This window comes from Geotrypetes seraphini, chromosome 8, assembly GCF_902459505.1.
Source record: "Geotrypetes seraphini chromosome 8, aGeoSer1.1, whole genome shotgun sequence".
Taxonomy (NCBI): Eukaryota; Metazoa; Chordata; class Amphibia; order Gymnophiona; family Dermophiidae; genus Geotrypetes; species Geotrypetes seraphini.
In genome coordinates, this window is record NC_047091.1 from 144,194,894 (window position 1) to 144,339,072 (window position 144,179).

General features: G+C 43.5%; 1 long non-coding RNA gene across 2 annotated transcripts; it reads left to right on the forward strand.

Moving 5' to 3' along the window:
- Positions 1–16,199: 16,199 nt before the first annotated feature.
- LOC117364708 lies at positions 16,200–101,113 on the forward strand. 2 transcript variants are annotated; one of them, XR_004540301.1, is made up of 4 exons: positions 16,200–16,462; positions 29,760–29,852; positions 52,304–52,381; positions 100,664–101,113. It is a non-coding gene; the product is annotated as an uncharacterized LOC117364708 (long non-coding RNA). The 2 variants fall into 2 exon arrangements; XR_004540302.1 differs by lacking the exon at positions 29,760–29,852.
- Positions 101,114–144,179: the final 43,066 nt, after the last annotated feature.

Here is a 144,179-nt window from a genome sequence, read left to right on the forward strand (position 1 = left end):
GCACCATTGCACGATACAGTGGCAGGATGACTTCCTTCGTCCTGGTCGTGATACCCTTCTTAATGATTCTCAACATTTTGTTCGCCTTCCTTGAGGCTGTGGCGCACTGCGCCGACGCCTTCAATGATGTGTCTACCATCACTCCCAGGTCTCTTTCAAGGTTACTCACCCCTAGCGGTGATCCCCCCATTTTGTAAGTGAACATCGGGTTCTTTTTCCCTACATGCATGACCTTGCATTTCCCTATGTTGAAGATCATTTGCCACTTTTTGGCCCACTCCTCCTCCGTTCTACTGGATTTACATTTCCTCTACTAACAATTGTAGTTCTATTATAAGTATTTTTTTCCCATTGAGGTTTGATTAGCTTTTCCTGCCATCTTATGTCTAGATCACACAAACGGTAAATTTTAGGTTCAGTCCTATTTTTAGAGGAAAAGGTAATTAAATCAAGATGATGGCCTTTTTGATGAGTTATTTCCAGGTTAGGTCTAAAAAAACCTAGTGAGGACAAAAATGAGAATAAATCTTTAACTTCTGCATTTTCTTCTAGAGCTAAATGAATATTAATATCCCTAAGTAATAAATTATATGAACCACCTAGTGTTTGACAGAAGAAAATCATAAAAATCCTCTTTCACAACCTGCCATTTTGGGGGGGAATATAAAATAATGTGACAATAAGAAAATCATCCAATTGTTTCAATGATAATCTGCAAGTAAGAATTTCATAATCTAAAGTAGATCTTGAATCTAGTTTTACAAAGTCAAACTTATCTTTTAAAATAATTGCTACAGCTCCCCCTCTCTTTGAAACCCTGGAAAGCGGTATCATTTTAAAACCTTGAGGTAAAAACTCATTTATACATAGGTCATTATCTGAAATTAGCCAAGTTTCTGTTAAAAAAACAAAATCCAGTATAGTCTCCTCCAACCAATCTCGAACCAAACAAGTTTTATTTCTGATGGAACTAATATTCAAATACTTCCCTTTTAGTTGAGAAAAACTAACATTAAACCCCAAATAATCTGAATCAAAAAAAGAGCTTGAGTGATCATGCAGTTTCAAGACATGTGGTCTTTTTACATAAGATTTAGAGTGGTTATGGGGATAATCAAAACCGAATCTGCCATGGGCCTATATCAGTGTAATCATATAAAATTTGATGAGTAACAAATAAATTACCATACTTAGGGAGGTGAGTCTGAGAAAAATGGACAGGAATAGGCTCAGCATTTGTTATCACACTAGCCCAACTTTTATAAAAGATAAGATACATAAATCCCACTAATAGCCAGAAATTATTCATGGACGCCATAACATAAATCGGACGATTGGCTAAGAATCAATTAAAATTTGGTTAAAAAATAAGCCAGTTTACAGACATCCAAACTAAAAATAAATACTTATCTAGGCAATCAAAGTCAACTTCACCCAGTCGCTTCGCAAAGGCATGCGCTAAGGCTCACACCTTTGCCGTACACCTTAGCTGGTGCGCGGAATGGCAGTGCGCCATTAAGCGCTGGTGTAATTTAAAGCTCCCAGCGCTCAGCTGACCTGACAGGGCGGAGCAAGCAAACATGCCTGGAAACAGCAATGGCTCTGAACAGAGCTGGTGAGGGAAGAGTCCCAGTGTAGGTGCAATCCTGCTACCTTTTATCTAGGCGCTGGTAGGCGACTCAACCTTGCCATTTTCTACTGTTTCTCATGGTGTTTTCAATTTATTTAGGTGTCAGTAGGGTGCCTACCGTTGCCTAAGTTTACAGAGTCCCGATCTAGATAAGTTCTTTGTAATTTTGTTGCCATTCTGAATAGAACATGTACAGCAAACATAAATAGTATATTAATACTGTTGAGGCTATATATTTCAATCACTAGGTCGGGACAGGAGTTTTGAGCCATGAGGTAGTTACATAATAACATAAGAATAGCCTTACTGGGTCAGACTAATGGTCCATCAAGCCCAGTAGCCCATTCTCATGGTGGCCAATCCAGGTCACTAGTACCTGGCCAAAACCCAAAGAGTAGCAACATTCCAGCATCTCAAAGAAGAGCAACATTCCGGAACCCCAATGAGAGCAACATTCCAGAGCTGAGATTGTGATGTCATAATGCCTCATTCCACAGTGCCTCAGAACCAGCCTCAGTGATGTTACAATGGCTTGATTGTCATATACTTGGCTCATATAAGAACATAAGAATAGCCTTACTGGGTCAAACTAGTGGTCCATCAAGCCCAGTAGCCCGTCTTCACGGTGACCAATCCAGATCACTAGTACCAAAGAGTAGCAACATTCCATGATACCAATACAGGGCAAGCAGTATGTCTGATTAGTTTGGCACTCGCAGCATACGGGGATATGAGGCTCTTTTCCACCTTTAACTAGGATTAAATTGATTTTGAGACAATAAATGGTAAAAGAAGATTTTTCACATTTCAAAGCTGATTTACAAAATTTATAAAAGAGGGGTATTAGTTGAGTGTTAATAGTGGGGTTCCCCATGGCTCTGTGCTGAGACCGCTGATTTTTAGCATATTTATCAATGATCAAGAGATGGGAGTAACTAGTGGGATAATTAAATTTGCTGATGACACAAAGTTGTTCAAAGTTGTTAAATCAAAAGAGGATTGTCAAAATTGCAAGAGGACCTTACAAAACTGGGAGACTGGGCAACAAAATGGCAGATGGCGCTTAATGCGCACAAGTGCAAAGTGATGCGTATGGGAAAGAGGAATCCAAACTATAGCCACATGAAGTAGGGTTTCACATTAGGAGTCACCACCCAGGAAAAGGATCTTAAGTGTCATCATTGAGGATACGTTGAAACCCCCAGCTCAATGTATGCTGGTGGCTCAGAAAGCAAATAGAATGCTAGAAATTATCAGGGAAGGAATGGAAAACAGATGAAAATGTTATAATGTTCTTGTATTGCTCTACGGTAAGGCCGTCCCTAGAATACTGTGTACAATTTTGGTCGCTGTATCTTGAAAAAGATATAGTGGAATTAGAAAAGGTACAGAGAAGGGCAAATGATAAAAGGGATGGACGACTTCCCTATAAAGAAAGGCTAAAGCAACTAGGGCTCTTCAGCTTGGAGAAGATACAGATCAAGGGTGATATGATAGAGGTCTATAAAATACTGAGTAGCATGGAAAGGGTAGATGTGCATCACTTGTTTACTTTTTCCAAAAATACTAGGACTAGGGGCCATGCGATGAAGCTACTAAATTGTAGATTTAAAACAATCCAGAGATAATATTTCTTCACACAACGTGTAATTAAAATCTGGAATTTGTCACCAGAGAATAAGGTGAAATCAGCTTAGCGGGGTTTAAAAAAAGATTTGAAGAATTTTCATAATTTTCTGGAATTTTGCAATACAGTGTGGGGAGGATGAAGTCCAAGAAGTTGTTAAAATGCATCTGACTATTTCTGCCGTCCTGTGTCACACTTTTTATTATCTGTTTTTATTGTTTGTATATGGAGTTTAAGATGATTTGTATACAATTTGTAAACCACATAGTTAATATGCGGTATATATATTTTTAAATAAATAAATTCTAAAAGAGAAGTCCATAAGCCATTATTGAGATGGCTTGGAGAAATCTACTGCTTATTCCTAGGATAAGCAGCATAGAATCTATTTTGCTACTTGGGATCTAGCTAGGTATCTGGGACCTGGGTTGGCTGCTGTTGGAAACAGGATGCTGGGCTTGATGGACCTTCGTTCTGTCCCAGTATGGCGATTCTTATGTTCTTATGTACTGTATGGGTGGAGTAAACTGAGCCTGCAGTTGATATGTGACCCCTACCACCATTAGTGCTTACCGCCGCTTAGTAAAAGGGTCCCTGAGGTTCTTATAGTAAGATCATTTTATGAAAGGAATGCTTATCAAATTAGAAAGACATGCTTTTTGTTGGGTTGATGCTACATTTGAAGACAAATGATTATTTAGGGTCCTATGGAGACTAGGCCTGATTCTCAAAATGTGTGTCTCGATTGCAGGCAGGGGTAGGTGTCCTACACTATCTGGAAGCCAATCGGGACACACGTTAAAAATTGTTCGAGAAGGATGCCTATATCATAGGTGTCCGTAGCGCATCTATGGAGATGCGTAGGGACGCTTACGCATGCCCAAGGTGGGATGTGGGTGTGGTTTCACCCGGAAGTGGCTGTGGGCACCCTTATGCATCTTCGTAGGTACGAGACAGACACCTTAATTGTAGACCTGGAAAATGCTGGCCTACATTTAAGGTGTCTGTTCAGCGAGGTAGACGCGATTCTATTTAGGATGCCGATGCGTGAAAGACAAGCGATCGGTGGCCGCCTCTTAGGCATCTGCTGAGATCGGCATCCTAAAGAGAATAAGGCCCTGTGAAGACTGATTCAGCAACTGCGCTATCTTGCTGGACAGTCTATTTACTGGGGTTATTAGAGAATGAAGCAATCTACTTGGCTATGCTTCAGTAGACCCAGAAATATTAATTCTTGATTCCTGGACTGTGAAAATATACTTTATTATTATCATTATTATATGTAATCTGTGAAAGTGCACAGAGAAATATTAAATTGTATTTTAAGCTATAGAGCTTCATATACAGCTTTCTGTTGCAAACTCTGAAAAATTTATATAGACAATGAAGTTGACAGTAACATAAGAGTAATGGGGTTTATAAAGCCTGTATATTGAGGGCCAGTTTCTGTATAGGACGCCTATATTAGGTGCCTCTAGGCATCCTAATCGAGAACGCCTAGCAATGCCTAACTTTGGAATCCGCGCTCAATTTTATTTTTAATTGGCGTGGTAATTGACTGTAATATAAATAATTCTCTTTTGAAACACACTGAAATCTTTAAGACTTGGCTAAAACACAAGTCTACAACAACCCAAAACAGGTGGTATAGAGAGGTAACAGGGGGTCTCAAGCGCTCACAGCTATAAGCCCGACATTCTTTTCAAGGCTAATAATTACAACGTGAGCCATCATCGGTCCCATACGCTCTCTTTGAAATGATTTTCTAAATTTATACTTTTAACTAGTTTAGTGATCTTAATTTCTTATGCTTGGCACTTTAGCTATTCTGTTTCTCGGAAATTTGCACTCTCTCCACCAAATTTGTTAATTTGACTTGGCAGCGTTGGCGGCGCAAACAGTGCTGCCTTTGGTGCTTTTCCTGATGAAGCCCCTTTAAAAGTGATAGGAGCGAAACGGAGATCTTCCGTTGTTATGAATATATATTGAAGCTAAGTACTTCAGAATTATATATTACAATGGGAGAGTATTGCATAAGAAATTAAGATCACTAAACTAGTTAAAAGTATATAAATTTAGAAAATCATTTCAAAGAGAGCGTACGGGACCGATGATGGCTCACGTTGTAGTTATTAGCCTTGAAAAGAATGTCGGGCTTATAACTGTGAGTGCTTGAGACCCCCCTGTTACCTCTCTATACCACCTGTTTTGGGTTGTTGTAGACTTGTGTTTTAGCCAAGTCTTAAAGATTTCAGTGTGGTAATTGACTGTGCCAGTTTTCAGCCAAAGAAAATTAAAATAACCAATTAAGAGTTTGGTGCCAAACTCTTAGGATGCCCAGCAGCGCCTAAGTGGAGGAGCGCCCCCCCCCCCCCCCGACACCTAATGATGCCTAGGGGCACAGAATAGGCGTGTTTGACTGAGGGGTTGCTAGGTGTCCGAGTTAGATGTCAGTAAATTAGGCCAAGTAAAACTTAGCCTAATATACCGGCGCCTACTTCTTGGATGTCTTTGGACACCTAAACACACCTAGGCGCCACTAGGTGGGATTCCATATGTTGCGCCTAGCAGTTGATTGACCACCGTGCCCAGCAACGTCATTTATAGAATCTGCTCTGGTCTCCTCATCTCAAAAAAGACATAGTGGCACTAGAAAAGGTTCAAAGAAGAGCAACCAAGGTGATAAAGGGGATGTAACTCCTCTCGTATGAGGAAAGGGCTCTTCAGTTTGGAAAAGAGACGGCTGCGGGGAGATATGATCAGTCTACAAAATCCTGCGTGGTATAGAATGGGTATAAGTGGATCAATTTTTTTACTGCATCAAGATTTACAAAGATTAAGAGACACTCGAAGTTACAGGGAAATACTTTTAAAACCAATAGGAGGAAATATTTTTTCACTCAGAGAATAGTTAAACTCTAGCTGAATTGGGAGCATGTGTGCATAAATATTTGTTTCATGTCATTTAAGAGAATTTCAGTTTTGTTTGGAGGCTCTCCCCCCTTTTCTCATCCTGAGAGATGACATATTTTCTCACCCCCACCCCCCCATCCCACAGCTGCCTCTTCCAACCACCGAACTTGGAGCTTGTGTATGTATAGATATAGATATATTACACTGGCCAACACCTATTTTGATGCCTCAAATGTTAGACCTGTTTCTGGGTATATTTGACCTGCTGGTTCCAAAAATGGCACTTTTCTCTTATCAGCTCTAGTTTTTGAGATACAGAACATGTTCCATATACCACCCTTCATTCTGCTCTCCCATTAAAAACTCAGGCTATTTTAACCTAGTGTTTAAATGAATATCTTTTAATCATGAAGGAAACCTATTAAAAATTAAAAGAAAAGTGTACAGCATGCAAATTTACTTATTTCATACCAAAAGCACACATTTATAATACAAACTTTCCAGTCATTCGACACAAAAGAAGCTCCTTTTGTAAGGCTTCCGAGAGTGGGATCTGCCAGGACAATCCCGCATAAGATTCTAACAATAGTCTGCCATCATGTGTGCATCCCATCTTCCTTGGTATCTGGCTTCCATTGTTTTTATGTCATGGTGAAACCTTTCACCTTGCTCTTCACTTAAGGCACCAAGGTTCTCTGGAAAGCGATCTAAATGACTGTGCAGACCATGGAATTTAGCACTCATGCTACAGCCAAGTCTGTTGAAATTAAAAAGCATATCCTCTAATAATTGTGTGTAGTTGTCTGCCTTTTTGTTGCCAAGAAAGTTTTTCACAACAAGAACAAATGAAGACCAGGCACATATGATTCCATTTCATTCATTGATACTATGAAATGTGGGTCATTTATAAGTTGTCTGATCTGTGGACCATCGAAAATTCCTGCCTTCAGATTTTCCATGGTAAGTCCAGGTAACATATGCGCTATGAATTCAATGCACGAACCATCTTTATTCAAAGCATTTACAAATTGTTTCATCAGGCCTAGCTTTATATGTAATGGTGACAGTATGATTCAATCTCGTACTACCAAAGGTTCATTGATTATATTTTGTCCTCCAAGCACCATATATTCCCTCAGAGGCCAATCAATTTTTGCCCAATGTTCATATTTGGCTCTACTATCCCAAAGGCATAAAAGGCAAGAATACTTTGTATAGCCATAAATTCAACCATATCTAAGAAACCAGAGCTGATGTGGTCTATCCAATGCAATTTTCTGAATCAGCGCCCCAAATAATACCAGGAACAGGTCAAAAACCCAAGGCATCAAGAAAAAAAAAAAAGAGTTTTGGGTTGGCCTGTGTTTCATATATGTACACATACACAAGCTCTCAATTCCGTTAGAAGTGGCATTACGGGACAGTAGGAGCCCCTTGTCGGCCCTTGCATCATCCCCATCCCCAGCATCATCCCCACCCCAGCATCAGCTCCTGTCAAGCCCTAGCTCTTGCATCAACATTAAGCCCCTTGCCAATCCCAGCGTCAGTCTTATCGCCCTTCTAGCTCCAGCCCATATCCAACCTCAGCGTCAGCATCTGTAACAGCCCCAGTCTTGTCCTCTATTCCTCCAGCCCCTGAAAAATGTGAAAAACAAGAGGTGCTTCACTTAGGGCTCCTTTTACTAAGGCGCGCTAGCGAATTTTAGCGCACGAAATTACCGCACGCTACACCACGCGGTACGCTTCTAGAATAACGCCAGCTCAATGCTGGCATTAAGGTCTAGCGCACGGGTCAATGTAGCACACACTATTCCGCGCGTTAAAACCCTAAAGCACCTTTGTAAAAGGAGCCCTAAGTGTTTCAAAACCTCCAGGGTGCATGGGGCTAGCATCAGTTTTAGGGGTGCTGAGAAGAGGGAGCAAATCAATAGACTTCCAGTTATATAAACTTTGGGACCAAATCTCACCTCAAAATTAAGAAATGCTGAATATGTCTATATGGAGCTATTTCATTCCATTCTGTCATTTTCATGTTCCAATTGCCTCCAGCTTCACATTGAACTTGAAATAAGTCTACAAATCTAATCTTGACCTCTGTGTTCTAAATATCAGTAAATCTTGTGGATACTTAGGTTTACCACCAGCTCTTTAGGGAAATCTGTTCTGCGAGTTCAGTGAGTCAGTAGAGACACTTTGACATTTCCCGCTAAATGATTCTATTTGCCTAATCCAAACTCTGACTTTTTTTTTTCATTATTCCCTTTCAACAATGGTCAATTTTACTTGTTTTAATACAGAAAGACAAGGGATGAGGTCACTGATTTAAGGTTATGAGCCTAATGTTATTATTTCTAAGCCTAATTCTAACAGATTTTGTAAAAAAAAAAAATGGAAATATGGAGCCTGCCCCAAAAAATGCAACAATGTTTCTAGAACTTTAGCTGAATTCCCTAAGTACTGCAGTAGAGTAGCAAGGGTAGGAGGTGCCGGAGCAATGGTGCCCCCCGCACCCTCCTATCCACCCCTCCTCACTCCTTCTCCTCCCCCCCCCGCCACAGTTACGCCCTCCCTTCCTTCCCTATGTACCTCTTTAAATCTTCACTAGCGCGAGCAGCTTCTGTGACCTGCTGCTCGCGCCGGTGTTGGTTTTCCTTCTAGCATCACTTCCTTGCCCCATGACCCGGATGTAAATTCAGAGGGGAGCCAGGCCAGCTCAAGCAGCATGCTGAAAAGTTGCTTATGCTGGCAAAGATTTAAAGAGGTGGGAGAGGTGGGGGGAGGGAGGGAGGGCAGGAGTGTGGTGTGAAGGGGTGGAGAGGTGCTGGCGCCCTACCAAGAAGGCACCCAGGGCGATCCGCACTGAAGTACTGTATCCAAGTTCATTCTATGTTTGATATACCGCATTGGCAATTCATCTATGCAGTTTAAATTTATATGCAAAGTAATGTAATAGCTTTAAGAGATAAGTATATAAACCCCATTTTATCAAGTTGCGGTAGAGCATTTCAGCCCAGGCTGATGAGGTAAATGCTCTGACGCATATAGGAATTGAATGAGAATGGGAGCATTTATCTAGCCAGCCCATGTTAAAATGTTCTAACGCTGCATGATAACAGGAGCCCATAGTAAGATAGAAACCCAAGAGAACAGTAGAGAGAGAGGGAACTGTAATATTCCTATGTAAGCTTTTTATCTAATCTACTGAAGAGAGATTTAAACTAGAAGTGGTGGGGCAGGGTGATCAAAGCCCCCGGGTAAGTATAAGCCCTCAGGTAAGTAAATCATTGAATACCTCTACACCAGGGATCTCAAAGTCCCTCCTTGAGGGCCGCAATCCAGTCGGGTTTTCAGGATTTCCCCAATGAATATGCATTGAAAGCAGTGCATGCACATATATCTCATGCATATTCATTGGGGAAATCCTGAAAACCCGACTGGATTGTGGTCCTCAAGGAGGGACTTTGAGACCCCTGCTCTACACGGATGGGAAAAGAAGATAATGTCTGGAAAGCAGTATATACTAGTGCTCGAAGTATGGGAAACAAGATTCTGGATCTAGAAGCTGTGATGGAAGAAGATGAGTCGGATATAGTGGCGATCACAGAGACATGATTCAAGGAGGACCATGACTAGGATGTAGTTATACCGGGCTATAATCTGCTCAGGAAAAACAGGGTAGGAAGAAAAGGAGGAGGAGTAGCATTATATGTTAAATAACATATTAAAACCACACAATTGCAGGATCTGCAGGGAAAGGAAGAGGCAATTTTGAAGGAGAGAATGGTGAATATATTTATATTGTTGTGATGTACAGGCCTCCTTCACAGACGGAAGAAGTGGACAGAGATTTAATAGTAGACATTCAGAATATATCTAAAAAAGGGAAAGTTTTACTAATAGGTGATTTTAACTTGCCGGATGTTGATTGGGGTGTCCTTATTGCGGGGTCTTGTAGAAGTAGGGAGAACTGTTCCAGCAGTTGGCAATGGAACCCACGCAGGATGGGGTCATACTGGACTTAGTGCTTACAAACAGGGAAAGTGTTTCTGATGTTACAGTGGGTGATCATCTGGCATCCAGTGATCATAAGCAAAGGTTCTATTATATTTTTTGTATTCTTTTGCTCTTTTGTTATGCAAAATTTTCAATAAAACATATTGAACTTAAAAAAAAAAAAAAAAACTAACTTTGCCGAACTCTACTTCTGTGGAGATGATGCGGTATACAAACTTAAGGTTTAGTTTAGTTTAGCTAACTTTGTTTGGATAGGGGATTACGTCAAGGAATTGTCTGGATGGGAACATCCCTGCCCCTTACTGCTGTGCACGCGTGCCACTTCCCTTTCCTCGTACCTCTGTAACATTCCAGGTGGTGAGCAGCAATCCTAACCTGCTGTCGCACCTACGTCATCTCTTCTTCTGACATCACTTCCTGGACCCACATCTAGGAAGTGATGTCAGAGGGAAAGCCCATGCAGGCATGACAGCAAGTTAGGGGTTGCTGCTCGTGCCAGAAACGTTACAGATGTAAGGGGGAAGCGAAGTGGCACGCGCACATGACAGTAGGGGTGGAGAGGTGGAGAAGAGAGTGGGGGAGGGGTGCCACCATCCGGGGCACCTCTCACCTTTGCTAGGCTACTGAATAGAACCCATCATAAACCACAGTTAATAACATGTGTTTCTGCGCATTAACACTCATCAGGGGTTCATAAATATACCCTTAAAGTCAGTTGACAATTCTGAATATAGGTGCCTAAAATTTAGGAACCTGAATTAGGAGCTGAGCTTTTTGATAATAGCTCTAAAGCTTGATTATGTCTGGGAATATTGCATGCATAACCTCCCTCAGGAGATTCCAGAACAGGTGATGATGTTGATGAGGTTAAGTGTGCCCTCAGAGTCATTTCCTTTCCCTGCCTTATTACATCCTTGTAAGCTAATAATGTTTCTGTCTTCTCTAATGGACTGTCAAGAATTAGAATTTGTTTCCTGAGAATTTAGACGAACAGAAGATGAGGACCAAATAGAGAAGTCCTAAGTGGCTGTTAGCATTTGCCTGCCTTGTACTTACAACATGCTTTTATAGTTTATTGCGCCATTAGGTGTTTTATTTCCTCGAGGAGTATTTTACAGAATTGAAATTGGTAGGAATGATGGAACGCTATGTATTTATGAGATGCTGGTTTTATGATTTGCTGATTCAATCCGGTTTTGTCAGCTTTATGTGAGCAGCCCACAATTTAATCCCATGATGGCATTCTTGAGATCGCTTAACCATGAAGACACTGTACAATGCAAATGCATGGGCCATGGAGGCAACGACGGTTCCCAGAGATGCTGGCATTCAGAATTCCGCTTGTTTATTTCTGTACAAAAAAGACAGTCTGCACAGAGTAAGTGGGGAGTGGCCCATGCCGGCAAATCAGTTTAAGAGAACACACATTCTGTTCACTTGGGAAGCATGGCCAGTATGTTGGGGCCTTCACTAATACTACTACTACTATTTATTATTTCTATAGCACTGAAAGGTGTACGCAGCGCTGTACATTTAACATTCAATTGGCAGTCCCTGCTCAGAAGAGCTTACAATTTAATTAGGAAAGACAGGGTCGGGGAGATTCTGGTAGAGGAAATGATACAATGGGTTATGCATGGGATTCTCAGCAAGTAGACAGGGCATCTGTTAAAAATATTTTTGCTTATTATATTATTTTTTTTTTTACTGAATGTTGAATATCACATACAAACAATATTACATCCTATGACAATCATAGCCTTAGGAAATAAAAAAAACAAAGCAATAAAGAAATTACATAAGTATTAACGCATGTTATCCAAAGGAATCAGAAAAAAATGAGAGGAGTCAAACAAGAAAAATGGATTTCTCAAACAACAAATAAAAAGAAACAGATAACCTGGTCCTTATGGATTAATTCTGGAACTACACTCCAGCAGATGGTAACATTAAACATCTCTATTCTTAACTAAGGCCCTCTCTTACTAAGCCGCGGTCGAGGTTCCTACCATGGCCTGGGACGCTAAATGCTCCAATGCTGCTCTGACACTCATAGGAATCCTATGAGCGTTGGAGCATTTAGCATTCCAAGCTACAATAGAAACCTCTATCATGACTTAGTAAAAGAGGGCTTTAGTTAAGCAAGTTTTCATGAGCCTGGATCAAATCCTGTAGCTGCTTTGGTTCTAGAAAAATATGATCTTTTCCCCGGAACTCACTTGACATTTCCTGGGAAATTTCAAACAAAAAGACGTTCCAAGGGTCAAAGCCCATGGTCTTAAAGCAAGGAAGTCTTTTCACAAGCGTTGTGTTCTTGGAGAGAAATCAATAGGAGCATATAAATCATGATAAAGGGCTGATCTCTTTTAAAAAAATAAACCAAGTGGGGGGGGGGGGGGGCATTCTTTTACTAAAACTTGGGAACTTGACCGGAAGCTGTTCATGTTAGCATATTGGATTGTTTCCGATAACCCAAGTGGATTGGTTGTTTCGTTCTGTATTCCTTCTTGTGTGACCTTTATGTATTGCTTCTGTGCATTGTTCCTTAATAAACATATTTTTTTTTAAAAAAGTTATCTTTCTTTAAATGATTAGAAAAGGTAACAAACCTAGTTGCGTTCAACGTGGTCTCTTGAACAGATGATTCTAGAATTTGCGTGAAATTAGCAGCTAACGGTACCTGAAAGTTTTCACCTAATATGTTCTTAATTGTGGAAGAAACATAAAAGCCTTAGAAACAGGAATAGAATCTTCAGCAGTCTCTCACAACAAAGAATTTCGAACGTTATTGCTCACAGCTTATTCTTATAAACATTTTAGAACACAGCTGAAGACTTATCTATTTTCCAAGTAGTTGATTAATTAATTCATTTCTACTATGCTTATCATTAATAGTCTTTAGTAAACCTTATAGGAGACCATATTTCTTACAACACAACATAGTGCTTATCCATGTACGAATTGGTAAAGACGCGAGGTTCAGTCCTGTTGTGGTATTTGTACAAATAACCTGCAGGAAGATACAGAAATCATCTCATTGACTATGGGTACCATGGACTTGATTTTTTTTTTTTTTAATGTGAGATAAGGGCAAACCGGGCCCAAGAAAAATCTAGCAAAAATCTAATAAAGAAGCTTGAAAATTAAACCTTTAATTTCAGATTAAATAAAAACATAGAAGAATAAAGGCAAATAAAGACCATGTGGCCTGTCTGCCCAACCATGCCATCCACTATTCCCTCCTAAATCTGTCCTCTTTCACATTCATCCTATGCCCTCCCATTCCAGAGCTTTCTCTCAATTAAGATAGTTGCCTCATGCACATTTATGCCATATAGGTTTTTAAACATCTCTATTATCTTCCCTCTCTCACCTTTCCTCCAAAGACCTTGGGGCCATTTTTGAATCATCTCTTTCCTTCTTTTCACATATCCAACAGATTGCCAAAACCTGTCGTTTCTTTCTCTACGTCACTAAAATCTGGCCTTTTCTTTCTGAGCACACCACTCATCCATACTCTCATCACCTCTTGCTTAGACTACTGCAACTTGCTTTTCACAGATCTTCCACTAGGTCATCTCTCTCACCTTCTAAACAGATTGCATTTTGCTGCATGCCTCATCTTTTGCCAAGTGTCGTTATGCTGACATTACCCATGTCCTCAAGTCACTTCATTTGCTCCCTGTTCGTTTCTGAATACAGTTTAAACTCCTCTTATTGACCTACAGGTGTATTCACTCTGCATCTCCTCAGTGTCATCCAACACTCTATAAACCCTTAGTACTCTCTAATTTTTCTAGTTACCAAACATTATCTAAAACCCATAATTCTCCCTTAAAATTTTATCTCATCGTTTAATCTATTACTTCAAAGTTGAAATGTAATTCTTGTTTTAGTTTGGATGTAATCCGCCTTGAACCGCAAGGTAATGGCGGAATAGAAATCACTAATGTAATGTAATGTAATATCTCCCTATACTCTTCCCCATAAACTGTTCATTGGTAAGTCTCTTGCCTGTACCTTTCTCCTCTACTTCTGACTCCCAAATCAACGCCTTCTACTTTTGCTGCACCAGAACAAACTGCCTGACTCAGTATATGAGGCTCCGTCTCTGGCAGTATGTAAATCCATACTAAAAGCACACTTTTTTGAAGCTGCTTTTAAGCCTTTACTCCAACACACGGGAAGTACTATTGGTAGGTGATATTAATATGCTGGATGTTGATTGGACCGTTCCAGCTGTGGGATCGTCTAGAAGCAAGGAGATCATGAAGACTAACTAACACCGTATGACACATTTCAATCCTCTGAAGCAACCCGCTCTACTCTGTAACACCTCTGGACATGTCTAGAAATCCTCTTCTGTAATCCGCCTTGAACCGCGAGGTAATGGCGGAATAAAAATCAACCAGACATAGAAAAACACACCCCATTCACACACACCTCCCCCAATCAAAGAAGTTAAATGGAAAAAAAATATACGATGGCCTCCTAGCCACTCAAGCAGCAAAAATAGATAACCAAATCTCCAATCTACTGATAACAACCCCAGACTACAAGATGTTCAGAAAAGAAATAAAAACTATACTCTTCAAGAAATCCCTAAAAAGGCTTAATACCACGAGCACCTTCCTTTTTCCCATCTTCTCCCTAACTCGCCGATACTACTTGATCTACCCTTTACCATCACAAGAAATGACCTCCTTCTATAACTCCTTCTATAACTCTTTTGTAATCCGCCTTGAACCACAAGGTAATGGTGGAATAGAAATCTCTAATGTAATGTAATGTAATGTAAACTGCGTTGAACTTGTGGTTACATGGTTAACAAGCACAATGAAATGTAATGTAATGTCGCAAGATTTGAAGAAAACATTGATTTAACATTTCTTTAGCAGAGATTGTCCTACAATAAGGAAAAATTATACATCTCAAAATATAACTTCTTATCAAATTTTCAACCAGCTGAAGTTTATTGCCCATCAAAAGATTCCCTGTGACCAAGAAGCTATTCACTTATATAACTGATTCCAATTTCTTGGCCTGTTCCTTTAGTTGGGCTGATAGATTCATTAAGATCTCCTCCACAAAAGAGATCCTATGTGCTGCTTCCCCAGAAAATTGGCACAATTGAACTAAATATCCAGAAACTGGTACTTCCATCTAGGCTATAGATCTCCAAATATCAAGGTTAGTAACCTCTTTAGGTGGGGGTCATTATTAATGCTGCCCCCTTGGTCTCTACAGCTTGTGAAGGATAATTGTTTCACTGAAAGCTGATAAGATGGAACAACTCCAGTTTTTTTCAGTCATAAAACTGGAACCAGCAACTCCAGGAACAATATTAAGAGACGAACTTGCTCCCATGTTGTTCTCCAATTCACACTCTGAGGTCTGAAAACTGCCTCCATCTGCCAACACCTGTACAATAGGTGTAGAAACAAGGCAGAGATCAGACTCACTACAGGAGGAAGAGGAGGTGGTCAAATGTCCAGACTCAGGGAGGGAATCTCGAGGCTCAAATTTCCAGCTACTGATTAAGCTCCTCCCACTAATGTTCCTGGTGTTATGGTGGGAGTCCTAACGAAAGAGTCCATAGTGCAGGGGTGGGCAACTCCGGTTCTCAAGGGCCAGGATCCAGTCGGGTTTTCAGGATTTCCCCACTGCATTGCATTGAATTGCATTGCACTGCACTGCATTGAAAGCACTGCATGCAAATAGATCTCATGCATAGTCAATGGGGAAATCCTGAAAACCCGACTGGATTCCAGCCCTCGAGGACTGGAGTTGCCCACCCCTGCCATAGGGCCTTATATAGTTCCTCCTTGGGGAAGTAATATATTATTCAATTTAGCCTTCCTTTTCCCCATACCGGTCCCAACCAATAAGACAGTTTGTCTACTCACTGTTCAGGGGCTCTTATTGGTTGTTTATCCTTCCTCCTCAATAAAGCTCCAATGTGGCTCTAAAAGGGCTCCAAAGAGATGTTCAAGCAGGGACCATCTCTTGCATGTTTAATATACAGCGCTGCATGTGTCTGGTAATGCTATAGAAATAATAAATTGTTTTACTACGGTAGTAGTAGGCCTGCCTCTTTTGTCACGCCCCTTTGGGCATGTTACTATGGGCTCGCAACTGCATGCCATGTGCCGCAGTCAAGTTGAGGTTTTATAGTTGCTGGCGCAAAATGATGACATCACGCAGGACGTCTTTCCAGTAGGGTTAGAGGCAGTAGATGGAGTATCAACTCCCTTGCAACTCTGACCACTCTTTTTCAGGTAAGAGCTCCTTCTCCTCCTTTGAACCTATGATTCTAGGGTCTAATTCCCTAACAATCTATTCGTAATATACAATCCTCTCACAGGGAACATCTGATCAATAACAGATGGCACTTAATTATCTGCATGGTCACATGGACATCTGTTAAAACTAGCTGTAATCATTCATTTCTTGCATGAGTTTGTACAGCTATAATTAGCTCTTTGTTCTGTAGATATGTCTTTTTCGGGGGGAGAGAGGCAGAGAAGTGTGTCCACATAGGATAAGCAGCTTAAAATCTATTATACTATTTGGGATCTAGCTAGATACTTGGGAACTGGATTGGCCACTGTTGGGCTTGGTGGACCTTCGGACTGTCCCAGTATAGCAATTCTTATGTTCTTATCCTCACCCTTAAGCAACCTCTAGTGATAAAAACATTATGCTATAGAGCCTCATTGAAAATCTATTAAATGCTTCAGTTTCTTATTTAAGTTTATATTTTTTCCACGGAACACCTGCATCCCTCTATTAATGTAATGGGAGAAAATCTCATATATTTACAGTATTTTATTTATTTCACTCTCCTTACTTGTCAGAGGCTCCAGCAGGAGTTTGGTCAGAGTCTTTATGTTCACAGACAGCTGAGGCAATTATGCTCTTCCTTAGTGAGAAACTGCCCAAGTAGTCATGGAATGGCCAGCATGTGAGATTTTCCTACTGCCGGAACATTTAGGCAGTTGCTCTTTGGCCTTTCAAGGGGCAGGAATGGCTCCGAGACTACATGAAACTAACTGTACATTATGGGAAGAATTCTCAATGACGTTTACATTGAGGAAATCTTCTTCAGCTTCTACGTAAGCTTTTGCTTCCTGCAGTTTTTCTTGGGGCTGATGCACACTGTTTCTAAGCTTTTTCCCCAGACCTTTAAGGCTCCTAATTAGAGCCAGAGTAACCGTTAGGTTAAATAGGCAGTTGCCTTGAGCAGCAGTTTCTGGAGGGGAGGGGGGGGGCAGCTAAGCAGCTCATGTTAAAACAGAATAGTTTCTGACAGCCACATAAACCCAAAGATCCATCAGCATATCCTTTTAATCGCAAGCCGGCTGGCTCATTTACCCAGGTAGTGGTAGTGAGGGGAACCAAAATAGAACAACTAGGGGCTCCTTTTACTAAGGTGCACTAGTATTTTTAGCGCACGCTAAACAAAAAATTCTAATGCAAGCTCTATGTAGCGCGCATTAAAACCGCTAGTGCATCTTAGTAAAAGGAGCCCTAGGAGTTGTAAGAAGCTCCCTCTATCCCTGAGTAAAGGTGGCTTTAAGGCAGGGGTGTCCAATGTCGGTCCTCGAGGGCCGCAATCCAGTCGGGTTTTCAGGATTTCCCCAATGAATATGCATGAGATCTATGTGCATGCACTGCTTTCAATGCATATTCATTGGGGAAATCCTGAAAACCCGACTGGATTGCGGCCCTCGAGGACCGACATTGGACACCCCTGCTTTAAGGCAAGGGGGAAAATAAAACCATGGGAATAGACAGAACATCAACTGAAAGTATAGGCAAAGCATGATGCAGCAAAATTACAAGACAGTTGGGTTCCAGCAGGAAGAAGAGCAGTTTGCTTGGGAGCATATAAAATGCACATTAGAGCCTCACAGAGGAGAAGCACCACCAGCTGAGTCTGAATGGTTGAGACCACAGAGAGCATTAGATAATTATCCCAAACTACTGCTTACACAATGAAAGTCTGAATGTGCTTGGACAAGGAAACTCAAAAGTAGCATTTGCAATATTGGGACCAAGGCTTATGAGGCTATGGAAAATATAGACCGCCGTAGAAGTTTCACTTAGAGCAGGGGTGTCAAAATCCCTCCTCGAGGGCCGCAATCCAGTCGGGTTTTCAGGATTTCCCCAATGAATATGCATGAGATCTATTTGCATGCACTTCTTTCATTGTATGCTAATAGATCTTATGCATAGTCATTGGGGAAATCCTGAAAACCCGACTGGATTGCGGCCCTCGAGGAGGGACTTTGACACCCCTGACAGAGAGAAACCTTGGAAGGAAATATATTTTTTTTTTTTAATTTGAATTTGGCTCACAATCTAATTAGAGTGACATTAAAAAATGCCAATTGGCTGAAATATTCCCTCATCCTTCTGTTTAACACTGAATGTGAAGTTTTCTATGTCAGACATGTGTACAACAACTGAAAAGAAGGTCCTGCATCCGTGATACAATAATAGGGCAGAATAGCATTGTTATGGAGAATGGCTTGTGTCAGTTTTCAGCCGACATGGTCACTGCTGTAGTCAGTCTGGCACTGATCTTTTGTTTTATGTTGCCCCACCCCCACACACTTGTCTCTTCTCCGCATTTATATCTACCCACTTAATTTTATTCTCATTCTCTCAACTTCTAGTCCCTCATCTCCTTTTTCACTTCTAAGAGATTGCTCAAATGGCATATTTTTTTTGCCAGATGAAATACAGGGTACGAGATTGTTTAATGAAGTAGAGATGATGACAGTAATGTGCTGCTTGTCTGCACATTTTATTGTTTGTATTTCTGTTTTTTAGTAGGTGTGTTTGATGTCGATCTGGTTTGTATTTTGTATGTAATTTTATATTTTTGTATGTAAGTTTGTAACCCGCCCTGGATAAGGGTGGGATATCTAATATAATAAAACGGTAAGCCGCGCATGCGCACTTCCTATGCGTGCGTCCATTTTCCGTGAGCTGTAGCACCCATAGGAAGTGCGCATGCGCGGCTTACGGTCTGGCCTCACAAGGCAAGACAAGTTCACATGCGCGCCCTTCCCTGCTCTCCACCTGCCGGCCGCTAGCACCCCCTGCCCTTTCCGTCGCCTCCCGGCTCCAGCGGCGTAGGCAGCACTTTAAACACGCTGCTTTGCGCCCTTCTCTGCCGATTTCCTCTGCTGCGTTTCTAATGACATCATCGGAGACAGACGCGGCAGAGGAAATCACCAGTAGAAGGCCGCGAAGCAGCGTGTTTAAAGTGCTGCCTACGCCGCTGGAGCGCCGAGGTTTGTCGGCGGTGGGAGGGTCAGGAGCAGGCCAGATCGACAACGGCAGTAAAAGAAGGGGAAGGGGCCGAACGGAGCAGGGAACAGAAGGTAAGAGAAGGGAAACGGCGAGTGGGGGAAAATGCTGCTACTGGTTCTACACAGGAAAGGGGGTGGAATAGGAGGGAAATGCTGTTGCTGCTGCATAGGGAAGTGGGAAGAAAATGCTGCTGCACAGGGAAATGGGGAAAAATGACATACAGACAGCGGGAAGGAGGGAGACAGAAAGAAAGAAAGACACAGGGGCAGGGAGAGGGACAGAAAGACAGACAGAGAAAGGGGACCAGAGAGAGAGTCAGCGGGAGAAGGAAAGGGGGCTGTTTTGGGGGGAGGGGTGTGCTTGGGGCAAACAGCTTTGCTCTGGGGGGGAAGACAGAAGGAGCCATGGAGAGACAGGGAGAGGGATAGGGGGCTGCTTTGGGGGGAGGGGTGTGCTGGGGGGAGACAGAAGGGGCCATGGAGAGATAGGGAAAGGGGGCTGCTTTGGGGTGTGCTTGGGGCAAACAGCTTTGCTCTGGGGGGAGAAGGCAGAAGAGGGCCATGGAGAGACATTTGGGGGGGAGGTGGGTGCTGGGGGCAGACAGCTTTGCTCGGGGGGGGGGGAGGGGGAGACAGAAGGATACAGACAGCGGCCAAGGAGAGAGAGATAAAGAAGCACAGACAGACACATCTATTCTAGCACCCGTTAATGTAACAGGCTTAAAGACTAGTAAATAAATAAACCAAACCAAATCAAACCCATTGCACTCTCTTTTACTCTCCTTCCTCAGTCTCCTAAAGTCCCATCTTTTATCCAATTTCTTACTCTCCTGTTCTCTGTACTGTTCTTGTGTTCTAATGTTTTCTCACACAGCCATTCAGGATCTCTTTTGTCTCTCTCTTATTCCCCCCCCCCCCCACCTCACCCATCCAACATCATCTCTCTGACGCCCCTATGGGGCCCTGGGCAAACTTTTCTGGATGGGCTTCCCCCCAGGCTACCAGCGCATCTCTCTTAGTCCCCTACCAGCCAAGCTGCTTCCTGTTTGAACAAATGTGGCATAAAGGTTTCAAGCTGCTGTTTAGGTCACGCTGCCGTTCACTCTGGACAAGGCCGAAGCTGCCTGTTAAGAGTGCTGCCGGCCTGACGCTGCTTAGGGAGGTATGTACTAGGGCTCGCTTGCAGTCGTCAGGGTTCGATTGGGAGGGAGGGAAGGATGGGGGTTTGGCCGCGCAGCGGGTACAGTTGCTTGGGGGGGTTGCTCGCTCAAGGGTTCTGCTGCACAAGGGATGGGAGGGAGGGAAGGAGAACTGCCGGCGAATCCCGGGACTAGGGCTTATTTATGGGGTGGGTCTTATATTAAGACCTACCCCGAAAATTCTGCTAGGGCTTATTTTCGGAGTAGGTCTTATTTTGGGGGGAAAATGGTAGTAATATAGGTGTGTTAACTGATTATCATAGGAACACCCACCGTCTGCTCCACTAAAGAAAACTTAGCATCCCACAAAAAAAAAAAAAACCCAGAGAAATGGGAAGGAAAAACCCCTATGTGAGAAAACTTAAAAGAATTAGAGGTGGACCAAAAGACTTCCAGCAGCCAGGCGTAAGTAATTTAAAAGTCTATATCCAAAGCACTCAAAATTGAAAAGAACTAACAGGGAGCTATGGTTTGACAGTAAGCTGCCGCCTTCAGGGGTCAAGGTGTTCTTCTAACTAGCAAGATTTTGTTTTGTTTTTTTTTAATTTTCCTGCGCTTGACTTATCTGTCAGAGCCTGAAGTGGTTGCATTTTCTAGTATTCCTTTATGGCCTTCCATCAGTGGAACTGTTTGTTTCCTCAATGCTTTCCTTTACAATTTTAAAGAGCACCTGGACCCCTGAAGTAGAGAATGACACGGGGAACAAATTTTTCCCTTATTCACTCAAAAACAAGCCCCACACGGACAAACGATACACACACCCAGCAACACTACAAGGCCTTACTTACAACCCACAACATTCACACTCCCTAAAGAGAAAGGGGAGTGTGAATGTTGTGGGTTGTAAGTAAGGCCTTGTAGTGTTGCTGGGTGTGTGTATCATTTGTCCGTGTGGGGCTTGTTTTTGAGTGAATAAGGGATATATTAGGGCCCTAATCCTTGAGTATTTATTTCTAGTGGAACAAATTTTTCCCCATCACCGCAGGAACTCAATTTCCCTGTCCCTTCCCAGCGAGTTTTGTCGCTGTCCCTGTCCCCGCCCCATTTCTGTAAGCTCTGCCTTAATACTCAAGCCGTGGACACTTATGATTTTAAAGTGTTTGAGTCTTGTGCAGAAGAGGATGGAGCTTAGGCATTGGTGGAATGAGGCATTATGACATCACAATCTGAGCTCTAGAATGTTGCTACTTATGATTTTAAAGTGTTTGAGGCTTGTACAGATGAGGACGGAGCTTAGGCATTGGTGGAATGAGGCATTATGACATCACAATCTGAGCTCTAGAATGTTGCTACTTATGATTTCAAAGTGTTTGAGGCTTGTGCAGATGAGGACGGAGCTTAGGCATTGGTGGAATGAGGCATTATGACATCACAATCTGAGCTCTAGAATGTTGCTACTTATGATTTCAAAGTGTTTGAGGCTTGTGCAGATGAGGACAGAGCTTGTAGGAACGGGGCAGGGACAGGAAAAGAACTTGCCGGGACGGGACAATGAGTTCCCATGGGGACAGGGAAAAATTTGTCCCTGTGTCATTCTCTACCCTGAAGCAGGTGGCTTACTGCCAAAACATGGCCCTGTGACTGGCTGCTAAAAATCTGTGGGTCCACCTCTGCTTCTTTTAAGCATCCCACAGCGCGTCATTTTAAACTGTGTTAGGCATGTGTTGGTGCCTAATGCAGCTTAATACAAGGACCCCAAAGTTAGTAGCATAGTAGATGACGGCAGATAAAGACCAGAATGGTCCATCCAGTCTGCCCAACCTGATTCAATTTAATTTTTTTTTCTTCTTAGCTATTTCTAGGCAAGAATCCAAAGCTCTACCCGGTACTGTGCTTGGGTTCCAACTGCCGAAATCTCCATCAAAGCTCACTCCAGCCCATCTACACCCTGCCAGCCATTGAAGCCCTCCCCAGCCCATCCTCCACCAAATGGCCATATACAGACAAAGACCGTGAAAGTCTGCCCTGTATTGGCCTTAGTTCTTCAATATTTACTATTATTTTCTGATTCTAGATCCTCTGTGTTCATCCTAGGCTATTTTGAACTCGGTCACCGTTTTTCTCTCCACTACCTCTCTCGGGTGCGCATTCCAGGCATCCCCGTAAAGAAGAATTTCCTTACATTGCTCTTGAGTCTCCCACTCCTCAACCTCAAATTATGTCCTCTGGTTTTACCATTTTCCTTTCTCTGGAAAAGATTTTGTTCTACGTTAATACCTTTCAAGTTAGAATAGCAGAAAGGCTGTCTGAGCTTTATCCTGTAGCTATTCTGAAGTTGGGGCAAATATCTTGAATATCACTGATGTCCAGATAAATGTTGGCGGTTAGTGCTGAATCTGGATTTCAGTGTATTTGGATTTAATTCTGACACAGTGACTGGCATTTTAAAAATAATGCTGACCAGCCCAGCTGAGTATCAGCTGTATTATTATTATTGGCAGTCACTGATAAAACAATCCATCGCGTCAGCATTAAACCTGACAGTCATCGCCACAGATTAAAATGCTGCCTTAAAATTATACCCTGAAGAATAAAAAACTAATAAAATCTTTCAAACATCCATACCCTTTTGAAAATGTCATTAAACATTCTAGGAGAAAAACTGCACTTACATTTCAAAGTTCAAGTACCATAACCAACATCATTTACAGTGTCATAAAACAATTATTTTTTATTGGTATTAAATAACTATTAAGTGTTAATCTACCTGTCACAGAATCATTATATCACTTAGCACATAAATCAGCATGCTTGAATGTCTGCTAATAAACTTTCAATTATTGTGAATTGCCAAGAAATGTGATTGGAATGATGGTGCAGAAACAAGCTGAAAAGTATATGTTCAAAGTGTTGCACAATGGTGCACTTCACTGATGAGTGGTTGGTGGGCTTGAGTAAGTGAGTGAGGGTATAGGTTAGGGTAGGTGGTGAAGCTGAGTGAGTGGATGGAGTTATGAGTGGGATATAGGGCACTGTGAGTAGATTATGAGTGTGCAGTGAGATTGAGCAAGTGAGTAGATGGGATTATTGTGAGTGTTGGGATTGAGTTAGTAGATGGAGTTATGAGTGGGTGGGAAGGTTGAGTGAGTGAGCAAATGGAATTATGGGTAGACGGTGCAGTTCAGTAAGTAGATAGCGTTATGAGGAGGTAGTGAGGTTGAGTGGATGAGACTATGAATGGATGAGGCTGAGTAGGTGATGAGGTTGATGAACGAGTGAGGGTTATGAGTTATTGACGAGGCTGAATGAGTGATGGGATTTTTGAATTTGTGATGTGGCTGAGTGACTGAGTGAATGGGGTTATGAATGGGTCTGGGGCTGAGTTAGTGAATGGGGTTATGAGTAGGTGGTGAAGCACGGTAAGTGATTGAATGGATCTTAAAGTTGAATGTGTGAGTAGATGAGGTTATGATTTGGTGGTAAAGCTCAGTGAGTGAGTAGATTGGGTAATGAATGGGTCTTGAAACCCAGTAAGAGAACCAATGGAGTTATGAGTGGATCTTGAAGCTCAGTGAGTGAGTGTGAAGCTGATTGAGTGAGTTGAAGTTATGGGTAAGTGGTAACAAAGTAAATGACAGCAGATAAAGACCTGAAAGGTCCATCCAGTCTGCCCAAGTCACACTCATTATCAATTCATGATTAAACCAACAATGAATGGGATATACTGTAATATACTTTATCAAGGTTTTTCTTTGGTATGTCTGGGACATAAACCATAGAAGTCCGCCCAGCACCGTCCTTATGTTCCAGCCACTGGTGGGGCTGAGTGGATGGGGGCTCTGAATGAGTAGAAAGGGGATCTGAATGAGTAGAGGTATAAGGTTTGAGGAGATATGCAAGAGAACGTAGTGGAGGAGATTTTTATGTAAGGGCATTCATTGGGTCACACGTAGGGTTACCAGATTTTATGACTGTAAAATCTGGACTCGTGGCCCCCATAAGGCCCCCCCCCCAGTTCCCCAAGCTCCACCCAAGTCACACCAAGCCCCACTCAAGTGCACACCAAGCCCCACCCAAGTCGCACGGCCTCAGCCCTGTCCCCAACCTCTTATGCTCGGAGCCGCCTCAGGAGGGCATCTGCGCATGGATTCTGCAAAGAACAAACACACATCTCTCTATTCCTCTGTGCTCCTTTCTTAATTGTTTCAATAAAGTTCAAAAGAGTGACTCACTTTGAAGCGGTGTTTGCATACTTCAGTCATCTACCTAGAATTCCTCAGGGTGCAAATGTATCTGCTCATCTCAGTAATGGGTTCAGTGTATCCACAGACATTAAAGGCATACATAAACTGTCAAACTGAAAACGATAAGAACAACTATTTTGACAGGTTGAGCTCCGAGTGGTGCTGTGACATGGTCTCTGATTTAGTGATGTACATAAATCCAGTATTCTTCTAACATTATGATTTTTTTTAGTTCCAATGTACTATGACGGATTTAATTAATTTATTTTACATTTAAAGTGCTTTTTCTCTATTCTGGATGTCTATAGGCCTCTTCTATTAAATTGTGCTAGCAGTTTCTAGCATGGGGAGCCACGCTGAATGGCCTGTGGTGGTCCCGACGCTCATAGAGTTCCTATGAGCGTGGGGAGCAGCGTGGGCCATTCAGCCATTAACCTGCACAAACTGGATTTCAGTGCCAGTGTCCAGACACGGCCTGGCATTGAATATAATAATAATAACAGTTTATATACCGCAGTACCGTGAAGTTCTATGCGGTTTACAATGATTAATATCTGGGGATAGTGCCAGAGTTGGCTAAATAATACTCACCGCTGCTGGCCGAATAGCTACCTTATAATGTGTAAGTTGGAGACACACCCGTACCCTCATGCTCCGCCCCTTGCAGTTACATGCTAATGCACCTCCATGCTACGTATATCATAGAACAGCACAGTGCACATACTTATTTATTTAAAAAAATTTAATACCGTTTAAGACTAAATGGTTTACATATTGTTACATACATAATACAATAAAACAAATAAAATCAAGCAAACATTAACATATAATCATCAGAAAATCACGTGAAGTGCCCATCAAAAGAACAACCACAAAGATGAGTTCCTAGAAAAATGCATTAACAAATAGCTCCGTTTTTAATAGTTTTCTGAAATTACTCTTATCATGACATTTTCAGAATTGATCTACAAGTGAATTCCACCATTTGACACCCCCTCCCCCCCCCCCCGCACAGCAAAAGGCCATTTTACTGGTCTCAGCATATTTTAGATTAACATTTGTTTTTAATAACGCTGAGTTCTCAGAACGCAGAGACCTAGATGGTAAATAATTTGACATCTTACGTTTAAACAATTCAGGTATGACAGTTTTGCACCTAACTTTAGGCTTGAACACCTATGCCGCTTTATAGAGCAATAGTCAGACCCCACTTGGAATACTGCATCCAACATTGGTCTCCCAACCTAAAGAAGGATATAAAACTGCTGGAGAGGGTGCAGAGACGAGCAATGAAGCTAATAAAAGGTATGGAGAACTCAGAATACAAGGAACGACTTAAGAGACTGGGATTGTTCTCCCTTGAGAAAAAGAGACTGCGAGGGGATATGATCGAGACTTTCAAAATACTGAAAGGAATCGATAAAATAGAGCAGAAAAAATTATTTACTTTGTCCAATTTGAGGCGGAGAAGAGGACACGGAATGAAGCTAAGGGGGGACAAGTTCAGGACAAATATCAGGAAGTTCTACTTCACGCAACGAGTGGTGGACACCTGGAATGCTCTCCCAGAGGAGGTTATTGCGGAATCGACCCTCCTAGGATTCAAAAGCAAACTCGATGCACATCTCCTTACGAGAGGCATAGAAGGATATGGGTGACTAAAAATTACGCCAGGTGTACACCTGGCGGGGCCTCCACGTGTGCGGATCGCCAGACTTGATAGACCGAGGGTCTGATCCGGAGATGGCAGTTCTTATGTTCTTATGTCAAAAGCTGGTGTTAAGTGCTGGTCAGTAACTACTGGATGTTAAGTGCTTGACTCCTACTAGTCTGTAACCTGTGTGCCTAATCCCTAGGCATGCCCCTGACCAACCCATGCCCCTCCATGATGGAATTAGCATGCACAACTTCTAACATAGGAACTAAGGTCAGTTGCGCTCAAATGCTAACCGGTGCCAGATAGTGGCAATCAATACCAATTTATCCCAATAATTTGCTGTTAACTCCAGAGGAGAGAAGAGAACCCGTAAACTTTATGGGCGCTTTTTGCTAAGGTGCGCTAGCGTTTTTAGCGCACGCAGGAAAATTACCACGTGCCACACCGTGTGCTACGTTTCTAGAACTAGCGCCAGCTCAATGCTGGCGTTAAGGTCTAGCGTACATGGCAAGGTAGCGCACTATTCCGCACGTTAAAGCCCTAACGCAGCTTCGTAAAAGGAGCTCTATATCTCTACTGCAGCTGCAGAAGATTTGCTCAGGGCGAAGTGGCATACCAAAAAGGCTAGGTATAAAACAGGAGAACCAAATCCACAAACTCAAAGTCGCAAAGCAAGGAGTGGAAATGTCCTATATAGACTGGTGGATAGAGAATGACACGGGGAAAAAATCTGTCCCCGTCACCGCCCCGTCACCGGCCCACCATCCTCTGCACCGCCCCGTCACCGCCGTTACCTTCACCGCCCCGTCACCGTCACCGCCATCCCTTTCACCGCCCCGTCACCGCCACTGCCATCCCATTCACCGCCCCGTCACCGTCCCCACTGCATCCATATAAGCCTTAGTACTGTAATATTTAGCTTATTCCTTTCTTATAAATCAAAGTTCCTGCTGCTGAACTAGAGAAAGAGATGTTCAGCTGGCAGGGCTTTGTTTATAAATTTTTATCAACACAACTAATATACTATTTTATCCTAAAGCAAAAAATAAATAAATAAATATAATTTTTTTTTCTACCTTTGTTGTCTGGTTTCTGCTTTCCACATCTTCTCATTGAATTCCTTCCATCCACTGTGTGTCTTCTCTCTGCGTCTTCCATTTGCTGTTACTGTGCCTCTCCCTTAACCCCCCCCCCCCCAATTGGTCTAGCACCCATCTTCTTCCCTCCGTTCCACCATAGTCTGGCATCTGTCTTCTTCCCATTCTGTCTTCCACATTTCCCTTCGGGGTCTGTTCCTCTCCACCCTCCTTCAATGTCTGTCCTATTCCTTTCCACCACCACCCTTCCCTCCCTCCTTTACCATCTGTTCCTTTCTACCACCCTTCAGCTTCTCTCGCATGGCCTATCTATCTACCTTCCTCCCTCTTATTTTCATGGCACGTTACAATGTAATTTGTGCAAGCCACTGGAGCCTGCGAGCTCGGTCCCTGTCCCATCCCCACAAACCATCTCGCTTCTGTGCTCCTATTTTCCCCATTTCTAATATCTCCCATATGTATCTGCCATTGCCCCCCCCTGTGTCCATATACCATCCCCATGGCATGTCCCCTTTATGTCTCTGTCCCTATGCCCCATGCACATAATTTCCCCTCTTTCTGTTACCTTCCTGTGTCCAGATTTCCCCTATCTTCCTCTTCCATACCAGTGTGTCTCTTCTTTTCAAACCCCATCTAGCTTTTTTCCCTCTTTCTTTCCCCCCCCCTGCTTCTAGCATCTGGCTCACCTGCCAGTCCTTCCCTTTCTTTCCTGCTGTGGGTTTTTCTTTCCGACTTCATCCCCTTTCCCTTTCACTCCCTCCTTCCAATTTGAGCCGGGAACACTAGCGATCGCACGGTCCCCGCAGCTCACACCCGCCTGCCCAATCGATTCTAGTGTTTAGCCAGCTCTCTCCCTTCTCCTCACCTTAGTTTGTAGATTTTCTTTTTCGGCGACCCGCACGCTATCAGAGAGCCGCGCACTCGCGGCTGCTCAGTGTTCAATCTTCTGCTCTGCTGCAACTTCCTGTTTCCGGTTGCGTCAGAGCAGAAGATTGAACACTGAGCAGCCGCGCGTGCGCGGCTCTCTGATAGCGTGCGGGTCGCCGAAAAAGAAAATCTACAAACTAAGGTGAGGAGAAGGGAGAGAGCTGGCTAAACACTAGAATCGATTGGGCAGGCAGGTGTGAGCTGCGGGGATCGCGCGATCCTTCATGCCTCACTGCGGGGACAAGACCATTCACCGCCCCGCGGGCGGTGAATGGCCTTGTCTCCGTCGCCGCAGCGACTGCTAGTTTTCTTCCCCGTTTTCGGCGGGTGACCCGCGGCTAAAATGCAGTGGCCGCGGGTAAACCACCACCGTGTCATTCTCTACTGGTGGACTCTATCTATATCCTTTTATTCATCCAGAAATTCAATGACTCGCCATGTACATGTTTCGGCTAAAATGGCCTGCTTCAGGAGTCTACAATTAATAAATAATGCTGCAACAAAACACTAGCATCAACACATGATAAATCGAAACCACAAAATGATCAGTAATGATTAAAATCTCTTTTGCCAATGAATAAAATACAAAAACAATGACACATAAAATAGCAAAACCATACTGATATATATAAAAGACAATGCACATAAATAAATGCATAAAGCCCAATGACATTCATTGTTTGAACAAGTTTTGCCACTTAAAAGCGGCTTTTTCATGTAGCATCCCGATCTTTTTCTGGCAGATGCTCCTGCACGTAATGGTGTTTTCATGATGTATTGGTTAGCGGTTTTGTGTACATTACTTTTCATGTTTTCACTTAGAAATTTAACTAAGGCCCTCTTTTACTAAGGTGCGCTAAGCATTTTAGTGTGCGTTTAGCGCACGCTAGATCAACGCATGTGCTAACTGCTAACGCGTCCATAGGATGACATGCATGCATTAACGCTTAGCGCGTGATTTGCGCGCGCTAATATTTATCACGCACTAAAAAGCATAGCGCGCCTTAGGGAAAGGGAGGTAAGAGTGTTTCTTGCACCACTTTTATAATACATATCTTGCTGCTTCATTGAGCTTTAAAAGCTCGAAAAGAATTTTTAGCAGGGTCTGTTATTTGTTCTTTGGCACAGAATCTGTTGCTGCATTTTCGTCTTATAAGCAGTCTAATAGGACTTGGTTTGGTTTGCTAGATTGTTTCTGATCACCCACAACACTGTACCAGCTACTTTGAAGCTAGTATATTAGTGGATACATCAATTTCTATCATTTTGAAGACTCCCAAGGTGCGTGTATTTTTCTACTATTTTGTTTTGTATGCCATACACTTTTTGGTTTTTTTATGCAGTCTCTCTGTTTGTTTTTTACGTATTCTATGGGGCTCATAATAAAAAAAAAATGTTTAAAAACGTTCAAAAAGTGACCTAAATTGGTACTTGGACGATCAAAAAGCCAGGTCATCCAAGTACCGATAATCAAAGCTGGTTTTAGATGTATCTAAAACCAGCTTAGGCCTTTATGCTGCCTCTAAACACCTAGAGCGAAAAGAGGCGTTTTTAGAGGAGGGGAAAGGGTGGGAGGTGGGCCGACCTAGACTTAGTCGTACTTTAGCAGGTTGCCCAGTCGAAACTTATACGTTTTGACTTAGACCAAGTCAAAACAGGTAGAAGTTCCAAATAGGGGCCACTGATCTGATCGCAGCTGCCGTGATCAGCTCAGCAGCCCCGGCAACCTGCCCATCCCCTGCCACAATGATTGCGGCAGGAGAGATGGCTCGTCTCCCATGCCATGATCGCGATCTCCACCCCCCCCCCCCCCGAACTGCCGCGAACCATGGCAGAAGAGATGCTGCGATTCGCGGTAGTTCAGGGGGGATCACAATCGCGGCATATCTCCTGCCGCAATCTTTGCGAGGGGGGGGGATTCTGTAAACGGTGTTGTTTTTGACAGGCACCGTTTACAGAATCCAGCCTTTAGGTGAAGGACTGGCCCCTCCTTCGCCTAAAAGGTCTTGTTTTGGGTGTTTGAGACTTGGGCAGTTTTTTGCTTGATAATGTGTTCTAAGCTTAGATGTAGCGGTGGTCTGGGCGATTAAACTGCTGAATGTATAGGTAGGTCATTCTCAAAAAAAACCCCTCATTTTGGACATTTTTTTTTTTAGAATGGACATTTTCCCTGTTGCTACTTTCAGCATTTAGGGCCTTAGGCCAAAAGGAGACTTAGACTTTTTTTTTTTTATTATGCCCCTCTACGTATTTCCTTTTAACTATTATTTAAACATTCATCTTGCATTAGTGTATTAAGGAATACTTTAGTTAGTTGCTGGATTCATTGATACACCATGTTTTTTTACCTGTGCTGCTTGTGATTTGCTATTGAATGATGGATTTATTTAATTATTTGCTGGTTTTGTTTATGAACAATGTATTCTTTTTTGTGTGTTCGCTTTCTCCAAATTTATACTTTTATTATTTAATACATATTTTTATGCCATGCAATATTATATATGTCATTGGGCTTTATGTACTTAGCAGATAGCCAGCTAAATGGTATGGTGCAGTGTGGCACAGTGGTTAAAGCTATAGCTTCCGCACCCTGAGGTTGTAGGTTCAAAGCTGTGCTGCTCCTTGTTACCACGGGCAAGTCACTTAATCCCCTCATCACCCCAGATACATTAGATAGATTGTGAGCCTACCAGGACAGACAGGGAAAAATGCTTGAGTACCTGAATATATTCATGTAAACCATTCTGACCCGGGAAGGGGTAAAACATGGACCTCACGGACCTCGCGGATCTAAAACCACACGTCCTTAAAAATCTGAGGTCCGTGCCACTTGTAGTTAGTTTCTGGTTCTGACAGACCTCGATGACAATTTAGCGCTGACGGATCCGTCTCAGCATAGGGAGGGAAAAGTATTAGGATCTGTCAGCGCTAAATGTCATCGAGGTCTGTCAGAGTCAGAGACTAGAGCTGGAGCGGCTCTAAAACGAATCCTTAACACTGATTTCCTGCAGCCCCAGTAAATTTAAAAATCTGAGGTCCACAGCTCTGACAGACCTCGATGACATTTTAGCGCTGACGGATCCTAATACTTTTCCCTCCCTACTAAATTGTCATCGAGGTCTGTCAGAGCCAGAAACTAACTACAAGTGGCACGGACCTCAGATTTTTAAGGACCTGCGGTTTTAGATCCGCGAGGTCCCTCAGGTCCATGAGGTCTGCGTTTTACCCCTTCCCTTCTGACCCCTCTTGGGAGAACAGTATAGAAAATAGGCTGTTTTATTGGGAGGGGAAGGGGGGGGGGAAGAAACACTTGGGCTACTAATCAATCAAATTCCTGGGGAGGAGCAAAAGCAACTTTAGAATATTTTTTTCCAAAATTTTTAATTTCCTTTCTTTTTTTTTTTTCCTTGAAAATTGGAGTAACCAGTTTTTACCATTGTCTAAGAGAAGCTGATCCAGTCCTGATTTTACTGGGTAAGACCCAAGACTAGATCAGTGTCATTTAATTCCCCCCCCCCCCCCAGTCTTTTCTGAAGGTGACATAAAGCTTTCTTCATAAACTGAACTTCTAAACTTCTTTTATTTAATTAGACACATTTTTAGCACCAATCTGCAATATAATTTAAGTGGTATTCGCTAGATCAGCTTTGATTAAATTATATAATCATGGTGCACCGTGGTACTTATAATGTAGACTTTTATATAAATCCTATTGCCCTTTAATATCAAGTAATGCTTAATTTTTGGAACATTAATATCTTTATAGTTATTGGGACTTTGCCTTAATTGCTTGACATTAATTGCAGACCAAGTATTTCTTCTTTCATGAAGGGATAAATCATGAACATCCTGATAAATGTACAGTGCCGCATTAGCTTACATTGTAAAGTATTATTATTATTATTGTTATTATTCATACTCATATTAACACTACTATTAATAATAATGATTTATAATAATGTGTAACAATTATAATAATGTTTTTTACCCCCTAATTGACCACATCTTGATGCAATGAGTGTGCTTGTTTATCTCATTGAGATCAATAGCTATGCTGGCAGTACTGTAACTATAAGGAGGCCCAGTGGCATAGTAAGGGGGGCAGGGGGTTGGTCTGCCCTGGGCGCCATCACCCATCCTCTTCCCCCCTCCTTCTCCGCCCCCTCCCATACACATGTACCTGATCCCTTCTCTGCCCCACCCCACCCCCACACACTCTGCCTCTATCCTCTCCTGCCACGCAGGCATGCCCCTTCCCCATACCTTTTTAACATTCTTCTGACGTCATTTCCTAGGCCCATGCCTTCATTTCACACTGGGGAAAATTGAGCAATAACATCCTTGACAAACAAGCCCCATTACGAACCAAAACCAGAACCAGCAGACGATCAGACCAATGGTTCAACGGCGAATTACTCCTACTCAAGAGACAATGTAGACAACTGGAAAGAAAATGGAGAAAAAAACCAACCAAGATCACATAAAAACTGCCTGGAGAAAAATTAACAAACAGTACAAACTTCTATTAAAAGAAAAGAGAAAATTACCCCACACCAACCTAATAGGCATGGAAACCCAAGATACCAAAAAACTATTCCAAATATTAAAAGATTTAACTGACGCCAAACTCTATATGACCACTAACAATAACCCCTCCCCCTCAGCCACCCTCCTAGCAGAACACTTCAAGAATAAAATTACAAACACCAGAGCTACTTTCAATAGTACCCCAGCCCACCTAATTGATGTCACAACACTTCCCACAGAAAATGAATCATCTGCTGCAGACAGAACTTGGTCCCAATTCCCCAAGATACATTGGTCTGAATTCAACAAACTCTACAATAAGTACAGCCATGCTTCCTGTGAACTCAACCACTGCCCACCATATCTCCTGACATCCTCGAGCACTAAGTTCCTTACTCTACTCCTACATTGTATAAAAACCATGCTCACAGAAGGCATTTTCCCGATGGAACTCAGTGAAATCATCATCACCTCAATCCTAAAAGACCCAAAAGGACCAACAGACCAACCATCCAACTACAGACCAATAGACTCAATACCTTTATATATCAAACTAACAGAAGGACTAGTAGCCAAACTCCTCACCAACTATCTTGAAGACCATAACTTACTCTGGCTTCAGAACTAACTTCACTATTAGGCTCCCTTATCAACACAGCAAGACAACACCTCAGCACTGGAAAAAAAAATGCTTCTCATACAGCTGGACCTGACGGCTGCATTTGACTTGGTAGACCATAGCATCCTACTCGAAATTTTGGACTCAATAGGCATCTCAGATAAAGTATACTCATGGTTTGAAGGTTTCTTAAAATCCAGAACATACAAAGTAAAATCAGACAAAGAAAAATCCAAACCTTGGTCCAACCCCTGCGGCGTACCACAAGGATCTCCACTATCCCCTACTCTCTTCAACCTATATACAGCCTCTCTTGGTGTTTACCTGAACAAACAAGGCCTAACCTCTTATAGTTATGCAGATGACATCACCTTCATTATACCTTTCAACCAACCAAAGCACGCAATGACAGACACACTACACTGAATACTAGTTACAGTAACGACTTGGATGGAAGACCACATACTGAAACTTAACCCAGACAAAACCAAATTCATCCTCCTAGAAAATAACAAAGTCCCAGCCACAACCAATTTAGAAATCAACTCAATCAAATACCCTTTTCAAACCACCCTAAAACTACTAGGTATGACTATTGATAGAAGCTGCACCATGCAACCACAAATAAACAAAACAATACAGAAATCTTTTGCAGTTATGAGAAACCTTAGACAAGTCCGAAAATTCTTCGAAAGAACACAATTTCAGCTCTTAGTACAATCTCTAATCCTAAGTATACAGTGGTGCCTCACACAACGAACTTAATTGGTTCCAGGAGCAAGTTTGTTATGTGAAACGTTCGTTATGTGAAACGCGTTTTCCCATAGGAATACATGTAAAAAAAAATAATTCGTTCTGCAGCATAAAATATGCTAAGATGACATAAAAAAGATAAATTTTTTGTTATTATTTTTATTTAGATACATCTAAAAACATACATCTCCCTGTCCTTTTACTTCCACTATCTTCCTATCCCATCTCTATTCCCTTTTGTCCCTCTCCCCATGATCAATCCTCTCACCACCTCTCTCTGCCCTCACCCTCAGGGTTCAAGATTGCTTCCACTCTTTTTCCTGTTGTTCTCTCTGCCTGTCACCCTATGATTTAGCATCCCTTCTGCCCTTGTCCAATATTTCCCCTTCTCTCCCTCCCTCTCATCCCCTGCTCCAACATGTGCTTTCTCCACTCCACCTTTCCTCCCTCCCTGCCTCCACCTTTGTGGCGCTTTTGCACCCGACCGACAACAGAACAGGCCCGGTCGGACAAATCTCCCTGTCCTGTAGCCGCGAATCTAAATTACCTTCTTACAGCAGTTGGATTATTGAAGCTGCTGTAAGAGGTAATTTAGATTCGCGGCTACAGGGCAGGGAGGTTTGTCGGCCGGGCCTGTTGTCGGTCGATCGGGGGACCTGACCAGCTGTGCACATTCTTCGGGGCGGACCGCCCCCTCCCCCCTCTTTCGTTCGCCATTGCCTTCTTCCTACCTGCCCTGCCGCAGCCGCACACAGCCGAACGGAAGTCTTCCTGATGTCAGCGCTGACGTCGGAGGAAGGGAGGGCTTTGCTTAAGCCCTCCCTCCGACGTCAGCGCTGACATCGGGAAGATTTCCGTTCGGCTGTGTGCTGCGACAGGGCAGGTAAGGAGAAGGAGACTACCCTCGCGGCTCGACCAACCCCGCTGCGATCCAACCCCGCAGGAACCCCGGACTTCGTTGTGTGAAACGAAGTCCGTTGTACGAATCAAGACATAAAGTTCGTTGTGCGCAGCGTTCGCTGTGCGAGGCGTTCGCTGTGCGAGGCACCACTGTACTAGACTACTGCAACTTCCTCTACCTCCCCTGCCCTGCAATAATGATTAAACAACTACAAACAATTCAAAACACAGCTCTGAGACTTGTCTACTCGTTGAAGAAACATGACCACATTACAGAGGCATACATCGATTCACATTGGCTTCCAATCCAGGAAAGAATACACTTTAAATTCTATTGTATGGCTGACTGTCTCCTGCCGGAGGTCCCACTCTCCAGTCAGGCACCCCTGCAGCCCACTACCGGCAGTTGCCGATCGAGGAGAGGTCCTCTCTCCTCGGGATAAGAACGAGGTGAGCTGCGGAGAAAGAGGGCTGACTGTCTCCTGCCGGAGGTCCCACTCTCCAGTCAGGCACTCCTGCAGCCCACTACCGGCAGTTGCCGATCGAGGAGAGGTCCTCTCTCCTAGGGATAAGAACGAGGTGAGCCGCGGAGAAAGAGGGCTGACTGTCTCCTGCCGGAGGTCCCACTCTCCAGTCAAGCACCCCTGCAGCCCACTACCGGCAGTTGCCGATCGAGGATAGGTCCTCTCTCCTCGGGATAAGAACGAGGTGAGCCGCGGAACACGGCCCGCGGACGCATGCCCAAGGCTGTGTGGCCGAAGGGGCATGGCCAAAGGGGCAGGACATGCCCCTTTGGAGCCTCTTTGGAGCCAGGAGGAGCGAGGAGTAATTGGGAAGAATAATGGGGAAGCGCAAAGCCAAGATTATTTCTTCATCACCTTCTAATGTCTATGGACCTATGGATCGTCATCTTTCAGCTTTACAAGCGATATCTGAAGGTAAGACTGATGTTTGTTCCCAATCTGCCTCTCTTTCATCTGGCGAACCCACGCCTCCACCTCAACCTTTAACAGCATTATCGGAGAAGGCTGAATCCATTTCCCAGTCAGGGCTGGACTTAGCCTCCCCATTACTTTCAGAGTTGGACTCTAAAAATAATTCTATAGGGGAACATTCCTTTATGGTCTTTCCTGTTTCAATGCCTACCGGACCTATTCAAAGGCCTGAGGTGGGCAATAAACCAATTACTTTGCAAGATATCTGGACTGTTGTTAATAGAATTGAGAGTTCACTACAGGGCACAGTAGTGCAATTATGTAAGTTTTCTTCAGAAATAACGAATAAAGTGGCTGAGCATGATACTCAGTTGGTTAATATGGGGAAAAATTAGATAAAATAGAATCATCTGTCTCTGTAATGCAGTCTTGTATGATATCTCAAGTAAAAGATAATACCTTATTACATTTACAGTTGGAGAAAATGGAGAATGCTTTGAGATCTAGGAACCTCAGATTTCTGAATTTTCCTTTATCTCATTTTCTTTCTCCCTTAGAATTACTTAAAATGTATTTAAAAGATGTACTATCTTATACTGGTTTAGAAAGGTTTTGTCCAGATAATCTTTACTATTTATCCAGTAGTATAATAAAGATTTCAGAAGAAGGGGGGGGGGAAAGATCAATTAGTGTCTCCTGACAGTTTGAATATTTCCCAATTCCTGGAATCATCTAAAGACTATAAAGCCAAAAGAGCAACATTATTAGTCACATTTAAAACTGAGATGGAAAAACAAGATATTCTTAAATTGTATTTTCTAAATAAAACTGCTATGTTCTGTGGTCAACAGATAAATGTTTTCCCAGATGTCTCTAAGCAGACACAACACAGGAGGAAGCAAATCCTACAACTTAAGGATAAAACCTTGAGTGTAGGTGCTTCATTTTTTCTTAAATTTCCCTGCAAATGTTTGGTGGTATATCAAGATACCAAATATATTTTTTTAGATCCAACTCATTTAGAAAATTTTCTTATAGATAAACCCAAGTTGGACACTTTGCCTGTTACTAACGTAGAGGTTGAGATGGAATGATAAATGGAATTATTATTATGTTTGACTCTAGAGTGTGTTTGTGTTGAATATACTGATGATGTTTAATTATTGCTTGTTAAAGGATGAATCAGGAATAGCCAGCCCCCAATAATGTGGACTTAAAGACTATTATCTATTTTTATTTTAATTTCCTGTGTATTTGTTTATTTTTCTTGAACTTGTTATTTGCTGTAACAATTAATAAATTCAATTAAAAAAAAAAACCTCTATTGTATACTATTTAAAACTACCTAAACAACCGCTTCATCCAAACTACCTCTACAAGGCATAGAAAAACACAATGGCCTACTAGCCATTCAAGCAGCAAAACTAGATAACCAAATCTCCAACCTACTGATAACAACCCAAGACTACAAGATGTTCAGAAAGGAAATAAAAACTATACTCTTCAAGAAATCCCTGAATAAGGCTTAAAACCACAAATACCTTCCTTCTTACCGTCCTCTTCCTAATCCCTGATCCTACCTGACCCACTCTTGGAAATGATCTTTGATCTAACTTTGTAACCCTCCTTCTATAATTCTTTTAGTAATCTGCATTGAACCGCAAGGTAATGGCGGAATAGAAATCTATAATATAATATTAAATGAAGGGAACGCCACCAATAATATATATCCCTCTCTGTCTTAGAGATATATATATTATAAAGAACTATTAATTTGGGGAAATTAGCTCGCTTGATTAAAACAGCTCTGTAATAACAATGACTTATTCAAGAACTAAGACACAGAACATTTATAAGTAAACTGAAAATTTATTTAAAAGCATTAAGAACCAAGCAGGTAGGCAGTTGTTACAAATGGGACCTTTTTAGCAAAGACAGTAAGATTTCACAAGACAAATGTTGCTAAAGCAGAAAGAGTAATTTATCTGGAAAAGAAAATTTACTCTCAATGTGAATAGTCCTTAACAGGCTGAGCACATGTTTGCAGAGGTTGCAGCTTGGTCCAGCATTGGTGATCCAGGAAAAAGAGGAAAGAGCTTGATCCAGGCTGGTTCCAGAGGGAGAGTGAGCATCTTTCCCTCCTGAGAACAGACTTTGCTTCATTTTTATAAGGCTGAGACCTGTTCTAAAAATAGAATCCTAGGTCTGTTCTAAAAATAGAATCCTAGGTATTTTTCTCTGTTCCTAGGTGGATGATGATTGAATTACAATGGCTTGAAAGGATATCCCAATACAGGGTATTGTCACTTGGCCTTGATGAATGTGGTATGAATCTATGTCTGATTGGTTTAAAATGGTGTGATGAGCTTCTATTGTTCTTGCTGATTGGAGTAGCCCAGAGATGAATTTGGTGCGAAGGGCTCTTGTTTGATCTTGCAGACCAGAGATGACTTTGGTGTGAAGGGCTTCTGTTTGATCTAAATCCTGTTAAAGTTCTGTTTAGCTCCGGTCCATGTCCTTAGTCTTATCTGAATAAGTGTGCTTAACACTTTCTGAAGATAGTTTGCTCAGTCCTTGCTTTTGTAATAGGTGCATTTAACATAAAAATTAGCTTCTATTGTTCAGACTGGGGTAGTTAGTTCAGAGATGAATTTGGTCTTCTGGGCCAGGTACTTAACACTTTCTGAAGGCAGTTGGTTCAGTCCTTCCTTTTGTAATATTGAATGGGGCATTTAACACCTTTCTAACAGATGGCTATGCTGGCTCAAAAACCACATCAGAAATTCACTTTTCAAATTCACCTTAACTCCAAGCAAAATTATAAAAACATTGTAACTCCAAGCAGAATTATTAAACCATATCATTTTTATTTTAAGTCCCTCAGAATTAATGATCTATTGGGTCAGGCAATAATTCAAATTCAAAATTCATAACTTCAGTACCATTAAGTATATCAGCCTACATATTATAAGATCATATTAGAATTATAAAATCATTTCATGTTACAACTGGGCAGAATTGCAATATTTTGATAGAAAAGAACAGGGGAGGGGAAGAACAAGTAGAAGGGATAGCAGGCAAATTATCTGAAAATACATGGCTAATGGAAGGGGAAAAATATCCATAGCCCATCCTTACAAGGACAATCATACGTCATACGCATTTTTAAAAAGAAACGCCTTTAAACTGCTCTTAAATTTATCAAGGGAAGTAATTTCTCTTAAGTAGTTAAGGGCCGAATTCCAGATTGTGGGAGCTGTAACTTAAAAAAAATATTAGTCCGTAAAAAATTAATGCACCTTAATAATGGAATAGACAATAGATTTTGATTTGAGGAATGTACAGTACAATGGGTGGAATGAGGGATCAATAGTCTGTTGATGAATTCTGGTTGGCCAGACATTTTAGTTTTAAAGGTCAGCAGCATAATTTTATAATTGATTCGGTGCTCTATAGGGAACCAGTGGGCTTTCATCAGAAGGGGAATGACATGATCATATTTACGTGCTTTTCAAATAGTAGTATAGTTGAAATATAAGAAACAAAACACAACTTTCAGGATCAAATCCTTCCTCTTTTCCAAGTATGAAGTGAATATTGAATTTCCCCCGTCAGAGTATGAAATACTTTTTCTTTCTAGCTTTTAGGGATAACTCTCATCCATGCTGCTTTCGTATGTCTAATGCGACTATTTTGCGGTGAGTGAAAATTCTTTCACTGCTGTGTCAGGGCTATCAATATATGAGCAGCTTCATTTTGTTTCATATCGTTTCGCAGACATATAATATAATGTACATAAGAACATAATCAATGCCTCCGCTGGGTCAGACCTGAGGTCCATTGCGTCCAGCAGCCCACTCACGGCGGTCCAACAGGTCCAGGACCTGTGTAGAAATCCTCTATCTATACTCTTCTATTCCCTTTTCCAGCAGGAAATTGTCCAATCCTTTCTTAAACCCCAGTACCATACTCTGCCCTATTACGTCCTCTGGAAGCGCATTCCAGGTGTCCACCACACGTTGGGTAAAGAAGAACTTCCTAGCATTTGTTTTGAATCTGTCCCCTTTCAACTTTTCCGAATGCCCTCTTGTTCTTTTATTTTTTGAAAGTTTGAAGAATCTGTCCCTCTCTACTCTCTCTATGCCCTTCATGATCTTATAAGTCTCTATCATATCCCCTCTAAGTCTCCTCTTCTCCAGGGAAAAGCAACCCAGTTTCTCCAATCTCTCAGTATGTGAATGGTTTTCCATCCCTTTTATCAGATGTGTCGCTCTCCTCTGAACCCTCTCAAGTAACGCCATATCCTTCTTAAGGTACGGTGACCAATATTGGACGCAGTACTCCAGATGCAGATGCACCACCATCGCCCGATACAATGCAGGATAACTTCTTTCGTTCTGGTAGTAATACCCTTCTTGATTATACCTAGCATTCTATTCGCTCTCATAGTGGCCGCTGCGCACTGTGCCGTCGGCTTCATTGTCATGTACACCATTACCCCAAGTCCCTTTCTTGGGTACTCTCATTCAATAACATCCTTCCCATCGTATAGTTGTATCTCGGGTTTCTGCTTCCCACATGCAATACTTTACATATCTCAACGTTGAACTTCATCTGCCATCTCGTCACCCATTCCCCTAGTTTGTTCAAGTCCCTTTGCAATTCTTCACAGTCTTCCTTAGTCCGAGCTCCACTAAATAGTTTGGTGTCTTCCGCAAATTTTATTATTTCGCACTTCGTCCCTGTTTCTAGATCATTTATGAATATATTAAATAGCAGTGGCCCGAGCACCGAGCCACCACTCATGACCCTCCTCCAGTCCGAGTAATGGCCCTTCACCCCCTACCCTCTGTTTCCTACCCGCCAACCAGTTTCTGATCCATCTATGTACGTCTCCGTCCACCCCATGGTTCTTCAGTTTCCAGAGTAGACGTTCATGAGGCACCTTGTCAAAGGAGTTTTGGAAATCCAGGTATATGATATCTATGGGGTCTCCTCTGTCCATCCGTTTGTTAATTCCTTCGAAGAAGTGCAATAAGTTAGTTAGGCACAATCTTCCCCTGCAGAAACCATGTTGGCTGGTTATCAGAGTTCGTTTCTTTCAAAATGTTCATCGATGTTTTCTTTTATCAGTGCTTCTGCCATTTTCCCCGGAACCGAGGTCAGACTCACCAGTCTGTAGTTTCCCAGGTCACCTCTTGGTCTCTTTTTAAAGATGGGCGTAACATTGGCTATCTTCCAGTCCTCCGGGATCACGCCTGTTTTCAGGGATAATTTGCAAATTTGCTGCAGTAGTTCCACTATCTCCTCCTTTAATTCCTTCAGAACCCTTGGATGGATTTCGTCCATAACCGGGGATTTGTCAGTTTTTAGTTTTTCTATATGCCTGCGCACATCTTCAAGGCTCACTTCCATGGATGTTAATTTTTCTGCTTGATTGAAGAATTGCTCAGGTTCCGGTATGTTGGTTGTGTCTTTGTTTGTAAATACAGATGAAAAGAACATGTTAAGTCTTTCCATGACCTCTTTCTCCTCCTTCACCACTCCCTTCCTGTCTCCGTCATCCAGCGGTCCCACCTCCTCCCTAGCCGGCTCCTTCCCTTTAACATATCTAAAGAACGGTTTGAAATTTCGTGCTTCCCTGGCTAGCCTCTCTTCATACTCTCTTTTGGCTTTCGAACCACATGGTGAAATTCTTTTTGATACTTCCTATGCTCTTTCCAGTTCCCCTCAGTTTTTCTCTTTTTCCATTTTCTGAATGAATTTTTCTTATTGCCTATCGCTTCCTTCACTATATTAGTTATCCACGCCAGGTCTTTTGTTCGACTCTTTTTCCACCCCTTTCAGAATATGGGGATATACAGATTTTGCGCCTCGCTCACCATGTCCTTGAAAAAAGACCAGGCATGTTCTACCGTTTGCCATTTTTTGGAAATGTTCCTAAGTTTCTTTCTTACCATTCCCCTCATTGCTTCGTAGTTTCCCTTCCTGAAGTTAAAAGTCATCGCTATGGTTCTCTTTCTTTTTGGTATCCTACCTCAACCTTGAACTTGATCATATTATGATCGCTGTTTCCCAACAGTCCCATTACTTCCACTTCCTTTGCAGGTCCCCTTAACCCATTTAGGATTAGATCCAGAGTGGCAATTCCTCTCGTCGGTTCTCTAACAAGCTGCTCCATGAAGCAATCTTGTGTAGTCTCCAGGAATTCTGTCCCCCTAGCACATCTTGAACTTCCAAGACTCCAGTCTATCCCGGGGTAGTTGAAGTCTCCCATAATAACCGTGTTACTGCTTTTGCATTCTCGCTTCATCTCGGCTTCCATTTCTTCATCGATATCTCCGTCTTTATGAGATATGCTCTTCAGAAACTGAAATTTGGTGGGGAAGGTTTTTATGCTGATGACTGAAGTAGGAGTTGGATGGTTCTACCTGCTAAACACTTAGTAAGGTGATAGCTTCATTTCTGAGGCTTTTCCTACCCTCATAAAATTAGTGCATAGCCACTAATTTAAAAAAAAAGAAAGAAGGGAATTCAGCCATTTTACCTCAGCATTAAAATGACCTTAACATGTGGGATAGACCCACATAATGCTGCGCTAAGCTTACTCTTTACCAATATTTGTCAAAAGGGCTCTATAGAGATTAAGAGGGTGTACGGTATTGGGGTTCAAGAAGGAATTAGATAACTTCCTGAAGGAAAAGGGGATAGAAGGGTATAGATAGAGGATTACTATACAGGTCCTGGACCTGATGGGCCGCCGCGTGGGCAGACTGCTGGGCACGATGGACCTCTGGTTTGACCCAGCAGAGGCACTGCTTATGTTCTTATATTATGTTCTAGTTAGGACAGGACCCAAAGATAACATGTGCATTCCTCCATTTTAAAAAGGAAATACACATGCTTGTGGGAAATTGTACACTTGCTCAAAAGCACATATAGAGTTAAAAAAAGTGTACTCATTTTGGCAGGCCCGCTTCTAAAATATCAGTGGAATTGAGCATGTCCTGACCTGGATCTCTCCATTCTAATCTCTATGTAAAATGGGCCTTCACCCATGTTATTAAACAGAATTAAAGTATGTACACCAGCTGTGCGAAGGATATTTCAAGAACATTTCTTTCAAGATCTGATTATCTAGCAATTATTGGTTAGCTTCTTGTCCAGTACTATGCTATCACCAACAGCTGTGACATATGTGTGCGACTGTGTTACCATGGCAACCTGAGTTACAGGTAACATCTGCTACATTGAGCAGGCCATTGCTGATATAAAAACACAGAGTTAAGAAAATATATGCGACCCACTGAGCGAAAAGGTACCAAAAGTGGGATCAGAAATTACAGAGATAAACAGCTATTAAAGGCTGGAGGGGTAAATGTGCACAACTTTCATTTCTGAAAGTATTGGGGCTAATTTTCAAAAAAGAGAAATGACCAAAAAGTGACATAAAGGGCAGATGGAAGATTTTCTCGCCAAATCCTTCCAATTCACTATTTTCGAAACTTATTTTCTATATGGAGATCTATGCTGTTCATTTGCAGTATGTCTAAATCTCAAGGGAGCGTGTTAGAGGCGTGGTGTGGGCGGGACTAGATTAAGCTTATGACCTGGATATTTTTCTGCCATAATTGAACATTTTAGAATACATTCAAAGCATAATTTGAACATCTGGGCCTAGAGCTGTTTTAACAGCGAATAAGTGACAAAATGGCGCCCAAATTGAATAGATGATCACTGGAGGGATGTGAGCATGACATCCACACACTTCCCCCTCCCACTCCCAAAAGACATGAATGAAACAGTACATATCTGCCTGTGTGACAGCTTCAGATGTTATGGCCATTCCTAAAAGAGCAGTGAGCAGGTTCTGGGAGTAGCCTAGTGGGCAGTGTAGTGAACCATAGAAATGGGGACTTAGGCCCGTACTCTAACCACTATACTTACAGTGGAATTTGTGAGCCTTCCAAACCCCATCCTAATCCCACTGTACACACATATAGGTGTCACCAGTAGGCATAAGGGCTATTGGTTTGTTGTACAGTTCATAGTTTCATAGTTTATTTGAATTTTGATTAAACGCTTCTCCGGGGGTACAAAGCGTTGTACATTGTAATTTAAAATAGATAGGGGGACGAACAATAAATATTAAACATAGACCAAGAAAACAAACTTACTTATGACATGAGAACATTGGGAGAAAAGGGAAGAACTACAATTTATTATGAAAGAGCACATAAAAGGAAAGTACAGTAGGGAAAAAGGGACAAATTAAATGCAGAATTAAATACATATATAGTAATTCAATTATAGGCATCTTTAAAGAGAAAGCATTTTAAGCTACTTGAGTACAGTGGTTGGGTTTTCAAGGACTCATTATACAATGTAAGGGGGCTATGGAGAGATGTTTATCTGGGACTTTTTATGTGAGGTTCACTGCAGTCCCCCTAGGGGCAGCGATGTCTGTGTGGCCAGTCTACTAAAAGTGAGAGCCCCTCTTACCTCCCAATGGCTTGTTCTGTACATCTTTCTTTTGGGCATGTCTTTTTCAAAAATGGTTCTGGAATGCCTTGAATGGGCAATTATGTCTATGCAAGCCAAGAGATGTTTTAAAGAAATTATTGAAAACAGCTTTCACATTTCCCATCCTCCTATTCCCTTTTATCTGCTTTCCATTACCACATTTCTACCCTCATATACTCATTATTCTGCTTTCACTCATCTTCTTGACAACTCTCCCACATAGATCCACCATTTCTAGCATCTCCCCTCCTTATCGCTTACTCCACTCTTGTAACCCAGCATTTCCTTTCTCTCTCCCTCCCACAAGTCCAACATCTCTCTTTCCTGTACTTCCACTTCCTCTTCTCAAGTCTGACATCTCTTCTCGCTCCCTCCATCTGGCTCCAAGTCAACCTCTCCTCTGCCTTTCCCTATCTCTCCTTTCCTGCCTCTGCTCTCCCTGATTCATCCATCTCTCCCTCCCTTTCGGCCCCTTCTCCGAATCTCTTTCCCTTTCCCCATTTTGCCCTCTCCACTTCCATCTCTCCCTTTCTCCCCATCTGCTAACTCTCCCTTTCTCCACTTCCACCATCTCTCCCTGACCCCCTCTGCCCTACCCATGCCCATTTCTCCATCTCTTGTTCCCTCTGTTCTCCTCCAAATCTATCACTCCATGTTCCCCTTCTATCCTTCTCTGTCACTTCTCTCTGTCTGCCTTCTACCTCCTCCATCTGCCCTCCCCCAAGCCCATCTCTTCCTCTTCCTCACAAATTTGTCATTTCTCCTTCCCTTCCTCCTTTCTTCCCTTACCTCATATCTGAGTCTCACATCTTTCCCTCCTTCCCTCATTTAAGTACGTCTCTCCCATACCCCACTCTGTCCCCCAAGTCCATTATCGCTCCTTCTCTGCCTTCTACCCGTCCCCCAAATCTGACAAGTCTCAGGAGGGGCCTTATTTCTAGGTGGCATGTCAGAGGAAGCAGCGTCTTGATACCAGTCAGCATACCTAGTGGTCAGCTCTCTCTGCTGCATCCCTTTCCTGGTATCTACTCTTTTTATCCCTTCCCGGACAAGCATTTCCTTTTATCATCTCACCCGCCCCTTCATGCGTCTACCTTAAATTTGTTGTAAAAGTTACTGGGTGGCGGCAGTGATTCACAGCACTGCCCTGCCACTGGCCCCGACATCTTCTTTCCACTGTGGCCTGCCTTCTCTGCCAACTTCCTTTTTCTGTTAGGATGGGCCACAGATGGCACCAAGGCCTGCAGCATGGCAGCAATGTGAATCACTGCCACCACCCAGCAACTTTTACAACAAATTTAAGGTAGATGCACAGGGGGGGGGGGGGGGAGAGAAGAAATGCCTATCCAGAGGGGAGGGGGAGGAATAAATGGAGTAAATGCTGAGGTAAGGACACGGCAGACATTCGACCAGCAGGCATACTGGCTGGCAGAAAGATGCCACTCCCATGAGAGTGCTGCCTGAGGCTATTGCCTTAGTTGGCCTCATTATAGGGCCAGCCTTGGATACACTGTGGGATCCCACAAAAGGTTCTCCCATCCCCACAGGATTCCCATCAGACCTGTTCCTATCGGCAATTTGGGGGGGCCATGGCCTCCCCTATTCCAATGCCTAAGCCTGGCCTGTTAAATAATACTAAATATTGGGTGGTTGCTTTACATTATTTATACTTTTGAGGTAATAAGAGACTGTATTTATCATATTCCTCTTCTTCTGTAAAAATGTAATCTTTCTCTTTAAGTCTCACTTTGTTGGTATATGGTAGAGGCCCCTGCATGATGTTGGTAGCTCTGCTGTGACCTGCCTCTACTTTCTTTAGTTTTCTTTCATTGGATTATTTTATTTAGAATTTTTGGTTAATGTATGCACTTCTTTCATGGTTACAAAGAATCTTTCTTCAAAACTTTTTAACCCTAAATATATTTCTTGTTTAGTTTAGAAAAATTCAAGAAAGATGATTTTTTTTTTAAAAAACACAAAACAACTTTCACCTTCAGCCATACAAACTCAAGAGGTTTTGAATTAACAAATAAACCAAACTTTAGATCAAGTCAGAAAAGGTCTTGATATATTTTCCAGCACAATACCCAAGTTTGATTTTAAAGTAGACTCTCTCTCAACTAATGTCATGATATCAGAAATGTAAAGGAAAGGCCAACCAGAGTGTATCATATTGGTGGGGCCAATATATTGATGGGCTATGATTTCTTTTCAGACCTTTAGATTTCAGCCCAAGGCTTCTGATAAACTTAATTTTTGAAAACCAAAAATATGATGCCTCCAAATTTACGAGTATTTTCTTGTTCTTGGAAGCTGAAATAATAGTCTGACCTCCAGCTTGTAAAATAAAGGGAACAAGTTTTGACAGCCTACTGCTTTTATTAACTTCTCTGCAGAGAATTTTGGCAGTGCACATACTTCCCAGATAAGTTGACTGAAACTTTATTGCTCTTATACAAAACCCATGTATGTATAATCTCTCCTGGTTATTGATCCCCTACTCGTCTAATCTAATCTAATCTTCATTTTATATACCGAGTCTACTCCCTATGGAGCTCGATTCTGTTTACAATTCGTTAAAAAATGAAACATAATAAGTAAAAACTGTGGGATAAAAACAGAAATTGGATGGAAAAAGTTAGAAAAAAGTATGTTGAATTGCTTAGAATTACTATACGACAGCTAAAATCAAATTAACTATTGTGAAAACAACCAGGTTTTTAAACTTTTTCATAATTGAAATAATTGATCTACCAATCTTAGAGAATCTGGAAGTCCATTCCAAATTCTCACCAATTTAAAAGTAAAAGATTTACTAAGCTTCCCAGTGCATTTAATACCTTTCAGAGAAGGAAATGCTAATTTGTGAATTGTTGTAATTCTTGAATAGCAGGATCTAAAGGAATTCCCACTAAGGGGAATCAAAGAGTCAAATATTCCATAAAGGAGTTTGAAAAACACACATGCACACTTGAACTGTATCTTAAGACAGACCGGAAGCCAATGGAGTTTTCTCAGCAATGGGGAAACATGATCGTACTTTCTCTTTCCAAAAATAAGTTTGGCCGCTGTATTCAGGATTAACTGGAGAAAATCTAAACTGCCCTGTTTAATACCCATATAAATAAAATTATAGTAGTCCAATTGGGCCAATACAGTGGATTGTACCAGTAATAAATAATGTATTTGATAAACCCAGAGAACTTTAAGATCCTCTTCCCAACATCATTTAACGCCCTCGTTCTGTAAACTTTTTCATGAATATACTACTACCGTGTTCCTCGAAAATAAGATGTTAAAAATTTTTTTCATGTACAATTATCTCTCCCTTCCTCTCCTCCACCCCAATTCTTCCTCTTTCTTTTCTCCCCCCCCCAACTGCAGCATCTTTCCTCCCCTCTCACCCATCCCCTTGTGCAGCATCTTTCTATCCCTCCAACCCATCCCCCTGTGCAGCAGAACCCCACCGACTCTCCCACCGTGAGACCGACATACCTCTGCTCCGAGGCCTTCAAAACAGCAGCGGTGGCAGCGCTCTGAACGGGCTGCTTTACAGTCTTCCCTGCAAGGGCTGGGCCTTCTCTCTGCAATATCTTTCTATCCTTCCCTCCCATCCCCCTGTGCAGCAGAACCCACTGACCCTCCCACTCTGATGCAGCAGAGGGAAAACCCCAGCAGGGAACACCACGAAGCAGCCAGTTCAGAATGCTGCCGCTGCCGCTGCTTTAGGAGACCTTGGAGCAGAGGTATGTCAGGTCTCACCGGGATGGGGGTTGCTGAATTGACAAGTCTAATTTTTTTCGACGAATCGGGCAGCACTAGTGTCAGGGATGGAGTTGGGGAGCATCAGGGACATTTGGGGGGGGACCTTCGGGGGTCAATCTTAACTAGGGCTTATTTTGGGGGTAGGGCTTAGATTAGGGGCATCTTTAAAATTCATGCTAGGATTTATTTTTGGGATAGGTCTTATTTTAGGGGAAACAGGATAGACAGACAATTTTTTTCAGTTCAAGGCCTTGAACACCAGAATCAACTAGCACAGCATCTCCACAAACAGACACCTATATGAAATTTTAAATCGGGGCTTAAAAAACTTTTTTATTTACAGATGTATATACCTAAACATTAATTCTCAAAAATAGCAACACTCCTAAAATAGATTGCAAAATAATTTTCAGGTTTATTCCAGACTTCTAATATACTCATTCAAATCTTGGGATTTTCTTATACTCTTCAGTCATGACCTCAAGGCTACACTCAAATTATTTATTTCATGTAAAATTCGAGTATACTGTAGCGAGCCTCCTCATTGGTCAAATTTATTCTTGCATTTTATAAATATTAATATCATGTCAGTAAGCAGCTATCTTATGTTAGCAGCAAGGAGGGACTCTGATGTGAATTCGCTTTTCGCTATTAGCTGTATCAATGAAGGACCCCTATAATAAATATGAAGTGCTATTAGAAAAATCTAACAGAAAATCTAACAAGAAAAGTTAAATAACCCAGCAAAATATACCCATAAACACAAATTCTCACCATTTAGATCAAACCACCACACTCTTCGTGCTGTTCTAATATGGAGGCGGCATCTCAACGCAGAGTTAAATATGATGTCAGCACACATTCATCCAATCACAGAGCCACCATGCACAGCCCTTACACATTCAAAGCAATGTCATCCATTTTATCTCAGCGTTCAGCCCCGTAGGGCTGACAGTTCTTAGCTCAAAAAATCCATTTCTGCTCACGATAATTCAAAAACCTTTCCATTAGTCATTTGGGACAAGCCTGAAAAGGCAGCATTCCCTTCCTCATGTATCATTCTATGCTATCCCGTAATATCGCAGTTCACCTCCCTGCTTGCAAAGTTTTGTCTTGACCGCCTTCTCTTTTTTTTCTTTTTCTGTATTTAGACCGTGAACCACCTTGCTGTCTGTGTATGATGGGTAGGATAGTAAATTCTCAATAAACTTGGAAACTTAGAAATCAATTATTGTGAGCACTTGAATATTTAGGAGTTTTATTTTGCTTTGTTTTGGAGATGACAGTTGGTTGTACATGGTCCATGAAGCAACGCTTTACATCGTAGCATCAAATTAAAGGACTCATGGCGTGTTCCACTTTTTTGAGGATTTGCTTGGGAATAGCATGATATGAGAGCACAGCCCCAAATATGAACTACGTGGATTTCTCTTTAAAGTCCAGACTAGAAAAGCAACGTTGATTTGGAATGCATTCAAGGCCACAGTTGTGAACTCCACAGACAGACAGTGGTGGTGCTAGAAGAGACTTTTTTACATATAGATTGAAACAGCCAACACATCGGAGTTCCGTGAGAATTGAATGAAAAAGGAGTGATGCATCCATCACTGCTGATTTCCTTTTATTTTGGGAATGAAAGCAAATGGAAGTGATGGCAGTGAAGAATAACCAAAACATCAGAACAGGGTAAATCCTGTATCAAGGACAAGTCTTCACATGAAGAATTTTAAATGTGGCATTTGCAGTGCTGAGGGAAGGAAATCGATTTTCAGTCTTGCATGCTAGGCTGCAGACTAATTCAGAGGTGAATTGAAATAGTGCATGCTACACAGAGTTGTTCTCCCAAGGTCTTTATATATCATTTATTAGTTAGCATGTGCATAGTCGTAAAGTCAAGCTATAGCCTTATCAAATGCTAAGTGGAGTTCCTGAATCCCTCCTTCCAGTTTAATCAGAAGGCACACCTGAACTATATGAGCTGTGTTTTAGGTATTGCTCAAGAACCTATGAATGCTGCATGGATGCAAAGAGATGTTTGCTAGTCTAGAACCTGTAGTTGCTAGTCTAGAACCCATAGTTGCCATGGAAGATCAAAACCTGGTGGGAAAACAATAGGGTTTGAGATTTGGTAGAGGACTCAAAGTGATGTTTTTCCTCTATCATGTCTTTCTCTATTATGACACAAATATTGAGAAAGCCACTGGTTGCCCGGGATCAGTAGCAAAGAATGCGGTTACTATTTGGGTTTCTGCTGGTACTTGTGACCTGGATTGGCTGCTGTTAGAAGCAAGATACCGGGCTAGATGGGCCATTGATCCTGTACCATGTTATTGACTTTAGCGGGCGTATCTCTGTTCCGGAAAACTTTGTGCATGTATCTATATTTCATACATTCAGCACCGGTTTCATGTACAATAAATAGACTTTCTGGAGAAACACAGCCTGATCGAGACACTAAAGAACTAGAAAAGCTCTGAACAAACCACAAGAATCACAAAATGCGGTCAATACATCTGCTGCATTTTTCTGTCCATAATTCTTTGCAAGTGACATTTAAAAAAATATGAATCATCCAAACTTCAGAATAGCTAGGGTTCACACAGTGATCCAACAGATGGCTTTGTTGTTTCCAACATACCATGCTGTGAGAAAACAGAACATTTGCCCACTTCCAGGAGAGATGCCTCAACATATGTTCCTTAGGCGATATCTATTCTCAGTGGGTGCTTTCATTTTCCAGAGAAACAATTTCATAGAATAACTTATTGAGGGTTAAGAAAGAGCATGCAACCTAGAAGCAAAGATAGGGCTCTCCTCCAACTTTGATAGTGTTCTGAGGCTTGTGTAATCTACTGAAAAAACCAAAAAAACTCTGTGGAGTAACGATGTTCCCAAATGGACTTTATTTGAAAGTATCAAAGTTCCAAAGGTACACTAAAATCATCCACATAAAATAATTCCATCCACATAAAAGTAAATCATCCATATAAGAGCCTTAAAGGACCTAGTCCGCTAGGGATACAGGACCCAACACGGTCCGCGTTTCAACAAAAAGTCTTCTTCAGGGGTCCCTGGGGGTCCTATAAAGGTGTGTACGTGGGAAACAATTGTGTGGTGAACCGGAAGTGAGACACTGCTTGCATTTGCAATGGAAAGGTGTAATCTACTGTCATTGTCAGTAAAGGGGGTGGGGGGTGGGGCATTGATTTGATATACCTAGGGTTACCAGACATCTGGATTTACCTGGACATGTCCTCTTTTTAGAGGACCGTCCGGGAGTCCGGATGGCTTTTCAAAACTTGGCACTTTATCCGGGCTTTGAAAAGCTTCCAGCTCAGGACCGCGTTGGGGGGGGCATCTGCTTGCATGCATGTGACATCATTGCATCACATCTGCACATCTGCAGATGCCCTCCTGATGTGGCTCCGAGTACAAGAAGATTGGGGGCAGGGTTGGGGCAGAACGTGATGTGATTTGGTAGAACAGGGTGTGGATGGTTGGAACTGGGCGGGCCTGGGGCAGGGCCACGGTTCCAGATTTTATGATCGTGCAATCTGGTAACCCTAGATATACTGCTTTTCTGTGGGTACAGCCAAAACAGTATACACATACTATTAGCCACCTTACAGTCCCATAACTGATTGCTTGTATGGTTAATTTTCATGTGCAAAAAATAAATGAATTCTACATATATTTTTTTTTCTGTTTAGAAGGATATGCATGCATTTTTATGGGGCATTATTTCTATCCAGTCCACAGATGACTCTTCCAGCTCTACAATATAGATGGTGAGAATTTTTTATTTTTTTTTTGTAGCTCAGTCCTGTAGATTAAAGGATCCTTCTGGAAAGATCTTAGTCTTCCACATTTCAATATGTTTTACAAGTGGTATGTTGAAGTTTGCATACAAGAAGTGATAGAGGTTGGATTTGAACTATGATCTGTCACGTTTTACTGTTCTCTGCTATACAAGCTCTGGTGCTTTCCAACCTAAATAATCTCACAGAAAATGTGTTTCATACCGAATGCTATATAACTAAAAATGCTAAATACTTCTGCATGGAAAATAAGTCATTTTCCGTAAGCCACAATTTTGCAGAAGTCTAGGACTGGTGTATTAGAAATCGCATTGCTTTTTGACCATTTTGAATAATATTATTCATTCATATTTTCATTCTAATTTTCACAGTCAGACCCCCAACTGTTCCTCATGCTTAGTTCTCAGTCTAGTTCATTATAACTTGTCTCAAGTTCCTTTGGGTAGGCTGTACACACTGCAGTGTGATGCTTGGTGAACCGCACTCAGCATGCGGGTAGGAAGCTAAGTGGGATATGAGGTTGAGAACTGAGGTAATGAGACTTATCAAAGGTCACATGGGACTGAATTCTATCTATGGCACCTAAAAAAAACCAGTGCTGAAAAAAAATGCTGAGCACCATTCTATAAACCAGTGTCTCGCAAACTTTCCGGCCGGCGGCACACTAAATCCAGTGTCCCGGCCGGAAGGCACCCAGAAGTGCGCAGACGTCAATGCGATGATGTCATGCGCATCTGTGACACCATCGCTTCGACGGCTGCACATGCGCAGAGGCCCATCTGGCCGCGACCCGCAGGTGGAGGGATCCAGGAGGTGAGGGGAGAGGAGGAGAGATGCCGGCCAGGAGGAGAGTCATCTGCGCCAGCTGACTTCCTACAGGACGTGCATCTCGCCGCAATGGGCACGTCCTGCAGGCAGGCAGCCGGCTTGGACGACTCTCCTCCTTGCCATTGTGTCGCAGCACACCAGAAATCTCAGGAGGCACACTGCTATAAACGGTGCTCTGGGAAAAGGTGACAAAAGTCTCAAATACAAAATGTTGAGAATGGGTGATTTTCAAGTCTTAAGTCCATAAACAGTCCGCAAATGTAACATGTTTGAACTTCTGTAACTTATTTTATTTTTTTCACCTAAAAGGATGGGGTCTGGACTGTTGCATTACAAATTATCCCCCTCCTTTACAAAGCCATGTCGGAGCTGTTACCACAGCGGTTGGCGCTAAAAACACTAGCGCGGCTTTGTAAAGGAGGGGATATTTGTCTTAACAGAGGGCTTCTTTTCTCAAGCAGTGCTAGAGGAACGCAAGCTGGAGCAATAAATGATCTGATGCTCATTGAAATTTTATGAATGTTGGTGCACTTACCGTATTTTCATGCATATAATGCGCGCGTTATACACGATTTTTACAAACCGAGTATAACCATGCGTATTATATTCTTGAGCACGTTATCCCCTTTTTTTTTACATAGTTCCCCCCCCCCCCGATGTCCGATTCACCCCGCAGGACCGCTCGCACCCCCACCCCGAAGGACCGCTCGTGCTCGAACATGCACCCGCACCCCCACCCCGAAGGACCGCTCGCACCCGCACAGCCTCCCCACCCCCCCCCCCGTCATGTAGAAGCTGCCTACCGTTGTCCTGCTGCTTCCTCTGCCGGCAGTCCTGCCCCTTCTCTTAGCCCTGCGTCAACGCTGCTTCCTCTTCCGGCGGTCCCGCCCTTTCTCTGACGTCAGAGAAAGGGCGGGACCGCCGGAAGAGGAAGCAACGTAGACGCAGGGCTAAGAGAAGGGGCAGGACCGCCGGCAGAGGAAGCAGCAGGACAACGGTAGGCAGCTTCTACATGATGGGGGGGTGGGGAGGCTGTGGGGGTGTGAGCGGTCCTTCGGGGTGGGGGTGGGGGTGCGTGTGCATGTGTGAGCGCGAGCGGTCCTTCAGGGTGGGGGTGCGAGCGGTCCTGCGGGGGGGGGGTGAATCGGACGTCAGGAGGGGGCATCAGGCTTTCAGGATGGGGACAGGACTTCAAGGGGGAACAGGACTTCAAGGGGGAGAGGAAAGTCGGGGCGGGCTAAAGGAGAGTCGGTCTGGCCAGAGGAGAGTCGGGGCGGGCTAAAGGAGAGTCGGGCTGGCCAGAGGAGAGTTGGGGCGGGCGAAAGGAGAGTCGGGTAGTGACGGGAGAGTCGGGGTGGCATGCGCGGTATAGGGGTGTGCGTGGTATATAAAAATGTATTTACATAAATTACAGTTTCCCGCGCGCTATACCTGTGTGCGCGTTTTACACGGGTACGCGGTATATGTGAAAATACGGTACTTCGTTATCCCACGCTAAAAATCTCTAGTGCAGCTTGATAAAGGGGGATGTAGCTGGGGGGGGGGGGGGTGGAGAGGGTAGAATTCATTAAATCCTCAGGCTCGATTTCAGCCTGCAATAGGCATTGCTTTTGCTGTCCATTGCCAGCATTAAATCTGGATATTCAATGCTGGGTCAAATCTGGCCGCCAGTATTGAATATCTTTTGGCTAGTGAAACTGATCGGTTAAGTTGTTAACATTAAAAATAAGACTGCTATTTATAAGATCAGAGTTAAACACATAGAGGGGCATAATCAAAACAAACATCTAAGTCGAATTTGGTCATATGGCGCAAGACGCTCAAAGTCGGCAGTGGGAAAATGTCCATTCTCTAAAAATATGTCTAGAATATTTTTTTTTCCCCAAAAATCGTTTATCTGGATGTCCAGGCTATTGTTCATCCAGACCGCCAGTACATCCATCTTTATACCACATTTTCGACCAAAATTTCATCCAAGTCCCAAACGCCCAGAACAAGACCATTTAGATGTGGGAGGGACCAATCTTGTAATGGTCTGGCCACTTAAACATAACAAAAGAGCAGTGGGGCACCTTATAGGGCACTGCTGTGAACTTCACTAAACAGGGTGCACATAAACATCTCACCAGACCTCCTTTATAGGTTATGGTGAGCCCCCATCAAATCCACTATACCCACCTGTCTACAACCCCAAAAGCCCTTATGGCTGCATGTGGCACCTATATGGCAGTAGAGTAGGGTTTGGGGGTGCTCACATTTTAAACCATGAATGTAGTGGTTATAGTGGCTTATTGGCCAGGGTCCTCCTCTCTATGGTTCACTAGCCCCCCTCCCCTCACCCCCCAGCTACTTAAGACACCTGTATGCAGCACTAATAGGCTTTCCTATAGCAGTTGCTGATGTTCCAGAAACAGGTATGTACTTTTTTATTCTGATATGTGACAGTGTGAGGAGGTCAGTGATCACTTGGAAAGTGTTGGGGGGTCTTTACGTTGTCTCTGCAGTGGCTACTTTGAATACCTTTTTGCCACTTATAACTGCTTTTACATCATTTAAGTCACAACATATAAGTTTCGTCCAGGAAATCTCGTGAAACATTCAATTATCCCTGTAGGAGACTAAGTCTAGGTTGTCCCACATCCCGCCCAAATACCGCCCTAACCACTCCTCCAGATATGCGCCTTTCAGTTCTGGGCGCACAGCAGTATTCAGAGGCCTAAAAAGTCCCTGGTTACATCCAGAAATTCGGTTTGATTATCGGCACTTGGACCACCTGTCTTTTAGGTCATCCAAGTGCTGACTTGGGCGGGTTTTTAGACATGTTTAAGTTTCGATTATGAGCCCCTAAATTTATCTGGTTAGGAGCTGAATATTCATGGCTAGCTACAAAAATACTATTTAACCAGTCAGTGGCCAATTCTGAACGGTCAAATAGCGCAGAATATCGGGAGTACATGTTTTTTTGTTTCTGGTGATTTCAGTCACCTTTTCCTAGAGATGGTCACATATGTTTTCTTTATGAAATAGACACAATTTTGGCATTTGATATAAGTTCTATGTCATAAAATTACCTCAAATGTGAACATTAAAATCACAAATAAAGCAATTAATCACTATTATGTTTTTCCCTGTCTCTTGTATTAAAGACAGCCTATGTAAATGGCCCAGCCATAGACAGCAAAGAAACATTAGCAACTGCCAGGTAAATCAGCTTTTGCAGTGTAAAATGTATTGTTTCATTTGTTTAGCATTTAGGTTTCATTAGCAGCAATTCCTTACAGAATCATTGCAATGGACAGTGATAAATGGATGGTGGGCGTGGCGACTGATGGATATTGCAACTAATTTTGAAGGTTTCAAGTGAGAACTCCAAAGTGAAAAAAAAATAATGCTCGTTGTTGGTAGTGGATGAATGGAGAACTGAAATGGGTGAATCCGATGGCAGGTCAGCTGCTAGGCATGGAGGTCTGCAAAAAGCTGTGAGAGCGAAAGGCTGGGGCAGAATGAAAAGTACAGTATTTGGTTCCCATCTCTTCATAAATGAGCGACCGTGCCCTGTTCAGATTTGATGAGTGTAGGAACGGATGGCTGAATGGTCCCTGGGGAAAATGGTATCCAGTGGCATTTAAGTCATATGAGATCTGAAACCTTATTAAGAAAATTAGAACTACTCTTCCCAGAATGCTTCATGTTTGTCATCTGATTCCACAGTAACATAGTAACTGATGGCAGAATAAAGACCAAATGAGCCCATCTAGCTCTCACAGTTGTGATTCTTCTGCTTTGGTTAGATAAGCATAACACTCATATACACCCGATCCATTTCCCCATTACTCCCTCATATTATTTACCTGATCCATCAGTCCAACTCCTTCTGTTGCCCTCTTTGCTCAGACCTCTACCACTTCTGCTGCTAGACCATTCAAAGCCTTCCTTTCTTTCTCTTTGATTTTTAGAATCCCAGTAGCTGCTAGTTATTGTGGTTTGGGTCATTTCTGGGTGTTTTTAAAAGTTTCCCTTTTAAGGAACTGTGATAGCAATAGTTTGGTTAATAGTTTTTAAGAACCTGAAGAGAATCAAAAAGCAAAATGACATAGGCATGGCTTACTTCAGTCTTTTCCTTGCCTCTCACTCCTCACAAGAGTGTGCATTCATAAGCATATATTCAGCTCATATGGGTGCCAAAAATTTTAAAATACGGTTTGTGCAAATCACTTGTGGAGATGCATACTTGCAAATAAGCATGCATACTGATTTGTAAATGTATAACGTTATATGCATGCAAACTAATGCTTGCCAAAATCATGAATATGTGAAAAAAATGAAAAACACACAAAAATTGCAAGTTTTATTTAAAATGAAAACTAACCAAACTTTGTTTTAGCCATTCATATCTCTTCTCTCCACTACAGTTTTACTTTTTTCCTCCTTCATCTGATGTACCAATGTCCACTTTCCCTCGTTCTATAAATAGCACCCTCACTTAAACTAATTGACTCAATTAGTACTTAATTGGTGATAACTATCAGACTTCTACTGTCTGTGCCCCGAATTTGGCAAGGAGAGACATGAGATTAATGAAGAAGTGGAACTTGTGCAGTGTACCAGATTTAACTCGGGTCACCCTGCTGGACAGACTGAATGGACCATGTAGGTCCTTGCGCTGACATTTGCTACCTAAAAGGAAACATAGAAACATAGAGAAACATAGAAATAGACGGCAGATAAGGGCCACGGCCCATCCAGTATGCCCACCCTAATGACCCTCTCCTACCTTTCTCTGTGAAGAGATCCCACGTGACGATCCCATTTTGTCTTAAAATCAGGCACGCTGCTGGCCTCGATCACCTGAAGTGGAAGTCTATTCCAGCGATCAACCACTCTCAGTGAAAAAGTACTTCCTGGTGTCACCGTGCAGCTTTCCTCCCCTGATTTTCCACGGATGCCCTTTTGTAGCCATGGGACCCTTGAAAAAGAAGATATCTTCTTCCACCTCGACATGGCCCATGAGATATTTGAACGTCTCGATCATGTCTCCCCTTTCTCTGCGTTCCTCGAGTGAGTATAGCCGCAACTTATCCAGCCGTTCCTCGTATGGGAGGTCCTTGAGTCCCGAGACCATCTTTTTACTAAATCGCAATAGCGGTTTTTAGCGCAGGGAGCCTATGAGTGTCCAGAGCAGCGCTGGATATTCAGCGCAGCTCCCTGCACTAAAAACTGCTATTGTGGTTTTGTAAAAAGAGAGGGGGTATATTTGTCCATTTTTGTATGGTTGTTACTGAGGTGACAGTGCATAGAGTCATCTGTCTTGACCTCTTTGAAAAAACCCCAGAATAGGAATGATAATTAACATTTTCTCAGCGTACAGTTTGCTTTGTGTTTTTTATTTTTATTTTATTGTTGGTAGATCATTTTGACTTGGTCATTTTAAAAGTAGCTCGCAAGCCCAAAAAGTGTGGGCACCGCTGAGCTAGAGCGTTGAAGCTGCGTGTGGCTGCCGTAAAGGTCATCTCTGACACAACCGGAAGTTGCATCAGAGACGACCTTTACGGCAGCCATATGCAACTACAATGCTCCGGCTGCTGTAAGAAGGTAGTTTAGACATCGCCGGCCACAGGCAGGGAGGTTTGTCGAACCAGGCCTGTTGTCCGGGGGGGGGGAGGGAGGGAGGGGCATTGCAGATCTTGTTGCCAAAATCGGAAAGGTGAGAAAGGGAGAAAGATGGACCTGCGGTGGATGGAGAGATTGAGAGAAGGGGCAGATGATGGAAGTGGGGAGAAGGGAGAGCAAATGCTGAATGGAAGTGGACAAAGAGAACACATACTGGATGGAAGGAGGGATAAAGAAAAAGGACATATGCTGAATGGGGGAAGAAGATAGAGTTAGTGAGATAGTGAGGGGTGAAGGAAAGGGGTGGCATGCTGTGGGTAGACATAGTGAAAAGAGGGAAACTGAGGACTGCATAGTAAGAAAGAATTTAATTTAAACGGAAGCAGAAAATAAAGAAGGAAGACCAGAGAAGGAAAGGGAAGAGAGAGAGGAGAGAGAGATGCCAGAGAACGGGGAAGGAGACAAATATATCAGATCTGAGCAGAGGAAATGAGAAGAGAGAGATGCTAAAAACCACAGGGGGGGAGGGAAAGAAAGATGAAAGGAGAAATATGCCAGATCATGAGGGAACAGAGGGAAGATGATGGATGCCAGACCAAAGGGGGGGTCTAGAGGAGAGATGGAAGGGGGAGGCATACAGTTTCTGGAAGGGGCATAGAAGGAGAGAAGATGCCATATAGGGAGGGGCAGAGAGATGGCAAACAGTGGATGGAAGGAAGACAGTAACAAGAAGATGAGGAAAGCAGAAACCAGAGAAGACAAAGGTAGAACAAAAATTTTCTATTTATGTATTGCTTTAGGAGACATATGTCACTGTTTCTGTGGTGTTGCATTTTATGCAGAGTCCAGCTTCTTGCTGGTTCAATTTAACCTTTGTCTATGTATTTCTATTTTATCCCCCCTTTTACAAAACTGTGGAGCATTTTTTAGCGCCAGCCGTGGTGGTAGCAGCTCTGATGCTCAGAATTCTATGAGCGTCAAAGCTGTTACCACCGTGGCTAAAATCCACACTACAGTTTTGTAAAAGGGGGAGGGGTTAGTTTGTGATGACATATTTCATACTAGGCGAAGGTGTTTTCTTTGTTCTGTGTGTTCGAAAGACAAGGTTTTCTTTTAGGATTGACGGTGTAGGATTGATCTGTACTGGTCTGGCTTGTTTAGTTTTACAGTGGGTTTATTGATGTTGTACTGCTCACTGCATTATGTAAGATGCTGCCTTTTCCTAGGTACTCATGTATGACATGTGGCTTGTTACTAAAAATCTTGTTTTTTGTACAGATGGGGGGGAGTGCCAAAAAATGATGGGCCCTGGGTGTCACATATGCTAGGTACGCCACTGGTCTAATTACAAACCAAATAGCAATCTTTTGATAGCTGCCTTCAGCAGGAAAGTAAGATTAGAAAAGATTTAACTGACCATGTTCTTTCCAGTCTTAGAAAACATTAGATTCTCCACATTACATATGGCATCAAAATACAGCTATCAAAATTATTTTGGGCTCCAAAAAATTTGATCATGTCACCCCTTTGTTACAAAAAGCTGCCTAATTCACATCATATCATCTATAAAATTGCTCTTTTAACCTTTAAAACTATACAGACTAATACCCCTGCTTTCATAGATAGATTACTGATTTCTTATGACCCTCCCAGAACTTTAAGATCAGCCTCTCAACATTCCCTTAATGTCCCATCCTTAAAAATAATTGGTACTTGTCATACCCTCATTTTCTCAGTCACTGCCCCATTAATTTGGAACTCTGTTCCTCTATACCTCAGAGCAGAACAAAACTTGCAGAAATTTAAAAGTAGCTTTAAAGATGCCTATAATTGATTTCTTACATATGTATTTACTTCTGCATTACTTATTTGTCTCCCTTCCCTATTGTATTTTCCTGTTATGTATTCTTTTGTAATAAATTGTAGTTCTTCTCTTTTCGCCTAATGTTTTCATGTCATAAGTATGTTTGTTTTGTTGGCTGGGTTTTTTTTTTTTTAAATCTTTATTAATTTTCAAAACTAATACAAAGTGCCAGGAATTATGCAGACATTAATAATCAAAGTAAGCACTTAAATTCAATCAATAACAATGCAGAAGAAAAATATACCTCCCCTCCCATCTAACAATTTAATCAAGGAATAAACCAAAAATATATCCCTATCCCCCCCACCCTGTCCTGAATGTTTTGTTGTTTAATGTTTAATTATTTAATATGTCCATCTCCTATCTATTTTAAATTACTATGCACAACGCTTCGTACCTCTGGAGAAGCGTTTAATCAAAATTTAAATAAACTATGAAACTATGAAGAAGACAAAAAGTGCTTTTTAATTGGTTTTCCCACTCTCTCTTGATTATCCTTCATAGCTTTATCACTCTACTTTTTGCTTTCTATTGCAGAGGTGGTACAGGTGCATGATGTTTCCAGTTCATGGAGAAATTTGTTTTGCTTAAACTTGGCTTACAACTTAGGAGTGACCATTTGTAAGGTGCCTGCTGTCAGAAAGTTTAGAAAAGAGTTTTGAAAAAAGCAGCAGGGGGAGGTCTAAGCAAAAGATGAAATCGATGAGCCATAATTATTAGCAGCTTTTACCTAATGCTTGCTATTACACTCTGATTTTAAGTATGAGACAAGCTGAAGAGACCTGTATCCATCTGTAATGCACAGCAAGAAAAGTATTGATAGATACAGGGATTTGTGGGTATAAACAAAGAGCTTAGCTGGCTGACAGCTCCAAGGAAACAGAAGATGAGTTCATTTGGTGAAACTCAGGTCTTTTTCAATCTTTGGAGTTCAAAAGATCAAGTATTATTGCTCTCGTAACTCTTTTCTATTGGCATAATAATATAGACTATTGCACTTTACTGATGGAAAATGGTTGAAATCAGATCATTGGTTGGATTTCCATTTTAATGAAACTTGTGGAACCAGTGTGGTTTCATAGCCGTTTTCTGATTTTCAGGTGTGTGTGGTTTTTTCTCAGTTTGTTTCATACATGCGTTTTAATAACTTTTTTAAAATATGCATCAGAATTTTAAATGCACATTGATTCTGTGGATTTCAATTCATAGGTTAACTTACATTGAACTGAGATTGCACACAATAGCTGCTCCTTGTGACGCTGGGCAGGTCACTTGGGCCCTATTGCCCCAGATACATTAGATAGATTGTGAGCCCACCGGGACAGACAGAGAAAAATGCTTGAATACCGGAATAAATTCATGTAAACCATTCTGAGCTGACCTGGGAAAACGGTATAGAAAATTGAATAAATAAAGAGCATGAAAAGCTTCAGCCTCTGATAACCAGAGCTGGTATTGTGACATCATAATGACTCATTCCACCAATGCCTAAGAGCCACCCTCATCAGTGAAGTCACAACGACATGATTGTCCTATACCTGGCTCACTTTTACTACATTTTGATTTCTAGAGTGGCACAGTGGTTAAAGCTACAGGCTCAGCACCCTGAGTTCAGACCCACGCTGCTCCTTGTGACCTTTGGCAAGTCACTTAATCATGCCATTGCCCCAGGTACATTAGATATATTGTGAGCTTGCCAGACAGACAGGGAAAAATGCTTGAGTACCTGAATAAATTCATGTAAACCGTTCTGAACATAGAAATTTGAATGAATGAATAAATAACACTGGGTTTTACTAAACAGCAGTAGAGGTTTCTACTGCGGGCCGGAGAGGTAAATGCTTCGACACTCAGAATTCCTATGAGTGTTGGATCATTCACCTCAGTGGCCCATAGTAGAAACTTATGCCACCGTTTAGTACAAAGAGCCCTAATGCTTAAATCCTGAACAGAATAGAAAGGTTTCCTCTGTTTGCACGAACCTTCCTCTGCCCCCATAGAAAGTCAACGACCAAATGAATCCAGCAAGCTGTTCTTTTTAGACGAAGACATCTCTGAACTTCTCATCTGGTCTAGTCCATTCGCACTTTTGCATCACCCGTGTCAAGGGCATGTGATGATCCTGGTGACTAATAAAGCTCAGTGATAGAATCATTAAGTTTCTTCTCCTCATGAGCCTCTGTTGTTCTTAACGAGATAAACACTAATGAAAATTATCTAATCAAGCTGCTCAATCTTTATGCTCCAAATTAAACCCAAACTCTGTATACCTTGGCATGTAGAGTGAATACTGCTAAAATCCTGCAGCTCCCAGCTGAGAGCATTCTGGCACTGGGCAATCTACAGGCATCCTCCAACATTTTAGTAGTTTGCACTACAGGTTGCATGGACTAAATGTGACAAAAACATCGTAGATTTTCATCTAGTTCTGACCTTCAGCAAACTGCTTGTCATTTCTATACAGCACAGTGTTCCCCCGGTTGTTCGCAGTCGGCGGTTCGCGGTCCCGGTCATTCGTGGTATTTTCCGACCGCGAACCGCCGACAAGGAGAGGGCAGTGGGAGAGGCAGGAGAGAGCAGCCGGAGTACAGCAAGCAGTGGCGTACCAAGGGGGGGGTGGGGGGGGCGGTGCGCCCCGGGTGCCAGCCCTGAGGGGGTGCTCCCGGCCTTGCCGTTCAGTCCCCCCCACCCCCGAAGGACCGCTCACCCCACTGACCTTCCTGCACCACCTGTGAAGCAGGAACGCGACGTCAGCGATCCCTGAGCTGCTTGGGCGCTGCTTCCTGCGCTGCGGTCCCGCCCCTCCTCTGACTTCAGAGGAGGGATGGGACCGCGGCGCAGGAAGCAGCGCCTAAGCAGCGCAGAGATCGCTGATGTCGCGATCCTGCTGCGGCTGCTTCATAGGTGGTGCGGGGAGGCCAGGGGGGCGAGCGGTCCTTTGGGGTGGGTCGGGGCATCAGGCCTTCAGGGTGGGGCGGGCGGGCGGGCAGGCAGGCAGGCAGGCTTTCAAGGGTGAGGGGGGGGACAGGCAGGCAGGCAGGCCTTCAAGGGGGGGACAGGCCTTCGGGGGTGTGTGCAGACCTTCAAGGGGTGCAGGCCTTCAAGGGGGAGGGACAGGCCTTCAAGGGGGGGGCAGGCAGGCCTTCAAGGGGGGGACAGGCCTACAAGGGGTGGGACAGGCCTTCGGGGGGGTGCAGGCCTTAGGGGGGGTGTAGGCCTTTGGGGGTGCAGACCTTCAAGGGGGTGCAGGCCTTCAAGGGGGGACAGGCAGGCAGGCCTTCAAGGGGGGGGACAGGCCTACAAGGGGGGGACAAGCTACAAGGGGGGTGGGACAGGCCTTCAAGGGGGGGACAGGCCTTCGGGGGGTGCAGGCCTTTGGGGGGGTGCAGACCTTCAAGGGGGTGCAGGCCTTCAAGGGGGGGACAGGCCTACAAGGGGGTGGGACAGGCCTTCAAGGGAGGTGCAGGCCTTCAAGGGGGACAGGCAGACCTTTAAGGGGGGACAGGCTTTTGTGGGTGATCCTGGTTTAGAAGTACACGGAGGGAAGGGGGTGTTCAAAGAGACGTGCATATGCCAAACTTTGGGGGGGAAGAAATAATGGGTCTGAAAATAGAGGAGAGGGAAGAGATGATGGACCATGGGATTTAGGGAGGGAAGGAACAGAAAGGGAGAGAAATTGGACACAAGGGATGGTGTGGAGGAGGGATATTGATACTGGATAGGAGGGCAATTAGGAAAAGAAAGGGAGAGATGGTGGACTCTGGGGTGGTGGGGAAGGAGGGAGAGATGCTGGATAGAGATGCTGGATGCTGGTAGTTAAGAAAAGGTGGATCTGTGGAGGGAGATGAAAAAAAGGAAAGATATCAGACTTCCTGGGAAGGGAAGGGTAATGGAAAGGAAGGACAGAGTTGGCAGATGGATGGTTAGCATGCAGAAAGAAGGAGACCCTGGCAAGCAAGTTATCAGAAGAAAACCAGAGCCTTGGACCAACAAGATTTGAAATATAACCAGACAACAAAAGGTAGAAAAATTAATTTTATTTTCTGTTTTGTGATTATAATATGTCAGATTTGAAATGTGTATCCTGCCAGAGCTGGTGTTGGACTGCAAACGTGAGCTAGGATTTAACAGAGAGAGGAAAAGTCCTTTTTGTTTCTTTATTTTATTTACACCACAGCGCCAGTGTGGTTAGGAGAAGCCAAAGGGGGTGAAAAAGCTATAAAACCCACCAGGAGTTTTGAAAAAAATCACCCAACTGGGCAGGAAAATCGAATTGAAAAACCAATTCAATAGGCTGAATCGAATCGAATTTTTTTTTCCTGAATCTGGCAGCATTAGTTTGCGCTACTGCCTTAGACTTTAGGACCTGGGACTGGGGAGAGATGGCATCCTCAGTACTTTATAATGCAAGTGAAACGAGGATTTGGTCAGACTTTTGAAGGGTCTGCAGAAAAAAAATATTGTATAGGCCGGGGACATGAGACAGCAGGAAATGGGAACTTTTCTTCCTTCTATTTTTGTGAATGGAAAGGCTGAGGATGTCAGAGAGTTCAGTTAAAATATGTGCTTTATAAGAAAATATAATAATGTGTTTTATAAAGTTTATAGCATAGCTGGCCTACCCAGTGAGGTGTTCCTAGTGGTGATGGTGGCAGCGTGTCAATGTGTTGAGAGGAAGAGGTGGTCTGGGAAATTCTGCTGAGCAAACTCCGGGCCCATTTTCACCCCCCAGTTAGTCCACTCCACTCAACTGGTTCACACACTGAGTGGGTCTTTGGGTGTTGTTTTGGGATCTCTTCCAGTGGTTTATCAATATCTCCTTCTGGTCCAAGGAAGGAAACTTTGTTATCCTTAGCATTGACCTACAGAATATGTTTGTAACAGCGCTGCTTGTGTGGCATTAGGCTATGTAGTGATCGAAAGAAAAAAACAGACCTTTGCACATTTTTGCACTATATGGTGGGTGTATGAGGAGATTCACATTTCTTGCACAGCTAAGTCCATGTGAAGTTACCTTGTGCTATATTTGACATCTAGCAAGGTCTCTGTTTGAAAGGAAAGATCTAAACTTAAAAATGAAGTGGCCAGAAGTTATGGTAAAAGCAAATAGTGTAGCTGGTTTTAAGAAAGATTTGGACAAATTCCTGGAGGAAAAGTCCATAATCTGTTATTAAGACATGGGGGAAGAGTCTGCTTGCCCTGGATCGGTAGCATGGAATGTTGCTACTCTTTGGGTTTTGACCAGGTATTAGTGTCCTGGATTGGCTACCATGAGAATGGGCTACTGGGCATGATGGACCATTGGTCTGACCCAGTTAGGCTATTCTTATGTTATGTTTTCATCTGTAGGGGCCTTTGTTTTCACTTTTTATTTTAATGTATTTTTTTTCTGGGAACTTATCAGTGTTTTTTTATAATGGAAGAGAATTAATGTGTGTGGGATGAGGGGGTAACTAATTTCTTCAGCTAAATAATTCAATCCACTTCAAACAGACATAGGAGAACTCACGCACCATTCACACACCCTCCAACCAAAAACGTCAAAAGAAAAAAACTGTTCGACAACCTCCTAGCCATTCGAGCTGCAACACTCGACCCCCAACTCTACAACCAATTGACATCGACCACAGACTGCAAAACCTTCAAAAAGAAATAAAAAACCCTTCTATTCAAAAAACACATAAAACCGAACTAACACAATCAGAACTGTCCCAAGCATCACCTGCAACTACTCCATATGTACTTCTGATGTCATGACAATTCAGACATAATTTATGTTATGTTATGTTATGTTTGGAATATAAGAAAATTTTCACTGCCTGTTTCTATTCTGACCATTTATTCCGTTTCATGGTCATTACAAAAAATATTTTTTTAAATGGAGGGGGTGTCAAAAAATGATGGGCCCCGGGTGCCACATACCCTAGGTACGCCACTGACAGCAAGTGCAGGAAATCACTCGCGGTACACTCCGACCGCCCTTCCTGCACTAAGTCAGGCCTTATCCAATCAGGAGCTTCGTGTCAAAGCAGCTCCTGATTGGATAGGGCCCAACTTAGTGAAGGAAGAGGCGGTCAGAGCATACCGCGAGTGATTTCCTGCACTTGTGGTGCTCCGGCTGCTCTCCTGCTGCCCTCTCCCGCTGCCCTCTTCAGCTCCCCCATGAAAAACCGTATTCGTGTTTTTTTGAGATTCGCGGGGGTTCCTGGAATGGAACCCTCGTGAATATCGGGGGAGTACTGTATATACAGTATGTTTCTGAAGCCTTAGGGTTCAAAGGTTGCACTCCTCTACAGTGGAAACTGATGAGAAGGCACCGACATCCGCTCTGCTCTATTAAGAAGTAATTTCTGTGCTCTAAAAATGAAAGGTCATGTCAAGATCAAGTATGCATATGTTTCAGCTACAGTGGCAAAATAATGCTTAGAATTTAGGAAGTTGGTTGGATGGGCTGAGAACTTTTCAGCACCCTCTCATATGTAATAAAAGTGAGCCAAGTATAGGACAATCAAGCCACTGTGACATCACTGATGAGGCTGGCTCGTATTGGTTGAATGAGGCATTATGACATCACAGTACACTTCCCCCTCCCCATTTGCGGTTTCAGTAATCGCGATTTCACATATTCTCAATTTTTGGGGGAGGGGGAAAAAAGAAAAAAAAACATCCTTAAGTTTTCCCCCCGTCATCCCGGCCTTACCTGGTGGTCTAGCGGGCTTTCGGGGCAGGAGCGATCTTCCTACGTTCCTGCCCCGTGCAGATCACCTTTAGGAAATAGCTGTAGGGAGTTCCTGTCGTAGTCTCGAGAGACTACGAGAACTCACAGCAGCCATTTCCTAATGGTGATCTGCATGGGGCAGGAGCGTAGAAAGATCGCTCCTGCCCCGAAAGCCCGCTAGACCACCAGGGAAAGCCGGGAAGGCGGGAGGGAGGTGGGGGTGGGTCAGAGCCAGATATTCATGGTTTTTCGCCATTCGTGGTCCGGCTCTGCCCCTATCCCCCACGAATCCGGAGGGAGAAGTGTATCAGCTCTGGCTACCAGAGACTGAAACTCTTCACATTACGAGGGGGTACTGAAAAGCTCTCAGCCCAACCAAATGGAGAATGATGTGGATATGGTTCAATCAATGATCTGAAACAATGTCAAAAACATAAAATTTTGTTTCTGCGAATTGGCACTTAATGTAATAAGTTAACACTCTTTTCAGCTACAGTGGCAAAATGACGTTCAGAATTTAGGAAGTTGGTTGGTTGGGCTGAGGACTTTTCAGTACCCTCTCATACTATGTTACCATCTCATAATTACACCAGATAAAGGCCAACTTGGCCCGTCCAGTATACCCAGTAGCACTTTATCTACTTTAGAGTAATGACAAATTACATTACATTAGTGATTTCTATTCCGCCATTACCTTGTGGTTCAAGGCAGATTACATAAGGATATATCTGGCCATTTCCAGAGGAATTTGAGAATAGTGAGGTTGGTTCAAAGAGATGAGGTGGTTCTTGTGGCGTTAGATTGTTTTTGAGAATAGTGATGGTGTTAGGTTGATTTCAAGGAATTGTTGGGTAGAAGAGGTTTTTTGAACAGTATGGTTTTTATTTTTTTTCTGAATGTTCTGTAGTCTGGGGTCGTTATCAGCAAAGTGGAGAGTTGGTGGTCCAGTCTCGCTGCTTATGTGGCCATCGTACAGTTTTTTCTGTTTGACTTCTCTGATTGGGGGATATGTGAATGGAGAGTGGTTTCTTCTTTGTCTGGTTGAGGTGGCTTGGATTAGGCGGTTGTTCAGGTATGTTGGGCTATCACCATTCATGGTTTTAAATTGTAAACAGTAGAACTTGAATTGTATTCTTGCTTGTATTGGTAGCCAGTGTGAGTGGCGGTACGCCTCAGTGATGTGGTCGTGTTTCCTCAGTGAGTAGATGAGTCTCAGAGTTGTGTTTTGGACTGTTTGTAGTTGTTTAATCATGGTTGCGGGGAAGAGGAGATAGAGAATGTTGCAATAATCTAGAAGACCCAGCACTAGGGCCTTTACTATGATCCAGAATTGTGTTTTGTCGAAGAATTTTCACACTTGTCTTAAGTTTCTCATGATTGCGAAGGATTTCTATATTGTTTTATTGATTTGTAGTTGCATGGTACAGCACCTGTCGATCGTCATTCCCAGTAGTTTTAGAGTGGGTTGCATGGGGAATGAGGTTGAGTTAATTACTAGGTCTGTTATGGATGGGGTCTTATCATTTTTGAGGAGAATGAATTTAGTTTTGTCTGGGTTTAGTTTCAGTTTGTGGTCTTTCATCCAAGTTGTTATTGTTGCTAATGTTTTGTGTAGAGTGTCTTTCATGGAGGGTTTTGGTTGATCAAAAGGGAGAAGAATGGTGATGTCGTCTGCGTAGCTGTAGGAGATTAGGTCTGATTTATCTAGATAGGCACTGAAGGACACGAAGTAGAGGTTGAAGAGTGTAGGGGTACACCACAGGGGTTAAAAATGACTGTAACTCCTTCTGGACCTTGTGGGATAAAGTGGACTGTAATGATCTGAATTCAATTCAGTTCAATAAGAACTTTAGAGATCTATAGTTATATAACATTTTTACTATATAGTAGTTCTGCATGCATATAAAAAGGTTGCTGTTAGGTGCACAAGAATGAGATTATGAGATTACATTACATTAGTGATTTCTATTCCGCCAATGCCTTGCGGTTCAAAGCGGATTACATAAGAATTGTCAGGAGGTTACAAGAATTGTACCATAACATAAGAGTTGTCGTAAGAGTTACATAAGAATTACATAAGAGTTGTCGAGACCTTAAGGTGATACATGTTGGGTAATAAGAAGCATATTAGATTTGTTATGGGTATAGAGTGGGTAGGTGGGATTTGTTATGGGTTTAGATTTGTTAGGGTATAGAGTGGGTAGGTGGGGTTTGAGTAGGAACTGGTCGTGTTAAATAGGTTTTATGTATTTTTTGAAGAGTAGGGTTTTAGTTTCTTTCGTGAAGGTTTTGTAGTCTGTGGTCGAGAACAGCAGATTGGTGATTTGTCTATTCAGTTTGGCTGCTTTGGTGGCTATTAGGTTGTCATATAGTTTTCTTCATTTGACATTTTTGGATGGTGGGTGTGTGAATAATGATTGGGTTCTCCTGTGCCTGGTTGAGGTGAATTGAGTTAGTCAATTGTTCCAGTAGGTTGGGCTTTCTCCATTAATAGCCTTGAATAGTAGGCAGTAGAATTTGAAGTGTACTCTTGCTTGTATTGGGAGCCAGTGTGAGTCGTGGTATGCTTCTGTGATGTGGTCATATTTTTTCAATGGGTAGATGAGTCTTAGGGCTGTATTTTGTATTGTTTGTAATTGCTTTATCATTGTTGCTGAGCAGGGGAGGTATAGTATGTTGAGGTAGTCTATTAGTCCAAGGATAAAAATTATACCAAAAGTTGGAATTGTTTCCTGTCGAAAAATTTTCGTATTTGTTTTAGGTTTCTCATGGTCACAAATGATGCTTTTATTACTGTTGATTTGTGGTTGCATGGTACAGCCTCTGTCAATCAGTACTCTCAGAAGTTTTAGTGTGGGTTGAATGGGGTATGAGATCGAGTTTATTATTAGATTTGTTAAGGTTGGAGTTTTGCTGTTTTCTAGGAGGATGAAGTTTGTTTTGTCAGAGTTAAGTTTTAGTTTGTGCTCTGTCATCCATGTTGCTACTGTTTCGAGTGTTCTGTGTATTGTGCCTGTCATGGTGGGTTCTGGGTGGTCGAAGGAGAGGAGAATAGTGATGTCATCTGCATAGCTGTATGAGGTTATGCCATGTTTGTCTAGGTAGGAGCTGAGGGAGGCTATGTATATATGGAATAGTGTGGGAGATAGGAGTGATCCCTGGGGAACTCCACAGGGGTTGAACCATGGTTCTGATTTTTCTTGTTTTGTTTTAACCCTGTAGATTCTGGATTGTAGGAAGCCTTTAAACCATGAGAGTACCTTGCCTGAGATTCCTATGAAGTCTAGTGTTTGTAGGAGGATGTAATGGTCTACCAGGTCAAAGGCTGCAAAGAGGTCTAGTTGTATGAACAGGATTTTCTTGCCTGTACAGAGGTGTTGTCTGGCAGTGTCCATTAGTTTTCCTAGTAGGGACTCAGTCCTGTAGTTGGCTCTGAAGCCAGACTGTGTGGGGTAGAGTAAGTTGTGGTTTTCTAGGTATGAGGTTAAGGTTTTGGCTACGAGGCCTTCCATCAGCTTGACGTACAGTGGGATTGAGGTTATGGTGGGGTTGGGTGGTTGGTCCGTTGCTCCTTTGGGGTCTTTTAGTATCAGAGTTATGATGATTTTGCTGAGTTCTTGTGGGAAATGACCCTCTATGAGTAAAGTTTGTATCTATTGTAGAAGCAGGGAGCGGAATAGTGTACTTGATGCTTTCAATAGGTATGGAGGGGGGGGCAGTGGTTAAGGTCACAGGCTGCATGGCTGTATTTATTATATAGATTGTTGAAGTCTGACCATTGTATGGGTGAGAAATGGGACCAGGTTCTTTCTGCTGCGACTGGTTCTTTTTCTGTGGGGGCAAATGAGGTCTCTTCTATGTGAGTAGGGATTCCATTGAATGTGGCTCTGATGTTTACGATCTTGTTTTTGAAGTGTGTGGCTAAGAGGGTGGCTGAGTGTGTGGGGGGAGTTGCTGTTGGCTAGGTAGGGTGTGATGTCTGTGAGATCTTTTAGTAGCTGGAATAGCTTTTATGTGTCTTGGGATCCTTCTCCTATTTGCTTTGAGTAGTATGTCTTTCTTTTTTCTTTCAGTTTTTGTTTATATTTTTGGTTCATTATTCTCCATGCTGTTTTTGTGGATGCTTGGCTGATTTTTCTCCATTTTCTTTCTAGTTGTCTGCATTGTCTTTTGAGTTGGAGTAGTTCGTTGTCGAACCACTCTGATTTTCTGTGGATTTTGGTTTTGGGTTTTTCTGGGGCTAGTTCATCCAGGATTGCAGTACTTAGATGGTTCCATTGTGAGATGAAGTCTTTCGGTGTGTAGTATTGGATTATGGTGTCTGCTTTTGCCCAGAATGTGGTGGGATCAATATGTTTGCGTGAGTTGTAAGTTGTTTGTTGAGTAATTGGAATACTTTTGTTATTAGTCCTTGTAGAATCTGTAAGGGAAGAGATAAAACGCAGACCTCACGAACCTGATGGACCTCGCGGATCTAAACCCGCACGGCCTTAAAAATCTGAGGTCCGTGTCCATGCCACTTGTAGTTTCTGTCTCTGACAGACCTCGATGAGATTTTAGTGCTGACGGATCCATGTAGTTTCTGTCTCTGACAGACCTTGATGAGATTTTAGCGCTGACGGATCCGTCTCAGCATAGGGAGGGAAAAATATTAGGATCCGTCAGCGCTAAAATCTCATTAAGGTCTGTCAGAGCCAGAGACTAGTGCTGGAGTGGCAGAGCAGAAGCCAAGAGAGCGGGGACATAGGTTTCGGACGTGCTTTATGAAAATAAGTCTCCAAACGTTGCTGGGTACTGCCGGGGTTCAGTCTGAGGATCGTAGGCATGAGGCAGAGCCTCGGCTGCTTTCCTTCCTCTGAATTGCTCGATGTACCCCTCTGCTCTGCCTTTCTTGAAGAAGGGGTAAAACGTGGGCCTCAAGACCTCGATGAGATTTTAGCGCTGATGGATCCTAATACTTTTCCCTCCCTATGCTGAGACGGATCGGTCAGCGCTAAAATCTCATCGAGGTCTATCAGAGACAGAAACTACAAGTGGCATGGACACGGACCTCAGATTTTTAAGGCCATGTGGGTTTAGATCCGCGAGGTCCGTCAGGTCCGCATTTTACCCCTTCCCTATCTGTAATACTTTTCCTAAGATTAAAAGTAGTATTTCATTTAATTCCTGTAGAAGTCTAGTCTAATCTAATCTTTGATTTTATATAGCAATTCATCCCAACAAGAGGGCTCGACTCGGTTAACAAAGTCCATATTCAAATATCTGCTGAGCAGTTAAATGATCCAGATAACTTTATGCAAATGGCCCTAAAACAGTTATTTGGCTAAGTTGAGTTGTTCAATTAATTGGGATAGCTAGTGCTAAATATGATCATTGACCAGCTATAATTAAACTGCACCCTGGAAAGCCTTCCATTATCATCTTTTATTATAAGGGACTACCGTAAGGGATAGGGACTTGTATACTGCCTTTTTTATGTAGCTGAACAACCACACTCAAAGTATAATAGAAAAATGATTTTGAAAATATTTTCTCTAAATGTCAATAGTCTCAATCATCTGATTAAGAGGAAAAAAACGATTAACTTTAAAAAAAAAAACAAAATGCGGATATATACTATATACAAGAAACCCATTTGAATGCCATAGAAGCTAAAAAGCTAAAGGGTGGATGGGTTAAGCATTGTTTTTTTGCTCCTGCTGTATGGAAAAAAGTTGGGGTGGCCATCTTAGGGCTCCTTTTATGAAGCCGCAGTAGCAGCTTTAACACATGTGACTTAATCATGCGCTACCCCTGTGCTAATACAAGTACTCAAGCATTTTCCCTACCTGTCCCAGTGGGCTTACAATTTATCTAATGTACTTGGGGCAGTGGAGGAATAAATGACTTGCCCAGGGTCACAAGGAGCAGCATAGGGTTTGAACCCTCAGCTTCAGGGTGCTGAGGCTGAAGCTAACCACTGCGCCACACTCTCCTCTTAGCCAAACAAATTTGTGTGGGGATCAACTTGGCCAGACAAAATTTAACCAGTAAACTAGCGTAAGCTTTATGAAGGGGTGCTGAAAAATTTTCAGCCCAACCAAGCAGAGAATGATGTGGATATAGTTCAATCAATGATCTGAAATAATTGAACTATATCCACATCATTCTCTGCTTGGTTGGGCTGAAAATTTTTTTAAGTACCAATTTGCAGAAACAAAATTCTGTTGTTGGTTTTTTTTTTTTTTTTTACATCAATGATCTGAAATAATGTAAAAAAAAAAAAAAAACCAACAACAGAATTTTGTTTCTGCAAATTGGTACTTAAAAAAATAACACTTTTCAGTTGCAGTGGCAAAACACGAGTAAACACTCAGAATTTAGGAAGTTGGTTGGTTGGGCTGAGAATGTTATAGCACTCCCTCATAAATCTGAACGTAGCAACTTCCACTGGTGCCCTCCCACCCCAGGAAAATGCTGCATTCTCTGCAAATGAAATGAATGCACAAATGAATTTTGTACTGCTTTTCTTTATTTGCAAACACTGGGGTTTTTTGGGGTTTTTTTTTTAGTCTGATGTGATTTATCTCCGTGAAACATGGGAAATATGCCAATCCCTGTTCTTGTTGATAGCTTGAAACAAATATAACTAGTGGTAATAATGTAGCGTTCTTGTAGCTCAGTAAACCTCGTCTAGGAATACCTCTAGGGAAATTTAGCATGGGGTGGAGCAGCTAAACTACTCAAGGAAAATCTAAAAATGATCTTCTATCATACCAGTAGCACCATGATATCATTATACAGTACAAAGGGGTGCTGAAAAGTTCTCAGCCCAACCAGCCAACTTCCTAAATTCTGAGCATTATTTTGTCACTGTAGCTGAAAAGAGTATCTTATTTCATTAAGTGCCAATTGGCAGAAACTAAATTCTATGTTTTAACATTGTTTCAGATCGTTGATTGAACCATATCCATGTCAATCTCTTCTTGGTTGCGCTGAGAACTTTTCAATACCCCTTCGTAGTGTGAAGAGTTTCAGACCCTGGTAACCAGAACTGATAATGTGATGTCATAATGCCTCATTCAACCAATAAGAGCCAGCCTCATCAGTGATGTCACAATGGCTTGATTGTCCTATACTTGGCTCGTTTTTATCACATATGAGGGCGTGCTGAAAAGTTCTCAGCCCAACCAACTAACTTCCTAAATTCTGAGCATTATTTTGCCACCGTAGCTGAAAAGGGTGTTGTTTTATTGTGTTAAGTGCCAATTTGCCGAAATGAAATTCTATGTTTTTATGACATTGTTTCAGATCATTCATTGAACCATATCCACGTCCTTCCCTTCTTGGGAACTTTTAAGCACCTCCTCATATACCCAGACAGTTGGTGCTCCCTTTCCCCCATATCTTTCTTATAATAAAACACATTCACATCATTACTTCACATTTCAAAGATAGATCTCTTAAAACTGATTTTCATGGTTGCTTAATTTAGCTTATAAACATGAAGTTAGCAATTGCTTAGTAAAGAGGGATTTATTATGCCACATTAACAGAAACCAGAATACTTATGCACGCTGGAAGCCATTGCAGCGAGCAGAGACAATTACCCAGAACCAGTTAGGAAGATTGCTAATTTCTTGTTGTACAGTTTTCGTATTATGAAATTTGTTTTCTGGAACATATATTCAGTTTCCCCCCAATTCTGTATATGGCGCCATAAGTTGTGTGCTCAAATGGGTGTACACAGCCGATTTGTGTACAGAACTTAATTGTGCAACAACACCAATCAGTGCCACTAATTGGCAATTAACACCTACTAATTGATACTAATTAAAGGTTATGTGTTCAACTTAGTTGGCGCATTCTGCAAAGAGTTATGCCTCACTTCTAGTGTGTGAATCTGAAAAGGGAGGGGCATGGGCGGATTCTGGGCATTCCAAAGTTATGTGCACTGTAATAGAATACGCCCACTATGCACACAACTTAGGTGCAGCAGAAACAAAAGACGCTTTGGAGATGGTGATGTTCAAGATGCAGGCTTTATTAAAAATACAATTTAATAATCCACATAAAATATATCTAGGACCCAAAATATGGGAGCTATGGACCCAACATGGCCGTGTTTCGACGATGATGTCTTCCTCAGGGGTCCTATGAATGACAATTTAATGAATGTAATGTTGCAAATGATCTAACTAAACCTAATCGACCCGCCACAGATCCCGACGCATACTTCATCTATTAACCATGTATTCTCCCGGAAATGCCCAAGCTGACTCTTGTTGTACATAGCCTAAAACTGAAAGGTATTGGCGGGATAGAAGAAACCAATGTAATGTAATTGCCTAATAAAATGATTCCTGTGCAACAGGTATTGTGGATACACGTGGTGTATAAGAAGTGACTGGTGTGAAGAAATGTGAATATGTGATAGTGACAAATAATATGATGAGTATCAAAGTATATAAATATTGACTAGTGCTATGTGACCCTCAGCAAGTCAAGGGCAAATTCTATAAGAAGCGCCCAAAAGTTAGGCGCCTATATAGGCACTGTTCAGCGCGATTCAAGGACAATTGGGCGCTGTTTAGTGAATCACGCTGAGCGGCACCTATTTTGGAGGCGCCCAATAAATAGGCCAGCTCTAGGCACAACTAAAAGTTAGGCGCCCATGCGAGCGCTTAAGCACGCTTAAGAGCAGTGATTCTGTAACAAGGCGCCTAACACATAGCCACGCCCACGCCTAACATGCATAGCGGCTATTTTTTGAAGGCCGCCTAAATTTTTAGAGGCGCCTTCTTACAGAATCGCTCTTTCTTGATAGGCGCCTACATTTCAATTAGTGCTGATTAAAAAGCTTAATTGAGCTTGAAATTTAATTTAGATAGGCGCCTATCTAGTTGGTGCCTCCGAAATAGGTGCCTAACTTTAGACGCTGGTTACAGAATTTGGGCCTTAATCCCTCCATTGCCCCAGGTACATTAAATAGATTGTGAGCCCACCAGGACAGACAGGGATGCTTGAGTATCTGAATAAACTCTTGTGAACAGTATAGAAAATTGAATAAATACATAAAATCTGGGCTTTCTTTTCCAGTATAAAGCCATTTAAAACTGCTCTGCCACCTTTTTGTCTCCTGCCCACCCACTCACTCCTCCCTCTTCCTATCCCTGAAATGCTTTAATGTTTTCCTTATTTATACTAATATTTGCTTATTTCTGATCTGAAGAAGGGTTACCTTTGATAGCTCATCATAAAATGCATTGAGTTAGTCCAATAAAAAAGGCATCACCTTATTTCCTTTGTTTTTTGTTCTAAGAACATAAGAACATAAGAAGTTGCCTCTGCCGGGTCGCGCCCAGCAGTCCACTCCCGCGGCGGCCCATCAGGTCCATGACCTGTAAGTGATCCTTTATCTAAAACCTTTCAATCCCCATTATTCTTCTATCTATACCCTTTCATAATCCTATCTCTACCTCTATCTATATCTCTCAATCCCCATATCCTTCAGGAACTTGTCCAATCCCTCTTTGAATCCCCTTATTGTACTCTGTCCTATCACAGCCTCCGGAAGCGCATTCCAGGTGTCTACCACCCTCTGAGTGAAGAAAGATTTCCTAGCATTGGTTCTAAACCTGTCTCCTTTCAATTTCTCCGAGTGCCCCCTTGTTCTTGTCGTTCCCAATAGGCTGAAGAATCTGTCCCTTTCCACTTTCTCTATGCCCGTCATGATCTTGTAAGTCTCTATCATGTCTCCTCTGAGTCTCCGCTTCTCCAGGGTGAAGAGCTCCAGCCTTTCTAGCCTGTCTGCGTATGAAAGGTTTTCCATACCTCTTATCATTCTTGTCGCTCTTCTCTGAACCCTCTCAAGTATCTCCATGTCCTTCTTTAGGTACGGCGACCAATATTGGACACAGTATTCCAGATGCGGTCGCACCATCGCGTGATACAGCGGCACGATGACTTCCTTCATTCTGGTTGTAATACCCTTCTTAATAATACCCAGCATTCTTTGTTGTGCCTTGATTGTCTCATCGTTGAGGCCACCTTGGGCTCTCTTTTTGGTGTCAAAATGGAAAAAGACAGCATAACTAATTCCAGAGGTAAAATTCTGTTGCCATAGTAACATAGTAACATAGTAGATGACGGCAGATAAAGACCCGAATGGTCCATCCAGTCTGCCCAACCTGATTCAATTTAAATTTTTTTTTTTTTTTTCTTCTTAGCTATTTCTGGGCGAGAATCCAAAGCTTTACCCGGTACTGTGCTTGGGTTCCAACTGCCAAAATCTCTGTTAAGACTTACTCCAGCCCATCTACACCCTCCCAGCCATTGAAGCCCTCCCCTGCCCATCCTCCTCCAAACGGCCATACACAGACACAGACCGTGCAAGTCTGGCAAGTAACTGGCCTAGTTCAATCTTTAATATTATTTTCTGATTCTAAATCTTCTGTGTTCATCCCACGCTTCTTTGAACTCAGTCACAGTTTTACTCTCCACCACCTCTCTCGGGAGCGCATTCCAGGCATCCACCACCCTCTCCGTAAAGTAGAATTTCCTAACATTGCCCCTGAATCTACCACCCCTCAACCTCAAATTATGTCCTCTGGTTTTACCATTTTCCTTTCTCTGGAAAATATTTTGTTCTACGTTAATACCCTTCAAGTATTTGAACGTCTGAATCATATCTCCCCTGTCTCTCCTTTCCTCTAGGGTATACATATACTGCCCTCGCAGTAGACAGAATATTGTGGTGACCTTTTGAGGAAGCCTGCTAGTACATCCTGGATTACACTGCCCAAAACAGCAATTACCATATTCTAGCACATTGAATCTGTGAACTCAGACGAAGAGCAGCATCGAATCAGGGCAGGCAACCTCATTTATAACACTGCAGTCTCACTGTACATCACGAATGCATTTATTCAGACCAACATCAGATGACGCATTTTGGAGACAATAACCATTCCTGAGAACATTCCCCTCAGTATTCTTTTCCATTCTCTCATTTTTGGTGACGTTACACTATCTTATTTGAGTTCAAATAATACAAACGTTTCTGCAGCTACTGTTCCGTGAATTTGCTCTCTTGTAATAACTCTCGCCATGCCACAAGGACAGTGCTTGCCTCCTGAATTTTTGGGTTATTCCATCTGACTGTACTTTCACAACGAACTTGGACACATGCCAAGGGGGGAAACTAACCTGTGGTGTGAAATATGACATATTGCTACAGCTTAGGATGCCATTTTACTAAGAAGCATTACAAAATGGGCTTAGTTGTCCTAACACATGACTTTCTAACATGGCCATAAAATAGGGCATTTTAAGAACATAAGAATAGCCTTACTGGATCAGACTAGTGGTCCATCTAGCCCAATATCCCGTCTTCTAAGTCACAAGTACCTGGAAAAACCCAATTACTAGCAGCATTTCATGCCACCAATCCAGCGCAAGCAGTGGCTTCCCCATGTCTGTCTCATCAGGAGACTATGGACTTTTCCTCCAGGAACTTGTCCAAACCTTTCAAAGGTCTTGAGTTGTCATTAGTCCACACCAGCTTAAACTAAAATGCATGATTTTGCCATTTAATGCACCTTAAGGGGTAGGGTTACCAGGCGTCCAGGGAAACCCGGACATATCCTCTTTTTAGAGGACTGTCCGGGCTCCCAGACAGACTTTCCAAAACCCAGCATTTGTCCAGGGTTTGGAAAGCTCCTACAAGCTCCAGCCACATCTGGAGGGTCTCTTAGCATGCGCAGATAATGTCATACGCGCCCGCATATGCTCCAGGCTCTCCAGATGCAGCTGGAGTTCATCGGGGAAGAAGAGTGAAGGCTTTGTCAGGGCTGGGCTGGGGGGTGGAATGGGGCTTGACTGGGCTGGAGCCAGAATTGGGCAGGGTTGGGGTAGAATGGGGCAAGGTTGGAGGCGGAACAGGGCCGGACCATGTGTTCTGGGTTTTGCAGCCCAAAATATGGTAACCCTAGTTTTTAATAGCGTGGTCATTTACCATGACATTAATAGCCAATCAAAACAATTAACAGGCGCTGGTTGAATGCCAAAGCCCCTAGTGGTGTCTTCCAAATGGCACTGCTTTCAGAATCTGGGCTTACATGCACAGTAATAACTACTCCCCTAATGTATTACTTTCTCAAGTTAGCTGCACAAGACTGCTCTCTATCTATCTATACAGTATACATAACTGGCACAACCTGCTTTGTAACCCTCACTTTTGACAGTTAAGATTTTAGACAAATCTTCTGAGCTCATTCCAATAGAAATGGGTTGTGCCGATTTGTTTCCAGTTTGTTACATCGTCTACAGCTCATCCAAAATACGGCAATTAAACTTATTCATAAAGTAGGGAAATTTGATCATGTCACTCCTCTTCTGAAAGAAGCCCACTGGCTACCCATTACACACCGTATCACTTATAAAATCTTAATGCTGGTCTTTAAAATCAAACTTTCCCGTCTTCCATCTTTTCTCGATAAATTCATCATTCCTCTTTGCCCTTCTGAGACCCTTAGATCAGCATACCAGAATCTATTGACCATCCCTTCCATCAAAGAATTCTACTACAGGAAAACTAACTTCTCCATAGTTGCTCCAACTTTATGGAACGCTATTCCACCTCAACTCCGCCTTGAAAATTTCCTCGACAAATTCAAGATAAAACTAAAAATGTTCTTATTTCAAGATGCATATCACAGCCCTTAAATACTTCCTCTCCAACAGCTAGTAAAAATTATCATCAACCGCTTTTAAGAAGCGACCCCCCACTCCTGATTCATATCCTCCCTCTTCCCTGTTCTTTTACTTTGTTTTTAATGATGTATTTATCGACTCCCCCTTCCCCTCTTTACCATCAAGTCCAAGTTTGTATTTGTAAATTGCCTTTTAATGTTCACTCTTCCCCCACCTATAATAATTTTTTTTTTTTAACTTTTAATCTTTTTTTTTAGCATTGTAACTGTCTAGATGCACATCGATGGTTGGTATATTAAAATTAATAAAACTTGAAACTTATTATGTGCATCAATCCCCTCAATAACTCAGTATCAAATTTTGATGTGGACAGGGCAGGAGGGGGCACACAGGGCAGCTGCCTTGAGCCCTACAGTTTCAAAGGGCCCCCGTGGGCTAGCATATCCTTTCTTTCTCCCCATCTGGTTCCAAGCTCCCCCTCATCTGTAATAATTCAAGGAGGTCACCAGTGCAGCATTGATTCTGTAGCGCTAACCGTGGCCATCTCTACGCTGTTCCTTTGCCATGGTACACTCCCTGTGATGCGACTTCCTGTTTGCAATTTTATAGGTGTGGGGGGGGGGGAGCTTCAGAACCAGGTGGGGAGAAGAAAAGGACTTCCTGGCCCATGGGGGCCCTCTGGAGCAGCTAATTTTAAAATGGAGGGTTGCAGGATGGGAGGGCATTTGGTGGGTGGGGGACAGGAAGGAGAGGAACTGGAAGGGGGAGGCCTCAATTTCTGCACTAGGCCCCAGCATGTCTAACACCAGCCCTGGATGTAGGTAGGTTTTTACCAGAGGTCCGTGTTGTACTATTAAGTCAACAAATCAAATCAAAATGATATTTGTCAGTAAGAATCACTTGAATGTTACAAAAAGATCAACTGTGTTTAACACTTCCCCCACACACGTAAGAGCTAGCTTTTAAAATACTTTTAGAATAAACAGTTCACAGACAGAATCTCATCACCAGGATGGTGTGTCAGAAACATCATAAACTCCGGCAACAGCTATATTTACTCTTTGGTACATTGCCTTCAACTTAATTGCTTCCATCATAATTAAAACTTAAATTAAAATTTCTTCATGTTTGTTAATACGTTTAATCTGAAAAAGAAAACATTTTCCACATAACAGTGCAGCGCTCTGGAAGTACTAATTTCTTGCATGATGCATAACCGATGAAATTGCTTCAGCCTCTGTAATTTATTTGGCATCTTTTACCATCTCTTAACCTGATCCTATGGCAATATCCTTTGGAGTGTTACTGGTGAAATATATCACAGCTGAAGTATAATTTTTAAGTCAATTTACTCTTTCAGCTGCTATCTATACCAGTGTTCTTCAACCACCGGTCCATGGACCGGTGCCGGTCCACAGAACTTTTCTGCCGGTCCACAGGGCGAGCACGTGCATCAGGCCCCAAACAGTGTTCTTCAACCGCCGGTCCACGGTGTGATCGATGCAGCGTTATCTTCGAGTCAGCTCCCTCTTCCTAACTGATTCAGTGGACAAAGCCACGGGCAGTGGCTCCTACGGGCATCCTGCGCCTGAACCAGAAGCCTTCTCTCTGGTTTCAACGTCAGAGGGAAGGCTTCCAGCTGAGGCACGGGACGTGCAAGGTGCAATTAGTACTATTATGGGGGCGGGACCTGGGGTGGAGATTGGATAGAGATGGGCGGGGTCTGGCCCACGACTTAGCCCAGTGTTCTTCAACCATCGGTCCATGGACCGATGCCGGTCCACAGAATAATTCTTTTATTTCTGCCGGTCCATAGGTGTAAAAAGGTTGAAGAACACTGATCTATATTGTTTTATAGGTATATGCCATTGGGTGAAAAAAAAAACCACAGATAGAAAAAATGAGCATGATTCAGAGAATGTCTAGAAATGGGAGAGTGTAGCACAGTGGCTAAAGCAGTGGCGTAGTAAGGATCTTGGTGAGGGCACCGGCACCCCTTCTCCTCTCTGTCCTCTCTCCTTCTCCCACCACGCGCGAGCTTTCACTCTCCCCCCCCCCCTCAATCTCTTCACTTAATTCCAACCTGCTGCTCGCACCAGTGTCAGCTCTCCCTTTGACGTCACTTCCGGGCCCTGGGCCTTGCAAGTGACGTCAGAGGGAGATCCGACGCAGGCAGCGAGTTTGCAGTACTGCTCGTGCCAGGGAAGTTATAAGAAGTATGGTGTAGGGGAAAGGGGGAGGGGGAAGGGAAGGAGCAGGGGGTGAAGAGAAGAGAAGAGGGAGGGACACCACCGCCCCAGGTATCTCTCACTCTCGCTATGCCACTGGGTTAAAGCTATAGGCTCAGCACCCTAAGGTTGTGGGTTCAAACCCACACTGCTGCTTGTGTCCCTGGGCAAGTCATTTAATCCCCCTATCGCCCCAGGTACATTAGATAGCTTGTGAGCCTGCAGGAACAGACAGGGAAAAATGTTTGGGTACCTGAATACATTCATTTAAACCATTCTGAGCTCCCCTGGGAGTACAGTATAGAAAATTGAATAACTAAATAGTGTGAAAAGTTTCAGCCTCTGATAACCAGAGCTGGTATTGTGACATCATAATGCCTCATTCCACCAATGCCTAAGAGCCAACCTCATCAGTGATGTCACAATAGTTTGATTGGCTCACTTCTGCTACAGTTTGATTTCTAGAGTGGCGCAGTGGTTAAAGCTACAGCCTCAGCACACTGAGGTTGTGGGTTCAAAGTCACGCTGCTCCTTGTGACCCTGGGCAAGTCACTTAATCCCCCCATTGCCCCAGGTACATTAGATAGATTGTGAGCTCACTGGGACAGAGAAGGAAAAATGTTTGAGTACCTGAATAAATTCATGTAAACCATTCTGAGCTCCCCTGGGAGTACAGTATAGAAAATTGAATAAATAAATAGTGTGAAAAGTTTCAGCCTCTGATAACCAGATGCTTTGAGTTGCATGCGCAGATTTGGGCGTGCATCCAACTTAATTGAATAATGAGCTAATTAGCATTAAGAATTGGCTTTTTAATCAATTATGTGTGTTAATTGGGTTTAATTTAAATTTATACATGCAAATCTAAGTGCGGGATCAGCGTCTAAATTTTAAATGTGGCACCAAAAAGGGATGGACATGGGTGGATTGGAGGCATTCCTCAAATTTACACATGTAATTATAGAATAAAGGGCAGCTGCACCTAACTGTAGGCAAATATATTGAGCCACGAAAAATATTTGCTCCGTTTAGTATGCCAGAGCGAAAAAGGTTTGAGAGACACTGCTATAAAGATAGTTCATTGTAGAACTCATGCTTAGTGTGAATTATCCCAGCATTTAACTTTCTGACCTTTTCTGAATTCCCCTCTGAAACCTCAGTCAGATCTAATGTAGGTTTTTTTAGTCCCTTCCTATTTCATTATGCGTTTTTAGTCCATGATTTTTACATTTCATAAAAAAATAACCACCGACTGTGAAGTTTTAAACCCTCGAGGTTCTTTATGTGGTTAAATCGATTACATCTTCCTTCCCTATAGTAACCTCCTCTCAAAGACTTCATTCAGGTAACTAGCTTTAATTCACATTGAAAAAAAAAAAAATCCCGTCTTCTTTCTTACCTTAAGCCTTCTGCGGCATTGATTTTTCTCATTTTCCCATGAGCCTCGTCAGATTAATGTTTGAAAAATCAATCTGATTCCCTTCCAGCTTTTATTTCCATTTGCCATATATTGAATGTTGCTAACTTCCTTACTCTTTCAACAACCATTTTTCATGTCTGGAAGCTTATAAATAATAAAGCAATTTAATTCCTGATATAAGTTCTTTAGTAGGAAATAAAGCTTGAATTTTAAAATGTTCATTTCAAAAGCCTTTGAAGAAGACACAACTTATAAGCGTGTCTCAGAAATAACAGTCCTCTTACCCTTTTTATAACTAATGCCCTGATATAGCCCCACAAAGTAATTTTGTATAGAATTTCTTTCACTGCCCTAATTCTGCTACCATAATACCTTTTTGTAAGAAAATATTTATTGTTATCCAGTTTGTAAGAAAGGAGCATTCAGTAATTCTGATAACTGCGCAGGGTGTCTCTGGGAATGGTATGTTATACCCATTCTCCAAACCTCAAGTTTTTATTTATTTATTTATTTATTCAATTTTCTATACCGTTCTTCCAGGGGAGCTCAGAATGGTTTACATGAATTTATTTGGGTACTCAAGCATTTTTCCTACTCTGTCCCAGTGAGCTCACAATCTATCTAATGTACCTGGGGCAATGGGGGGGATTAAGGGACTTGCCCAGGGTCACAAGGAGTTGTGTGGGTTTGAATCTACAACCTCAGGGTGCTGAGGCTGTCGCTTTAACCACTGCACCACTCTAGAAATCAAAATGCAGTAAAAGTGAGCCAAGTGTAGGACATTCAAGCCATTGTGACATCACTGATGAGGATGGCTCTTAGGCATTGGTGGAATGAGGCATTATGATGTCACAATACCAGCTCTGGTTATCAGAGGCTGAAACGTTTCACACTATTTATTTATTCAATTTTCTATGCTGTCTTCCAGGGAAGCTCAGAATGGTTTAAATGAATTTATTCAGGTACTCAAGCATTTACCCTGTCTGTCCCGGTGGACTTCCAATCTATCTAATGTACCTGGGGCAGTGGGGGGATTGAGTGACTCACTGGGGGTATTGATTGGCTGAATGGGTGAAGGGTGTGAGACATGAATTATCTCAGGAATAGTGCTGGCCCTAGAAGTGGGTGGCACTGCATCTCATTGAAAATTACTATTCAGCTGATAATGAGGCAGGTAAAGGGGATGGGACTTCTATACTGCTTTTCTGTGTGGTGTATATATTTTAGACAGGTAGTTATTTTGTACCTGGGGCAATGAAGTATTAAAGCGACTTGCCCAGAGTCACGAGGAGCTGCAGTGGGAATTAATACTGATTACAAGAATATATAAGTAGAACACAACAAGATCTCATGAAAACTCTACGTGACTTAAATTAGGTGATCTTAATATTAACTCAAAATAACTTATCACCTTAAAATTTTCCTAAATATAACGTCTTAAATAAATAAATAAATACATAAAAATGTGTGTATGTGAAAAGCTCAGACCCAACAACCAACCTCTTATGATCAACATGGAGCAGGTTGTTAATGAGACCATCACAGTTGATCACCATCTCATACCACCGCATACAAACAGCGTTAGAATTTTGGTCACAATGTTATAAGACCGGAGCGGTTGTGGGACACCATTTAAGATAACTACAGGCTGATAATTTAGTGTATAAGATCTATGTCTGTATGCGGTGGTATGAGATGGTGATCAGCTGTGATGGTCTCATTAACAACCTGCTCCATGTTGATCATAAGAGGTTGGTTGTTGGGTCTGAGCTTTTCACATACACACATTATTATGTATTTATTTATTTATTTAAGAAGTTATATTTAGGAAAATTTTAACACAACAAGATGCAAGGAATTATTTAAAAAGAGATGGTTAACAAGACTAAGAATGTTATAATGCATCTGTATCACTCCATGGTGCGACCAGGGCAGGATTAATTCTTCGAGGGCCCCTAGGCACACAAGTATACTGAGTCCCCCTGCCCCGCCCCCCCTGCCCCACCCACACCCCACCCATACCCCCGCCTCCATTTACCTGTTTTCTTATTCACTTCTATTTTTTTTTTTTTTTTTTAATTCAAAACAAAGATTAGCATACCTGTGCACAGTTTTTCTTCTATGCAACCCCCAAACATCTCTGAACAAATCCCCCTTCCTTCCCTTTCTCACCTGCTTATCCAGGACTTTAACTCTGAACTCTTTCCATATGTATATAAGTGTTCAAATATATTGTAAAGCAGTAATACTATCTGAAATATAAGTCTATATTAATAACCAAGTTTACAACGCCTCTCAACTGCCTCACTCTACGTCAACCAACTGTAACCCATATGTATAAACAACCAAATCTGTAACTCCTCTAGTACGTTCCACTCCATGTATGTTAACTTGTAACGAAACAACAAGGCAAGCAGTCCGCCAAAGAATCCAACATGAAACAAAAGAAGATCAGCAGAAAATTGAGAGGAAGAGGAAAATGCGGTAAGCTTTGGTATGAAGGAGAATACAGTAAGTAAGTCCTTGTATGATACAGGTGAAGTAAAGTAAGTCCTTTAGATAAAGCTAAAGGTGAAGAAACAGACATCAAAATGGAAGAATCCCCTTTCTCCTCTCCTGCTATAATAAACCAGTATATTAACAGTCTAAAAATGAATCATGAGACATTCTGACTACACTTGCTACACTTGTCAGCTGTCATATGCTTTTTGGGAAATAACCTGCTAGGAGAAGCAAAACTTATGATTAGCAAAAACAAGCAAAAGTTCAACTATTCTGTTACTGGCAACAGGCACCATATCTGCTAAAATATCATAAAGGATTAACACATATCCTGGCCAAGAATAGAATCTAAAAGAACATTATTTAGCAAAAGTATCTTGTGATAAAAGGGCAGAAGGGCAAGGCTTGAAATTGCTGACATGATAGATTAAAAGGGCATATGCGGGAAAAGGATAGATTTTCTGGTAAACATGACGTACGTATAGCATGACACAAATATTATAAACCAATTAATGAATTAGCAAGTGCAATGACGTGTAAGAAATAACCAATAAAGACTGACCATGTGATTTAGACCAATGTGGTGCTGGCCACCTAGAAATGTATAAAAATAGGCCTTTTAGAGGAAGTAACTAGAACAGACGTCAGAGGATCTTCAGGCCTGAAGATCACATTCTGTTACTTTATATGCTGAATGATTTATTCTTGTAAGCTGTTACTGATTTGTTAATAAATATACTTATTGATTGATACCAGTATATAGAGTGTGAGGTCTCTATCTCGGGTTAGGCCTAGGCAGCTGGCCTACCTCAAAATAAAGAGATTCAAATCAGTTTTATTAAAGGTGTTCCCAAGAACCATGCCCGATGCATTTCGTCAAACACGGCTAGTCAACGCTAACAGACAACCATGTCTTTCATACACACAGAACACAGATATACCCTCATCCAGTATGGAATAAGTAATCACAAACTAAAAATTGAAATATGTTGATAAAGGTTAAACTGAACCGCCAAGAAGCCAAACTGCATACAGTGAAACACCACAGAAACAATGACACATAGCTTCCTAATTCTCTGCAAAATATAAATATAGCAGATGTAAATTTGAAAATACTGACAATCACTACTTTACAAATTAACAAATAGAAATAAAACAAAAATTGAAAATAATATACCATTTTATTGGACTAATCCATTTTTCAATTAACTTACAGAGGCCCCTAGCCTAGAGTTTTGGTCTCTAAAAGTTAGTAAAAAATGTATTAAAATTAGTCCAATAAAAAGATTACCTTATTTTCTGCTTATAAAAATTTTTGCAAGATTCCAAAATTTTTTGCAAGATTCCAAAAAAATATTCCAAATCCTGAAAGAATTAACAGACACCAAACCATACACAACCACCACGAATACTCCTCCACCATCACCCACCCTCTTAGCAGAACACTTCAAAAACAAAATTACCAACACCAGAGCCACTCTCATCCTTAACCCATCCCATCAAAACCCAATCACAATCCACCCTCCAGGAAAAGAGGCAACCGCAGCAGACAGAATCTGGACTCAATTCCCCAACATACAATGGTCAGAATTCAACAAATTCTACAAAAAATACAGCCATGCCTCCTGTGACCTCAACCATTGCCCCTCATATCTCCTTACCACCTCTAGTGTAAAATTCCGCACCACAATTCTTCAATGGATTCAATTCACGCTCACAAAAGGCACATTCCCTGCTGACCTCAGCGAAATCGTCATCACCCCAATCCAAAAAGACCCAAAAGCACCACAAAACCACCCATCTAACTTTAGACCTATAGCCTCAATTCCGCTATATGTCAAAATTATAGAAGGCCTAGTAGCCAAACTCCTCACCAATTACATAGAGGACCACAACCTACTCCACCCCATGCAATCAGGCTTCAGAACAAACTTCAGTACAGAGACACTACTAGGCTCCCTTATGGATACCGTCAGACAACACCTTAGCACAGGGAAAAAAATGCTTCTCATACAACTGGACTTAACTGCGGCATTCGACTTAGTGGATCACAACATCCTTCTACAGATCTTAGACGCAATAGGCATCTCAGATAAAGTATACTCTTGGTTTGAAGGATTCCTAAAACTCAGAACCTACAGCGTAAAATCAAACAAAGAAAAGTCAGAATCCTGGTCAAACCCCTGCGGCGTACCACAAGGATCTCCACTATCCCCCACCCTTTTCAATCTCTACACTGCTTCTCTAGGAACGCATCTGGACAATATGGGCATAACCACCTATAGTTATGCTGATGACATCACCATCCTCATCCCATACGATCACTCTAAACCTACCATGACAGACAAACTTCACCAAACACTTGAAACAGTCACAACCTGGATGAAAAATCACAAACTTAAACTCAACCAAGACAAAACCAAATTCATCCTTCTCGAAAATGACAAGATCCAAACCACAACCAACTTAGACATAAACACAATCAAATATCCCATCCAAACCACCATAAAACTACTTGGCATGACCATAGACAGATGCTGCACTATGCAACCGCAAATAAATAAAACAATTCAGAAATCATTCGCAATCATGAGAAATCTGAGACAAGTCCGAAAATTCTTTGAAAGAACACAATTCCAACTTATAGTACAATCCCTAATACTAGGGATATTGGACTACTGCAACATCCTCTTCCTTCCTTGCCCTGCAACCACGATTAGACAACTCCAAACAATCCAAAATACAGCTTTGAGACTCATCTACTCATTGAAAAAACATGACCACATCACTGAAGCCTTCATCAACTCACATTGGCTTCCAATCCAAGAAAGAATCCAATTCAAATTCTACTGCATACTATTCAAAACACTACACGGAGACAGTCCATCATACTTGAACAATCGCCTCATACAAGCACCCACTACAAGACAAAGAAAAACGCACGCCCCATTCATACCCCCCCCAATCAAGGAAGTAAAAAGAACAAAACTACACGACGGCCTCCTAGCCACCCAAGCCGCAAGGCTGGACAACCAGATCTCCAACCTCTTGATGACCACCCCAGACTATAGGACGTTCAGAAAAGAAATAAAAACCACACTTTTCAAGAAATTCCTGAAGCAACAATAACATCACGACCGCTTAGTAACTCTAAAACTGACACTTGATCTACCCACTACTGCACTAATAATAACAAAAGAACTCCCACTATGACCACCTATTAACTCTTTTACAAACCTCCTCACCCTCAACAACCTGCTAAATGTTTATAAGATCTACAACTTACCTCTCTAGCTAATCATTGTAACTCTGTTTTTTTTTAAACTAACCTTTTGTAATCCGCCTTGAACCGCAAGGTAATGGCGGAATAGAAATCCCTAATGTAATGTAATGTAATGTAATGTAACTACAATACTATTTTATTCTAAAGCAACAAAAAATATTTTTTCTACCTTTTGTCTTGTCTGCTTTAATATTTTGTCTTCACTCTTTTCTTTCTAGCCAGCATCTGTCCGCTCTCTGTCTTCCATGTAGCATCAGCCCCTTCCGTCCACTGTCCGCCCTCTCCCCGGTCCATATTGCAACTTCTCTCTTTTTATGCTCCTTCAATAAACTGTCTATCCTGTGCCACTTCTCTCCTTTGTACATGATTGATTTCAGCTCTGCAACCTCTCCATTTTTCTCTCTCTGTCACCACCCCATCCCCTATGCTCTGGCATCTCTCTCTTTCTCCTTTCTTTCCTTCGCACCCCACAGTCTGGTATCTTCCCGTCCCTGATTCTCTGGCATCTCTCTCCTTTCTTTTTCTTCCATCTCTTCCTCCCCCTCCATGCTCTGATATCTCCTCCTTCCTTTCCCCCTGGTCTGGCATACCTTCCTTCTTCCCTCCATGCCCTGACATCTCTTCCTCCCTCCCTTCCCTCCAAGCCCTGGCATCTCCTTTCATTCCCTCCCTCATCTTCCTTCTCCCTCTCTTTCTCCCTCCAGTTGGGTACAGCAAGTCTCTCCCCCCTCTGCTCCCTTTCCTCCTTCTGTCACCCAAGACCTGGCGTCATGAACTTCTTCGGGCAGAAGCAGCATTCACAATTCGCTGCTGTTGCCGGCTTCGGACCTTCTTCTTTGTTGGGTCCTACCTTCATGGAAACAGGAAGTAAGCAGGACCCGGCAGAGAAGAAGGCCTGAAGCCGGCAACAGCAGTGAATTGTAAATGCTGTTGCTAGCCGAAGAAGTTCATGACGCCAGGCCAAGCACCTGGGGCAGACTGCTACTCTCCCCTCTCCCTGACCCTCCTATCTCTCCCTCCCTCCAATCGTGAGACTCTAAACAGCACCGCTTTACTCTAAGCAGGCTGCTTCGCGGCTTTCTCCTGCCAGTGATTCCCTCTGGCGCGTCATTGATGACATCATCAGTGATGTGCCAGAGGGAATCACCAGCAGAAAAAGCCACGAAGCAGCTTGCTTAGAGTGATGCAGTGCTGTTTAGAGTCTCGCAATGGAAGGGAGGGAAGGAGGGAGAGATAGGAGGGCCGGGTTGGGAGGGGGGTGCCCGTGACGATGATGATGCTGTTGCTGCTGCCGCCAGTGAATCCAGCAAGAGTGAGGCCCCAAAGCACAGCACCGGTGGGCCCCACTGACCATTTCGGGCCCTAGGCCCATGCCTACTGGGCCTATCCTTTAATCCGTCCCTGGGTGCAACCTCACCTTGAGTGTTGCATTCAATTCTGGTTGTCTTATCTCAAGAAAGATAGAGCTGAACTAGAAAAGGTTCAAAGAAGAGTGGCCAAAATGCTAAAGGGGCTGGGGGAAGCTGTGGCTCACTGTTAGAGTTGCTGCCTCTCCACCCAGAGGTTGTGAAATCAAATCCCACTGCTGCTCATTGTGACTCTGGGCAAGTCACTTAATCCTCCAATGCCCACCATCTTCAATGTTAGCTTTGAAATGCCAAAAGCCACAAAAAGGCAGTACACAAGTCCTCATTCCCCTTCTTCCTCTTTCCTTAGGAAAGGCTAAAAAGGTTAGGGCTCTTCAACTTGGAAAAGAGTCAGCTGAGGGGAGACATGATTGAAGTCTACAAAATCCTGAGTGGTGTAGAACAGGTTCATGTGGATCAATTTTATCTGTCCGTCAAAAATTACAAAGAATAGGGGCCACTTGATGAAGTTACAGGGAAATACTTTAAAACCAACAGGAGGAAATATTTTTTTCACTCAGAAACTAGTTAAGCGCTGGAATGCATTGCCAGAGGTTGTGGTAAGAGCGGGTAGCATATATGGTTTTAAGAAAGGTTTGGACAATTTCCTAGAGGAAAAGTCCATAGTCTATTATTGAGACAGATACGGGGGAAGTCGCTGCTTGCCCTGGTTCGGTAGCATGGAATGTTGCTGCTATTTGGGTTTTTGCTGGGTACTAGTGGATTGGTTACGGGGCTAGATGGACCATTGGTCTGACCAGTAAGGCTATTCTTATGTTCTTAAATTACATTCCTCTTACAGTTCCCTTTTCATATGATAAAGATGTTGAGAAAATGGATATTTCTTCAACATCTTTGTAGTATGAAAGGGCAGTAGAAGGCAAAATATGATTTTAGCAATGAATTGGTTTGTGTTCTGCTTCCACCTTCTTGCAATTATTGGTTTATCTGCATTTGATTTTTCACCTGGGAGCAACAAACCACCAGAAGCTCATTCTCTCCTTTGTGTTGATGTTGTATATATTGAAGATGATTGTGAAGCCCTGGAAATAATTGAGCTGCCCCTGAGAACATCACTTCATCTGTGTGACAGTTGAAGTAAAGCTTGTGGCAGCAAAATGTAGCATGACTGGGTAAATAAATAGCGCGCAATCAAAGAACATTGAAGCCAAGAAAAGAAACTTGAAGTTGTGGAGTAAATCTGCGCACCACAGAGAAAAAAAACGCATTGTTTAGGACAAAGGGTACTGTTTGATTGTTTTTATTTTATTTTTCTTTATCATTTCCTTTCAGACTTTTTAACCTTTTGATATGTTTATTTGTAAGAAAATGAACAAAAACACAAAACGAAAGAAAGACCAAACCAAATTTTAAAAATGAAGCATCCAGATTTAAAACCTGTCCTGAAAGTGATTGATCCAAGTCTTCTCCAAGATAGGTACAGAACACACAGTACAAGCGAAAACCTGGCATAGTCCCAGGAAGTGAGTGTCCTTCAACCTGTAGTACCTGCCTGGAAATCAAGGTATCAGTCCTAGAGAAGAGGGAGGGTTTTAGATGAGGCCCGGTTCCCCTAAACCAGGGGTAGGCAATTCCAGTCCTTGAGAGCCGGAGCCAGGGCAGGTTTTCAGGATATCCACAATGAATATATATGAGTTGGATTTGCATGCACTGCCTCCTTGAGATGCAAATATATCTCATACATATGTGGATATCCTGAAAACCTGACCTGGGTCCGGCTCTCGAGGACCGGAATTGCCTACCCCTGGCCTAAACAATTTGCATGGAGTCAAAGAGGGGTTGGGGAAGGGAGCAGTTGGGGAGGCGCAGCATATCGAACAAATGGAGTTTGTTAAGGAAGGAGAGCAGTTTCCAGAAAAGGAGAAAATGGAAATCTAAGCAGAATAAACCAGAGCTTCAGGTCAGAATTGGGATTCAGGAGGAGATGCACAGAACTTCGGTGCTGCATTGAAAAGCACCAGCTGTTCCAGCGATTCTAAATTACCGGTCGATGTTCAGCTTATAGCATGTTAATTATATGATGCTGTTGGTGTTGAGCGATGGAGGTAAAAGGGGGAGGAACGTTTCCTGCTTTGTTTCATTCAGTTTTGAAAATGAAACGAAAGAAGAATAATCTAACCCCCTCTTTTACTAAGGTACGCTGTGCTTTTTAGCGCGCGATAAATATTAGCGCATGCTAATCATGTGATAAACGCTAACGTGTGATGGCTATCCTATGGACGCGTTAGCGGTTAGTGCATGCATAGATTTAGCATGCGCTAAAAACGTGCTAAAACGCTTAGCGCACCTTAGTAAAAGAGGGCCTAAGAGGTTCTTTTACTATGCAGTGGTAAAGATAGGCTGCAGTGAGGTTTTGCAAGGACCTTTTTCCATAGCCATTATTTTCCCACCCCCAGTTATTTTTCCCATTAATATCTATGTTCTAATATTAATCCAGAAGACGAAAAACAGTATTACCACAAATGCAATTTCTTTGGAAGATATGATCCTTTATTTTTTTTAAAATGTGACCACGTTTCGCCCTCAGGCTGCATCAGGGCTACAATGATAAACTTTTGATAGTCTAAATTATACTGTAATGCTGTGGCAGGAGTATTATGAAAGCAGTTTTACACTGCTTTTGTATTCTACAATAGAGAATGACACGGTGACAAAATTCATCACCGTTCCCGTCCCCGCGGATAACCGCGGGAAATAATCCCATGTCATTTTCTAGTATCTATTTCAACCTTCTACACCAGCATTCTTCAAAGCAAAGCTTGCGGGTCAATGGCTATGCTTATGTGAGCCAAGGATAATGAAGCCATTGTGACATCACTGATGTGATTGGTTCTTAGGCTCTGGTGGAATGAGGCATTATGACATCACAATATCTGCTCTGGATACCAGAGACTGTCGTTCTGTAGTGTCTGTTTCAACCTCAGTCCTTCTACACCAGCATTCTTCAGAGCAAAGCTTGTGGGTCAGTGGTTGTGGCCATTCATACTCTGATTCTTCCCTCTCTCCTTAAAGAATGGCATGAAGATGGTTTCCCTCGGTTATCCGTGGGGACGGGAACGGTGATGAATTTTGTCACCGTGTCATTCTCTATTTTACAACTCAAATAGTCTTGTGTTTGACTGTGGGATTTGCAACATCATTGTATCCCTGACGCAGCCTGAGGGTGAAACGTGAACACGGCAGGTTTTTAGTAAAGGATCCCATATTCCAAAGATTTGTGGTATACTATTTTTTGTCTTCTGGATTAACATTTGCACATGGTTATTAATGCAAAACTAAAAACTGGGGGTTTTATGGCTGTGGTAAAAAATGATGTTAGCAAAGGGAAAAGACCCATAAGATCAAACTGAAGCCTATTTTTAACACTGCTTAGTTAAAGGAACCCTTGGGGGTCCTTTTATCAAGCTGCGTTAAACCGCCTGCCGCGCTAGCCGCTGATGCATGCATTGAGCAGGTGTTAGTTTTTTAGCCGGCCGCGGGGGTTAACGCGTGATGAAATGTCCGACGTGCTAACCCCGCTAGCGCGGCTTGATAAAAGGAGCCCTTAGTTTATTCTTGTTTAGTTTCATTTTCAAAATTGATTGAAACAAAACGGAAAACTTCATTGATATTCTGTGTTTGAACAGCAGGTTTTTACATGTAAAAAATAGCTCTTTTGAAATTGTCTGGCACTCAGAAAGATAGCCCCTACTTTTATTGATGTAAGAACATAAGAGTTAAAGATAGTGTGACCACATGGCTCCAGAAAAAAGGAGACGGATTGAGACATCCAGGTTTTACTTCCATTGAAAGCAACCAAGATATCTCAATCTGTTCTCCTTACTTCCATTGCTTTTAATGGAAGTAAAACCCGGATGTCTCAATCCGTCCTCTTTTTTCTGGAGCCATATGGTCACACTAGTTAAAAGGGATGGAACTCCTCTCGTATGAGGAAAGACTAAAAAGGTTAGGGCTCTTCAGCTTGGAAAAGAGATGGTAAGAGGAGATATGATTGAAGTCTACAAAATCCTGAGTGCAGTAGAACAGGTACAAGTGGATCGATTTTTCACTCCATCAAAAATTACAAAGACTAGGGGACACTCGATGAAGTGACATGGAAATACTTTTAAAACCAATAGGAGGAAATTTTTTTTTTTACTCAGTTAAGCTTTGGAATGCATTGCCAGAGGATGTTGGTAAGAGCGGATAGCTCTGGAGGAAAAGTCCATAGTCTGTTATTGAGAAAGACATGGGGGGAAGTTGGGATGAGCGTGTGGAACTGTGATATAACAGTATAGAGCAGTGTATCTCAAACTGTGTGCCGAGGCATACTAGTGTGCCTCCTGAGATTCCAAGTGTGCCGTGGCACACTGAGGAGGAAGAGAGGCGCCTGCCAGCTGACTTCCCTACCCGGCACAGCACCAGCGCTTCCTAATTTGCTGAAGGCCTGCATGTTTTCCCCTTCTCTCTAGCGTCCTTTGGCTTCTCCCCGGCCTCCTGGTCTCACCTTTTATCTTAATTACAGCAGCCTGCAAGGGATCGCCGAAAGGTAAAATTATTTTATTTTCAATAGAGTGATTGAAATGTGTCATTTTTGAGAATTTATATCTGCTGTGTATGTTGTGTGTATATGAAAAATGAATGGAAAAAATTGCATTACAGTTAGTAAAGGGGATGGGATCTGGGACAGAGCTTGGGTGGGTCTAGGGAGGTCTGTGGTTGGGGTACTCAGTTGATATTTGTTAGACTTAGAAGGTACTTAGCCAGCAGGGAAGAGGGCCGGAAAGACGGAGAGGCACTGGCGTCAGCTGATTGCCTACAGCAGTGTGTCTCAACTACTTAGAACTTATGTTCTTATGTTCTAAGTAGTTGAGAAACACTGCTGTAGGCAATCAGCTGACGCCAGTGCCTCTCCGTCTTTCCGGCCCTCTTCCCTGCTGGGACCCCCTACTGGTGCCATCATGGCGACATCCGTGCACTTCTGGGTGCTTTAAGCCATGGCCACTACCTTTAGTGTGCCTCAGCTCGAGAAAGTTTGAGAGAGACTGGTATAGAGGATGGGCAAATTTTTGCAGCTGCCTCAGAGCAGATAGCAAGTTGTGTGACAGCATTTGGACACTACTAGAGGAGCCTATTTGGATCCCTGTTTAGGGTTTAAATAGTGAACACAGTTTGCAAGTAGCACTTAGCATAAAACTAATGGAGCGATTTCATTAAGCTGCCCAGGGGCAATATATTCATGAACTTCTGTTCCTGTGCAAAATTAGCAAATTTTCCAAGAGAAACTACCTGGATGGAATTAGGCAGTGGAAACTTTGTGGGGGGAAGCTTTCAAACTTCCCTGCTAAATGCAAAGCCCTCAATCTTCACAACTTTGCATGAGGTAAAACTCGTTATAGCAACAAGTTTTACCTTATGCAAAGCTATATAGTTGTAATATAGTTTATAAATCATAATTGTTATATAATTGTAATATAGTTTATAAATCTTTTCTTAATTGCTTCTGATCATTTCAGCTATACTCAGCTAAAAGCAGTGCAACATGCAGAAAGTGAAAAACTATCAAAGTATGAACTGCAAGAGACAAGATTTTCGACCAACTATTTGGAGGCCCTCGGTATTATAAAGAATGATTCTTAATGGAAAACCTGTGCCTTAAGTGTCCGGCGGTCACGTCCGCAACCGCCTTCAGCTCTCACCGCCTCCAGCACCGGACACACGCCCAAGCTGCACTGCCTCCAATGGTCACTTTACGTTCTGGAATGTTGCCCGCCTCACTGCTGTAACCTCGCGCAAGCACTTTTCTGCATCTGCACGTGATTGGCCTCCACCTCAAAACTGCGTATAGACGCAGGAAAACGCTTGCGTGAGGATACAGCAACCACCAGACACTTAAGGCACAAGTTTTCCTTAAAGAATCATTCTTTATAATACCGAGGGCCTCCAAATAGTACCTTGCGGGTTGCATGCGGCTCATGGGCCGCGAGTTTGAAACCACTGGTCTAGGGGTAGAGATAAGGCAGACCTGGAAGTTACAGTAGAAGTCCAAAAATCGGGGATGGGGTCAGTCCAGGTTTCTGGATTTTCCAGTTTTTCGGGCAGTCTTTTTAAAAGTCAGATTTAAGGAATAAAAAAGAGATGAATAAGTCAATTTTCTTGATTTATTCACTAACAGATACAGAATGTTTCATTTATCAAAATGGGTATATTTACTGGAAAACATACAAAGGAACTTAAATATGAATTCTCATTAAATTAGACCATGTAAAGGAGAGTCATAGAAAACGCAGGTATTTTACTGTAAAATTTGTTATTAAATGTTCATTTTTTTCCTGTTTGTAACATTTACTGTAAAAGCCCCAGCATGACCATCTCCCTCTTTTTCTCGGTCTGTCTTCAATGTAATTTTAAGGGGTCCAGATTTCTGGCATCTGAATTTTTAGACTTGCACTCTCCCTAGTTAGCAGTAAAAAAGGTACTTCTAACTTTTACCAGGCAATAGCTATGCCTACAGTGACGTTAGGCACCGTAAATCACATACGGAGGTACGATTCCACCACTGGTTTTATAGGTGCTGGTAGGTGTCTTGAAAATCAGTTTAAAACATAATTTAAAGAGTGTTTTAGACTACAATCATATCTCCCCTCAGCCATCTCTTTTCCAAGCTGGTCAGTGTGTTAGATTTAGTGAAACCTTTCCTAAGATTGAACCATACCATGTTGTGGTCACTGGAGGCCAATGTGTCGCCCACCGAGACCTCTGTGACATTTTCTCCGTTGGTAAGTAATAGGTCCAGTATTGCCTGATCCCTTGTTGGGTCCAACACCAGTTGCTTCAGACCAGCTCCCTTCATAGAGTTTAATAGCCTCCTGTTGCTGCCGGAATCGGAGGTTAGTGTATCCCAATCCACATCAGGCATGTTGAAGTCACCTAACAATACTGTGTCCCCACGCAAGGTGATATTTTCTATATCCCCGATTATTTCCATATCCAGGTCAACCTGTTGTCTTGGGGGTCTGTAAATTACGCCAAGATACAAGCATTTGTCCTTCCCTCTGGCCAAATTAACCCAAAGGGATTCCCCAGTGTATTGGACATCTGAGATTCTTGTGACCTTAATGGACATCGTGTACCTGGACTTTAGCAAAGCATTCGATAGCGTACCACACCGCAGGTTGCTGAGCAAGATGAGTTCTATAGGATTAGGTGACACATTGACGAAATGGGTTAGGAACTGGCTTGGTGGTAGGCTTCAAAGGGTAGTGGTAAACGGCACCCCCTCAGAAATGACGGAGGTGATCAGTGGAGTACCACAGGGCTCGGTCTTGGGACCGACCCTATTCAACATCTTTATAAGAGACTTGGCAGAAGGACTTCGAGATAAAATAGCATTATTCGCCGATGACGCCAAACTAAGTAATGTAGTGGGCAAATGCACAACGGACGAAGATTCAATGCCCGACAACATGATGCACGACCTACTCCTACTGGAGCGCTGGTCTAGGACCTGGCAACTTAGCTTCAATGCCAAAAAATGCAAAGTCATGCACCTAGGCAACCATAATCCATACAAGACTTATACCCTTAATGGTGAGATCCTAACAAGAACGGTAGCAGAACGGGACTTGGGGGTGATCGTCAGTGAGGACATGAAGGCTGCCAGTCAGGTAGAGCAGGCCTCATCCAAGGTAAGACAGATCCTAGGTTGCATACTCAGGGGTTTCGTCAGCCGTAAGCCGGAAGTCATTATGCCATTGTATAGATCCATGGTGAGGCCCCACCTGGAATACTGTGTGCAATTCTGGAGGCCACATTATTGCAAAGATGTGCTGAGATTGGAGTCGGTTCAGAGAATGGCCACCTGGATGGCCTCGGGACTCAAAGATCTCCCGTACGAAGAACGGTTAGACAAACTGCAGCTATACTCGCTGGAGGAGCGCAGAGAGAGGGGGGACATGATTGAGACGTTCAAGTATCTCACGGGCCACATCGAAGCGGAAGAAGATATCTTCTTTTTCAAGGGACCCACGGCAACAAGAGGGCATCCGTGGAAAATCAGAGGCAGGAAACTACGAGGTGACACCAGGAAATTCTTTTCACTGAAAGGGTGGTTGATCGTTGGAATAGTCTTCCACTGCAGGTGATTGAGGCCAGCAGCGTGCCTGATTTTAAGGCCAAATGGGATCGACACGTGGGTTCTATTCACTAGGTAAAGGTAGGGGAGGGTCATTAGGGTGGGCAGACTAGATGGGCCGTGGCCCTTATCTGCCGTCTATTTCTATGTTTCTATGTTTCTAACGGGTACAAGTGGATCGATTTTTCACTCTGTCAAAATTTGCAAAGACTAGGGGACACTTGATGAAGATTCAGGGAAGTGCTCTTAAAACCAATAGGAGGAAATTTTTTTATCACTCGGAGAATAGTTAAGCTCTGGAACACGTTGCCAGAGGATGTGGTAAGAGCGGATAGCGTTGCTGGTTTTAAGAAAGGTTTGGATGAGTTCCTGGAGGAAAAGTTCATAATCTGTTATTGAGAAAGACATGGGGGAAGCCACTGCTTGCCCTGGATCGATAGCATGGAATGTTGCTACTTCATGGGGTTCCAGAATCTTATGTTACTCTTTGGGACTCCAAAATCTTGCTATTCTTTAGGATTCTGAATGGAATATTGCTACTCCTTGGGTTTTGGCCAGGTACTAGTGACCTGGATTGGCCACCGTGCAGAATGGGCTACTGGGCTTGATAGACCATTGGTCTGACCCAGTAAGGCTATTGTTATGTTTTAATCCCATTTGAGGAAACGTTTCTTGAGAACGTTAGGGGTCCTTTTACAAAGGCGCAGTAGCAGTTTAACGCGTGGAATACCGCACGTTAAACCGTCTGCTGTGCTAGTACCTAATGCCTCCATTGACGAGGCGTTAGGATTTTAGGCTGCCGCAGGGATTAGTGTGAGATGAAATGTCCGACGCGCTAACCCCCCGTAGCACGCCTTGATAAAAGGAGCCCTTAGTGTTATCTGTTGCTGTCTTACAATGTGTAAAATATCAGTTTGTGGCATTTGTCAGTGTTGATTAATGCAATCACACATTAACTCTAAGCATCTCATATTGTCTGATGCTTAGAATGGATTATTCATGATTTATTATGAAAGTATGTAAAATTACTCTACTAATAACAAAAACATGAATCAACAGAATACCGTAGAGAGAATTTTATGATTTCATTAGCAATGCATTTTTATTGATCAAAGCAAGAATAAATATCACCTATTTTGATTGCCTTTTGTTTCTCCTTGTGCCTTTCCTAATAACTTCATAGACTGTAGGTATAATTTCCATTAAATTAGTTTTGTTTTATGTATATTGTTCAGTAACTGATGTATGCAATATTTCATCCTGTTCCTACAACCTGCACAAAAATATTTCAGCTTTCATTATATTAGGGGTAACCGTAACCAACAAGGACAAACTATAAACCATATTTAAGTTCTGTATTTTATTAGTGATCACAATAGAAATTTAATGACGGTGCTTTAGGAATGAAATCATAAAGCTTACTTAGAGATCCTGAGCTGTTCAGTAGCTTTTTTGCTGATTAATCGTTTGATTTTTATCTAGAGGTTGATTTCTTAAGATTTTTTTCTGTATTTGTTCTACATATTTTGGTCCTGATATTCAAAGATTTATGCTTCTAATTTTCAGAGCTATATTCTTAAATTGGCCACATTGAAAATTAATTAGCACTGAAGACTGAATTCTATAAATAGTGCTGAAAAATTGGCGTCAACAACAAAAAAAATCATGTTAGGATGTACCCTGATGTATCTCGTCCAACCCAGAGAAGAAGAAAACAATTTCTAGTATTAAGACCTCAGGCTGTACAACTAGGGACAACCTTTGTTCTAAGATATCCCTGTAAATGTATCATGATATTTGGAGGGAATAGATATGTATTCTATGAACCACAACAGTTATCTAAGTTTATTTCTGATAGAGAGTCATCATGAGCCTCTGGGTTCTCAAGTTAGCTCTAAGAAGATTGTTCAAGAGCGGTCAGATCGCCTCTTAATTTGCCTTATATTTAGTTTCCTGATTACCTTATTTCTGCTTTTTTCTCTTTAACTTCGTCTCCGATATAGTGGACTAATAATGCTCTGTATAGGTCTATACCTTTTTAAAATTGTTTGGAAGTTTGATTTAATTTCAATATACATTGTATGTTTGCTTATTGACTTGTAATTACTGTCAATTATTAAAAATCAATAAATAAATAATTAAAATAAATAATCATGTTATCCACTATACTGTAAACAGCACTCAAAGTTAAGGGCTGTTTATAGAATAGCCTTTGTTGCTGGAAACTGCACCTAACTTTAGGCATGAAGATTTAAACCAGCTAGAGCCTCGTATAAATCCTCATACTTCACATTCTAATTTGGTTTGGTTGTGGTATATATATATATATATTGTATTGTTAGAAGGCTTTTTCCTCTGTTTCTTATGGTATTTCAGAACATACGAGGGGCTGCTGAAAAGTTCTCAGTTGGGGCAGTCTCCATTGAGGGCTGTACACTTAGGCCTGGATTCTCGAACTGGCACCAATGTTTTAGGAGCCAGTGGGCGCCCAATCTTAGTTAAAAACACCAGTCAAATGTTTTTAACTGAGTTTCAAGGCACTTATCAACGCCTAAAAAATCAATGCCGGAATCGCGCCTAGATAGGTGCTTTAGGCCGCCGAACACCCCTGTAGGCATGGCCAACACTGGAAGTCATCCTCGTCACTCTTTAATATTTATGATAAATATATAAATACGACAACACCATAACAAATGGGAGTTATCTCTGGTACATAAGCTGATTTCATATGCGTGGCGCAACGGGATATAAGATATGACCTACGAGTATTAGCACTCTTCGGTTTGTATTTATGTCATTTCCTCATTCATCCCTGCGTAATGCATTTTTGTATATGTTTTATATATAATGCTTTTTTTTGTGATTTTCTTATTCTTTTATACTTAAATAATTTAAATAGTTTAAATGAACTTAGCTTCATAGCGAACATGCTTCAACTTTAGAATGAAGCTCCCCAGTGCCAACGCGTTTCGCACATCTTTATCAAGGCTGGGGATCTCAAAGATTTACAAACACTACTTGTCAAGCCAGTGGCCTTGATAAAGATGTGCGAAACGCGTTGGCACTGGGGAGCTTCATTCTAAAGTTGAAGCATGTGCGCTATGAAGCTAAGTTCATTTAAACTATTTAAATTATTTAATTAAGTATAAAAGAATAAGAAAATCACAAAAAAAAGCATTATATATAAAACATATACAAAAATGCATTACGCAGGGATGAATGAGGAAATGACATAAATACAAACCGAAGAGTGCTAATACTCGTAGGTCATATCTGATATCCCGTTGCGCTACGCATATTAAATCAGCTTATGTACCAGAGACAACACTGGAAGTGGCATTAGGCGGCCTAAAGTGCCTACGTAGGTGCGATTCTCACAAAGATAGGCGCTGGAAGTACAGGCCTGGAAAACTCTGGCCTACATTTCCAGCACCTATCTTTCCCGCAGGTGCAGTTCTTTAAATGGTGCCAATGCTTGAGTGGTATACGATCAGTTTCTGCTTTCTTAGGTGGCTGCCGATATCGGTGCCATATATAGAATCCAGGCCTTAGTCCAGTGATTTTCCACATTGTTCATTCTGTCGGAAAAATATGGAGTGGAAAATAGCTGGACTAACCCCTTCTTCTATTAAACTGCGCGAGCAGTTTTTAGCACAGTGAGCCATGTTGAACTCTATGAGCATCAGGAGCAGCGTGGGCCGTTCAGTGCGGCTCCCCGCACTAGAAACTGCTAGCGCAGTTTAATAGAAGAGGCCCTAAGTGTATAGCCCTCGACAAAGACTGCCCCAACTTTGTTGGTTGGGCTGAGAACTTTTCAGTGGCCCCTTGAATGCGCCAGCACATAGATGTGTTTCAGTTCAATATTCAAAGCAATTTAACCAGCCAGAAATGGCTCCTGGCTGGTTAAATCACTTGTTCAGGGCTAACTGTTCACTTGTTCAATGGCACTTCCCAGTTAGCATCAAACTAAAAACCAACTATTTTGAGGGCCTTCCAAGGGCAGAGTCATCACTTGGCCCAGTTTAATGGTAATATTCAGCACTTAACCGGCCAAGTTCACTGCATAAATAGGGCCACACAGGAGCAGCGGAATGTCTTTTTGTTTGGGGTGCCCAAGCTCCGCCCCGATCTTATCTAAGCTCCGCCCCTACACACCACCCATGCACCACTCCAGACCCCATCCTCCACCCCCATAATAATAGTATTAATTGTAATGCCATTTCTTATATTCATTCTTCATATACATGCAATATAATCATATTAACAATATATAATTGTAACCATAAAATTAAACTACACAATGTGCAGAGAAATTTTTAATTAACTATCATTTATAGTCTGCTTTTTTCAGTTACTGAATCTATGGTGCAGCGTAGAGGGACCACTCTTAAAAAAGCACCACTCTTTAAAAAAAAGGGGAGGGGGGAGACAGTAGGGGCACTTTTGCACACAGCAGGGAAGGACTTCTTCACTGTCTACCAGCTGCTTCCCCCAGTACCTCTTTTACTGATGGTATTATGCACACTGTAATACACTTCAGGGAATTATGCAGCAAGAGAATCAAAATAATGCAACATATTAAAGCAGAAAAATGTTTGCAATATTCTGGAAATATATGCAAGTACTTTAACACTTGACTCTCAGAGTCAGCCTTAGCTCCCCAGACCAGCATCTTCCTGTTGGCTATGTAAACAGTGATGTTCAACAGCAGTGTAACAGAAACCTTGAGGTTTCTGGCAACCATAAAATAATTTACCAACCCATGTTTTTGGTAGGTTGCCAAAAGCCACCAGACTCCAGCTCAGCTAGACTTCAGTAAGCAGCTGAATTACTAAAGCTTAGGTAATATTTATTTACTTAATTTTCTATACTGTTCTCCCAGGGGAGCTCATAATGGTTTACATGAATTTAACTCCCCCCCCCCCCCCACACACACTTTTACAAAATCGCAGCAGGCCGGTGTGCTGAATGCTCTGCGCTGCTCACGGCGCTCATAGGAACTCACGGCGAGAGGCACGTCCTGTAGGCAGTCCGCTGGTGCGGACCACTCTCTTCCTCGCCGGCACCTCTCCTCTTCTCCCCACACTTCCCCCCTCCCGAATCCCTCCACCGAAGCAGGTCACGACCAGATGGGCCTCCGCGCATGTGCAGATTTCCATATGATGACACCATACATGTGCGGTCATCGCTTCGACGATCGCGCACTTCCGGGTGCTGTCCAGCCGGGGCACTGGGTTTAGTGAGCCACTGGCCAGAAAGTTTGTGAGACACTGTGGTCGAGCATCACAAAGTTGACTTAAGTAACCTGGTGGATGGGCTAGTAAATCATAGAGAGGAGGACCCAGGCCCATAAGCCAAAGTCATTGTGAGTACAGGGTGAGTACAGACTAGCAGGGTGACAAAACACATAAAGAAATTGTGAGGTTGCTCCGTTCCTTCTTGTAGCTGCCGGCTTTGCCCCAGAACTAGAAGTGATGTCAGAGGTGGGCGGGACTGGCAGCCATGAGGAGGAACAGTATGGCCCGTGGTTTCTTTTTCTGTGTTCAACAGCAGCAATCTTATTATGCCTGGAAATTGAATACCAGGTCTTGTCTGGACTCTGGCATTTAATTTCCAGGTGTACGCAGACAGTGAAAGCATAGCGCTGAATATCAGGCAGAATATCACCCCCTTCTTTAGGGGCCTATTATATAACGGAAAATAGATGACTACTTTTCTTTATAAAATACTAGCATAACTCAACATAACTGGGTATATTCATGCAAATGCAATGAAACACAAGCACTTACATTAACCGTAAACCTGGGTAACTGCTCATGCCTAAATGCTGGAGATACATGTGCCAATTATAGTATTTTTTGGTTATGTGTGTAAATGGAGAGTCTCACCAATGCTCTGCCAGACTCTTTGTATGTATACATCTACCTGTCAAATATGCACTATGGGGGATCCTTTTACAAATCTGTGATAGAAAGTGGCCATAGCGAGCCTTCATGCCGGTCTTTCCTGTGCTTTTTTTTTTGACCACAGCCGAAAAATGCCCAATTTTCCATTTTCTGAATTAAAGCCCACATGCTAGTGTGGCTATTATTATCCCAGGACAAGCAGGCAGCATATTCTTAACGTATGGGTGACGTCACCGACGGAGCCCCGGTACGGACCTTTTTAACTAGAAAGTTCTAGTTGGCCGCACCGCGCATGCGCGAGTGCCTTCCCGCCCGACGGAGGAGTGCGTGGTCTCCAGTTTCTTCGTTTCCGCGGAGCGAAGAAGACGCATGTGGTTTCAACGGCTGTTGAACACTCCTTTTTTGCCTTCCCGCTCGCGTTATTTCGGATTTTTTCTACTTTTTCCCTTCGGGTTTCTGTTTTTCTTTCTAATTGATAAAAAAAAAAAAAATAAAACTTTCTTTTTTCCTTTATTTTTCAACCGGCCCCGGCGGGGCCTGTTGCCATCATACAAGCCTCCGGCTTTGATTTCGCGGAGGCCGTATTTCCCTTCATGCCCCCTCAGCCGGGTTTTAAGAAGTGCCAGCGGTGTGCACGCCTGATTTCCCTTTCGGACCCACACAACTGGTGCCTACAGTGCTTGGGTCCGGAACATCGGGCTGACACCTGCACCCGCTGCGCGACTCTCCAAAAACGCACACTTAAAAATAGACAAATCCAGCAGAATCTCCTCTTCGGCACCGGTTCTGCTATGGATCCGACCTTATGCAGCCATTACCAAAAATTAATGAGTGAGTCATCGCCATCTATTTTGTAGGCGGTAAGGGCTCACCTGCTAATCCCACATTAATCAATTAGCACGAGGCAATGTTGATGCGATAACGGATTGGCACAGAAGTGCCAACACCCCTTGTCCAAAGAATAAAAAGTATTTATAGCATATGAGTACCCCACGCACATTTGGAACTTGCTACGGGATGCCAGAATGTACCCCATGGTAAGCCCTTTTAAGCTGCGGTAAGCCCTATGTAAGGTATATGCATATGTACAGAATAGCAATTAGGCGGATTTTTGCCATTTATTATATGCCAGTATGTTAATATATTTATGCACATAATTGGTTTTTAACATTATCCCATAAATTGCCCAGATGTATACAATTTAAATGTAGAGAATTTGGAGCTCAGACTAGAGGAGCAAATGTATACATGGATAGTGATAGTATTCAGTCCCTCTCCATATAAGTGCCCATATTTAAACAGCGGGGATATCTTGGTATGTGTATAATCTTCAGCTGAACATATGCTTGGAATGATTAAGAAGGGGATCACGAACAGATCGGAGAAGATTATTATGCTGCTGTATCGGGCCATGGTACAACCCCACCTGGAATACTGCGTCCAGCACTGGTTACCGTACTTGAAGAAGGACACGGTACTACTCGAAAGGGTCCAGAGAAGAGCAACTAAAATGGTTAAGGGGCTGGAGGAGTTGTTGTACTGTGAGAGATTAGAGAAACTAGGCCTCTTCTCCCTTGAAAAGAGGAGACTGAGAAGGGACATGATTGAAATGTTCAAGATAATGAAGGGAATAGACTTAGTAGATAAAGACAGGTTGTTCACCCTCTCCAAGGTAGGGAGAACGAGAGGGCACTCTCTAAAGTTAAAAGGGGATAGATTAAGTACAAACATAAGGAAGTTCTTTTTCACCCAGAGAGTGGTGGAAAACTGGAACACTCTTCCGGAGGCTGTCATAGGGGAAAACACCCTCCAGGGATTCAAGACAAAGTTAGACAAGTTCCTGCTAGACCAGGTACACAGGTAAGGCTAGACTCAGTTAGGGCTCTGGTCCTTTACCTAAGGGCCGCCACGGGAGCGAACTTCTGGGCACGATGGACCACTGGTCTGACCCAGCAGTGGCAATTCTTATGTTCTTATGTGAATGTGACTATGGGTCTCATTTTCAAAAGAGAAAAATATCACAAAAAGTGAGATAAAGGAGCATTTTTCTCACCAAACTTTCCAATTCATTATTTTTGAAACCTGTTTTCTAGACGGATATTTATGCTGTTCATCTGTAGCTCATCTAAATCTCAAGAGTATGTGTTAGAAGTGTGGTGTGATTTGGACTATGGCTAGCTTATGACTTGCCCCTTAGTCCAGAGATTTTCCACTTTTTTCATTCCGTTGAAAAAATATGGAACGAAAAAGGGAAAATTGCTGGACTTACCCCCTCTTCTATGAAACTACGTTAGCAGTTTCTAGCGCAGAGAGCCGCGCTGAATGGCTCGCACTGCTCCCGATGCTCATAGAGTTCCTATGAGCGTCGGAAGCAGTGCGAACCATTCAGCGTGGCTCCTCACACTAGAAACTGCTAGCTTAGTTTCATAGAAGAGGGGGGTAAGTGTATAGCCCTCGATGGAGATTGCCCCAACTTTGCTGGTTGGTCCGAGAACATTTAAATACATCACAGGACGTAACGAGGTGGAAGATGATATCTTCTTTCTCAGGGGACCCTCTGCCACCAGAGGGCATCCGCTCAAACTCAGGGGCGGGAAATTTCATGGCGACATCAGGAAGTACAGTGGTTGACCGTTGGAATGAGCTTCCAGCGCAGGTGATCGAGGCCAGCAGCGTGCTGGACTTTAAGAATAAATGGGATACCTATGTGGGATCCCTACGAGGGTCAAACTGGAACATCAGTCGCTAGGTATAGACTTAAGAGGAAGGGACAGTAGGGTGGGCAGACTTGATGGGCTATAGCCCTTTTCTGCCGTCATCTTCTATGTTTCTATGTTAAATGGCACCCATCTCGGAGCACTGTTTATAGAATAGCACTCAGCACACATTTTTTGGGGAGGAGCGGGGGCACCATTTATTGAATTTAGTCCTTTTTCTGTATGAAGATATTAGTTAAGTATCACGCTGAAAATTTGTCACATAGCATTTCTGTAAACCTTAAGAAAATTGTGAGCAGAGCACAAGTATTCCCTAGAGGCTTTCAGCCTAATAGATTTAATAGATTTCTTTGCAGATGTAATAAATCTAAAACGGAAATGAGTGCTATTTATTTAATTTCAGTTTATGATTTCTGTCAGACTTTGGGTACCAGAATTTCCTTTCTGAATATTTTCTCCTTCCTTCTATTAATGATCCGCAGAGCAGCCAGGAAAGACAATGTATTACCTAGCAACAATTGACCAGAGGCACTTTATACCTACATTATATAGTTATGCTTTCAGTAATTTTAAAATATTTTTGTAATTTAAAAGATTCTTCTATTTGCTTGATTAACTTAAGTAATTTACTTCTGCTTTGTGCACTAAACTTAATATAGCAGTTAGTGCCTGGGTAATTTATGCCACTGCTGGAGTGAGAATGTCTAAGGATGACAAATAGTTATTTGTTCACAGAGCACAATCATTTCAAGAGGATTTTTCAATACTTAGCAGATGGATTGGAATGGACATTGCTTTATGTGGAAGGAGGGTCCATGAAGCCACAGGATATTGATGTAGATTGTATTTTTTGTCTCTTGTGCTGGAGAGAATTCTGGGCATCTTGGTTTCTGGTATATTATACTTGTTATTTAGTAGTTTTAATATTTAGAAGCAGTTTACATTCAGGGCTCCTTTTACAAAGCCGCGTTAGGGGTTTAACGCGCGAAATAGCGCACGCTAAACTGCCGGCCGTGCTAGCCGCTACCGCCTCCTCTTGAGCAGGCGGTAGTTTATCGACTAGCGCAGGGGTTAGAGCGTGATAACAAGTCACATGCGACAAAGCTGCTAATGCGGCTTCGTAAAAGGAGCCCTCAGTGTTTTTCCCTATCTGTTCTGGTGGACTCACAATCTGGCTAACGTACCTGGGGCAACAAGTGACTTCCTTCTCAGCTGTGTTCTAAGAAACCTCTGGCCTAAGTACCTACCTTAAAGCCAGCCATGTCAGTCTCAGTTACAACCAGTGGCATAATAAGGGGAGACTGGGGGGGTGAGACTACCCTGGGCACCATCTTGGTGGGGGCGCTGGCACCTCTCCGCCCCCCCAATGCCACACTCAAGCCCTCCTTTCCCCACACCCCCATACCTCTTTAAAATCTTCGCCAACATGAGAAACTGCTCGCTCTGAAATCACTTCTGGGTCATGGGGCCAGGAAGTGATGTCAGAGGGAATGCCAGCGTGAGCAGCAGGCCTAAGAAGCTACTCGCGCTGGTGAAGATTTAAAGAGGTGTGGGGTGGGAAGGGAGGGCATGAGTGTGGTGTGGGAGCACAGAAGGAGTGGGGAGTGAAAAGGAAGGTGTGTGTGTGTGGGGGGGGTTGGCGCAGAAGGAGTGGGAGGCCGAGAGGAGAGCAAGGGTGCCACCGCCTCAGGTGCCTCCTACCCTCGCTGGTTACTGGTTACAGCACTGCTTCCTGTAGGGTAAGTAGTTCCCTCTTTCTACCATCCTACAGATGACAGTCTTCAAATGAATTTGTTGTGTTGCAATGAATAAATGTGGCTAGATGAGGATGTTTGAAAACCCTCCCTCAAGGTGGCAGTATATTCATTACTTTTTCCCTGTCTGGAACAGGGTGTGACTTAGAGAAGAGGAATGGGGTGTTAATAGGAAGACTCGTAGAACCGAGGATTTTATTTGGAAATCCCTGCCCTTGTTTTGTCATGTTTTAAAACAGGACTTAATGGGCCGCCGGCTGCTGGGCGCGATGGACCTCTGGTCTGACCCAGCGGAGGCAACTTCTTATGTTCTTATGTTCTTAGGTGCAGTATACTGTATGTGGATGTATACATAAGTTCTCATGGTCCTTTTTGGCCACAAGTGTTAGGTGGGAAGTTACTCTTGGAATATAAGTTTGCAGGTTTTGTGCCCCCATGAAAAAGAATGCTTTAAAACCCTTGCGATGTATTAATTCTGTTGTAATTTAGTGCATGCTGTTATTTGGCATCCAAATGCACTCATCCCTGAAAGAAACAAAGTGCATAGCCCTTTAATGGCTGGCACACTTGCGAGGTAAAGCAACCTCACAAGTGTGCCAGCCATTATAGGCTGGATGCCAGGGCTGGCCCAAGCGCATCTGATACCCTAAGCAAACCTGCAGCTGTTCACCCCAACCCCCCCTCACAGGGGTGTTTCAAAACCCTACACCCAGTGGCGTAGCGAGGGTGAATGGCGTCCGGGGCGGTGGTGCCCCTCCCCGCCCCCCGCCACGTGCGCATGCGCCCCCTTCCCTGAACCTTTTTAACTTCGGCGCAAGCAGCCACCCACTTGCTGCCCGCGTTGGCTTTGGCGCTCTCTGATGCCGCTTTCTATGCACGGGTCTTGGAAGTGATGTCAGAGAGAGAGTGCTGAAGCCGACGTGGGCAGCAAGTGGGTGGCTGCTCGTGCCGTAGTTAAAAAGGTGCGGAGGAAGGGAAGGGGTGCACGGGTGGCAGGGGGAGGAGTGGGAAGAGGAGGCGGAGAAGAGGATGGATGTTGCCCCCCCTTTACTAGGCCACTGCCTATACCAGTGTATCGTAAACTGTGTGCCTCCTGAGATTTCAGGTGTGTCACTTGGATGTCTCACCGCCATCTCAAACCGAATATGGCAAAAACTGAACTCCTTATCTTTCCGCCTAATCTCGCCTCCTCCCCCCCCCCCCCCCCGCCTGCCATTCTCTATTTCTGTGGATAAACCTATCCTCCTCCCTGTCTCATCGGCTCACAACCTTGGAGTGATCTTTGACTCCTCTCTCTCCTTCTCTGCTCAGATCCAACAAACCGCCAAATCCTGTCATTTCCTCCTCTATGATATTACCAAAATCCATTCTCTTCTCTCTGAACACACTACCAAAACCCTTGTCCACGCTCTCATCACCTTGCGCTTAGACTATTGCAATGTACTTCTCTCGGGCCTCCCGCTTGCCCGTCTCTCGCCTCTTCACTCCGTTCAAAATTCTGCTGCATGACTCATATTCCATGACAGCTGCTATTCTCACATTACCCCTCTCCTCAAGTCAAATGGTTCCCTGTCCATTTCCAAATACAGTTTAAACTCCACTTGCTGACTTACAAGTTTTAAGTTTTATTTATATTTGATTAATCGCTTAATTAAAATTATTTCTAAGCGAATTACAATGTATAAAAGTAACATATGATTAAACATAATACTAAAATAGGAAATAACATATAAGATATTATAAAACTAACAATTTATACAATAAATACAATTTAAAAAAAACAAAAACAGAAGAATTTACATAACAAATATATAATGAGCTAATAAATTTATACAATAATGTAAAAGATATCAACATACGAAAAAAAAAAAGATTTAGAACAAGCTCCGAACCACATAGGGAGGAGTGATGACAAATCGGCCGAAGCCTTGGGGCCAATCGGCTAGGTGTAGAAGGGGGGGGGGAGGGGGGGTAGGATAGATTAGGGGTGAGCGGAGGGGAGATCGCCCCTTTCGATCCGGCTTTACACGAGGCGGACGCGGCTTCCCTTCCGCTCACCCACTGCAGCAATGGATTTGTCTCTCACCTGGAGGCGGGCAGAGCTTCCTTTGGTCGCCTCCGCGGCAAGGAGCAGTCCCCAATCCATGGGAGCGGAAGGGAGATCGCGGGAGACCATGGCAACGTGTCTCCTAATTGCCAGGTTTGTCTCCCCACGTGCATCGCCGGCTCGCTCTGCTCTCGGCGTGCACTCACCCCTACGGAGCGACGCGCAGCTCACACCCCGACTCTCCATATTGTGTCGCGGCCAAAATGGCAGGGCCCGCCGAGACGCTCCCTCGGATCCTGCGAGATAGGAGCGTCTCGGGGGAGCCGCCGCGCACGACGGCCGCTGACGGTTGCGGTCCGTGCCCTGGGCCCATGGCTGGTCTTTGTGCATGGCGGTATGGCTCTGGCGGGGCCCGGGCCCGTTGCGATGTCGCGTGGGAGCGGATCGGGTGTCTTCTTCGGCCTGGAGCGGCGGCCGTCTACTGCGGTCTCGCCCGCTCCGCGTGGCTGGCGTCCTTCCCCTCCCTGGGCACTCCGGCGGTCGAGGAAGGGGGAATTTGGGTCGCTGCCTCCCAGCCGCCGTGCTCCCACCCCGAGCCAGGCATCGTGGCGGCCTGCGGCCGCACTGGGCCACGTGTCATCCCGTCTCCGGCCGGCCGCTGACGGTTGCAGTCGCGGCGGTATGGCTCCGACGGGGCCCATTGCGGTGTCGCGTGGGAGCGGATCGGGACTGTTCTTCGGCCTGGAGCGCCTGCCACCTACTGGCCCCGGCGCGACCGGGCGGCGGTCTCGCCCGCTCCGCGTGGCTGGCGTCCTTCCCCTCCCTGAGCATTCTGGCGGTGGGGGAGGGGAGGATTTGGGTCGCTGCCTCCCTGCCGCCGTGCTCCCACCCCGAGACAGGCATCAGGGCAGCCTGTGGCTGCGCCGGGCCACGTGGCATCCCGTCTGCTGCGGCAGGGGGGGGGCGGCGGGCACTCGCTGTGGCGTCTTGGTGGCTTTCCTCTTCCCCCTCTTCCCCTGCAATGGGAGATGGCAGGCTGTGTGACGGTTGCGGCATGTGGTCATTCCTAGAGAGGATTTGAGATGACCTTGTGGTTGATGTGCTGGGTGCTTGTGCCAAGTAATGCAGGTTCAAAACCCTTTTAACTCTTTAAAAAAAAAAAAAAAAAAAATTAATTAAATAAATAGATGAAAATTGTTGTTGTGCACTGGGCAGAGGCAGAGACTACTGAACCTAGATGTATTGGTTACCTGCACCTAAATGTGTTGGTTGCCTGAGGTGTATACATTCAGATTATAGGTATGTTTTCTCTTCTTGGAACTCACAGTCGCAGAGTGGGAGGTTTTTTTTGGAATGCTAGCCTTGGTGCCTTGGTTTGGAGTCCACTGCATTCGGCTGCCCCGCTGTGCTGTGGAGTGTGTCTTGTCGTGTGGCCAGTCTTCCGGCTGCCCTGCTGCTGCCGCGCGCAGCCAGCGAGGCGGGTGGCGCCTTGGGTGCCCTGGACGGGGGCTTGCACTGGCAGGCATGGATTTGGAGATTCATGTCTATACATATGCCTTGATGTGCGTCCCAAGGACCAGGTGTGCAGTTTTCCTGGAGTGGTTTTCGGAGGGGAGGGGTGGGTACACTTTCAGAGTTTGGCCTGGAAGTCGCAGGTGTCTGGGGGGGTGCACAGGTGGTGACAGTGTTCAAGTGGTTTCTCCATGTCTGTCTCAGCGGCAGCCATGAGCTTTTCCTCCAGGAACTTGTCCAGATCCTTTTAACTATAGAAAAGTGCATTTGCACTTTCTACCGGTGTCCGACGAGGCAGATGGCGGTTGACTGCTCTGGGCACCCTGGAGGCTGCCAGCCGCGGCCACATGTCTCGGCATGGACAGCGCTGCCATTTCTTTAGGGACAGCCCCGGCCGCCCTGGGGAAAACGTTGTTCCGACCTCTTCCATAGAAAGTGGAGGGATCAACAAATGTAATTATCTTGATAATTCTCTGCATTCGGTGATTCCCCTATTGCTAGCTGAGTCTAATTCTCTGCATTCTGTGCTTTCCTTATTGCTACATGAGTCCACTTCTCTGCTGCAATGTGCTGAACAAAAATATAAGACCTTGCCTTCAGGGCTGTGTTAGATGAGGATGTTATGCTTCACGGTGTTATTTCTAGTCTTCCCAGCTATCCCATCAGCTAATTTCAATGATCCTATAATTCTTACCCTTGGGATGAGAAATATTGCAAAAATTGCAACACATTTAACGAGACAGCGATGACACGGGACTCATCACATTTCTTCCTTCCATGAATTTTCCTTAACTATAACTTTCTTATTTCTTTCCGAGAATTTAACTATAACTTGCAATAAGGGATAGCCGTTGCAACTGGATTTGACTGCCGACAACCTACAAATGTACTGTGTTTTCCTTATTAAGTTTCTGCTAGGAAGACACAAGTTGGAGGCCGCTCTGTTTTTCCTTTGACATGACATGCTGATATACAATCATGTTCGTACTTACTGTATCATTCTATAAGTATTTCTCGACAGCACAAGTCACGATCCATGCCGCCGTGCCGAAGAAGCCACCAGCACCGAAGAGGCCCGCGGCCAGCACACGCGCTACCACCGCGGCTTCTACGGCCGCACATCTCAGCTGGAGCTCAACACCGCCTGCGATTTTAACCCCACTAAGCTGGAGGGCAAATGAGATAGTCTAATTGCTCATCCACTCGGCGAGAACTTCGATTCACAGGTCCTGCCCTTAGACTTCGATTCAAGGCTCCGATGCATACTACTGTACAACACTTGCTCCATACGAGAGCATAGGTAGTCGGGAATAGTCGCGCTACCACCGCGGCTTCTACGGCCGCACATCTCAGCTGGAGCTCAACACCGCCTGCGATTTTAACCCCACTAAGCTGGAGGGCAAATGAGATAGTCTAATTGCTCATCCACTCGGCGAGAACTTCGATTCACAGGTCCTGCCCTTAGACTTCGATTCAAGGCTCCGATGCATACTACTGTACAACACTTGCTCCATACGAGAGCATAGGTAGTCGGGTGGTTTTCGTCTTCCACGAAGCCTACAACCGATGAAACCACATCCAGGCATTTCCATTAGCCACACCAGATCGTTTTACCTCACTTCCTGCACACCTCATGTATTTATTCCCACACAGTCTATTCATACCATCTTGCTTACGACCTCTTTACCAGAGACCACAACAGCTGACATCTGGAATCCTGTACTCGCAAGCATCGGCAGTACGATAATCAGCATCTAGGAGGTAAGTTCGATACATGAAAGGACATGGCTTTAGTGGGATATAGATGGAATCGGTGTGTTCACATATCGGCTACAGATAGAACAAATTTTATTTGGTTATATGAAGGTTATAAATCGGCGTGTTCACATATCGGCTACAGATAGAACAAATTTTATTTGGTGATATGAAGGTTATAAATGGATATAGACTAGAAGCTCCTAAATCAAACGAATTGACAAGGAAGTTGGCTAGATTCGGGCTTTACATTGGTGTGTATAACACAACAAATAAATAATATAAATTCACAAATTAAATTAATTTACCTTAAGGGGTCTACTTTCGCTTTATCCATTTAACGACTTACAAATTGGGTTTTATAAGACCTTCATAAGGAGAGTTTACCTTACCTCAACAGCATCTACGGGACATCATGTCCGATGCCTCCCTTACGGTTTGTATTCCTTTTAGAACTACTACACACACATAGTAGGGCCAAATATTTACTGGTCTCACATGCTTGGATTATGGGGAATATGGGATAATTAGTGTGATATTTACACACTGATCCAGATATGCTCCTGGCTAGGCTCCTCAGTACACTGGATCCTCTGTACATCGCTAGGCTTATCAGTACATTGGATATGCTCCTCTATCAGTACATTGTATATGCTCCTCTGTACATGGGCTAGGCTTATCACTACATTGGATATGCTCCTCGGTATCAGTACATTGGATATGCTCCTCTGTACATTGGCTAGGCTTATCAGCACATTGCATGTGCTCCTCTGTACATTGGATAGGCTTATCAGTACAGTGGATATGCTCCTCTGTATCACTACATTGGATATCCTCCTCTGTACATTGGCTAGGCTTATCAGTACATTGGATATGCTCCTCTGTATCAGTACATTGGACATGCTCCTCTGTACATTGGCTAGGCTTATCAGCACATTGCATGTGCTCCTCTGTACATTGGCTAGGCTTATCAGCACATTGCAGGTGCTCCTCTGTGCATTGGCTAGGCTTATCAGTACATTGGATATGCTCCTCTGTACATTGGCTAGGCTTATCAGCACATGGCATGTGCTGCTCCGCTGTATATTGGCTAGGCTCATCAGTACAATTGATATGCTCCTCTGTATCAGTACATTGGATATGCTCCTCTGTACATTGGCTAGGCTTATCAGCACATGGCTTGTGCTGCTTCGCTGTACATTGGCTAGGCTTATCAGCACATGGCTTGTGCTGCTCCGCTGTATATTGGCCAGGCTCATCAGTACATTTGATATGCTCCTCTGTATCAGTACATTGGATATACTCCTCTGTACATTGGCTAGGCTTATCAGCACATGGCTTGTGCTCCTCTGTACATTGGCTAGGCTTATCAGCACATTGCATGTGCTCCTCTGTACATTGGCTAGGCTTATCAGCAAATTGCATGTGCTCCTCTGTACATTGGCTAGGCTTATCAGCACATGGCATGTGCTGCTCCGCTGTATATTGGCTAGGCTCATCAGTATATTTGATATGCTCCTCTGTATCAGTACATTGGATATGCTCCTCTGTACATTGGCTAGGCTTATCAGCACATTGCGTGTCACATTGCATGTGCTCCTCTGTACATTGGCTAGGCTTATCAGCTCATGGCTTGTGCTGCTCCGCTGTACATTGGCTAGGCTCATCAGTGCATTTGATATGCTCCTCTGTATCAGTACATAGGATATGCTCCTCTGTACATTGGCTAGGCTTATCAGCACATTGCATGTGCTCCTCTGTACATCAGCACATTGCATGTGCTCCTCTGTACATTGGCTAGGCTTATCAGTGCATTGGATATGCTCCTCTGTATCACTACATTGGATATGCTCCTCATCAGTACATGGCCATATATATATATATTTAATGTGCAGTACCCATGCAGTGGGTTGCATATATAACTTGATTACGCTGAAACAAGGAAGTTATCTGTACCTTGGCATATATATATATTTAGTGCGCAGTGGGTTAAAGTTATCTGTACCTTGATATATATATTTGGAGCGCAGTACCCGTGCAGTGGGTAGCAAAAAAAAAAAAAAAAAAACATTTTCTGTACGTTGAGACGATGAAGTTATCCGTACCTTGGCATATATATTTGAGACGATGATGTTATCCGTACCTTGGCATATATATTTGGAGCGCAGTACCCGTGCAGTGGGTTGCATATATATATTTTCAGCATATTTACATAAGGTGATTCAGTGCAAAAAATTACCTTGCCATCTATATTGGTGCGCTGTACCCGTGCAATGGGTGCAATGGGTTGCATATATATTTTCAGTATATTTTCATTACACTGATTCAGTACGAAAAGTTATCAGTACCTTTGCATACCCATGCAGTGGGTAGCATATAAGTGGGTAGCATATAGGCCGCAGCTTCAGCACTTGGGGGAAACCCGCGATAAGCGAGGTTTCGCTATCACGGGTAGTGGAGTGTAAGCACAGCATATGAGTCAACGACATACACCTTTACATTGCTTAGGAAATTGGGCATGTCACCTTGCTTGGACGGCAGGGAGGCCAGGCCATGATCTTCACAGCAACGTACTGCTGATGAGAGGACACATCCTTGAACGGGATAGGTCCAGCGAGCAGGGGAAGCTGTTACGGCAACCCACATTCAGAGAGGATGGAGAGGCATATGCTGTGCACCTGATCATGTGGTGGTCATACCTGATTGGTTATTCTGCTCAGTTGATGACAGTTGTGATGTAATAGTGCTGTTATGGCTGCGGCCTAATAAATTCCACACTAGTTGAAAACGCTTGTGTAGTGTCTTTGTTTTCAGGACAGGGGAGTAGAGCACCAAGTGCTGAGTGCACGATTTGAGAACAAGCTCCGAACCACATAGGGAGGAGTGATGACAAATCGGCCGAAGCCTTGGGGCCAATCGGCTAGGTGTAGAAGGGGGGGGGAGGGGGGTAGGATAGATTAGGGGTGAGCGGAGGGGAGATCGCCCCTTTCGATCCGGCTTTACACGAGGCGGACGCGGCGTCCCTCCCGCCCACCCTCTACTTCTGTCGCAGCCAGACTGGAAAGGAGTGTAAGCACAGCATATGAGTCAACGACATACACCTTTACATTGCTTAGGAAATTGGGCATGTCACCTTGCTTGGACGGCAGGGAGGCCAGGCCATGATCTTCACAGCAACGTACTGCTGATGAGAGGACACATCCTTGAACGGGATAGGTCCAGCGAGCAGGGGAAGCTGTTACGGCAACCCACATTCGGAGAGGATGGAGAGGCATATGCTGTGCACCTGATCATGTGGTGGTCATACCTGATTGGTTATTCTGCTCAGTTGATGACAGTTGTGATGTAATAGTGCTGTTATGGCTGCGGCCTAATAAATTCCACACTAGTTGAAAACGCTTGTGTAGTGTCTTTGTTTTCAGGACAGGGGAGTAGAGCACCAAGTGCTGAGTGCACGATTTGAGAACAAGCTCCGAACCACATAGGGAGGAGTGATGACAAATCGGCCGAAGCCTTGGGGCCAATCGGCTAGGTGTAGAAGGGGGGGGGGGGAGGGGGGTAGGATAGATTAGGGGTGAGCGGAGGGGAGATCGCCCCTTTCGATCCGGCTTTACACGAGGCGGACGCGGCGTCCCTCCCGCCCACCCTCTACTTCTGTCGCAGCCAGACTGGAAAGGAGTGTAAGCACAGCATATGAGTCAACGACATACACCTTTACATTGCTTAGGAAATTGGGCATGTCACCTTGCTTGGACGGCAGGGAGGCCAGGCCATGATCTTCACAGCAACGTACTGCTGATGAGAGGACACATCCTTGAACGGGATAGGTCCAGCGAGCAGGGGAAGCTGTTACGGCAACCCACATTCGGAGAGGATGGAGAGGCATATGCTGTGCACCTGATCATGTGGTGGTCATACCTGATTGGTTATTCTGCTCAGTTGATGACAGTTGTGATGTAATAGTGCTGTTATGGCTGCGGCCTAATAAATTCCACACTAGTTGAAAACGCTTGTGTAGTGTCTTTGTTTTCAGGACAGGGGAGTAGAGCACCAAGTGCTGAGTGCACGATTTGAGGAAAAGAAGCATGGAAAAGAAGAAAAAAGAGAACGAGGGAGAGCTCAGAAGTAATTTATACGTTAAAGGCATCCTTGAATAAAAAGCATTTTAAATTCTTTTTAAAATCGCTTAAGTTATTTTCATCTCTTAACTGTAATGGTAATGAGTTCCAAAGTTGCGGAGCTGATACAGAGAACATATCTTGTCGGCGGGTTCCAATAACTTTTAAGGAGGGAATCGTTAAAAGTTTATGGTTGTTTGATCGTAGAGAACGTGAGGTACTATATGGAATAAGTACTTTATTTATAAATTGGGGTTCATTAGTGTCAAGAGTTTTGAATGTTAATAATAAGATTTTATAAGTAATACGATGATTGATGGGGAGCCAATGAGATTTAATCAGAAAGGGAGTGACATGATCATATTTTTTGCCTTTATAAATAAGCTTAACGGCAGTGTTTTGTATAATTTGTAAGCATTTCTTTTCTTTTTGTGTAATATTTAACAGTGCATTCGCTCTGAAGCCCCCCGATATCTCTCTTCACTTATCTCCCCCTATGCTCCCCCCGTGATCTCCGCTCACCGAGCAAGCCCCTCTTATCTGTACCCTTCTCTTCCACTGCCAACTCCAGACTCCGTCCCTTCCTTCTTGCGGCGCCTTATGCCTGGAACAGGCTGCCTGAATCAATATGTTATGCTCAATCCCTGGCAGTGTTCAAATCCAAGTTAAAGGTCCACTTTTTTGAAAGTTCTTTCCATTCTTAAGTCCCACTCACTTCTGTCAGATACCTATACCCACTATAATTTCCCCAACCTTGAAATGTTCGGTCTAAAATAGATTGTAAGCTCTTCTGAGCAGGGACTTTCTATTGTATGTTAAAATGTACAGCGCTGCATACATCTTTCAGTGCTATAGAAATAATAAATAGTAGTAGTAGAGATACCGGCGTCAGCTGACTGTCTACAGGACATGCCTCTCGCAAAGAGAGGCAATTCCTGTAAGCAATCTCTCGCCGCCGGCACCTCTTCTCTCTGCCAGCCCTTCTCTCCAGCTCTTCTCTCTTTTTTCCGGCTCTTCTCTCCTTCTCTCTGCCGGCCCTTCTCTCCTCTCATTACAAGGTCCGTTTGAAGGGCCTTTGCGCTGACATCGGCGTACTGACGTCATGCATACACTTCCGTGTATTTCTTGAGCCAGGGACACTAGGTGTAGTGTGCCCCGGCTCGAAAAAGTTTGTGAGATACTGACCTACACCATCCCCACCCCAATCTATTTTGACCTACATATTAGAGGCAGGTTGTTCTCTGTTTATTACCTCATGTTTTGTTCTCCCAGAAGAGATACTAAAAAGCACAGTTACTTACCGTAACAGGTGTTATCCAGGGACAGCAGGCATATATTCTCACATGTGGGTGACGTCATCTACGGAGCCCCAGCGCGGACAGCTTTTCAAGCAAACTTGCTAGAAGTTTCAAGTTTGCACACTGCACCACGCATGTGCTAGCCTTCTTGCCACTAGAGGGCGCATCCCCACCTCGTGGTCCTCAGTTCCATAACATAGCAAAGAAAGCCATCCCCGGGGAGGTGGGCGGGTTGTGAGAATATATGCCTGCTGTCCCTGGATAACACCTGTTACGGTAAGTAACTGTGCTTTATCCCAGGACAAGCAGGCATGATATTCTCACATGTGGGTGACCTCCAAGCCAACCAAAAAAGGGCAGGTGGGAGGATGGCAAATTATGAAAACAGGTTACGTAACACCGACTGGCCAAACCGGCCGTCGCTTCTGGACAAAGTATCCAGACAGTAGTGAGAGGTGAACGTATGAACCGAAGACCAAGTGGCAGCTTTACAAATGTCCTCCATAGGTGTAGATCGGAGGAAAGCCACAGAAGCTGCCATCGCCCGGACTTTATGACCCGTAACGCGACCCGCAAGCGGGAGACCAGCCTGAGCGTAGCAAAAAGAAATGCAAGCAGCTAACCAGTTGGACAAGGTGCGCTTCGAAACCGGGTGTCCCAAACGATTAGGATCAAAGGACAAAAATAATTGAGGAACCTTCCGATAAGACTTGGAGCGTTGGAGATAAAAGGCCAACGCCCTCTTACAATCAAGGGTATGAAGCGCCGCCTCACCAGGATGAGAATGGGGCTTCGGAAAAAACACCGGAAGGACAATAGACTGATTGAGGTGGAAATCAGACACAACTTTAGGTAAAAATTTGGGATGGGTGCGGAGAACCACCTTATCATGATGAAAGACCGTGAAAGGAGGATCCGCAACCAAGGACTGTAACTCACTGATTCGACGAGCAGATGTGAGTGCAATCAAAAAGACTACTTTCCAAGTAAGAAACTTAAGATGCGATTTGTCGATGGGTTCAAAGGGAGGCTTCATAAGCTGAGCCAAGACCACATTAAGATCCCACACCACCGGAGGAGGTTTCAGAGGAGGATGGATATTCACTAGCCCCTTCATGAAACGTGTCACCAGAGGATGAAGAGAGAGAGAACGACCCTCAAGATGCCGATGGAATGCTGCAATGGCACTGAGATGCACCCGAATGGAAGTCGTTTTCAGGCCAGACTCAGACAAATGCAAAAGATATTCCAGAAGCGAAGCCACAGGCACCGAATCTGGTTGCAGACTATTCAAAGAACACCAGGAAGAAAACCTGGTCCATTTCTGAGTATAGCAAAGCCGAGTCGAGACCTTACGCGAGGCCTCCAAAACGTCCCTCACGGCCCGAGACACCGGAACCGAAGTCAGAGGGAGAGAAACCAAGCAGTCAGATGTAAAGACTGAAGATTGGGATGCAACAGCGAACCCCGACTCTGAGACAGCAGAGAGGGAAACACCGGTAGAAGTAGAGGTTCCCTGGTACTGAGTTGAAGAAGTAGGGAGAACCAGGGCTGCCTTGGCCACCGAGGTGCAATGAGGATCATGGAGGCTCCGGCCGATCTGAGATGAACCAGCGTTCTCAAAATCAGAGGGAACGGTGGAAACGCATAAAGGAACCTCCCCTCCCATTCGAGGAGGAAGGCATCCGCTTCGAGACGATCCGGAGAGTAGATCCGAGAGCAATAGAGGGGTAACTTGCGAGTCTCCGGAGAGGCAAACAGATCCACTTGAGGAGTTCCCCAGCGGTTGAAAACCTCGCGAAGTACTCGGGAGTTCAGAGACCATTCGTGCGGCTGGAGAAGACGACTGAGTTTGTCTGCAAGCTGGTTCTGCTCTCCCTGAATGTAGACCGCCCGCAGAAAGATATTCTGGGAAATTGCCCAGTCCCAAAGACGGAGAGCCTCCTGGCATAGAGGCCAAGAGCCCGTACCCCCCTGCTTGTTGACATAGTACATCGCTACCTGATTGTCCGTCCGCACGAGTACTACCTGGTCGTGCAGCAGGTGGACAAAAGCTCGCGCCGCCAGAAAAATGGCGCGAAGCTCCAGCACATTGATGTGGCACCGACGGTCCTCGGCCGACCACAGAGCCTGCGTCCTCAGACCGTCCAGGTGCGCTCCCCACGCGTACTCGGAAGAGTCCGTCGTCAAGACCTTGGTGTGAGGAGGAACGCGAAACAGCAAACCCCCTGACAAATTGGAAGAGTCGGTCCACCAACGGAGCGATCGACGTAAACAAGGAGTTACTGATATCCGGGAAGACACCGGATCGCGATCCTGGCGCCACTGCGACGACAGAGTCCATTGCGCGATTCTCAGGTGTAAGCGAGCGAACGGCGTGACGTGGACCGTCGACGCCATGTGACCCAGCAAAACCATCATGTGCTGGGCCGACACCTGCGACTGCCCTCGACAATGCCGACTCCACCGAAGCAGAGTCTCCCGCCGGGGCGGGGGGAGAAAAGCGCGAAGGCGAACCGTGTCCAGCACGGCTCCAATGAACTGGAGAGACTGCGCCGGACGCAATTGAGATTTGGGGAAGTTCACTTCGAACCCCAGGCCCTGTAAAAGACTGATAGTCTGTCGGGTCGCTAAGATAACCCCCTCCCTGGACGGGGCTTTGATCAGCCAATCGTCCAGATAGGGAAAGACCTGTAGACCCCGCGAGCGCAGGGCCGCCGCCACCACCACCATACACTTGGTGAATACCCGAGGGGAGGATGCCAGCCCGAAGGGAAGAACCCGATACTGCAGGTGCAAATCCCCGACCTGAAACCGCAAAAACCTGCGGCAAGCGGGATGCACCGGAACATGGGTGTAAGCTTCCTTCAAGTCCAGGGAGCACATCCAATCCCCCTCCTCCAAAAGAGGATAGAGAACCGGGAGCGATAACATACGGAACTTCTCTCGGACCAGGAACTTGTTGAGCTTCCGGAGGTCCAAAATGGGGCGTAAGTCCCCGGTCTTTTTTGGGACCAAAAAGTAACGGGAGTAAAATCCCAGGCCCATCTGATCGCGAGGCACCACCTCGACCGCCCTGAGGCTCAACAAGGCCCTGGCCTCCTCCAGGAGAAGGGGCAGCTGGTTCCGATTGGGAGGGCAAGCCCCGGGGGGCAAGTCCGGAGGCGGACAGGAGAAGTTCAGCAAATAGCCGTCTGAGATTATCCCGAGCACCCAGGCGTCCGACGTGATCACCGACCAGGCCCCGGCAAAGGCCGTCAGCCGACCCCCGATGGGGAGGGGGTGGCTCGATATTGCGGTGGGGGCCCGCCCCCAACCGCCTATCCCGTCAAAAGGACGGCGCGGCCTTGGCGGCCCCCTGCGCGGCAGGTTTAGAGGGGCCGCCTCTACCCTGCTGGGGCTGTCTTCGAGGGGGCGGTCTGGAGAAGGCCGGTGTGGACTTCTGAGGGTATCTCCTCGGAGGCTGCCTGAAGGGGCGCTGAGCAGGCGCCTTAGGCTTCGGCTTCACCAGAGAGGCCAAAGAGCGTTCCTGTTTGGAAAGTCGCTCCGTCGCCGCATCCAAAGTGTCATCAAACAATTCCACGCCAACGCAAGGCAAATTAGCCAGGCGTTCCTGCAAATTGGCCTCCATTTCGAGGGTACGGAGCCACGCCAGCCGGCGCATGGCCACTGCACAGGCGGAGACCCTCGAGGCGAGTTCAAATGCATCATAAACCGCGTGGAATAAATAGAGGCGCAGCTGGGTCAGGTTGGAACTAAAGGTGGCGAACCGGTCCCTATGCGACTCAGGCATCACCTCCCGAAAGGAGGGGAGGTCCTTCACCATCGTACGGAGGAAGGAAGAGTACGAGAAGGCGTAGTTCAGGACCCTGGTCGCCATCAGAGAGTTCGCATAGAGACGGCGCCCAAATTTGTCAAGGGTCCGGCCCTCCCTACTAGGCGGGACCGTCGCCGAGACCCGGGAAGGCTGAGATTTTTTTGACCGCCGATTCCACCAGAAGCGAAGTGTGGGAAAGTTGGCCCTTCTCAAACCCTTTGATGGGAAGGGTGCGATACTTAGACTCCATTTTGGCGGGGACCACAGCGACCGTCAATGGAGCCTCAAGATTCCTCAGAAAGGTCTGACAGAGGACCTTGTTAATTGGAAGGCGCGGCGACTCCCTGGGGGGGGCAGGGAGATCCTGCTCCTCCAAAAACTCCTTGGTGTAAGTGGACCCTTCCGACAAGTCAACACCCAAAGCCGCAGCCATATCCTGCACAAACCTCGTAAAGGACGAGGGTTTAGCAGGAGGAGAGGGAGACCGAGACTTCCCGGCAGAGCCGAAGGGAGAGGCCTGGTTGGAGTATCTGGGCTCCCTACCCGACCCCGACCCCAAAGAGGCACAGTCCTGCGACCTCGACGGAGTCGGAGACCGGGTGCGCCTGGAGGAACCCCTCGGGGATCCCCCCGGGGTCCGAGGCACCGAGGTCCGCCCCTTCGGCCCGGGCGAGGAAGCCCGAGAGCTCTCCCTGGCCGGAGACCGGAACAAAATGGGGTTATCAACCCGCAAATCCCGAACTTGCAAGGCCCCGCCCCTGGCCGGTGACGAGCGACCACGCCGCCGAGGCGAGGTCCGAGACCTCTTAGCCTTCCTCGGCTTGCGCCTCGCTCGAGACCTGCCCGAGGGAGACGAACCCCTCGAGGACCCCGAGGACGAGGACGAAAGTCTTCGTACTCGGCGCCCCTTGTCCTTCGGCCGCACACTACGCTCCGGCGGATCTCGCGAAGCCGGGTCCGAGGGAACCACCGAGGTCGAGGCCGTGGGCGCCTCGGGAGCCAAGGCCCCGGTACCCGAGACCGAGGTCGCCAACTGCGGGGCCACCGGGGCCGAAGCCTCCGAGGCCGAAGCTGCCGAGGCCGAAGCCTGGTGCAGCTGGTCAATGGCCCCGGTGAGCTCCGAGGCGATCAACGCCCAGAGCAATTCCTGGAACACGGGGATTGACATCCCCTGCGGCAAGACCTGCCGCTGCTCCTCAGAGGGCGACCTCGGTCTCGAGTATTCCCTCGGGGCAGCGGACGATGGCAACTTGGGCTTCACTGAGGCGGACCCACCCGCCGACGAGCCCGAGGATGGCTTCTTAGATGGAGCTGAGGAGGGAAGCGGAGACTTACCCGAGGCCTTGGAAGAGGGCAGCTGCTTCGAAGGCACCGAGGCCCGAGGCGACGCCGACGGTCCCGAAGCTGAGGCCGAGGCCGATGTCGAGGCCGAGGTCAAGGCCGGGGCCGAAGCCGAGGCCGAACTCGAGGCCTTCCCCGGCGGGGACTCCACAGAGAAAAGTTCCGCCATGCGGGCCTTTCGGCGTTTAAGTGCCCGCTTCTGAAAGGTGGCACACTTATCGCAGGATGCCGTCGGGTGTTGGGGCCCCAAACACCGCAAACAGCACCTGTGCGGGTCAGTAATAGAAAGGAGTCTTTCACAGCGCCCGCACTTTTTAAAGCCCGTTACGGGCCGGGACATGGGCCCACAAGCGAGCCGGGAACAAGCGAGGTTCCTCGGCCACGGCTACCGGGAGCCCCCGGTAGTAACGAATACGAAGTATTTTTTTTTTTTTTTTTTTTTGAAAAAGAAAGAAACAAAGCAAAAAGAGACGAAAAAACGCAGCGACCGTGCGAAAAACCCCACACAGCCGCGGCGACAGAAGGCAAATTTAGCACAATTTCTCCACAGGGCTTCTGGCTCCGCGGATGAAAAAGAACTGAGGACCACGAGGTGGGGATGCGCCCTCTAGTGGCAAGAAGGCTAGCACATGCGTGGTGCAGTGTGCAAACTTGAAACTTCTAGCAAGTTTGCTTGAAAAGCTGTCCGCGCTGGGGCTCCGTAGATGACGTCACCCACATGTGAGAATATCATGCCTGCTTGTCCTGGGATAATTACTTTTACTTCTTCAAAGGCATACAATAATATTTATATACTAGTCTTATAGCCCGTTACATTAACGGGTGCTAGAATATATGTGTGTGTGTCTCTCTTTATTTCTTTCTCTTTCTCTCTCTCTCTCTCCTTAGCCACTTTCTTTCTTTCTGTCTTTCTTTTTCCTTGGCTGTCCATCACCACCCCTTGCCTGCTCCCCCTGTCCATTCTCCCTTCCTTTTACCTCCCCTGTGTCCACCACCATCCCTTCACAGGTCTCCTTATGCAGCAGCAGCCCTTCTCCCTTTGTTTTACCTCCCCCCTGTCCAGCAGCACCTTCCTTCTCCCCCTGTCCAACATTAGGCCTCCGTTCCTTTTTCTTCACCCCACCCCACCTCCGTCCATCAGCACCTCTTTCCTTCTCCCCCTGTCCAGCAGTAGGCGTCCCTTCCTTTTTCTCCCCGCCCTCCTCCTTCTTATCCCTATGATACACTTACCTTGCTCTGCCCGTGATCAGAGGCTCCCGACAGCCGCCCAGTTGCACCCATTGGAAAAGTTCCCTCTGCGGCATCCCGCACCCCTCCTGACGCGACTCCCGCTGTCTCACACCTGCCCCTGTGTCTATCTTCTTGTCTTTCTGTGTCCCTCCCTCCATCTGTCTGTCCAAAGCAGCATTTCCTCCCCCCACACCAGTTCCCTGTGCACCTGCCCCTTTGTCTTTCTTCTTGTCTTTCTGTGTCCCTTCCTCCCTCTGTCTGTCTGTCCAAAGCAGCATTCCCTCCCCCCACACCAGTTCCCTGTGCACCTGCCCCTGTGTCTTTCTTCTTGTCTTTCTGTCTTCCTTCCTCCCTCTGTCTGTCTGTGCAAAGCTGCATTCCCTCCCCCCACACCAGTTCCCTGTGCCTGCATTAGCGTTTCCTCTACCCTTTTTCCCTTCCCACAGTCGCGACTACAAACAGTCGCAGGCCCGAGTCATTTGGCGGCCCCCCCTTCCCTTACCGTGGGCCCGACTGGTGATTTAAGCAGCATGTCAGCAGTCTTCACACGCTGCTTCGGGCCCTTCTACTGCCCTGATTTGCTCCGGATGTGCCAGAGTAAATCAGGGCAGTAGAAGGGCCCGAAGCAACGTGTGAAGAGTGCTGACACGCTGCTTAAATCGCCAGTCGGGCCCGCGGTAAGGGAAGAGGGGGGGCGTCAAATGAGTCGGGTCCCGGACAGCGGTGCACCACGTAGCTCTCGGCCAGAGGCGCAGTCACGCTAGCCTACTGCCGTAGGAGCACGTTTTGGTGCGGGCCAGGCTCTGGGAGAGCTCACGCAGACCTCCATCACGAAAACAGCACTACCGGCCAAAGTTTATTTTTAAAGTTTAAAGCCACTGCGGCGGCTCCTCGCACTATCGCTATCTGCGTCGGAAGCCTTCTCCGACGCAGGTGTGGCTGATGAGAGGAGCCGCCGCAGCGGCGTTAAACTTTAAAATAAACTTCGGTCGGTAATGCTGTTTTTCCTTGATGGAGATGTGCGCGAGCAGGGAGGCGAGTTCCGTAGCGGGAGTAGGTGAGAGGGAGCATTAGAAGTGGATTGGCAGCCGCCAGAGGTCCTAACTTTGTTTCTTTAGGCAGCCCCGGTTGTTTCCTTTGATTCAATGTTCATTAGGGTTCGCCGGTTGCCGCACCGTGAGAGCCGGGTGAGAGCTGCTACCCTCAGCTGTTTTTTTTTGTTTGTTTGTTTTTGTAGTTGAAAGCCGCCGCCGCAATTAGGTTTCGCCGGCCGCCAGCACCGTGAGAGCCGGGTGAGAGCGGCGACCCCCAGCTGTGTATTTTTTTATTTTTTTTTTTAGTTGAAAGCCGCCGCCGCAGCTCCTATCTCGATCCTGGTCAGTTCGAGAGAGGAGCCGTGGCGGCAGCTTGAGCATAAGCGCGATGGACGCAGAACCATGCACAGTGAGAGCCGGGGCCGCACATGCGCACTCTCATGTTCACGACAGATCAGGGAACATGTTTTTTTTAGTGCGCATGCGCGGCCTAGCATTTTATTATATTAGATAATCTGAGTCAAAGCAGAACTCTTCCTTGGTCTCTGGGGTGTGTGAGAAATACATTTGTGCATTAAGAATCCTTGATTTCACCTTGTAACATATGGCTTCCCAGTGACTATTCCTGATGTTTCATTAGTGCTATGGGGAACAGTGTGGTAAAGGGGTTGTAATAAGGTTAGCCACAGGAGTGCTCTTTTTCAAAGGACTAATGATAATGAAAAACCTTTTTGGAACACCTGCATAAGAGGTTTATAAACTGTTCAGTGTTGTAACTTGCTTTCCTAATGCTTTTGTTGACACAATACAGTCACAGAGGGGCATTTTCAATAGAGAAAGAACACCAGATTCATCTGGTGTGATATAACATTAGCTGATCTGAGGTCACCTGTTGGTAATATTTATTGAAGGGTGATGTGGATGAAATGGGGGGGGGGCAGAGGGTAAAGAGAATACATGTGGTGATGTCAAGGGTCTGTGGAACAGGAACAAGTTTATAAGAGGAGGTAAGAAAGGGTTAATAGACAGAGCTTGTAAGAAAGAAAAAGATTGGGAAGATTTTTTGAGGTGATGGGGTGGTGCAGTTATGAGATTGGTTGGATGTTTTTGGCAGGTTGGAGGGAGTTCTGTGAGTAAAGGGGAAGAGTAGAGTAGACTCTTCAGGAAAAAAGTGGAGGGGCCTTAGGTATCTGAGCCAATCAGGGCCTTGGACCCCTCCCAGTACATCATATTATACACCAAGGAGGGAAGGCCCGCCATTTTGGATCGGTGAACCATAAAGATGGAGGGATCATGCATCCCTCCTGCATCCAACAGAAAAAGTATAGGTGGGAATTATGGCAGGTTCGGGTGAGCATCCAGTGGCGGGAGGGAGTGGGCATGCGGTGAGGGAGAGTCACCATGGCAGGAGGGAGTGGGCAATTGCCTCCCTGCAATGGCGTAGTAAAAGGGGTTCAAGGGGGAGTGGTCCTCCCCGGGCGCAGTCTTCCTAAGGGTGCCGACACCTCTCCTCCTCTCTGCCCCCCTTCTCACTCCTCCCCGTATCCCGCGCGCACCCGCACCCCTTACCCGTACCTTTTTAACTTCGGTGCGAGCAGTGAGGAGCTTGCTGCCCACGTCGGCTTTGGCGCTTTCTCTGATATCACTTCCAGGTCAGTACTATATGAGGTAAGACAACCCCCGAGGCAGGCAGGAGGCTGCCGTAAAACCTGGCTGTGTGCATGCTTTTAAGGTGACTATTTTAGGCCTATTTAGGCATATTTTAGGCATATTTAGAGGCATATTCGGTTACCTATATGTGCACTGATATTTAGGCATATTTAGAACATAAGAATAGCCTTACTGGGTCAGACCAATGATCCATCAAGCCCAGTAGCCTGTTCTCATGGTAGCCAATCCAGGCCACTAGTACCTGGCCAAAACCCAAAGAGTAGCAATAATCCATGCTACCGATACAGGACAAGCAGTGGCTTCCCTCGTGTCTTTCTCAATAACAGACTACGGACTTTTCCTCCAGGAACTTGTCCAAACCTTTCTTAAAACCAGCTACGCTATCCGCCATTACCACGTCCTCTGGCAATGCATTCCAGAGCTTAACTATTCTCTGAGTGAAAAAATATTTTCGCCAATTGGTTTCAAAAATATGTCCCTGTACCTTCATCGAGTGTCCCCTAGTCTTTGTAATATTTGGCGGAGTGAAAAATCAATCCACTTGTACCCGTAGGCATATGTAGGCATTTTAGGCATATTTAGATGCATATTTGGTTACCTATATGTGCACTGATAGTACATGGTTTTAAGGTTTTTGTCTCCCATCTGCTGCGTAATATCAGGGCTTCACTGTATATACCTTTGTAAAATAGGCTTCTAGAATAGTCCCTAACAATGTACATTTGTTCTTGTGTGTGGTTACACCTGCTGTAAGGCAGATGCAACTATCTACAGGGACAGGTGCATGCATTAAAAAAAAAAAAAATAGGCCGCTGCCTTGCACCTCTACCTCAGTTCTCCCAAACACCTACTCAGTCCATGCAAAAACACATGTATTCTTGTCTGAATATACACTTGCAAAAATGCATCCACATGCACAGTTTTATAATAAAAAGAAAGGAATGTCAACCCTACAGCAATATAGCTGCCATAACAAGTAGGGTCAGACAACTGACTTACTCCCCCCCCCCAAAAAAAAAAAAAAAGAAGGATAACACCGGAGGTAAATCAAAGCTGAGTTTTTTATTCCATAATGGTTTATGGATAAATACTCAACTGTGGTGTACCTCTGGTGTTATCCATGGTTTTTGGGGGGAAGTTCAGTTATCCGACTAATTCTTGTGGTGGACAATTTTATAACAGCCATTTCTGCCTATAAACCTGCTTGACATTTGAGATATTACTTCCTAGAAGTCCAGGATAGCACACCAATTTTTTTTTTTTTTTTAAACCACCCCAAAAGTGCCTGGGTTCCGATCCTGCAGTTCTAATGTGCCTTGTGACCATGTGCAAGCTATTCCACCTCCTACTTCCTTAGGTACAACTTAGGTTTTAAGCTCACTTTTGTACCTTTATTTATTTAATCCCCTCCTTTTTTTTTTTTTTTTTTTTACAAAACCGCAAAAGCGGTTTTTAGCGCAGGCTGGTGCGCTGAATGCTCTGTGCTGCTCCTGACGCTCATGGGAACTCTTGAGTGTCTGGAGCAATGCAGAGCATTCAGCGCTTTTGTAAAAGTGGGGGGTGGGGGTGGTATTGAAGCTTATTAATTGTATTTACGAAGAGATTCACCCGAGGCAGTGAACAGCAGGTACAACCCGATATAAAACTTAGACTTTTGTTAACAGGGTAATGATAGTAAAATGAACAAATATAAACATGCATTCAATCGATGAGGTAAATTTGGAGATGGTAAATTGAATCCTAGTAATAATAATAATAATAATAATTTTATTTCTTATATACCGCCAAAGCCATGGTAGTTCGAGGCGGTTTACAATAAGAGGAGCTGGACAGTCAGTGACATAGTTACAACGTAGAAACTGAGACATCAGTCCAAGATAGCTCGACTCGGTTTGCAATAGTTAACTTAACAAATAAAAACCATGAGGAATGAGACTAAGGGCTCCTTTTACAAAGGTGCGCTAGCATTTCTAACGCACGCACCAGATTAGTGCGCGCTAGCCAAAAATCTATCACCTGCTCAAAAGGAGGCGGTAGCGGCTAGCGCACGCTATTCCGTGCGTTAAGGCCCTAGTGCACCCTTGTGAAAGGAGCCCTAAGTTTCGGGAGATTAATTTTCAAAGTGTTTAGCAAATCAAATGGTTTTTAAAGATTTACGAAAAAGTTGAAGTGAACCGGAACTCCTTAAAAGGACTGGGAGATCATTCCAAAGTTGAGAAAGCTTAAAAATCAAAGATTGAGTGAAAATCTTGACTCCTTTTATCCCTTTCTTGGAAAGAAGAGATAATTTAAATTGTTGATTACCTCTTGCAAAGAAGAATCTGTAAACGTTCCAAGATAAAGGAAGGAGAGGAGTAAAGATACCATATAGGATTTTAAAAACAACACAAACACATTTGAATTGAGCTTTAAAATAAACCGGGAGCCATTGGAGACTCTGGAGCAACGGAGTCACCTGATCAAATTTACATTTCCCGTTTCCTAAAGCAACCACGTAACAGAAATATGATAAATGTCAGCAGAATGCAAACAATACCATAATAGACAGCATGGAAGAACATTCATATAGCATAGATATGACACTCGCAGTGTAAGCACAAAACAAATGAAACATCATAATAGGCAATATTAAGATTTAGTTCTGTGGGAATGGGAAATACCTACTTTAACTGAATATAGTTCACTTTTAAAGTATTACTGAAAAGACAGAAGCAAAAAAATTAAAAAAAATCCCTTGCTATGAGTTTTGATTTGGAAATGCGAAAATATCAAATCATCATTTGTGCTCAATGCGCTGAAGGCATGTAGGAAGAATTACTGTGCATTTGGCAGTTTCAAACGTTATGACTCATTTTTTATATCCTGATATCTGTTCTTGCCATTAGTTTGTGCTTCTGGGCTCTGTTTCATTAATTTGTGCTTCTGGGCTCAGTGTCAATCACCAGGCGCCACTTATAGAGGTAGGCGCTGGCATATTAGGCTAGGTTTGAGCTTTGACTCATTTGAGCTTTGGTGTTGGAGAAGGATGTTATGCCAGAAGAACTAACAAATCAATTCTGGAAGAGATCAAACCGGCTATGTCACTCGAAGCCCAAATGATGAAGTTACAACTGTATTATTTTGATCATACTGTCAGAGGAGAAGGATCATTGGAGAGGGACATCGTGTTTGGGACGATCAAGGGAGCCAGGTGAAGAGGGCGACCGGCAATCAGACGGCTGGACACATTGAAAATGACCACAGGGATGACGCTGGAGGACCTTACCAGACTAGCACAAAACCGATTTCTTCTTAGATCTGTAATTCATCATGTCGCTAGGACTCAAACACAAATCAATGGCATCCAACATAACATATTATTATTTATATATTGTGCAAATGCCTTGTGGTTCTTGGCAGTGTACAAAAAAGAATACATCAAGGAAAATTGTTAGTATTAAAGATAGATTAAACTGTACCATAGTGTTAAGTTTCAAGTTTACTAGAAATTTGATGAATCGCTTATACATAATTTACTAAGCGAATTACATTAAAATCCAAAATATGCATACAACATACAATTTAAAAATACAACTAATAAGAAAAGGGGTTGGACGAACAGACCAACAGACAAAACTGAATACGAAGGGAGTGAAGGGGTAAAGTTACAAAATTAATAATTTTGAAAAGAAGGGAACTATAAAGAGAAAAAACATAAGGAGGGGTATCCATTTTTTTTTTTTTCTTTTCTTTTTGATTTTTGATAAGAAGTCTACTGCACTGTATATATTCCAATCAGAGGGTAAAAGCATCTTTGAACAAGAAGGTTTAAAATTATTTTTAAAAACGGCTAATGTCTTTTTCATCTCTTATGTATTGGGGTAGGGAATTCCAGACTTGGGGGGCTACTATTGAAAACATATCATGTCGTCTACTCTAGGCAGATATAATCTCACCAGATGCTACTTAATGCATATGTTTTATTGTCATGTCTATATTATAAATTATTGTCATGTCTATATTGTAATTTATGTAAATTATGTCATCTCTGTTCTGTATGGATTATTATGGATATATACTTTGTAACCTGTTCTGGGCTCCTTTGGGAGGACGAGCTAAAAAAATTGAATAAATAAATAAAACATTGGGCTCCTTTTACTAAGCTGCGATAGCAGTTTTAGCGCACGCAGAATTTTAGCGCATGCTAAACCCACGCTACGTGACTAGAACTAACGCCAGCCCAATGCTGGTGTTAGCGTCTAACCCGCACAGCAATTTAGCATGCGCTAAGCTTGCGCTGAAACCGCTAGCACAGCTTAGTAAAAGGAGCCCATAGATATTCCCTATGGGGATCATAATCGAAAGAGAAAAACGTCCACAAAACTGGCCTAAGTCGGCACTTGGACGAACATTTCTCAAAAACGTCCAAGTGCCAATAATAAAAACGGGTTTTGGACGTATTTCTAAACGACCTAGGCCTTCATAGTGCCGCTCAATGTCCAAAGCTAAATGGGGCGTTTCGGGAGGCGTGTCGAGGGCGGGAGTTGGGCATGACGTGGGCCGGCTTTGACTTAGTCGTACAGCATATATAACCCAAAGTTTAACAACAGAACCTAGATGGAACTTGGACGTTGTGACTTAGACCATGTAAAACATGGTCTAAGTCACAAAAATCCACCTAAACTCACCAGATAAGCACAGAAAACACATAACACAAACCCCCACACACTACCCCAGTGATCACCAACCCTCCCACCCCCACCCCTATAAAAATTGTATTCACAACTTTAAATTTCAGCCTCCAGACCATCATCACCTGGCTTTCTGGCATAGGAAAGCCTAGTCGACCAGAGGCAGCTTAAGTTATCTTGGGGTGGGTTAGGGACCCATAGAGAGGAGGACCCATGCCCATAAGCCCCTGTAATTACTACATTGATACTGAAACATGTGCACTCCCTATACACCCCCAAAACCCTTTTTTACTGGCATATAAGTGGCTCCTGCAGCCATAAGGGCTATTGGGGTGGTAGATAAGTGGGTCTAGGGGATTCTGGAGGTGGTTTGGGGGGCTCACCGTCACCTATAAGGGAGCTGTAGTGAGGAGAAGCCATGGCACCCTTTTTGTGAAGTTCACAGCAGTGCCCTGTAAAGTACCCCATTATTTAGGTGGCATGTCTGGGTGTGCAGTCCATCACTTTGCAGACCTCCTCCCATGTCCTACAGGGCTTGTTCTAGGCGTTTTGGACTTGGACGGAAAGTTGGACGGAAATGTGGTATAAAGATGGACGATTTAGCGGCTTGGATGATCAGATCGGCAGGACGTATAATTAGACAATTTTCGAAAGTAAAAAAAAGTTGGACGTATCTTTCGAAAATGTGTCTTAGGCTCTTTTTAACTTTGGACGACTTGCGAGATGAACCTAAACAGACTTAGACGGGATCACAATCTATGGTGTCAGGTCAAAAGTGCGCCAGGACAAAGGCACGCCCAGACAATTGAGCGCAGCGCGGAGGTGTGCGCCACTCAAAATTAATGTTTTTAGGGCTCCAACGGGGGGGGCATGGGGGGAACCCCTCCACTTTACTTAATAGACATCGCGCCGCGTTGTGGGGGTGTTGTGGGGGGTGTGGGGGGTTATAACCCCCCACATTTTACTGAAAACTTCACTTTTTCCCTGTTTTTAGGGAAAAAGTTAAGTTTACAGTAAAATGTGGAGGGTTACAACCCCCCAAACCCCCCATAACGCCGGCGCGATGTCTATTAAGTAAAGTGAGGGGGGTTCCTCAACAAAAAACCCCCGTCGGAGCCCCTAAAAACAGTAATTTTGAGCAGCGCGCACCTCCGCGCTGCGCTCAATTGTCTGGGCGCGCCTTTGTCTTTCGCGCCGTTGTCTATGAACCCAATCTATGCTGAGCAGCCTAAAAGTGTTGGTAGGAACTATATAATACATGTAATAGAAAGAAGAAAACAATGTTAAAAACTTAATAAAAGAAAGAAGATAATGAAATGGGAAGGAAAAGCAAAATGTAAGAGAAAATTACAACAGAAGCAAAATAGAAGTCCAATTGGACTCAGTTCAGTGTAAGGCAACAGCAGGATACAATGGCCGCCACCTAAGTCGGATGCCTAGCAACGCCTAAGTCAACCACAACTATTCTCTGCCCCTAGCCATGCCTATTTTTCAGGTAGGCATCATTAGGCGTTGGAGGGTACCTGGTCTTAGGCGTTGCTGAGCACCACTCGTAAGTTCTGCATGGAACTCTTAATTGGCTAATTTAAAAAAGAAAATCAATTAACTTAAATGGTTTTGGTCAATTACCAGGCCATTTAAGTTAGGCATCGCTAGGCATCCACGCTCAGAGTACCTAGTGGCACCTAACATAGATACCAATCACAACTTCCACTCAGTGCAAACTATTCTTATCCAATGGGAATTCTGATTCCACCTACTCAAACAGAGTAACTTATTTATAATTTATTAAATAGATTTAAAAGTGCATCACTTATCTTAAATCCTTATCAGTTCCCCTTCCCAACGCGTTTAAACCTAAGGGAATTGCGTTGGATATTCCAGTTATAAACTATGGCCCCATCCGGGCTGAATGAAGCCTCGGATTGGATGGCCCAGGTAGACTCTTGATTTTGAATTTGGGGACCCCCGTGACGGCATGGTTGCTAGGAGAGATAGAGTGATGCTAGGGGAAGGATCTATTTAATGCTCAGAACAAACGCCGCGGCCATCTTTTTTGATAGCCAGCGGCAGTAGAAAATGGATTAGGATTACCCTTATCTTTTGGTGAGTAATCTGTATTAAATAATTAATTGTGTCACTAAAATTGAGAATAGAAGTTATAATATGTAATGTATCTGTATTGCTTTTCAGTTCCCCCGACTTTGAAAAGAGATTCGAAACGCGTCGGGAAGGGGAACCGATAAGGATTTAAGATAAGTGATGCACTTTTAAATCTATTTAATAAATTATAAATAAGTTATAAAATAAGTTATAAAAGCTCAAAATAAATAAGAATATAATAATAGTATCTATCCAATAGTGGAGAATAATGAAGAATCCCATCACCACTGACTCTGTTTGAGTAGGTGGAATCAGAATTCCCATTGGATAAGAATAGTTTGCACTGAGTGGAAGTTGTGATTGGTATCTCTGTTTAAGCAAAAGTAGTGAGTCAGTTATAGTTGGTACCTAACATAGATGCCATTTATAGAATCTGGCCCTTTGTCACCAACCATGCAGCTGTTCTCCATTGTAGCTGGAATGGAAGGCAGAACATTCTACTAGCCCAAACTTTATACCTTTTCAATATCAGAGAATTACCTTTTGTCGGTCATATTGCAGAACTGTAAAGATAGGAGCCCAGAATATAAATACCAGGAACTTTTCAGCTGTACATGTGAATTCATTTCTGGTGCCAAGAGATTGCTAGGGGACCTTTCCACATTGTCTCGGTTTGTTTTATTTAATGTTCTACTGTAATGTTTCAACTCATTTGAATTATGCATTTTCAAATGCTGTCCTTCACTTTGACTACCAAAGAGCATGGTACAAGACTGTTTAAGAGAATGAACAGCACAGAAAGAGCAGAAAAGGTTGGAATGTGTTCTTTTCAGGTGCACATTCGAACATGTCCTTTGCAGAACAATTGGTGCTTTATTTACACATTTTGTTCAAGAGCTGGCACCAAGCTCTCTGAATGCTAATACCTCACAAGCAGCACTGGAGGCTTGATGCAGAAGTATCTATAGCCAACCTAATATGAGCAATTTTTACTCGAAAGAGAACTCATGCCTTTAGCTGTTACCCTTTCTATGATGAAATTTGGATTCTATGTAGCTACAATGTGCCCTAGAAGTAAAGAACTTAAGACCCTCTGATGAAACACAGCAGGAAGTATCATCTGTCACCACTGTCTGCAACTGATTGCAATAATAGTTTGCTAGTGCATACTCTCTCTGGCACCTGCTACCCAGATAAATCCCGTTGACTGACAGCCCATGATTTTCAGTGGCATTATCTGAATAATGCCACTGAAAATCACCCCAGATCTGCCTGGTGTTATTCTTTCAACATATGCAAGAGCAGCTTTTGGAATCTGTTTTTCATGTATTTTCTGACTTAGCTAAGGCTGCACAGCCACTTGTGCTAGGCACTAGCTTTTTGTTAAAATTTCCATGCAATTGTTCTGTTCTTTTTCAGGGTAATTCTTATGTATTTTTTTGTTTTTAATCTCAAATAGCTCTTAGACTTTATAATGCATAAGGAAGGGCCGAAGACGGCCCAAACCCCCCACCCCCGACAATACTGGCAGGAGGGAACCCTAGGCCTTCCTGCTGAAGACGGCCCCCAACCCCGTGAACCCTCGCCCCCGAACAACCCCACCACCATCCCAGACTCCCACACACTAACCTCATTTTGGATGGGGTTTTTTTGAGAATGGACACTTCCCTACTGCTACTTTCAGCATTTAGGGCAGGGGTGGGCAACTCCGGTCCTCGAGGGCCAGAATCCGGTCGGGTTTTCAGGATTTTCCCCCTGAATATGCATTGAAAGCAATGCATGCAAATAGATCTCATGCATATTCATTGGGGGAAATCCTGAAAACCCAACTGGATTCCGGCCCTTGAGGACCAGAGTTGCCCACCCCTGGTTTAGGGGCTTAGGCCAAAAGGGGACTTTGATGGTTTTTTTTATTATTATGCCCCTCCATGCCTTTAGAATTATTTTAAACAAAAGATAAGATTTGATCTTTCATATCCCTTTAGTATAGATTAATTTTCTTTTATTTTTTTTTTTTCTGTATTAGCCTACCCTTCTACTTTTGTGGACAAAGTTATTTGCTGTTACCATATATGATTATATTGTCTTAATATTTATTTTCATTATTTCCATTGCATCCAATGCATATAAACTTAACCCCCCTTTTACAAAACCGTAGCGCAATTCCTATGAGCGTCAGAGCTGTTATCGCTGCGACTGGAAGATGAAATTTAATGTGGACAAATGCACAGGGATGCACATTGGGAAGACTAACCCAAATCAAAATTACCAGATGCTAGGATCCACCTTTGGGGTTAGCGCCCAAGAAAAGGTTCTGGGTGTCATCGTAGACAATACAATGAAACCTTCCACCCAATGTGCAACAGTGGACAAAAAAGGCAAACAGGATGCTAGGAATGATTTTAAAAGGGATGGTTAACAAGACTAAGAATGTTATAATGCCCCTGTATTGCTCCATGGTGTGACCTCACCTAGAGTATTGCATTCAATTCTGGTCTCCTTATCTCAAGAAAGATATAGCGGCACTAGAAAAGGTTCAAAGAAGAGCAACCAAGATGATAAAGGGGATGGAACTCCTTTTGTATGAGGAAAGACTAAAAAGGTTAGGGCTCTTCAGCTTGGAAAAGAGATGGCTGAGGGGAGATAGGACTGAAGTCTACAAAATCCTGAGTGGAGTAGAACAGGTACAAAGTGATCGATTTTTCACTCCGTCAAAAATTACAAAGACTAGGGGACATTCGATGAAGTTACAGGGAAATACTTTTAAAACCAATAGGAGGTAAGAGCAGATAGCGCAGCTGGTTTTAAGAAAGGTTTGGACAATTTCCTAGAGGAAAAGTCCATAGTTTGTAATTGAGAGAGACATGGGAGAAGTCACTGCTTGCCCTGGATTGGTAGCATGGAATGTTGCTACTCTTTGGATTTTGGCCAGGTACCAAGGAGCTGGATTGGCCACCGTAAGAATGGGCTACTGGGCTTGATGGACCATTGGTCTGACCCAGTAAGGCTATTCTTGTGTTTTTATAAGATAATTGATATTTGTACCTCTGAAGAAGGCAATTCCTTTCCGAAACATGGATTCAAATTGGGTTTTGTGAATACGATTAAAATTTGTCTAAAGACTATTTCCTAGGTGAAGAGTCATCCTTTTAGCCCTACTTTTGCTTTTTCAGACTCTGTTCCACTTTTGGATTGGATGACTGGAATACTGCCATTTATTCTCCTTCCCGCTACCTAAAACTAGGCAGCTCTTTATGGAATCACTCCCACTGTTTAACTTGTTTCTTGGCCTCCTTGAAGCACTCATTTAAAATTTTGTCTTTTGTAGGTTATACTACGCAGATGACATACAAGTTGTTACCTAAACTGATCAAGACCACCCAGACTTTAGATTTTTAAACTTCTGCCTTGATGAGTTCTACACATGGTTGGCTCAGCATAGTCTCAAGCTTAACCCGCCCAAACCTGAATTTAGCTGGATTACTAGAAAGATGCCATTTCCATCCAACTATCCTTGTATTTTGGTATATGAGTCAGTCATCCTAGGGGGTACCCCTGAACAAATAGTTGCAGTTGCTAGTAAGACTTTATGTGCTGCTACAAATTTGTCCAATCAAATCTTTTCTTTTCTTTTTTTTTTTTTTTTTTGGGGGGGGCAGAAGATCATCTTTACCTCCCACCTCTATCCCCCCCATCACAACTGTTCCCTTAAACGGCTAGCCAATATTCTTCAACTATGTAAGTGCTACTCTATTTGTAGCATCTTTCTAATCATTATAAACCGCATAGAACTTCACGGTCCTGCGGTATATAAACTGTTATTATTATTATTACCTCATCCACATACTCATTGTAAATAGGGGGATTATTTCAGCGTCCGTTTGCCCATGCTAAAACAAACAAAAAAAAAAGGTGAAAGGAAACAATATTTATTTTTTTCTGTTTATTTTCAAATTTGAAACCACACAAAAAAAAAAAAAATTAACAAATTTTCCTGCACTTTCTATCATTTCTAAATGACAGCGCAGCCTTATTAAACAGGGGACATATTTGAACCGGGTATAGTCAAAACCAAAATTTTAACACTTGTTTTTTGAAGTTTTTGAATACGGATCCTAGTCTGTAGACTTTGGGCTCCTTTAACTAAGCTGCAATAGCATTTTTAGCACGCACAGAATTGCCACGCAAACTAAACTTGTGCTACACAGCTAGAACTAACGCCAGCTTAATGCTGGCATTAGCGTCTAGCGCGCATGGCAATTTAGCATGCACTTAGCGCACGCTAAAACCGCTATCGCAGCTTAGTTAAAGGAGCCCTTTGTTTATCACAAGATATGTAACATATTTTTTTTGTGTTTAGTCATATGGTTTTGCTTTGGGATTTGGGGAAGAACATGGCACGGAACCCTTTAGATTTCTCTTAGAAAAGTTAATTGCTCTCAGATTTAAGCTATTTTGTTCTTGCAATGCCATCAATATCATCATCTTCTATTCCTGTTCACTGATGCCAAAATGACATTTTCTACTTGAGTGCTTGGATACGTTAGCTTTCTGTTTTAACTATTCTCCCTCTAATTCCTTCTGGAAATAGGATTAAAGCCTTTGAAGAAATCTAAATACTTTTTCAGTTTCAGAGGATCAGCTCTATAAAGAGAAAAAAAATGCACATAGATTATTTCCTCCTCTTCTCCAGCACCTTTCCGACCTTAAAATATTCTTTCCTCTTTGTGTTGTAACAAAGACCAGAAACATCTGTCAGACTGGCAAAATGCAATGATGAAGCAAAACAGAGCAAAGTAAAGGTCAGGCATGTCACAAGCCTGCTGATTACCATATGATAAATAAAATATAAGAGCATGACCGTGTGTTTTACTGACTTGCCCTGATCATTGTTTCTTCCCTCTGACTGCTTCAGCAGAGGTCATACAGTCAATAGGGTCTGTGTATGAAAATGTGCATTAAATTGTTTGTTTGAATGGGTCTACTAAAAATTTCCATGTGTATGCTAAACCACTTTTTAATATGAGACGTTCTAAAATGTTTATAGCATACTGTTAAAATGGCATTAAAATATCAATGAGATAAATTATCAATGTGAGCTACCATTATGATATGCTATATTGTAAGTTAACCAAAAAAGCTCTGTGGAGTGACAATGTTCCAAAATGGACTTTATTTGAAAGTGTCAAAGTTCCAAAGGTACACTGAAATCATCCACATAAAATAAATTCATCCACATAAAAGCCTTAAAGGACCAAGTCCGCTAGGGAAACAGGACCCAACACGGTCCACGTTTCGACAAAAAGTCTTCTTCAGGGGCCCAGGGGGTCATATAAAAGTGAATACGTGGGAAACAATTGTGTGGTGAACTGGAAGTGAGACACTGCTTGCGCCTATGCCACCTTGCATGCCAGAATCAGCTCGATGCCAGTTTATCCTGTGCCTTTAAGGTCTAATAAGAACATAAGAATAGCCTTATTGGGTCAGACCAATGGTCCATCAGGCCCAGCAGCTCGTCCTCACGGTGACCAATCCAGGTCACAAGTACCTAGCCAAAACCTAAGGTGTAGCAATATTTCATGCTACCGATACAGGGCTTCCCCCATGTCTTTCTCAATAACAGACTTTTCCTCCAGTAACTTGTCCAAATTTTTCTTAAAACCAGCTACGCTATCCGCTCTTACCACATCCACTGGCAATACGTTCCAGAGCTTAACTATTCTGTGAGTGAAAAAAAATTCCTTCCAATTGGTTTTAAAAGTATTTCCCTGTAACTTCATCTCATGTCCCCTAGTCTTTGTAATTTTTGCCGGAGTAAAAAATCGATCCACTTGTACCCATTCTACTCCACTCAGGATTTTGTAGACTTCAATCATATCTCCCCTCAGCTGTCTCTTTTCCAAGCTGAAGAACCCTAACTGTTTTAGTCTTTCCTCATACGAGAGGAGTTCCATCCCCTTTACCATCTTTGTCACTCTTCTTTGAACCTTTTCTAGCGCCACTATATCTTTCTTGAGATAAGGAGACCAGAATTGAACGCAATACTCCAGATGAGGTCACACCATGGAGCAATACAGGGGCATTATAACATTCTTAGTCTTGTTAACCATCCTTTTTTTAATAATTCCTAGCATCCTATTTGCTTTTTTGGCTGCCGCCGCACATTGGGCCTCAGAAAATGGAGAATACTTTTAATCTATTTAAGGACATTGTAGCACAAAACATAGGCCTTCCAGTTTTTGCTAGCCAAAGTTCATTCAAGGACTCATGAGCTGAGATATTGATTCCAGTAAGCATGAACAGACCCAAGATTGCTTTTAGTTCAGTCATGGACATTGCTGTACAGGTCTTCTGCTTGTCAGTGTTATCTGCATTCCATTGCCTGTAAACATCATCTGCTTCCCTCTTAATTTCATGCATTCTTATATCCAAATTCTCATTTGTCAGAAACAGTTCAAAACTTTCATGGTTTGGATTCTGTCTTCAGCTATATTGTCAACTTGATGTCAATATCCTGAGGGTCTCTTCTATGGAATGCTGGTGGATTCATATTCTATTCTTTGCCATTTTTTTCCAATCATTACTTAGAATTGGAACTGAGCTTTATCATGACTGACTTGTCATTCAATAAAAAGTTGACCTTCCCCATGCTTGAACTCTTCCTTGACTCCTGCTTTGCACTCTGGCTTAGTCCACTCTGTCTTTGTCATTTTCGGTTGCCCCTTGTGCTGCTGTAGTATTCTCCATATCTTAATCTGGCTCTCTTCCACTTGCTCTTAAGTTCCATTGGTTTGAAGGAAAATGTTCATTTTCTGAAACTGAATCTTGTTCAAGAATATGGTCCTCGTTTCAGAGTTAACATCTTGAATTATAATAAAATTGTCATTATCACCATCATATATCTGAAATCTCTGAGTCACTGTCCACAATCATCTGAAGAGTGTAGTTTGCTTGTGGTGGTGGCATTTTTTTGTTTATATCTACAGCTGAAATTAACAAGAGTAGATTGAGAAAAAAATGACATTTGACACACGCTCGATTGGAGTAGTGCAGAGCTTTCTTAAGGGATGAATGGCCTTGACAAAACTTCTCAGTGAAACATGTTGGCAAAGTTATCCTGGAAAGGAAGACCACACTTAAGATAAGTCACGTTATTAAGAAGCATAGCTAAACTATTTATATATTTAAACAACTTTGCTAATATAATTAGGACCCGGTGAAGAAACAACACTTAAAGCCCAAGACAATGAATTATAGGAGTCTAAGGTGGTGTTTCTAAGGGCCATTGGAGTTTACATGGGAAATCATTCAGATGAGGATTGGAGATGGAACAATAAATTATTGTTCTACAAATAGACTATTTTTATTGTTCTCATTCAAAGTCAAATTTCTAAAAGTTGGTGCTCTAGTGAAATTGAAAATATGACATCATAATAAGGCAGCATAAAGAAGACTGGTTTTTAATAGAGAGACAAAAAGCTCATGTAAAGCTGCTCAATGTGCTCTGTCAGTCTGGTGTCCATGTGGACCCCCCCCCCCAAAAAAAAAAAATTAAAAAAAAATTACATCGATCCCATGTACCAATTCATGTAATACTTGGCCCATAGAGGGACAGAATGGCATATGGAAAGGTGATTATTTAAAATTTCAGAAAAATATCACCAAATGAACATAAAAATATCAGAAAAACATCATGTCTGGGGTCCACATTGAACCTAATTATGTGAGTGAGGGTTAACTCAAATTGTTGTGACTGCAGATTATATTGGGTTTTTCTTTGAATGAAAATACTTAGCTAACTCCTGCCCTATTATTTTTATAACTGCTGCCAAACCTCCCCAACCCCAAGAAAACCAACTGACAAGGGGGAGAGACAAGAAGAAACCTCAATCTAAATTAATCAGCAAATTGCACATAGTGTGAAACAGGAGAACCCTCAGTAACACAGCCACCCACTAAGGGAAAGGCTGTCACCGGCTGACACTCAGAAAGAGTGTAAACTGTGAAACATCCCCGGGTTCTTCCTGTGAGTGAGAATAAATCAAGTGCACCCCCAAAAAGTGCTACGTGTGAAAAAAGATTCTAGAAATCAAAAAAACACACTATGAG